The sequence below is a fragment of the Dermacentor silvarum genome, chromosome 5 (genome assembly GCF_013339745.2).
Source record: "Dermacentor silvarum isolate Dsil-2018 chromosome 5, BIME_Dsil_1.4, whole genome shotgun sequence".
NCBI lineage: Eukaryota > Metazoa > Arthropoda > Arachnida > Ixodida > Ixodidae > Dermacentor > Dermacentor silvarum.
In genome coordinates, this window is record NC_051158.1 from 133431194 (window position 1) to 133575372 (window position 144179).

Below are 144179 nucleotides of genomic sequence, written 5' to 3' on the forward strand. Positions count from 1 at the left end.
CACGCCGGGGAAACTAACGGCGGCGACCTCTGGGGGTATGGTTGCGGGCCAACAAGACGATGAAAAACCCCCAATAATCCCGCCGCAGGACGCCATGAAGCCGACAAACTCTAACACCGACGAAATTGTGAGCGCCGATATTATTGTTTCAGTTGACGGACTGCAAGTGACAGCGCTAGTCGACACTGGTGCTGATTATTGGATAATGAGTCAAGCTCTTGCCGTTCGCCTTAAGAAAGTAAAAACTCCCTGGACCGGACCTCATATAAGGACTGCGGGCGGCCAACTGCTCACGCCTGCTGGTAGCTGTACGGCGAGAGTCACCATAAGAGGTTCGTCCTTCGTGGCAACTTTCGTCGTTCTTGCACCATGCTGTAAAGATTTAATCATAGGCATGGATTTTCTACGGGAATACGACGCCATAATCAACATCCCGGACCGCTTGGTTACGTTTCATAGGACACCGGATTTAATTCCCTGCTTATCGCCGAAACGCAACGCCTGTCGTCTAATCGAAAACGACGTGATCGTCCCACCTCGGTCATGTATCCTTGTTTCGGTCGCATGTGACGTACCGTTTGATTGTGAAGGAGTTGCAGACCAAGTAACCCCCTTGTTATTTACTCACGGTATCGCCGTTGCACGAGGCATCGTAAATGTCACCGATGGGCGCACGAACCTGTTGTTGACCAATTTTAGCACAGAGCGACGGCACCTACCAAAGGGCACGGCTGTCGCCTATTTTGACGATGTCGCTGATGTTCGTGGGTGCTTTTCAGTACTAGAAGAAGCGCATGCGCAAGACCCAGCACCTGTGCTTGACGTTAACACTACTTTACCGCAACGTGAGCGAGAACGACTTCTTGCGCTACTGGCCGAGTTCCACGACTGCTTTGCGACGACGTCAAGAGTCGGTCGAACGCCCCTAACCAAGCACCGCATCATCACAGAGGACGAAGCGAGACCGATTCACCAAAACCCTTATCGTGTGGCCCCAAAAGAACGTGAAGCGATACAACAGCAGGTAAACCAAATGATTGAAGACGATGTGATTCAGCCTTCCAAGAGCCCCTGGGCGTCACCTGTAGTTTTGGTAAAGAAGAAGGACGGCAGCCTACGTTTTTGTGTGGATTATCGAAAGCTAAATCAGGTGACAAAAAAAGACGTGTATCCGCTTCCCCGCATAGACGATTCACTTGATAGGCTTCGAAACGCTCGTTATTTCTCTTCCATGGACTTAAAAAGCGGTATTGGCAAATTGAAGTAGACCCGAGAGACCGTGAGAAAACCGCTTTTGTCACGCCAGATGGACTATACGAATTTAAGGTCTTGCCTTTCGGCTTGTGCTCTGCACCTGCTACTTTTCAACGGCTTATGGATACCGTGCTTTCGGGGATGAAGTGGAAAACCTGCTGAGTCTATCTTGACGACGTCATAGTGTTTTCCGCAACGTTTAAAGAGCACCTTGAACGGCTCGAAGCCGTTCTGCAGTCTATACGGTCCGCCGGCCTCACCCTAAAGCCTGAAAAATGCCACTTTTGCTTTGAGGAGCTAGAGTTCCTTGGCCATGTCGTCAGCCACGCGGGAGTCCGCCCGAATCCTAAAAAAATTGCCGCTGTCGCACAGTTCCGTGTTCCTTCAGATAAAAAGGCTGTCAGGCGCTTTCTCGGCCTCTGCGCATATTATCGGCGGTTTATTGCAGACTTTGCTCACATTGCGTCGCCGTTAACTCGCCTCACGAGAGATGACGTTGCGTTTGTATGGGGTGACGAACAGCAAGCTGCATTTCATGATTTGCGGAACCGGTTACAAACGCCCCCTGTGCTTGCCCACTTTGACGAGGCAGCTCCGACAATGCTTCACACTGATGCCAGCAATGTTGGTCTCGGAGCTGTGCTTGTGCAGTGCCAGGAGGACACAGAAAGAGTGATCGCTTATGCAAGCAGAACGCTGTCACGCGCAGAAGTAAATTACTCTACAACTGAGAAAGAGTGCCTCGCCGTGGTATGGGCGGTTACAAAATTTCGCCCTTATTTGTACGGTCGCCACTTCGACGTTATCAGCGACCATCATTCGCTTTGCTGGCTCACAAATCTGAAAGATCCTTCCGGGCGATTAGCACGTTGGAGCCTGAGACTGCAAGAGTTTGATATGACGGTCCTGCACAAGTCAGGGAAACGGCATACCGACGCTGACTGCCTGTCTCGGTCACCCATTGAGTCAGCTCCTTCGACCGATGAAGAGGAAACAGCATTCCTTGGTCTTCTCGACACGTCTACCATCGCACAACAACAACGTGACGACCCTGAGTTGCTTGACCTGATTAATTTCTTGGACGGACGAACTAGGACAGCACCTAAAGCTTTCGCAAGAGGATTGTCATCGTTTTGCTTAAGGAACAAAGTCCTATACAAAATGAACTTCTCATCAAGCGGATCAAGCTATTTGCTCGTCGTTCCTACTGCTCTTCGTAGTGAAGTACTGAAAGCATGTCACAACGAGGTCACTTCTGGGCATCTAGGATATACGCGGACACTGAACAGAGTGCGACAAAGATATTATTGGCCAGGACTTCCCGTTGCCGTGAAACATCACGTTCGGACCTGCCTAGAGTGCCAGCGGCGCAAGTCACCTCCAACGAAACCAGCCGGTTTGCTACAACCCGTTCAGGTACCGCAAACACCATTTGACCAGATCGGAATGGACCTCTTGGGTCCGCTTCCTACCTCTACTAGTGGTAACCGCTGGGTTATTGTAGCAACTGACTATCTTACTCGCTACGCCGAAACAAAAGCTATCCAGAGAGGCACAGCAGCAGAGGTGGCCCGATTTTTCATAGAGAATGTTGTACTGAGACATGGCGCGCCAACCATCGTCATAACAGACCGAGGCACCGCATTCACAGCCGCGCTTTTAGATAACGCCCTGATGCTCAGTGGCACAAGTCACCGAAAGACAACAGCCTACCATCCACAAACAAACGGACTAACAGAGCGCCTGAACAAAACACTCGAAGACATGCTTTCCATGTACGTGAATATAGAGCACAACGATTGGGACGAGATTCTGCCTTATATCACGTTTGCTTATAACACGGCGAAACAAGAAACTACACGGATGACTCCATTCAGCCTTGTACACGGACGTGAAGTAAGGACGATGCTCGACGCCATGCTACCACACGAACCTGACGACACTGACACGGATGCCGATGCGTTTACGCAACGTGCAGAAGAAGCCAGGCAGCTCGCACGCGTGCGAATACACTAGCAGCATGCATACGATGCAGGTCGCTATAATGCCCATCATAGGCCTGTAACTTAAGAAACCGATGAAAGAGTATGGGTCTGGACGCCTATACGAAAACGGGGACTATCCGAGAAGCTTCTGAGGCGATATTTCGGACCCTATAAAGTGCTGCGTCGGCTAAGTGACGTCACATACGAGGTCGTTCCAGATAGCCCTCACTGCACAAGGCGCCGCCAACACCGTTCTGAACTTGTGCACGTAGTGCGCATGAAGCCCTACGTCAGCGAGTGACTGTACGAGCGACTTTCATTTTCACCAAGCGAACTTTATTGTCTAGCATCGAGGCGATGCTCTTTTGGAGAGAGAGCAAATGACGCGTACTCTATCTATAGACGTTTAAACGACGATGACAGTATGTGCATTAACTGACTCTGAGTAGTAGGACAGGGTATTCGAAGACGAAGAAGATGTCTTTGTGCTGGTGATTCTGAAGCTGCTCCGCCGTCTTGTTCAACGTGTGGTCTCTTGTTCGCGTTGACCCGTGACAATATATTGTAATGATGAGCACCTAATAATGACAGTTCTGAAAGAATTCAATTATTGCTAGTACAGCAAGATGCACCTTCTTAAACAGGAGGCCCGTGTTGGATGCCACACAACATACCTATTGTCATATGGGGATCAAGCCCATAAGCGCGAAAGCAATGACCTTCAAATGTTAAATATTCACGCAACATAATATTCTTTGAGGTATATTTCATAATAATCTAAATGAAAACTGACCTTCAGATGTGGCAGCCTTGGCCTGCTGTTTGGGCAGTTTTTAGCCAGAGTGGCGCAGCCACACCTTCCTTACATTATCCACGTCACTTCTTTTTGATGTAACACAGTTTTGCATTACACGTCGTGAAAGATGCGTTGGAGGTTACTTATGCAACATTTTGTTTATGCAAGCTCAAAGCCACGCAGTAAAACAGGATATCCAGAAACATATTTGATGAAGATACTTTTATGGTATACAAAACAGGAAGTTACACATTAGCTAATTTAACTTGCTCAGGTACAATATTTGGCTCAGCTGATTTAATATTCCTCAGCTTGACAAAACCTTGCGGCCCTTTATACGCAATGCCTCACGAATTCAAGTGTACCAGAGAGCTGGAATAACGCCAACATTACACTAATCCATATGAAGGGAGACCTTAAAGATTTGGTGAATTATAGACCCAGTAGCTTGCTTTCAGTATTGTATAAAATATTCACCAAGATAATTTTCAATATAATCAGGGCAACACTTGACTTCAGTCAACCAAGAGAACAGGCTGGCTTCAGGAAGGGATATTCTACGATGGATCTCATCATCAATAATCAATCTGCTAATCGAGAAATCTACGGAGTACAATCAAGTCCGTGCGCCAGCCCGTCACTTGGCAGCAAAAGTTGCGACAGCGAGCAAGCAACTAATTGCGTCCCGATACATCGTACAGGTTGCAATTCACGCCTGCAGTTATGGACGGCCTGTTAAGGCTCCACTATTTTTCAAAAGTAGTGACGACTACACGGGCGCCCTCTCGAGGGGTTCGGGGAGCAGCGCTAGCAGACGATGCGCCGCTCGCGTCCACGAGCGGCGCACGCCTGATTGCGCACTCAGTGCGCGCTTGAAGTGGTGAATTATTAACATTTGTGGCCTAATCTGCTCAGGAAACTTCAAACGACAGGGTCAATAACTTCAATGAGCCCGGAGCACGTTAAATGTTGAAATAAAACGCGTGCGTTTCCGAAGTAGCTCATTCTTCTGAACAGCTTTCCACAGCGGCGGTCATACAGGATATTTTGACTTTATTCGTCGTTTGCAGGTTTTGAAATACAGCGTAACTTGAAGTAGAGATTATATTTGGGTCAGCTGACAGTCCTTGCTTCCTAGTTCGTGAAAAGAGGCAGGTTATCAGCTTACTTCAACTTTCAGAAATGTCATTCGCACCGAGTGCTTTAGTAGTGCGCAGTGCATATTATGCGCTATTATTAGTTTTATTGCGTTTTTCAGTGCTCTGCAGTATTCCCACGGTTACAGAGTCTTTTTAACCTAAGGTTGTTTTGCTTATAAAATACTCTTATAGCTTTACTTAGGATAAAGTTGCACTGCAATAGTGGATTATCAGCAACCTGAGTTAATTCCACGAACTAGGAAATATAGCAGGCCTACTAGCGTCTATGAGGCGCCGATATTAATTTCTGTGTGTTTTTAAAGAAATGCATTTCCAAGCCTCTTCCATTTCACTACCGCGACCACCTCCATACCCATGTACCTTTGCAAGCCCCCGTAGAAATAAACGTATGTTTGCAACGTTAGCCAATGCACTTCCAAATAAGTTTGGGGTATTTCCACACCTATAGGCTCTAAAACCAGACTATAGCCAGAAAAGCTGAGTTAGGTAGTTTTTGTAGAGATGCAGGAGAATGAAGGAGCACATATTCAAAATTGCCTTTTATTGCGCGAATGCAGAACAAACTTTTTCTTTGAAAGGCAAGCACTGATATGAAGCATGTCCTTTGGTAGGATACAATTAAAGAACAGCAGTTGACATATACCACCATTGTCCACAGCGTCCTGTAGCACTCCACTGACCAACACAAGAATAAAAGCAGCTCGTTGATGTTAGACTATATCAAAGAAGCAGCCCAAGGCACAAAAATTCTTAAGCTTATAATTTCTTATGGCCGCTGGAGCAGTGAAGCATGGCATGGAACCTTAGTGCACGCAAGATTAAAAACCATAGAAAATTGCTTCTTACATCTGCTGATATTGTTGTTACCGCGACAAATGGAAAAGAACTTTCTTCCGTCCTGCGCGCGGTTGCGGCTGCCGAAGGCAAAGCAGCCCGGCAAACTAGCATGTCACGCTCTAAACGTTGATTTCAAAGACATAAGTCTTGCGTCCGCTCAAGCATCAGATAAATAGGCACTTCTAGTTTACTACAACAATGCAACAGGGGCGCGTGAAGTGCTGAACCGACCGATCGCAGGGCACGGCGGTTGGATCAAAACCTTTTGCCACCTTTGAAAAATAGAGGAGCCTTACGGTCTGGTGCGTTCTAGCGGCATTACTGGAGTGACGTCATCTGCCGGTTCACGTCACAACTCACGTCCGCTGTTATGTACATTCTCGTGAAGTCAAGCGACATCTACCGGAGTGACCCTATCTACCGGATCGCGTATTTCCATTTCAGCCCCCGTACAGCGCTCGACCGCTGGCGCCGCGCTGCGCCGCTCGCGCGTACCATGTTTCTAGCCGCCGCCGTTGGAACGGAGGAGGCGTTGACGGAGAACACGCTGGGTTGGGGGTGACTAGCCTGCTGTTAGGGGATCGGTGGTATTCATAAACGCATCACTGTTTTGATGATCCAAATATAATCTCACTATCAGGAAGGGAGCAGTCTACCTGACTGGAGCAGTATTTTTTTATTTGGGGTGTTGCTACGCTGCGCTCCGCAACACCCCAACGACCGCCGCTTCGCGTCGGCGCCCGGCACCACGGCTTCCGCCGTGGCGCCGGGGTTCAAACTACCGCGCTGGCAAACGGACAGGAAAACAAAAGGAAAAAAAGCGTTATATGAAAAAAAATCTAACCAGGGCGGGATTCGAACTCGCGTACGTATAATCCCGAAGCGAGCGCCGTAACCACTCAGCCACACGGGCGTACTTGCTGGGCTTGCAAGCATGCGAACCATATGATTGCGTTCGAGCGCCCTCGGCGAAAGCAACCACCTAGAAACATGCTACGCGCGAGCGGCGCAGCGTGGCGCCAGCGGTCGAGCGCTGTACGGGGGCGCAGATAGAAATACGCTACCGGATCGCCTACAACAGGGGGTGTCTGTGCGCCAGCTCGTCACTTGGCAGCAAGGGTTGCGGCAGCGAGCACGGAACTAACTCCGTCCTGATATTTCGTACAGGTTTGTCTCCTATAAACTTGTGCATTTCCTAATTCATCTTTGCCACTGCCTTGTTGCCACAAGCGTTTGTTGTGTTTGTTTGAAGATGCTGTAGTGTGCTGAGCTAGCGAAAGAAATACCAACACTACGTGCCGAAATGAAATCATTGCAGGAAAGTCTTGGCTTGTTTAATGGACTATATGAATCCGTGAAAGTACAGAACGAGACCATTTTGAAGGAAAATATGTTGTTGAAGGATGAAAACGCGAAGCTGTCTAAACGTCTCATATCTCTAGAGCAGTATTTTCGCCTGAACAATGTTGAAGTAAAAGGCATTCCCGTCACGGAAGGTGAAAACTGCCTGGCTGTAATAAAAACCATTGGTGAAAAGATTGGCTTTCCTTCGTCCCCTCCGACAGTGACATTGCTCTACGTGTCCCGGCAAAAAAATACACGAACATTATCGCGCGATTCTGTTCAAGATCGAAGCGAGCTGAATTCATTAGTAAAGCTAAAGAGGCTAAGGTCACCATATCAGCCATTGGAATTTCGCGAAACAGTGATTCCGCGTTTTTCGTGAATGATCACCTCATGCCAGAGAACAAGCGACTTTTCGCGCATGCTCTCGAATTCAAAAAGACTAAAGCATGACGATTCCTCTGGACTGAAAATTGCGCTATCAAAGCCAGAAAGACTGCCGCGTTTATCGTATTTCCGTCGTAAGCCATCTAGCTATCTTTACATAATCAGTGCGCCTGCACTCCCGTTTCTCCTAGGTAAATCCTCGCCATGAATAACGGCATGTTTTCTTGTGATAAGACGGAAACGTTGCTTTATGACAAATCATCCAAATTTTCATTCATTTACTGCAATATTCGAAGTCAGCGGAACATCTTGATGACCCTTTGAACTTTCGTTCTTTATTTACCAGTGAATTTTTTTTATTATGCCTGGCTGAAACATGGTTAAGACCAGTGGATGGCAATCTATTTACTCTGCCAGGATATATCAGTGAATATAGTTACCGTGGGATCTGCCATTTTTGTGAATTCGTCGATTGCGTACACTCGTCGCCATGATATTTCCTTCCTCAATGTGTATGTGTGCGAGTCTTTCTGGTTGGAGTTCGGCCAGAATGTCCTGTTAATCAACAATCGGAATACGATCCTGGCATCCGTTTATCGTTCCCCATCATAGTCGTATTCGGACTTTTGTTCACAGCTAGAAGAAATACTCAGTGTCTTCACGAATGAAAACAAGAACATCATAATTTGTGGTGACATTAACATAAATATATTTATTCCCCACTGCCATTCATGCACTGATTACACCAACTGCTTATTTAGCTACGGTTTCTCTTCCTTGATCGATGTTCCAACCAGGTGCGACACTTCTGGCTCTTAAACATTGATAGATCATATATTTTTCTCGTCATCTTCTGATTATACCGCTGGAGTAACAGATTATTCCATTACTGACCACTATCCTCTGTTCTTCTTTCCGGCTGTCGCAAAACGTACGCAGTGTCACCAATATTCCAAAACTTCTTTCAATTAAACTTTATTGGCACTTGCTGGAACAGCGTTTTTCAAGAAAACTGTCCTGAGAGGGCATATTCGATTTATTTATCAACAGTAGCAAATTACGTTAATGAGTGCACAACTCATGTGTCCTTTAAGCATAGATTCGCGTCTCCCAGAAATCCATAGACTACAAATGCGTTGCTGCGCTCTATAATAAAATAATAATCGTCACAAAAAGGTGAAATTGCGGCCTTTCAACACAGCTTTGCGAACTAAATTTAAGAATTATAGCAATATCCTTTCTGGTACCCATAAACGCGCGAAACGGGACTGTTATGACAGGCGGATAATTCAGAACGGAACGAATACCAGGCGTAATTGGGAGCTTATTAAAGAGTTTCTTAATATTGTCGCGATGCACAAAGCTCAGGAGCTTTATTATAGAAGCACCACGGCTACCGGTTAATTGCCATCTTCATGCCCGCTTAAGCAAACAGCAACCGCTTGGTGGCCCTCTGCAGTAACATGGGTTGAAAAAGCCGAGTCCGGCGGAATTTCCTTCCACCGTAAATTAAGGAGCCGCCGTCACGGCTCAATTCCACGAAACACACTTTCCATGCGTGCTTTGTCATTTCTTTGCCCACTGGCTCAGTGGACGCTGTCACGGCTTTCAACGTAATTTCCATGACAGCCCCCGTGTGCATTCCTGATGATGCTCGGCTGCACTGAAGCGGCGTCCAGTACGGAGATAACCAAGGAAAGCATGGCGAACCGCAACCACCAAATCTATACACTCTAAAACTGACTCCTGACCAAGACAGCTAAGAAAAGCATAGCGAACCGTAGCTAACGACCCAACCTGTACGTTCTCGCTGACTCCTCCTCCCTCAAGAATGTCACTGGACACTTGCTGTCCACGTGACATGACAAAAAAAAACGCGTTCTTTCAACAGTACAAAGTAAAAAAAAATTACATACACTCAAGAAAAAAACACAATAGAACACAAAGAATGACCTTCTCAATGTCCACGCTCATTCGTTCAAGAGTGTTTCTGGCGATGTCCGGGAGCGCGACGCACACACACATAATTAAAAACAAAAAACAAAAAACACTGCACTTAAACCTGTTCAAACATCACCAAGCAACTGTTTCAGCATGCGAGATACATTTCCTGCTCTATCTGGTTCTTCAAGCACTCTCAATGGGAGCAAGTGGCACATGGTGGCTCGAAGGCCCTAATCTGCGCGGTTTCGATTATCAAGAGCCCGTAACTAACACTTTCTATCAGCGTACTGTAATGTCGAACACTTACTGCTAAAATACCGTACCTATATGAACATACTACAAAATACCATTTCTGCTCAGACGTCGAAACATGCCGCGAACTTATCATAGTCAGCTCAATTATAATAACGTACACATCAAAAGGGAAAAGAGAAAGTCTAACATAAAAATACAAGAGTCCTCGGCGAAATCAAAACAAACAACACACAAGAACAATTGCCTTGATGTAACCACATGTCTAAGAATATGAGGTAGAAATCATGGACAAAAAAATAGGATAAAACCCATTACTTGATAACAGTGATAAACATATGCTCATGCTTTACATTTCAGAACAACAAAATATCGCACACACACTGTTCAGGAGAAGTCCTCCTTCTATATTTCCTGACTGAGGCGCGAAAGGGCATCTGCAGCCTTATTGAGCGCCCCCTTTATGTGTACGATTTCCAGATCATACTTCTGGAGCGCCAATGCCCAACGTGTGAGTCTTGCACGGGAGGAAGCCGAGCGGGCTAAGAAAGTCAGCGGACCGTGGTCAGTCCTAATTCTGACCTTTGAGCCGAAAAGCCACGTGTCTAGGCTCTCTAATGCCCATACAATCGCGAACGCCTCCCGTTCGATAGTAGACCATTTCTGCTGCGCAGGAGTTAACTTTTTACTGAGGAACGCTACAGGGCGCTCATCTCCATCGGCCTCCTGAGAAAGACAAGCGCCAACCGCTTTCTCTGAGGCGTCTGTGGCCAAGTAGAATTCCTTACCCGGGAGTAGTGCTGTTAAGCCAGGAACGGATGCGAGGGCCTTCTTTACAATATCGAACGCATGTTGCGCCTCTGCGGTCCATGGCAACGTGTTCGGGACTCTTTTGTTCGTTAGCCCTGTCAATGGCAGGACTAGCCTTGAGTAATCTGGGACGTAGTCTCGATAATAATTGAGAAGTCCCAAAACACTCCTCAGTTCTTTCTTTGTTTTTGGTGGTCTGAGCTGCTTGATAGCGCGAACCCTATCTGAATCTGGAGCATGAATGCCAGAACCCACCTCATGCCCCAAATACTTTACCCGCGGCTGCGCAAAGTTACATTTTGCCGGGTTTACAGTTAATCCCGCTGCCTGTATTGCTTGCAGAACAGTGCGCAGGTGACGAATATGATCCTGCCAGGTCTCCGAGAATACCGCCACATCGTCAATGTATGCGCACGCGTACTGGCGGTGATTCGCAAGTAATTGATTGACTACCCCCTGAAATGTCGCGGCAGAGTTACGTAGTCCATAAGGCATGACCTTCCACGCATATAAGCCACTAGGTGTTACAAAGGCAGTAAGTTTTTGCGACTCTCTATCAAGCGGTATTTGCCAGTACCTACGGGTCATGTCCAAAACAGATATGTATTTTGCTTTGGCTATCGTGTATAACAATTCAGTCGCATTACCCATTGGAAATCTGTCTGGCTCCGTTATGACGTTAAGACTCCGGTAATCCACGCACACTCTGATTGAGCCATCCTTTTTGGGGGCACACACTATCGGATGGGCGAAGGAGCTCTGCACTGGATAGATAAAGTCCCATTCTACCAGCTCGCTCATTTGCCTCTCCACTTCCGCTCTGAGAGCCATCGGTACCTTGTATATGTGCACTCGCGATTGCGTAGCCCCCGGAACCAGTGTGATTTTGTGCTCTCCCAGCTCGCATCGACCTGGTCTGCTCGACATCACCTCTTGAAAATGAGCCAGAACTCTACCTAGCTCCTCCTTCTGGGGATCGCTCAGATTACTGGCCTTCGTGGCCACCGGACATTGTTCGCGAGGTTCAACGGCATTTGTTGCGGTTTCTAGACTGCCAAATTCATAGTCAGCCTCAAACACCACGCTTACATTAGTGGTTCTGGCGTAGTAAGGCCTCAATTTATTCGCATGCACAAATTTCTCAGTGCCCGCAAAATCCACTATCAAGTAGCTGTCAGCACGCCTTCTTTCCTTCACAACTTGAGGACCAAGCCATTTTGGTTGCATCTTGCTTCCGGCTGCATTTTGCATTATAAGGACTTGATCGCCTATGTTAAACTCTTTCTGCCTAGCCCGCAAGTTGTATTTTTGAGCGTAGCTCCTTTGCACCTGACTACACCGTTCATCGACAGCTCTCGCGGCTGCATTCATCATTTCGCGAAGTTCCTTCAGGTACGCCGCGGCTGGTTTATTCAACCCTGCGGGAGGTGCCCATTCGCCTGTCCATGATTTGCGCAGAATACTAAGGGGGCCATGAGGTGCTCGGCCATACATGAGTTCGAAGAGCGAAACGCCTGTTATATCGTGTTCGATTTCGCGTTAAGCCCACAGCAAACACGGCACATAGCGGTCCCAGTTTTTTTTCATGTTCATCCATGACATGACGTAACATGCCCTTAAATGTGCCATTCCACCGTTCAACAATGCCGTTACTCTGTGGGTGATCAGGAGTCGCAAACCTCACTGCCACTCCTAATCTCTCCATCAACTCGGCGGTCAGTTTAGCTGTAAAATTTGTTTCTTGGTCACTGCATATTACTTCTGGCGTCCCGTAACGCGCGAATACCTCTATAAGGGCCTGACACGTTGCTTTAGCCGTTATAGCCCGTAACGGGATGACCTCTGCCCACCTAGTACAAAGGTCTACTACGCTCAATGCGTACTTATGACCGCGTGACGAACCCGGCTCCAGCGGTCCAATGCAGTCAAGATACACGACCTCAAACGGCTTTTGCGGGCCGTTGAGGGGCGTTATGGGCACCCGGTCTGTCGTCAGTTTACGCGAATGCACCTGGCAACCATGGCATGTGCGACAATGGCGCTTTACGTCCGAAGCCAGCGACGGCCAATAGAACGCACTCTTGATGCGCTTTTTGGTCTTTTTCTCCGAAAAATGACCGCCGCACGGACTATCATGCGCTAATTCTAATACGTCCGTGCGGCGATGCTTTGGAACAACTAGTTGCAGGTGCTGTTTGCCGCTCAGTGACTCCCGATGATAAAGCATTTGGCCCTCAATAACCATGCCATGAGTCCTGTCCTTTGCCTGTTGCCATGCATCTGCCAGCGATACATCGTCCATTTGCTCTTTCGCAAAGGAGCTTTCAGTACACAGCCTAAGCCGTTCACTTTCATCTGTGCGACCCCCCTGCAACGGATCTCCGGCGGTGCCCACGTTAGCAACGCTGCCCTGCTCGCCTCGGTCCTGTAAAATCGGTTCGACCTCCTCTTGTTCGGTGATCTCATTGCTTCCATCCCCCTCTCTTTCATCTCCCAGCCCTACGTTGGCCTCGCAGCATGAGTCAACCTCAACACCTATGTTCGGCTCCTCATGGACAACATGGCGCGCTGTGTTATCGTAGCTGGTATGGGCTGCATAACCTACATTATATCTCCTCGCAACCGTGCCCTCTTGCTCCGGCGATTCCTACACAAAGGCACACTCACCACTCTCGAGGTCACGCCCCGACTCGTCCACGGCGAGACAAAGACTTTCATAGTCGTCTGGAGTCAATAGCACTTCAGTGCTCATAGCCAATGCCGGAGTTACCGCGCAGAGCAACGGTACGCGCTGAGTAGCATTGCCTAAAGGACATGGGAGGCCGAGGGGTACGTACATAATGTCTGCGGTCACAGCTTGACCAAATGCACCCGTGAGCTTCATGTGACCACTGCTCTGCTCTAAAATCTCACTTGGTACCTTGCTTGCCCTTATTACGGTGATGTCCGCACCAGAGTCAATGCGAGCTGTACAGAGACTTTCCCCAACGAAAATATGCACACGCGTGTTTTCCAACTGCATGCTACTACTTGGGAGCTTATCCGACTGCCTCACAGGAGACGTTCTCTCACGTGTGCCTTCATTTTTCGTGGCTATGCGAGAAACCTCTCTGTTTCTAGGATCAATGTCATGCAGCGACTTGCAATCCCTCTGAAAATGTCCCGGTTCTCCGCAAGCGAAACACAGCATACGGTCAGTGCGCAGGTTGCTCGCATAATGTTGTCTGCCCTGTTGGATATGCGGCAGCTCTTTTGCCATCATATTCTCGCGGTATCCTGTTCTCACTTTATGTGACATGCTTTCCTAAAAATTTGCAGCCAGCTCGGCTAAATCTTTTGCCTGAAGCCAGCCTTTCATTTCGCCTTGAGTAACGAACGACCTAACGTCGGGTGGCATAAGTTGCTTCAGTCTATCCGCGATAAGCAGGGCCTGCAACTGTTCAAACGACCCTACTTCTCTGCTCCGTAGATAATAGCAAAACATCGTTTCTAACCTCGCCGCTAGCTGACTCCATGACTCGCCCGTTTCCCTTTTTATGTCCAGGAATCGCCTGCGGTACTCTGTCGGAGTCATTTTGAGTTCCTTAAGTACCTTTTCTTTAAGCTCTACATAAGAAAGGGTACCGCTCAATGACTGACTAATCACGGAAGTCCTCACCGTATCGCTGAGGAAAGGCAATATCAGAGCGCCCTGCATTTCCTCGGGAATTTGGAGGGTCCTCAACAAGGAGTCGGCGTTCTTAAACCACCCTGGGATCGTGGTATCGTTCGTGGGCATGGGGGCGAGCACGGCTCTTAACTCTTTAGCGTACTTGCCTATCCCACTCGACTCACTCCGTGCTTGCGCTGCGTCTTGTAATACGCGCGAGGATTTCAACTTCTCTATCTCAAGCTGAATCCTAAGGGCTTCAATTTCTAGTTTCAACTCGTGGGCACGACCCGACTCATTGGAGTTGCCACTAGCCTCCGAGCTCCTATCTGTGTCGTCCATGTTACCAAGCTCCCAGAGAGTGCCGGAACGCAAATGCATTCACGTGAGAACCACAATAGAGCACGAAACGGATCTCACCATAGGAAGTGATGCTCTCGCCGCTTGATTCTCGCTGCTCCTCTCGCTGGTACGTGTCCTCGGGGGTCTCTCGGTGTCTAGAGTGTCCAGGCTCGCGATGGCGCCGAATCTGGATGTGGCGATGAAATGCAGGAACGTCTACCCGCACACACAACACTTTTGCAGCACCGCAGCTACCTTCCACCTATCCGCGGTGCTCTGATGTAATCAGCTCGTTCACTGCGCCAAGCCTTTCATCTGCTGCCGCTGTCGTTTTGATTAAGCTGTCGTCGCCGAAGTAATGATCAAGTGAAAACACACTTGCTGCTTGCAGACGCTCCTTTCTCATCCGCTCTCGCTCCGCTGTACGCCCGCCACTTTCGCCGTAGGCTTCTTCAGGCTGCCGGTCATTTTCGCGCCTCAACGGTGTTCCAACACCTTCCCAAGGTTCTTGGAAACTGCACCCTTTTCGCGCCTCTCTCGTGATTGCAGACCAACGCCTTAACAGATGACCTGGTCGTGACGATGACGAAACAGCTCACCCCCACCAAGGCTCCGGTGTCTCCCTCGCTGTGGGCTTTTGCGATCCGGTATTCGACTGCGCCAGTTAGGGATTGAAGTTCGTGGGTGGTGGTGGTCCGAGGTGGTGCCCCTCGATGGCCCGAGTGCACGGTGGCAACGCGAAGGAAGAACCAGCGTCTGGTGGAGGACAACGTTTATTCCGCAGCGAACTGTCCAGCAGGGCTGCGCCCAGACAACTCTCTCCTCTCATGCCGAGCGCCCGTTCTTAAAGGCTCGGTCGCGCTCGATCAAACAACCCAACAAAAACGCGTGCATTCTTTGACTGTCTTACTTTCACCCGCCCCTACGGGAGCAACACTCAGTTCGTCAAAACCCTCAAGCGTCTTCCAGTCACTCGCTACCGGTTAATTGCCATCTTCATGCCCGCTTAAGCAAACAGCAACCGGTTGGTGGCCCTCTGCAGTAACATGGGTTGAAAAAGCTGCGTCCGGCGGAATTTCCTTCCACCGTAAATTAAGGAGCCGCCGTCACGGCTCAATTCCACGAAACACACTTTCCATGCATGCTTTGTCATTTCTCTGCCCACTGGCTCAGGGGACGCTGTCACGGCTTTCAACGTAATTTCCATGACAGCCCCCGTGTGCATTCCTGATGATGCTCGGCTGCACTGAAGCGGCATCCAGTACGGAGATAGCCAAGGAAAGCATGGCGAACCGCAACCACCAAATCTATACACTCTAAAACTGACTCCTGACCAAGACAGCTAAGAAAAGCATAGCGAACCGTAGCTAACGACCCAACCTGTACGTTCTCGCTGACTGTAGCCGACAACAAGAATCTCTTCTTCTTCTCTAGATGCCTTCCGGAATCTCGAGCAGCCCGGTCGTCGCCTTTGTCGGCGCCAAGGCGCACTTGTGCACGAATACCCACGCGGCATTACCCTCCCTCCAGAGCGAGCATCGTCCCGATGCTGATCAGATCGTGGCCGAAAGACTCGTAGTTGATAGCTTGGCGGTGTCCACTTCACTCTGAATGATATGGCTTCATGCGCACTACGTGCACTAGCTCAGGCACCTGTTGACGGTGTTTAGAGCAGCATGAAACATCACCAACCACCTCGTAGGTCACGTCGCTAATACGGCATAGAACCTTGTATGGTCCGAAGTACCGGCGTAGAAGTTTCTCCGAGAGCCCTCGGTGTCGGACGGGAGACCAAAGCCACACTCTTTCTCCGGGCGTATAAGCAGCAAATTGGTGGCGGAGATTGTAGCGTCGTGCGTCGCGTTCTTGCTGACTACTTATCCTCACGCGGGCGAGCTGTCGTGTTTCCTCAGCGCGTTCAGTGAAATCTGCGGCATCAACATCTGAACTATGTCAGTCATGAGGCAGCATAGCGTCAAGCATTGTACTGACTTCTCGACCATGGACCAGAACGAACGGCGTCATTTTCGTTGGTTCTTGGCGTGCCGTATTGTATGCGAATGTGACGTATGGTAAGATTGTGTCACAGTTCTTGTGCTCCACATCGACATACATGCAAAGCATTCAAGTGTCTTGTTGAGGCGCTTGGTAAGCCCATTTGTTTGTGGATGATAGGCCGTCGTCTTCCTATGGGCTGTGCCACTCAGCGTGAGCACAATGCGCAGAAGCTCAGCTGTGAATGCGGCTCCTTTGTCGGTTATGATGATCGCTGGAACACCGTGTGTGAGGACAATGTTCTCGATAAAGAATCGTGCTGCTTCAGCTGCCGTGCCGCTCAGAATTGCCTTGGTTTACGCATATCGGGTTAGATAGTCCGTCGCGACTATGACCCATCTGTTGCCGCTGTCAGACAGTGGAAAGGGGCCCAGGAGGTCTATGCCACTTTGAGCAAACGGCGTTTCCGGTACTGGAACGGGGTGCAATAGCCAAGCGGGTTTAGTCGGTGGTGCTTTGCGTCGCTGACACTCAAGGCATGTCCTCACGTAGTGCTTCACCTCTTCTGCGAGCCTAGGCCAGTAGTAGCTTTGTTTGATTCGTGCTAGTGTTCGCGTGTAACCAAGGTGGCCCGATGTGGCTTCGTCGTGGCAGGTGCTGGTAGGCAGTAGATAAATCCAACACAGTGAAATATTTGCAACCGGCCATTTTTACAAATAGATCCTCCATCACGGGAAGGGGATAATGACCAGTTCTGAGGCATGGATTTAATGTCACCTCTAAATCCCCACACACCCTGACCTGGTTGTTTGGTTTAGGCACAACTACTAGTGGCGTCGCCCATTCACCCTGCTGAACTGGTACTAACACTCCTGTTTTCACGAGATTCTGCAGTTCCGAAGACACTGCTTCCTTAACCGAAAATGGTACCGACCGCGCTTTCTAAGCACTAATTTAGTGGCACTGTTCTTGATTAGGCCCAAGGTAGGCTCACAAATCTTAGCATCTTTTTCAAGCAACAACGCCACTTTGTCCAAGCAAACCCCGTGCATACTAGCCCAGTCTAACTTAAGTGCCGACAGCCGTCTCGTCCCAACAGCATAGTGTTGGTACCTTCGTTTGTTTTCACGACAACTAGCGGAACTTGCTTGTGCTGACCATTGTGCTCAACCGAAACGGTGAGCTTCCCAACTACCGTCAGCGGAGTGCCTCCGTAAGTTTTTAGCTTAAGACTGCATGGCTCTTTGGGTAGGCTGGGCCCGTACTTCCTGTACAGTGACTCTGGTACAATTGATACCGACGCCCCTGTGTCAATCTGCATACGGACACTGTTCTGTTCTAGCTTCAGACAAATTTCGTAAAGCCCGGTGCGCCCTTCACAGGAATATTGTGGAGCACAAGTTCACCCGCGTCACTGTATTCATCTATCGTGTTTGCAAAGTCTCTACTTCTGTCCTTGCACATCTTCGCTAAGTGCCCGACACGTTTACACAACCGACAACGATACTTTCAAAATTTGCAGATAGATGTTTCATGCGCTGAGCCTCATCGGACACAGGGCATCGATTCCGTCGCCCTTGTATCAGCCGGCATCGTCGAAGTTTCTTCTCTCCACCGCGGTGGGCGTTTTCCGCTATCTGGTTTGTGGTGAATAGCGCTAACGGTTCCTTGCGCTGCACCTGGCTGAATATCTCGACTTTCCTTGCGGGCCAACTCGATACACCTTGCGATATCGCAGGCATTTCTAAACGTAAACTTGCTGTTCTTTAGCAGCTCTACTTGCGTTTCTTTGTCGCAAAGTCCTGGCACAAATCTGTCACGAAGAGCCTCGTCCAAAAACGCCCCGAAGTCGCAGGACGTCGCCAACCGCTTCAGCTCTACCGCGAAAGCTGCCACTGTTTCGCCGTCTTGCTGAAAACGCCGATTAAATTTGAACCGCTCGGCAATTACAGAGGCTTTCGGCGCGTACTGCTTTTGCAGGGTCTGCACCAACTGTTCGTACGTCTTGTTTTCCGGCTTTTCTGGTTCCAGCAATGTTTTCAGGGTTTTGTAGGCTTTCTTCCCTATTACCGTTTTGAACACTGACACCTTAAGGTCGTCGCTCACCTGGGAAGCCTTCATGAAGTGGCCGAACCGCTCCACGTAGGACTGGAAATCTTCATCACCGTCCTCGATGAACTGATTGAACCTTCCCATCGTGGCCATCCTGCCAGGCTGCTCGCAGCACGCTCCGGGACCGTCGCTAATGGTGTCTTGCAGCCTAGTGGAATTCTTGTCCCATCTCGTCGCCAGTCTGTTTTTGCCGCGAGGGACGAGGCGGATTCTGAGTGGCCATGAGTGGCGAACAATATAAACGATTATTAGTGCGTGAGTGCTGAGCCAGAAGAACACGGAGCCCCCGGCTCACAGCGCTTACAAGGCGATGAGCACCGCGCTATCAGCGTGACGTCACACAGGCTTCGCATGACACCACATGCAGCACAGGTGAAATGCAAGAGAGGCGATTTTTCTGTTTTTCGCATTACGATTTTACCCCTGCGACACCCATACAAATTTTCAACTTTTCTATCGCCTGGTTTGTCGTGCATTGTTCAATAGGACTTAATTTGCATGACAAAGAAGTACATTTATGTACACGGGTTCATCCTCACTGAAATCAAGCTGCCTTGTACCTAACTTTGCTTTCTTTGCAGCTGACAAGAGCTTGTCTTGGGCAGTTCGCGTAAGAAGCTCCCCTACCACATTTGGTTTTCTCTTGTTCTTGCTTTTTGATGGTACTCGGTGTATGACATCAATATAATGAGTATTCACTTCAATGCCCAAGGAGTCAGCATTGACTGTTACTGTTCTCTTTAGGTCCTCATTTTGGGTTTGTGGAAGCACGTTTGTTTCAATGTTCATACCCCTGGAGTATGGTTTAAGCTCCACAATTTCTCTCTTATACGCTAAGTTCTATCCACATCTGTTCATTTTCCTTGTGATAGCGCTCATTCTCAGATTTCATGCCTCCCAGTTCCTGCCGGAACACCTCCACATCTTTCTGAAGGTTTCGAATCATCCGTTCATGAAAGTAATCGAATCTCGGATTCCTGCAAGTTCGGGGTATATTTCGGTTTCCGCAGTTCCAACATTTTTCCTTAAGGGGACGTGCTACTCGGAAAAGCTTTTTTCTTTAATGTTAGTGACAGCTCAATGAAACGTTCACCTTTTACATAGTGCTAGCTCCTCTTTGCGAATCTGCTTTAAGTTTTTGGTAGCTCATCTGGTTAAGTTTTTGCACGCCATGCATTTCTAAAAACAATTCATTTTGTGCAAGCTTAGACGAAAACAGTAAGCACAAAGAAAGCATTAAAAAGTAGCTCATATTTCTCCTGATGAATAGTAGAATTGAATAAAACAACAATATAATGTAACGTTTGTGTTTTACTCTGAAGGAAAATTCCAATTCTGAGTTCCAGTTTTACCATTCTCCACGAAGAAACTTTTGAAGGTATCTTACTGAATACATCTCTGGAATGTTCTCAAAGTTGTTTCTTTGAATTCAGGATATGTTAAAGCATAAGCATGAAAATTTAAATATTATCAGGCTAAATAAAGTTCACAAATTTTAGTGCACAAACTCTAAAAGTGTTACAAAAGAAAGAACTGAGAAAAACATGTTCGAAAGTTTAAAGTTAGAAATTGAAAGTCGCCATTCGATATGGAAATTGGAACGCGGCCAGCGCAAGCTTTCATTTTATTATATCTTGCGCCGCAACACCCCGGGCAACCATGGTTATTGGGAGAATGAGGCTTGGCCGAGCTTCTTATGCGATCCGCAATGGCGAGTGGTTGCGCGTTGTCGGCTGCGAGACACTAAAAGACGGCACACTTTCGGGCTTGTAATTACCACCTTGTGCTCTTTAAACTCAATTTTCACCCATTTTAAGTTGAGTGTCGTCTTTGACTAACAGTAAAGATTTTCTAACAGTAAAGACACTAAACTTATCAAAACAAGTGAAAAAAAAGAAATCGATAATTAAAAAAGAAACTGGCCTTCTTCGAGTAGCATCTACCCTAAGTCAATCAGGAATGTTCCGAGCCTCGCAGCCACTTCATTTAAAACTTTTACCACCTCTTTGATGCTGGTGGGCTGCTTTTCCGCATGGACCCTAGTGACACCGTCTAAGCTATCAGAGTTGATATCGTTCATTGCGTCAAACGAAACACAGCACTAGGGAAATGACTTGTGGGGTACAGTGTATACATGCACAAAGGTCAGCGGTACAGCGCTTAATTTGCAGTAAAGAAAACACTTTTGGCAGCGACAGCTTAAAAACTGATCATTATTATAGAAAAGAAGTTTTGAAACCAACCTGCAAAAATTGCACAATAGCTTATTAGTAGTCGTCCTTACGCCGTCACCGCCACTGCCAAAGTCAGATCTACAGCCGCTGCCGCATCAACACCCGCGCCACTGCCACATCGACAGCAAACATCCACTTGCACAAAAGCCTTTAATTTTGTCCAGGGCGTCGCGCACAACTGTGTTCTTACTTCCTACTGTATTTTACTAGAAAGCTATGCACATAGCCATGCCCTCTGTATGAAAGAGCGTGGCCAAACTTAGCATTCAAAATGTCAACTAAAAGTAATATGCACTTACTAGACAGTACATCCGCAGTGGGAAATGAAGCCCTGCTCAGTCCATACAATGCTTCTGTGAGCGCTCTACGACCTGCAAGCTACGGCAAGATAAGTAACAGCGGCGCAATCAATATGCTTAGTCTTACCTGATTGTGACAACTCATTTCTTGGCAGAGAGGCAGCAATAAGAGGCCAGCATGCATGGGTGCAGGTTCTATGGTGTCTGTTCAACCTTACTCGTAAAGACAAGTGTTGACACAACAAATGGAATAAATGGGCATGTCATGATACTAGAATATGATGCACTGAACCTACCTTAATTTCCCTGCTCTTGTGACTGGCTCCTACATTCGTAATGTCCTTTAAAAAACAGCACAGTTATAGTATGGGAGCCGATTTCTCCATCCATGCACACCATACCAGTGATTGGTGTCGTCGTTCGACTTACAGAAGGCCGAAAACCTGGCAAGTCGCTGTGAGCTTCGTCTGCAATGTCACCAAAATAGAAGAACAAAATGCACTTTTAAATACAATGTTCACATTGACAAAATGTGCGTGTTTCAGAAGTCTGGAAATTCAAATCTACCTCCACATTGTGCAGCGATGCAATTAAAGCTGCTGCTTTCTGCAATATAACATGAACTTAGCCTTGGAGTAATAATGGGCAATTTTGCAAACCTAAAATAAACAGCTCAGACAGCTGTGCTCAACTTTTTTTTAATTATGGGGTTTTACGTGCGAAAACCACGATCTCATGATGAGGCACGCCGTAGTGGGGGACTCCGGAAATTTCGACCACCTGGGATTCTTTAACGTGTATCTAAATTTAAGTACACGGGTGTTTTCGCATTTCGCCCCCATTGAAATGCGGTCGCCGCGGGCGGGATACCTATGCTCAACTGCTTGTAGCAAATAAAAGCTGCCATGAAATGTGAGAATATGCAGTGAGAGTATGTCGGTTGTATTTATTTACTCAAAATATGTGAACAGACACCGAGTGTGTCGAAATATGTGAACAGACACTGAGCATATGCACGGTAGCATAATTAGCAACCTTCAGATGACCCCTGGCATGCTGCCATCGTATTATTTTTTTGAGCAGCTGGCCCCTTGCGCATTGACTATTGTTGGGTTTGTGAGTAAACGAAAGTTCAGATGTCCAACAAACCATTAAAGATTTGCCTAGGTGGCTTCTGCATGACACATGATTCGTTTTACTTGGTGGGAATGTTTTTGTCAGTTAAATAAGCAACACAGAAAGCATTGGATGATGGACGAAGATTTAAAAATAATTATGCAAGAATATTGTGAGAGCACTGTGGACGCTTCCACAAGTGCAGCGCCTCTTTTTCAGACCGATTTTTGCCGTACCGTGCGTTCTTTCTGCACAAGAACATAAGGCATACCTTAAAAAGTATTCTGCTCAGTACCATCACAACAGCGGTACTTGTTAATAGCATAAAGACATTTTCTGAAACCAATGTGCTAGGGTCAGTAATTAGACCCTTTAGGTGGAAAGACAGCTACATAAACATTGCTTCCCTGCAGCCAGCGATGTTCAAATTCGCTAAATTCTGTCATACAAGCTCTCTGCGATGAAAGTTGTGAATGCAAACGTTAAACAAAAATGTCACAGTTTCGCCCTAAGGGCGAAGCAATGAATGCGATAGCAACACAGCAATGTCATACGAAGTAAGGTGAGCGGCTTTGGTAACAGTATGAATTGTAGTAAACATGAGCTGATTAAGTAAGCAGGTGTGCTGCGGCGTAAGTAGACCGACATGAAGAGAGACTCGATGACCACGAGAAGGCGCGTGTGAAACGATGGTGTTGATAAGAAGCGCTTCCCGTGGGCAGCGCGCGTGCGAAGGGACACACCTGTAGCGCTGCACTGCCGATCCGGGCAGCATTACATGTGTAGCGTGCGTTTGAAAATGTGACCCGACTATTACTAACTGAATGAACAAGCGTGGTGTGAGCGCGCACAAACAAACATGAAGAGATCACACTGAATGACTGCAGACAACGACTGTCAAAACACTGGCAGCAAGCATACGCCGCTGCGGGCGAAGGTACGTGCGGTCTATCGCTTCAACAGGAACTGAGCCGCGAATGCACGGCTCATAAAGGTCAGAGCCGTGTGGAGATAAGAGACGGTGCGGCGAGCGACGAGCGCGGTTGTTGGCAGAAGAAAATTGCGCCCCCCCCCCCCCCCCCGCTTCCTCCGGCGCTGGCTTCCCGCTTCCTTGCTTGCGCGCGGGAGAGATAAGAGACCGTGCGGCCGAGCGACGAGCGCGGTTGTTGGCACAGTAGAAGTGCCCCCCCCCCGCTCCCTCCGGCGCTGCCTTCCCGCTTCGTTGCTTGCGCGTGGGGGATTGAGTGCGTTCGCTCTCCGTGATAGCGTGCGTCCCAGCACGCTTGCGCTCGGGCATACGGCGCACGGTGAAGATTTTATCTATACGGAACCTCACGGCGACGGCGACGGCGACGGCGACGGCAGAAATCCGGTTGAAGTGTCCATATAATTGCTATCGCAACAATAAATAACAAATATGAACATGCAGGAAATGACATGCCACAATTCTTTCAGCCAACCAGTAAAACTGAAATGTCGTTCATTGGCCTTGCAGATATACATAATGCACCTACACAGCAAAATAACTGATTTAAAAATTACCAGATACAGTTTGCGGTAACCAAGCATTGTGGCAATGAAATAATCATATTGTTTTGAGTTGTACAACGAGATGTTTAAACGACATTATAAAATTGGCAGCTTCATTCATGCACCTTTATTGCATACAAGAAACCATACCATCATATGCTGAGTGCTGTGACCTATACAAAATACATGAAAGCTTCATCCTTGCAGATCTTTCAGTAACGCCATGTGTCACTCCTGCATGAGAACATGACAAAATTTCTTGAGCACTCTACATGTTACACTTGATCAGAGACGGGGAATGGGGAACGGGGCACGTGCCTGGTGTGCCAACCCCTGGCCATACAGAGCACCACTGATCACTCTCATGCATACCAGACTAGTGAATACATGGTTTTTCATAAATCTAGTGGCCCTCCAATATGATGGCCCTAACATCTTTAAAAATTCTTTAAAGATACCTGAAAAAGCATACTTTTCTGCATAGACTGTGGTGGCTGAGAAAGGGGCATCTCGTCTTCGTCACTGTAATGCCTTCTATTCTTTTTCCACGGCCATGGTCGCTTGCACTTGCAATGTTAGGGTTGTCTTCGGCTTTTCTCAGGTACCGTAGAGCATCATCGTAACTTCCTGAAATGAACTCACACTGACACAAGTATCTTGTACAGGCAATACTCTCCAGCACTGGCTTTGAAATGCAGGGCATCACTAGAACAACTTCTTATGTATTCAAACTTCACATGTATTCAAAAAGATTACCTGATGCAAGCGGTAGTTACCTTTTTCTTTGTTTTATGGTCTCTGTATTGTGTTCATTCTACACTTAAATGTAATTTCCCATACGCTCTTTCAGGCCTAATTCATTTTTCATACGAGTGAGAAAACAAGGCAAAAATGAAAGAAAAGTAACATAAGTATAACTAAATTATCAGTATTTATCTGTAAATTTCATTTGAATGCATGCAAAATTACAATACAAGCACGTTGAAAAAAAGATATGACTGCAGTTAAAGCCTCAACTAAGCAGTTTATTGGGGTCTTCTTACATTGTCAACAATCTGATTTGACCTATAAGAGCATTGTACGCCAACTTATACGCATTACTACTAGTAGGGTAAATGAGTTTTGATGACAGTGCTAGGGCTGGAAGCGACATTTTGTGGTGTTGTATTGAACTAGCATGCTGAACTAGTGTTGCAGTGATCAACTATGGTTCACTTAGCTGCTAGTGCCAAGACGCTGGAAGCAACATTGTCTATGTAAACAGATATTAGACGCTCCTTTTTCTTTAACAAGAACATTCAGGTACAGACACGTCTAGTTTGATATTGTTAAGTAGAGGTTGTGTTAAAGCTTTCTATTAAAACCTAAAAAGAACTATCGGAGCAAGCACGCATAAGAGGCTTAGAAACAGAATGTTCTCCCAGAAGACATAGTGGATGACATTTAATTTGTAAGCTCAACATTCTTCACCTTTGACTCGCTTGATCTGAAGGTTTGGAGTAACCTACAGGCTCTATCGCGTACAGGTGGGGCTTTAGTACAGAATGCAACATAGTCTGAGCTGCATGCAGGTGCATTTATTTTCAGATACGTGAAGTCCTAAATTAGGTAATTTGCTCTATATAATTATTAAACTGCAAAACAACGCAAATCCACATCTTTGAATAGTGCACAAAATTTTTTAAATAGCTGCCGCCTGCATATATGAAATAAATAGATAAAATAACAAATATTGCAAAATCCATCAACCACTTCAAAAGGCAGTCTCATCCACTCATTTCCAGGCATGGCCCCAGCTTTGAAAAAGCTTTTTATGTATTTTCTTTGTGGATTCCACATGCAGCTGTTGCCATCAATCCGCTTTTTGTATAATGGCAACAGCATCACCTTCTACAAATTTTACAACTACGTAGAGGCCACCTTGCACAAAAAAGTATACTTCCAAGAGCAGTTACGCTAATCATCAAAAATTAAATTGCAAGAACGGCACAGCAACATGACATAACTTGACAGATATCGCGAAACAGCATGCAAAAGTGTAAATATAATATTTTCTTTCATGAACAAAACTCAGACCTTCTTTATGTATGCTCTGAACAGGCCAGGACCAGAAGCCAGAAAGCTGAGAGACAGTTCCAATCCTAAGCATTCTTGATTGACAAAATCTCACGTACAAGTATCTCCTTTAGAGGAACTTCCTTCCTATTCTATAGGTAGTTCCTGACTTGACATGCACAAAGTTCTCAACAATAATAATTGATCCATCATATATTGTGCAGCAGCTGTTGTTCTTACCAGCTGTCAGTACAACATTACAAAGCAATGTGGCCTTTTTAAACTATGGGCCTTGAAACGGCAGAATCAAAGGAACACAGTAATGCTCTGCAGAAAATGCAGCTTCTGATGGTATCAACAAATTTTCTTTTCGAACAATTCTTTGCTCTGACAATGTCTTTCAGAGCTGCTCAAGGCGATGTTCAGGCTTTCGTTCAGGCTCTTGGTGGTTGCCATATATGTTTCTAATAGAAATGCAGTCCAGGCATTCAGGGGACCTAGGTTCGACACAGCACGTGCTATGTGGCCCTAATCCAGTCTTTGACAGTAAATCAGCCTTACCTTTTAAACGATGTTGGTGTACTTCATGTTATACACCCAAGTTATTCGTAGCACATTCTCTCACTGGAAGCTGCTGCTACGATAATACGCTTTGGTAGAGCACGTGCTTCTAGGCCTCAGCGGTCAATGCTCTTGCTGAAGCATAGGTGCTGCTGACACCCATATCTTTTGTATACCATCCCCTCAGTGCATATCTTTTATGACCACAGCAGGTCTCATACCTTACATGCCATTCTCATAGTTATGATATACATATATTTTACGCATTCTACATGTTTTAGGCCTCTACACAGCCGTGTCACATCTACCCTCGGAAATTAACAGTTAATACACCATTGCCTTGGCGCTAGTTGGCCACACCTGGCCCTTGCACTAATAACATCCAATAATCACCATTATAGACACGAACAACGCAATTCGTACATATTGTATATTTCATCACAGATTTCAAAGACGTTACGAATGAAGTGAAGCTTTCTCACTAACCTTGTCGAATAACAACCCATGATGGGTTTGCTTAAAACAACATTGAGGATTTAAACAAATTCTTCGCCACTTCCATCAGTGTAAAATGATGCAATGCGCGCGCTAATCTTTTTCGTCGTTTACGGCGTACATGTGTATTATGCACCCAATAAAGAACATTACTATTTCGCACAGCTGAACCATAAAATACAAACGGGACAGGTGGAGTCGTCCGCATTGATGTATGTATATATATATATATATATATATATACATACATATATATTTCTTTACTGCTCTGCTACGAAATATTTGAATGCCTGTGTGCTTTTTCAATTACCTGACCACCAAATTGGGTGTTTATTTTACACGTCTGGGGGGGGGGGGGGGCGTAATTTGTAGACGCAGAGCAGCATTTTTTGCATGCTGTGAGCTACGGAAGTAGTCAATTTTGTGGAGTTTCATATGCGGAAAATTTTGGGAGGCAATTCTGCGTGCCACGGGCCATAGATAATTGCGGTCGTTACCACATGAGATGAACGGTAAGACTGCGTACACAGCAGATACCACATAAGAGGTTTTGAAACTTACATTTTTGACGCTGTCATTCGCGTGCTTGCAGCGCGACAGGAAAAATGGAAATGGTCGGACTATCTTATAAAATGACAGCAACAAAGTCTATCTTTAGAGAACTCAACAAGGTAAGAAATGTTTCTTGTTCCTTAGTGCAATTAGGCAACGTAGGTAGTTATTTAGAGGCAGTAATTTTATGTATACATTATACGTAACTTTAAGAACTAAATTGCCGAGAGCATATGTTGCCCACACGATAACATTCGCCAAACTCGTGGAAGTCTAATGTATAGGCAGGTGATGGCCTATACCCCCCGTTCCTTACCAGCATTCCACTTGGGACGACCTTTAAATGAGAATCTTTTTCTTGTGCCTTACGCGGATTTCTGTTATTGAACTGACATCTACAAGCTCAGAGTTGTTCTTATATTGAGTAAGAACGCCCGAAATTAGAGCTGGTAGCATTCCACACTTGGCAGAAGACTGCGAAGCCGCCAACATCTTTCGTTCTTTCACAATCTCGCCAATCAAAGTCTCTGCTCTCACTGTACTCAACCAGCGCTGCCTCCCTTTCACGCGGACTGGTTTTACAAAAAGACAAAACGAAGCATTTTTTCCTTTATCCAACCGGACGTCTTCATATGAGCGAGAAAACCGTGCCTACTATTCTGGTTTCCGCACATTCACAGACTGTGCGAGGTACCTGCACGACGGCTGGACACACACGGCCTGTTAAGCAACCACATTCTCATGTACACCACCTATATGTGTTGCGAAATTTGCTGCATGAAAGCACCGTTTTATTCTCCGAGGGCTCTTTTACGCAATGTGTCGCTCGTTATCGGTTTTGCATGCTTTTCTGCCTGTGCTATTTTTTTTAACTTCTCTTTTCTTTTCGTTCTCGACACCTCATCTGCTTGCCGGCCGTTGGCGACGATGTCGTGGTGGCGCTATAGGCCGTCGCTGCAGTGCACGTAGATAAAACGGCCAAGGTTGTTTTAGGTATTATTTGGCTTCGGTTCTCAGTTTTGCAGCCACCTCCAAGATGAAGACATCAACTCTCTGCCTCCTGCTGGCTCTGGCGGTCACGGTGGTCTGCGCCGAACCAGTGAACCTAAACTGCTGTACGTCGGTTTTATGTCTCTCCTTTTTTTTTCTATCCTAAAGTTTCGTGCTCTATCGTTTCACAACCCATAAGTTAAATGATGGTCGTTGCAATCATTCGGAATACACCGTATAGATGCTGAATATAGTCGCCTGACGCAGGTGATCAGTCAAATAAAATCGATGCGAGAGAGTTTCGCCCAGCAGTGGACGTAAATAGGCTTATGACGATGAGCGAAAGAAGCGAGCGCAACGAAGGAAGGGTTGGGAAGTGTAACATTTCTTCACCAAATAGGAGCGTGAGGAAAACCTGCGCATATATTTCATCAATATTTATGGTCCGTCCTGAAGTGTTTAGGTACTGTACTGCCAGCTCTACGCCAGCGTTTCAGCTGTGCCTCGGCTTTTACTCACAACCATGGCTTCATAAAATGAAATAACGTAACATGTCTTCCCACATTGAGACAAATTGGATCATCGTAGCTAGCAATAGTTTCATAAATATGATAACTCCAAGTTAAAAAATAGATACAGCAATAAATTCATTCGTGTTCTTATTTAAGGCGAAGAATGGTTTCTTGATATAAAGCATCATCGTTACGTATACACGTTGCTAAACACAATTTATGAGACTACAGATAGCTAAAGACATAGCTGCGTCATCAAAATAGCCTCCTGGCTAGGCTCTTACATGATGTTCTCTTCTGTTTTGTGTAGTTTTTTTCTTTTCTGTCTTCTGCGGTGATGTAATGTTCGTATCAACAGCAATGAGCTTGGCATGTGGCGTAGTCTTCCTTGCTCACTCTGCGGCGTTCTCACCGCGTGAGGTTTTGTGTCGCCATCATTATAATTATTATGAAAAATTTGCTTTTGTATTTCTGCTTGTAATGATAATGACCATGGTCATAGTTGAGCTGCTATTGCATTGAAACAATGTTATCTTTTTCGGCCAGAAATGTACACCCCCCAGCGAGCTCTGAAATACGTGCTCAATACGTAGATTTAGTTGTGTACGTCAGTAAACGTCGGGAATTCAGCATTTCTCTATTTTGTACGCCTACGGCCGGCGTGATGTACCATCAGTTGTCTCAATAAATATATCTCGCCTGTAAAAGCGATTGTGTAACGTCATTCTATTCTCATGTGGTAATCAATACGCTAGACAAATGAAGTGCTGCGTTATTGTTCTTCCTGGAGAGCATGAACTATCTCTGAAATGGATTTCGGTATATTGTCTTGCAGTACATTGCAAATCATGTGACTACGTTCTTCTTTTAAAAGAAACAGGTGTAACGTACAGGCATGCAAATCAGTTTAGGATAGAAATAGCAGTGCACTACAGCATAATAATTTTTAATGGAACATGTAACAATAAACCGTCGGTGATTTTTCACAAGAAAAAGGTTAACTACGTCACAGTATTTGCATCAAGCATTTCCATCAGTCTTGGTAGTTTTCCCTTTTACTACAGCCTCACAGCTTGCTCTATGTTCTGCGCATGTCCGGCTTTTGCTGTTGGTTTTATTCTTGGGCATGTGATTGCTTCATATATGCCTGATGCTTTCTTAATGAAATAAGTTGAGAGCATAAAAAACAGTGCCATGTTATTTTTATCTACCATTTATATGGGTCACTTTCGGCTGCAATCAAAAAAAGAAATAATAATGAACAACTTGTTTATTTTCTTCTTCCACTGACAGTTATCGACGACACAAAGATCAGCAAGGTCGTAGACTGTGTCAAAGAGAAAGCCAGCGAAGAGGTTCGTTTCCTTTCATCATTAAGCGCGACAGAAAACTGTCACGGTTTCCAGAATTTTGAGTGCAAGCACCAGCACGAATTCTTCCCTGCCAAAAATGTGTGATCTTCGTACCGTTATGAATTTCTTTTTCGTTTCTCAGTTAGTTTCTTCACACCCATCGGTCGCCTGTTCCAGGTCGCGCCTGCTGCGCTCCGAAAGTAGCGATAGGCAAGAGCGCTCGCCTACCTAGCTTTCGGGGCATGATAACTAAACCTAGGTGGGCGTAATGGATTTGAAGTTCTTCAACACGGCGCATCTCGTGGTCCGTGAATAGGTTCTGGATGGTAAACCGAGAATTTAACTGTACCGATTGCTTCTACTGTCAGAGAAAAATAGTCGGTTCGCTTAGAAAGAACAAAGCCGTATTACTTGATTGATTGCACATTGGTGTTTCACTTATACAGTTTGTTCTTCGGGATTCTCGCTGGATGAGACTTGGGCCATCCGTGCCCCGGAGCCTTTCCTTTTTTTCTCCAGCTGAACCTTGCTTCACTGACCGTTTACGCCGCCAACCGAGCGCACGAGATCGGCGGGTCGTCTTTCGAGGATGTTTCTCGGGGGCACATGACATAAAGCGAATGCTGTTGTTGGAATGCATCCTCGTCCTAATTTATGCTGAGCACCTGTGGCCTACACTGACATTACGAAGACTTTAAGCAATGCTTACATATCCGTTTTGAAATAAAAGGAGGGTGATTCCACGAGAAATCAACACGGGTCCAAAAATTCATATTTTAGATTTCATTCAATATTTTATATTTTGTGGGCATATCACTCGGCAGTAGGAAAGTGAACTTGCATTCTTTGAGAAATAGATACTTTAGAAGAAAAAAAATATCAAAATTCTTCAAGTTGCACGCATCATTTACATGCACCGGGTATTCTCGCAAATTCACAACAATGTGAAATACAAAATATTACGGCTACAAAGAATGCATTTTCTTGTAGAATACGTATACGTAAAGAAGAGTCAGCAAGCGTTGTTTGAAGCTTCTGTGCAAAACGGAAGTGTTTTAGAAAAAAATTCTTAATTTGCTACACTTTTCGAAATTTGCTATATTTACGAATTTTTATCTACTAAACTAATGAATGTATCCTTTTGAAATTTTGTGGGCTATGAGACCTTAACCTGTTTAACTATTGTGCTGAATATTGTTGCTGTAGCACAAATTTCCATGTTTACAGTTTGCCTCAAATGTGAAGTTTTGACGAAATGAACACTATTTAAAAATCAAATAAAAAAACCATCGTTAATAATTCTCAAAATTTCGTAAACAGCTGTCCACAGACACTGGAAAAAGAACACTAAAAACATCTTGCATTATTTTGTTTTTAATGACAATATATGTGGTAGAAATGAGAGCTTCGCCGGGATGCAGCAAGGTGCTAAGAAATAGGGACATCGGGGTAAAAAGAACGTCCATTAGCCTCTGACTTGCCTAAACTTGGCCATGAGTTCGACACAAGGGTAATTTTACCCTTATGGTCAATACTTATGCATAAAATACCATTTAGTACAATACTCATTCTCTTGAATGTGAGTAAAGATACGTCAACAGAGCAACCTTTACATGGCTCGTTTTATTTAAGAAGTGTGCGTAGCTTGCAGCACAGATAATTGCAGATTTAACGATGAACTCCCTGTGCATGTACACAAGTAACAAATTTACGGCAGGTAAAATTCTCAAAAAATTTCGTACTCGCCATGGCTTCGTCCGTCGGACACGTCATTATACAGTATAACCTAAGATACGGTGATGGGGGGGGGGGGGGGGCGATGGTGTTGGTTAGGGCTTATTTAGCTGGCAGATAGTGCCAGCGGTTGCTCTCTTCTAGCGCCCCTTTCAAAAGGGGGTTGAACAGGTGGAAAGAGGCGCGACGCTTCCTCTCTCCGAAACTTATGTGTTTTGGGAAACATTACCTGTTCCGCACACTCTTACGGATATTGCTCTACTGTGCGAAGCCTCAAGCAGAGCGTTTCTGTTTTTATTGAAGTATTGGCAGGCACAGATGAACTGTTCCGCGTTAGCAGGGAGGGGGGGGGGGTGTTCGCGGAACTAGTTGTTACTCTATGAAACAGCGTATAGCTTCTGCGTGACGGATTCCTTAAACCACTCCTGGATGGTGAGGTGATATTCAAAGTGCTGAGAAGTCTTTATATAAGGGGTGATTCATTGGCACTCTTAATTTAATCTGCTGCATCATTGCCTGCAAGTCCAACATGTGGCGGTATCCACGGAAACTTGACAATGAAATGCCTATTGCTGAGCTCCTTAGCTAACATCAATGACTGTCGGCCGAACTTGCTCCCATACAATGCACGGTATAATTGTTGGAGCACCGCTGGCAAATCCGAAAGGATGATAGCGTGCTGAGAACGCGTCCTCAGTTAACGAAGCGTTGCAGTAATGGCGGCTCTCACACCAACTGATCCAGAGGGCCAGATCACGCAGATATAATGAAGCGAATCTAATAAAGCTTGCACTTAATAGCAAGCTATCGCTCGTGCCCAACTCCGATGCCGCCTATTGAAATACAGAAGCGATTTCCTGAGATAACCACTGGGCCGATTTTACTTAAGTTTGTTGCACATGAGAGAGAAAGGTAAATTCTAGTGACTGTCGGACGCGAAATGTCCATTTCTGGCCGGCATTACTTAACTGTAATTTTCAAGAATTGGTAAGTTTGAAAAAAATAGAAGCACGAAGTTTACAAATTCGTAGCTCTGCACCTACATAAAAGATATCGCAGACCTGTGAACGGCATCTATTAGAGCATTCAAAGCAGACAAATTTGATATGCCAGTTTATTTCTTACGTGAATTTGTTACATTGTTTACAAGAATTTTGCACAAGTTCTACACAGAAATAGTTGTCTATTTTAAAGCCATGTAGAATATAGCAACTTTGTACGCTTTAGATTTTCTATTCGGTGCAGTTTACAAGATTGTGATATCATGTTTCATTGCTGAGTTAGAGTTCTAAATTTGATAGTTTCGTTTTCTGAAGCTCTGCTATTTTGTCAATTTTAATAAACAGTTGACGACCTAAAAAAAATCGCAACCAACAGCCACTAGTTTCACTTTTCTTTTCACTGCAACAAACGTCATCAAATGGGGGCCAGTGGTTGCAGAGAAAAACGAATTCTCGTTTTACATGTATTTAGATAGGAGCAACCAAGCTAAAGCTTCCTCTTAAGGCGGCGGCCACACCGCAAGCAACTTTCAACGTATTTCGTTTTACCCCCTGTTTGCCACCGCCTCACACGGACCCACTCCCCATTCTACTACACACTACCAACTCGTTCAAAAGAGACGATTTTTAGAAGAGCATCATCTGAAAGCACTCACAAAATATGGGCGTGAATGATGGCCCAGTAGCACAATTTACGTCAGAAAGTTAGGCATTCGAGAACTGCGTGCTTGTTGCAATCATAATACTAGTTTATCAAAACTGCCCTTGTGTAGCAATCATGGCCAAGTTTAGGCAAGTCAGAGGCTAATGGACGTTATTTTGACCCCGATGTCCCTATTTCTTAGCACCTTGCTGCATCTCGGCGAAGCTCTCATTTCTACCACATATATTGTCATTGGAAACAAAATAATGCAAGATGTTTTTAATGTTATTTTTCTAGTGTCTGTGGACAGCTGTTTACGAAATTTTGAGAAAAATTAACGATGGGGTTTTTTATTTTGATTTTTAAATAGTGTTCATTTTCGTCAAAACTTCACATTTGAGGCAAACTGTAAAAATGGACATTTGTGCTACAGTAACAATATTCATCACAATCGTTAAACAGGTTAAGGTCTCATAGCCCACCAAATATCGAAAGGCTACATTCATTTGTTTAGTAGATAAAAATTCGTAAATATAGCAAATTTCGAAAAGTGTAGCAAATTAAGAATTTTTTCTAAAATACTTCCCTTTTGCACAGAAGCCTCCAACAACGCTTGCTGACTCTTCTTTACGTATACGTTTTAGACAAGAAAATGCATTCTTTGTAGCCGTAATATTTTGTATTTGACATTGTTGTCAATTTGCGAGAATGCCCGGTGCATGCAAATGGCGCCTGCAACTTGAAGAATTTCGATCCTTTTTTCTCCTAAAGTATCCATTTGTCAAATTCGTACTACCGAGCGATATGTGCAGAAAATATAAAATATTGAATGAAATCTAAAATATGAATTTTTGGACCCGCGTTGATCTCCCGTGGAATCACCCAGGACGTTTTCTTGGGAGACCTGAATTGAGCGGTAAAGACCATATGGTAATGTCCCATACGAGGTTTTTATTCGCTAGTCAAGAAAAATTCAATATTTCATTTTACACTTTAATTTTGCAGGGCTCATCGTAGTTGGGAAATTTAATGTTCTGCGTACAAGTCATGTCAACTTCGGGGCCTGGCAAAATGCGTTTATCCGCGGACCTGTGCCACAATTTTGGGTTATGGTATTGCGCGAAACCAAAACTGGGAGGCTCCAGTGCTTGCGTAGCCACGTCCCTCAAGACGACGTTTTGTTTCCGTCACCCAGAGGTGGGCAGACAGCGCGTTGGCACTCTTTCCTCCTTGCATTGACGCCGCAACGTTACTGCCCACAGCTGGGTGTTCATGTGTATTCCCGTATGCTTTCGTTGTTGTTATTGTCTGTTGGCTTTATGTGGTTGTGACTAACGAAAACCAGGCCTCTGAGTTCCCTTTCTTGTCGTCGATTAGATAGCGATGGACTCGTCCCCGGCAACTTGTATGCCTTCAAGTAGCTTACGAATATTTATTTGCCGGCTGTCGTTTCCCATTTTCACGTACGACGTGACGCCTTGCGGCAGAAAGAATGTTCTACGTCCTGTAACTAGGCCTTGAGTGGTGGCACTGGCTAACACTCCGGTTAACTCTAGCGCCCACACATAAAATACCCGAGGAAGTGGAAGGAAAGACGGCGCCGGGTACCTCAAATGGTGAGAGCATCGCACGCGCAATTCGAAGAAGTGGGTTCGTATCCAACCTGTGGCCATTTTTTTTCATCCACTTTCAGTTATTTGCAATTGCTAGATTTTGAATTCACGGGGAGCCTGTATCGATGCCCCACGTGAGCAAACAGGCACTAAAATTTCAATGGTACACGTTATCGGTAACTCCGGAATCCGTTACTTGATCTGACCGCACTGTCCAAATAAACAAAGATGGCTACGACCTCCATGTTCCCGGAGGCATGACGGCGGCTCTTTCGCTTAGTTCTGTGGTCACGTTTAACTTATGTGGCGCCGAATCGAGGTTTTTCGTGGAAGCCGAAAGGTCCCTTCCTCCCGATCACCTTATTTTGATTCGTTTCAATGATATTAGCGACGACCTCACGGAAGTAGTTGCGCTGTGCGTGCAAACATCCGGCCTGCCCAGCCAGCCACATCATATTTTTAGAGCGCAGCTTTCAGGCGCCCGCTTCTGCGGCGAGCGTCGGCGTAACCAAGCGAATGAGCGCAGCGAAAGATAAAAGCGAACGCGGAGTGCTATGGGTGATGAAAGACGCGAGGAGTAAAGCGGCGGAGGAGGGTGCAGCGGAACCATGAGGCGGAAATTGGACGAGGAGGGTACGGCGAAAGGGTGAGAAGAAAAGAGTAGTGCGGCGACGAAGGCTACCAGATGTCGCCCGAGTAGCACGCGTATTCTGGGAGGTCTGTCGGAGGCGGCTGCGGCTGCGAATCGCTCCCACGCATCACCCACGCGCTGGCTCTCATGATCTCTCCAGATAAGCGAGGCAGTCGCGCCACACTTCGCTGCTATTGCAACGTGCGGCACGAGACAGATTGTCCTGGCAAGCCAATATATCGAGAAATAAAAACACGTATAGAGCTGCGCTCAAAGTTTGCATTAGCGAGTATCGTAATCGTCAGTGAACATTTCAAGCGATCCGAAGATTAAAAAAGGAATGGTTTGTGCGTAGCGGGCTTCCGAAAGGTGCCAGTACTTGCTCTCGAAGATCCTCCACTGCTACAGGTGCGATACTTAACTGTTTTTCACCTTCATACGCAACTCCACACTGCGACTCGTGTTGCAGTATGTCACATCTAACATGTCACAATATATAGGCAGTAATGTCTATCATGCGTTCAGCAGCTATATACGGATATTCTGCACTGATAGAGCGAGGCTCAAAACTGTAAAGTTACCTGGTCACTGTGTCTTGGTATAAAAAAGAAATTAGAGTTCCTTTTGTGAGTCAGGGTGCATCTTCTAGTTACACACACACAGATATATATATAGCTGACTATGATAAAGTTGTCTGCGTCCGGTGACTGGCGCTTATTCGTGCTCGCAGTACGCAAGTGTTCGCGTTAGCGCCAGGGCTTCGGAACACAGCAGACACCGGCCGCCCGTAGAAATTATCCAACCCAGTGAAACGTGAAAAGTTAATAACAACCAATCGGACCAAATTGAGTTTCTTCCAACAGGCTTCCAAAATTTACCCAGTGTTTTGTTTTGGCAAACCCAGTTGTATTGTTCTAAATGCTTGACCAGTAATCGAATTGAACCAGTTGTAATGGAATTTGGCTGTGTGCACAGGAAAGCAAACAAGCGTCGCTGTGCGCAGGTCGAACGCTCTATGCCCTAACGAACGCAGTTTGCACTTGCTTGCGAGCAAATATAATGCCAGCTCACCGTGTTGAATGAGAAAACTGCGTCTTTTGCTTGTATCGCTGAACTAAAGCATACTGTGGAAACGATATGTAACTTCGCGGCATAACATGTGTCGTGATCAACTTCAGACCTTCCGAGGCGGTTATCGTTCCTGCTACCATGCCTGCGGACAAAAGTACACTTGCGAGAACACTTCTGGTGCATAAAACATAGTAACACTAATACTGGTGCAGAAAACCATAAATGAACAGAAACCAAATGAAGCTTAGGCGCACATAACTATTATTTGTGAAAGCGCGTGCCTGAAGAAAGTACACTCGGCGATTTGAAACGCCAGCAAGAGATTCAATAAAAACAAAAAGAACGCAATGCTCTACTCGCTGGGAATAAAGAAGCAGACCCAAGTGAAGTGTTTCCAACAAACTGCATGGTATAGTATCAGTCGGCGTTTCCCTATGCAGAAGTTTGTTATCCAAGTCGCTCTTCGATTCGCGTCGTGTGCTTCTTTCTAGAAACGATGAAGTCACAATTGCTTTCTTTCTGCCGCGATGACACGCATAACAGTACATACGAAAAGTCTTTCGAAGTCCGTCGTATTTTCATTTTCTGACTTGTGCTCGGCGGCGTGACATCGATTTGAGAAGTATGAGACATTCAGCGCATGCCGTGATAGGAGACCCTTTTTTGCTTCAAACCTGAGCGTGGATAGGCTGTCTGTCGGCGCGGCCGCTAGGCAGCGAGCATTTACTTGGAGTCGCGAATAGCGGCTCTAAGTGAAGTCCGAAAACAGTGTATTGCCTCCTCTCGACTAACTGCTCTCCATTACTCCGCTCGATTACCTGCACTCGTCACTTCACACTCCCTTAAGTATCCTTGCGCATCGGGGCAGTACCTATAATTTAATCGTCCTCGCTCAAATTGCGCCAATAAGTTCTTATACAAGACGCCTTTTCTAAGTGGGAACATAAACAATCCACTCAGTGACCGCCCCTTTGTCCACTCTGGTCCTTGCGATACGCAGCCCAGCACCTTAGGGACCGCCACATAGCTCTCTTGCTTGAAGTTCACACACCTCGCTGCAGCTGGCCTGGCGCAATGACATACTCTGCAATCAAACAAATCGCCCAGCGAGCCACTAACACCAGACATGCCGCAGACTTGCGCCCGAAGTTGCTGCCAGGCCCCCCGTTACATGCGTATTCTTGCTCGACGGCGTAAACTGTGTATGTCTCTCACACAACACATCGGGAAATGCCCCCACCCTCTGCAGTTACTGCGTTTGTGTTAGCCTACAAGAGCTTGCCTATGTGCCGCTAAGCGACAGCTACGCGGTCAAGCGGCTGCTTAGCCTTCCGTTACATACGCGTGTCCATAAATGTTCGATATATCTTGGGCAATTGCATTCTAACGGTGCTAACTTATATGGCAGAATCTTCCAGGTTAACAAAGAAGCTCGAAAACAAGTTAAGGACCACGCGAAGAGCAATGGAAAGAAATATGTTAGGCGTAACTTTAAGAGACAAGTAAGATAGTGGTGTGGATGAGAGAGCAAACTGGGATAGCCAATACTGTAGTTGACATTACCAGAACAAATGGAGCTTGGCTTAGAGCAGATAACCGGCGGACCATTAAAGATATGGAATAGGTAACAAGGGAAGGGAAGTGCAGGTGAGGACGGCAGGAAATTAGGTAGGTAAGGTTATCAAAATAGGAAATTTTGCAGGCACAACTTAGAACTCGCTAGCACAAACAGGGGTCATTGGAGATCGCAGGGAGAAGCCTTCGTGCTGCAGTGGACACAATAATATGCTGCTGCTGATGATGATTATGATGCCCTGATCACCACAGCGGACTTACGCCCTATCTCAAAGAGCAACACAGTTCTAAAAACACTACTGACGTGCCGTCGGTTGCGAAGCAGCAAACAACCTGCGCAAGTGTCATGCATGTCGCCCCTGGGCAGTTGCGCTAAGTGCATGCAAGGCTGATAATGTCAGTGAAATTAACTCTTTTGCTGAACTACACTACACTACAAAATATATGGTAAATGTACGCATCAGTGCGTAGGACACTGGAATAAAGTGTTCCTTACATTCAGTTCGTATATTTGCGAAGAAATTACGACGGATATTTTGCTTTTGATGTAATGGTTTATACACTATTGCAGATAACTGAAATAGATGGCAGCGTGGAACTATTTTCGGAACGGTACAGTCAAGGGCCGTTTATAGTCCGACGTAACGCGAGCGCGCGCGCACGCTACGTCACGTTGACGAAAAAGACCCCCTCTATAGACGAGAAAACGATCGCCAGAAGGCGCTCACGAGCCCCCTGACAGCGCCCCCAATATGGAAATGTCAAGCAGCGCGGTCGCGCCGTAGTGCAGTCTCCGCTTTGTTTACTTTGTTTCGCCCGCGCTTTCTTTCGCTGCTCGTGCTGACGGTGCTCCATTTTCGACGGCGGCAGATCGCGTGCTTGCTGAACAGCGAAGCAAAGACTGCAATGCGATTTCAAGAAAGTTGCCGACGTCTACAGCTTTTTTCGTGGCGGCAACCTCAAGAAAGGGGAGCGTCTGCTTCCACAAGTGTATGACGTTGAATAAATTGTGGACGGTGATGTGACAGTGAAAGCCAAGTGCGTGTCGGAGGTGTCCAACAAGATTGTATACGACATCGAGTTAGAGGTACACACCGAGTTCAGTAATTTAGTGACTTTTATTTCTCTATGGTGCAGTCACAAAGCGTTCATGCATGCTTGCAGAGATGTGCAGAGACGGTGATGATTGCGGTTGGTTTCGTTGGTCGCTGGGCGCACACACACGGCTGCTCTCATTTTGGCTCCGAGGGAGTGGCATCCGCAGTGTCAGCACAGAAAGAACACATGTATTAGGCACCAATAAGCGAATAAAATTAATTAACTATGTAAGTACGACTTATGCGCATAATGCCTTATATCATGCTGTATAAATATATAATCTATATTATGCCTTTTTCAATGCAGATGTTGGAGTCATGGCAACTAATTGCATTATTGCGCAAGGTATCTCTTCACTGCTCACGAGAAATCGCTCGTAAAAACTGCTCCGCGAAATGAACCCAGATCACAGTAACCGGCTATTACCTTCCGACCATAGCACGAGCGCAAGAATTAGCGGTACATGCCTCATCAAAGCAAATCTACTTTCTCGTCGGGCGAATGCCCCGCCGCAGCTAAAGTAAGCACACACCGACGGCCGGCTACTACACAAAACGAAGATGCTTTGCAGCAAGAGTGAAGCGGGAAGAATGTGCAAGCTGGCAATTACTTCAAAGCATGCTTGGATATTGTGAACCTAGAAAGCATGGCCAAGACACAAATATAATGCGCACGTCTCGAGTAGCTGCTTTTCGAACTGCCGCTTACCGATGCACGCGATGACCGCAGCTTGCATTAAATACGGATTGCCACCACATAAAAGGCAAGTAGTTCGTGGACCCTTTTATTGCCTGCACAACTAGCAATTTAAGTTGCAGCGTTTGGGAAAGGGATATAATTCTCATGAGCTCGTCCTTTCCGATCGCGAGTGAACGAACAGTACAATCAAATAAATTCGGGTTTTTTTTCACGTGCAAAAACTACGATATCATTATGAGGCACGCTGTAATGGAGGGTCTCACGAATAATTCTCACCATCGGCGCTTCTTTAACGTGCAAAAAATGAAACTACATGGTAACTAGTGTATTCTTGCATTTCGCACCCATTGAAATGCGGCCGGCGTGGCCGGGAATCGAGCTCGCGTCGTCGAGCTTAGTGGCGCAACACGTATGCATTTACCGCTAAGCTAATACGGTGGATGTCACTGTACAATTAAACTACGCGACACGTCTAAACAAACGGCCATGCGCTAAATACAGGCATATTACTATGGCGTTCTTACCGAGCGGCCGTGATATTACACGCGAATGCGAAAGTACGTGACTCACTTGACTCGGCGCACTGCATGTTATCCACGCGCGTTGTCTGTCCTTCTCGTACCAACTCACCGGAATTCTGTAGGACTTAACGGGCGACCTTTCGAGGCTTTTGAGACAATCAACAACACAGCAGTATTGCGTGCCACCTTTCCTCGTTGATGAGGTCGCGCTCGCCGTCGCGAAAATAACGCGCACGATCGCTCACGCCGAAGAGAACACGGGTGCGCGCTGGCCCAGCGACGACCTTCGACACTTCCATCTTTCCGCCAGGGGAGTATTCGGCGCCGGTGCCGCGCGAGCAAACTTTAGCCCCGAGAACGACCTACAGGGGCGCTGCGAGCACCGCTCTCGTGACGTCACGACACGGATTCGCGCCTGTCGTCCACTGCCGTTCGGGCGCTGTCCGGGCGCCTTCTGCAGTGTTTCCGTTTGTTCGCTGTCGTTTCCCGTGCTTGTATACTTAAGACGGTCATCTCAAATACATTTTACGACGTCTTTATTCACGCAAACGTATTCAAAGAGCTTATTTCCTAGACGACAATTTATTTCTCAAGGGTAACGCTGCAGTGCCAGCCGAAGGAGCTCAGACCAGCCCATGGCATGTTTTTCATGCGCGAATCTAGACTTTGCAGATTGAGGAACTAATAAAAAACCATAAATAGCACGTGACTAAAAAAAAGCATAAACACAGCACATAAGAAGCCAGTTAAGATACCATACCTGCAGTGGTGCAACGAGCATGTCACGGTCTGCTACATATGAGTGCTACATTTACCTTGATTTTAACCCATCAAAACGTGTTTGCTTATGGCGAGTAGCTCATGGTATAGTATCTAATTTTTCATTTCTTCGCAGAAACGCTCGGCCGCAACACGAGGACCGGACGCTCTGAGCAGTTTAGATTCAACCAGCACCACTTGTTTCTTTAACTGCTTCTCAAAATTAGGCCGTTCCTCACCAGTTAATTTCAAGTGGCGGTAATTTGAAGTAAAGCTGATTGAGGCTTACAGCTTGTTGCAGAATACGCAAAGGAATGTACCAATATTTACTCACTGTTCCGTGCTACACGTTGAACTCACTTGTGCAATTTACTGCTGCTTGTTTCTTGAGGAACAGACATCACAAATCCTTCCAAACAGCGAAGCACTGCTCTGTCTAATCTGGCCAAAAACAAATCACTTAGAGCCGGTGATTAGAGACGGCTTCAATTGCGCTCGTCTGTGTCTCATGTGCTCTTTTGTGGCAGGATTGAGAAATGGTGAGGCAGAAGGCGTTTGAATTTTTCTTTTCAGCGCAGTCTAAGCTGCGCTGTATAGCCTCGAGTATACCTTAGGCATTGCAAATGACGCTTAAAAAACTGCCTTGTGGTTTCAAATCGAAATTGTAGTGAACTGATGGATTTTGCAAATAACGCATGCCTCGCCATAACCACAGTCGGTAGATTTAGTTGCGTAAGGCCTGTGCCATGATGTCGATAAAGGCAACTGAGGGTCACTATAAAACATTTTCTCCCGTGCAATTGATAGGCTCTCGATCTTAACCACGAAACTGTTCTTTCAGGTGATTGCTGTTATGGTATTCGTGAAGTACATGCATACTACAAGGTAGATATACCTGGTAGCGAAGCTTCCATAGAAACCCATACGTTCAAAACATGGTTGCTTACCGGCGGTTCATGGGGCTTAGCGCCATCTGTGTGAGGAGGGAACACTTCCGGCGGAAGAAAAAATAATTTGACGTCATATCCGTCAAAAACTGCAGTAACGTCATTTTGTTGTCATAGGCGCGAAATTTGCTTTCGGAGGCCTGCCATTAGAGCTGTATGTTCAAATGCCCCGCCATTCGACTTCATGGGCGTTCCGAGTTTCCAGCGCGAAAAGCGATGCCGGAAAAGATCAGCCGTACGGGTGTCGAAATCGCATCGCTGCACAGAACATACTTTCTTAGGAGGCCGACGAACACTTTGGGCGTAGATTGCGTAGAGTGCTCGTCCTTTCGTCGGACGCCAAGCCCGTCGGCCAGCGCTGTTGCACGAAAACAACTAAAGTAAACAAGTATCTGACGGTCGCAACTCACTACTTTTGACTGCACAGGTTAAGAAACAATAAAACTACCCGCGTCACCTAATTCAGACAAACGTCGACATGCAACACATGTGAGGGGGCGTATTGTAACAGGTGAACTTTACGAGCGCGCCTTTCCACGCACCCCAACAGTTGCACAGCATTGCAAGTGATAGCGGCGTCAACGCCCGCCGCTATCGATGGGCGCTCTCACGGTGGGCCCTCAAAAAAGGTATTTATGGATAATGATCTAGTAAAATACAGTTGTATCTTTTCTCGCCATGCATATATAAAATGAATTAGGAATTTTATTTTCGTTGAATGAATCTAACTGCGTCTCGCTTTAATTTAAAAACGCTTTTTTCTTTCCCAGTGTTTATCCCCCCCCCCCCCCCCAAACATTGTGGTGCTTCAATCGCTGCTCCCATAACCACCCTTGCTGATGTCGGTGACAATGGGTTCTGAACCGCTTTTCGCCCGAAGCGTCGCGACCTATGTGGATCGACCTTGCATACTATACGTGACGCGCCTTCGTGTTAACAGCCATGAGCAATGCGCTTGCTGGGTGCCCATTGCGTGTTTCAAGAATGGCGAAAGAATTAGCAAACGTTTTCACGCAAAATGAGTGCCTAACTCTTCCTTTTACGCATTAATCAAGTAGCCATATTTGACTAGAACAACTCACCATAGTAATAAGAATCATCATAAAGGATGCGCTGTGCAGTTTCTTGCTAACACGCATTTATAATATTGACATAAAATACCAATACCAAGATTTGTCTTCCTTGTAAAATGCTATGTATCTCATAGCTAAGCAATAAGAGAATGTTAAGTGTTTTGCGGAGCATCATAGACAACTTCGTGTGTTTCTTTTTACGCAAAGTTTATGGACACACACTGCGCATATGCGCATTGCAAAACCAGTATAGACCCTTTCAATGCTACATAGCTTGCAATATCCACGCCTCAAATTTTCACAACTCGCGGTTTTGAAGAAGAAACTGTCGTTCAGGCATGACAGTAAAAAGAAGTTGGCATATCCTTCAATAAGTACGGCTCGAGCCACCAATACTCCAAGCATGCACGAAGGGAATGAGCGTGCGCAGCAGCCGAGCGAGCGCCGTCCTGGCCGTGACGTCACTCGTAGAGGGCGCCACTGCAACTTCTCGCCGCTAATAACCGGCACAGCCAACGTAACCAGCTGCTTCAGAGGCGCCCCGACGGGCCCGTTCACGCGTTGATCGCGCCGACTGGGCTGACCCACAATGCATTTCGCGCGAAGAAATAAAGGCGCCCACGCCGCTTGGACGACGGTCGCAGACAGCCGTTCAAAGCGGAGTACGCGCTTGGGATCATTCTCCGCAAGCTCCGAAGATAACAGCCGACGGCTCGCGCGTCGGAGTACGGACCCTCTTCGCGGAGCAGTTTATTTTATAGAAACGAGATGGCGCTCACGGCGGCGCGCCATTAAAGTCCCTATATAAGAAAAGTAGAGTTTACTAGACAATGGTCATATTCGAGTACACTCTAAAGAAAAGTACTGCCGTCTACTCTTTCCTCCGCCGCCTCCTCTCCTAAAGCGCTTGCTTTTTTCTTTACTTTTTGCTTGCGAAAGCCAAGTCGACGGTGGCGCACCTAGAAAGTCCACGTTGAAGCTTTCAGGCGGGGCGCCCGCCGCCGCCAGCGACTGCGGCTGCGCAGAGGACTTTCAACATGGCTCTGAGGCGGAAAAAAAGAAAATATAAAGTGAAAAGCGCGCGCTATCATCGTCCAATCGGAGATACAGGATAGAGTGAAGCGGCGTTTATCAAAGGATGGCGGTACTTTTCTTATATAGGGACTTTACGCGCCATACCTCTCCTCAGCGGCCGCGCACGAATACGAAACCATTACCGCTTCTACCTTGCTTCTGTGCGAGCAGCTGTCGGAAATGCAACTGAGTTTTCGCTAACACACTGTGCTCCAATCATGCTAGATTGAATCATGTCGATTGAAGACGTGTGCAGTAGTTGGCTGCAAAAATACTGATTGGCATGTTAAGGAATAGAATGAATCTGTGTGGCCAAGTTCGAAGACTGCTGCTGCAACTGTCCGAACGTGTTACCGGCCCTTCGTGATGTACGGCTTTCCACCAGCCTTGTATCGCTAACCTTCAAAGAAAGGGCTTCATCCCAGTAACGTCGGCAACAGTGAGTACCGCTCGTTAAACAATGACAAAGGGAGTAGCGCCGCTTCTTGTCATAGTACGTTTCGCGCACAGTTTCTGCACACATCTACCCCGACTGGCACGGAAACTTACGCCCACTCTTTCACCAACGTGTTAAGAATAAGTGAATGGATGCACAGTTGAATATATTCGCACTATATACGCACAACAAATGACGGACTACACCGATGGCGCACGAATGGTCGAAGCTGAATGTTTCATGACGGTCCAAAGAGTAAGCGAGTTACTAGCTGTTATATATATTTGGTACAAGGTATTACAGTGGTCAACAAGTCAACAGGTAAACTGATCAACAAGAAGAAAGTAAGGGATCTTCAAAATTATTCGAAAAATAATTGGATATTCGAAAAAAAAATTGAGGAAGCCGTAAAATATGGACGCAGCATGAAATCAGTAAGAAGAAAACTAGGCATAGCACAAGGCAAGATGTATGCACTGAAAGATAAGCATGGTAATATCATCAGCAATTTCGATGACATAGTAAAAGCAGCAGAAGAATTCTATACTGACCTGTACAGTAGCCAAAACAGCCAAGCTACTTTCATTCGAAATAGTGATGAACCGGATGCAGAACCTCCTTCTATAACTAGCGATTAAGTTACAAGGGCCTTGAAATACATGACCAGGGGAAAAGCGCCTGGAGAAGATGGAATAACAGTAGATTTAATCAAAGCTAGAGGAGATATCATGCTTGAAAAGCTTGCGGCCCTTTATACGCAATGCCTCACAACTTCAAGTGTACCAAAGAGCTGGAAGAACGCCAACATTATACTTATCCATAAGAAGGGAGACGTTCAAGAATTGAAGAATTACAGACCTATTAGCTTGCTTTCAGTATTGTATAAAATATTCACCAAGATAATTTCCAATAGAATCAGGACAACACTTGACTTCAGTCAACCAAGAGAACAGGCTGGTTTCAGGAAGGGATATTCTACGATGAACCCTATCCATGCCATCAATCACGTAATCGAGAAATCTGCGGAGTACAATCAACCTCTCTATATGGCTTTCATAGATTATGAAAAGGCATTCGATTCAGTAGAGATACCAGCAGTCATAGAGGCATTGCGTATTCAAGGAGTAGAGGAGGCATACGTGAATATCTTAGCAAATATCTACAAGGATTCCACAGCTACCTTGGTTCTCCACAAGAAAAGTAGAAAGATACCTCTCAAGAAAGGGGTCAGGCAAGGAGACACAATCTCTCCAATGCTATTCACTGCATGCTTAGAAGAAGTATTCAAGCTCTTAGACTGGGAAGGATTAGGAGTGAGGATCGACGGCGAATATCTCAGCAACCTTCGGTTTGCAGATGACATTGTCCTATTGAGCAACAATGGAGAGGAATTACAACAAATGATTGAGGACCTTCATCGAGAAAGTGCAAGAATTGGGTTGAAGATGAATATGCAGAAGACAAAGATAATGTTAAATAGCCTGGCAAGGGAACAAGAATTCAGGATCGCCAGTCAGCCTCTAGAGTCTGTAAAGGAATATGTTTATCTGGGTCAATTACTCACCGGGGACCCTGATCATGAGAAAGAAATTTACAGAAGAATAAAATTGGGTTGGAGTGCATACGACAGGCTTTGCCAAATCCTGACTGGGAGCTTACCACTGTCGTTGAAAAGAAAAGTGTACAATCATTGCATACTACCGGTGCTAACATATGGGGCAGAAACTTGGAGGTTAACAAAGAAGCTCGAGAACAAGTTAAGGACCGCACAAAGAGCGATGGAACGAAAAATCGTAGGAGTAACGTTAAGAGACAGGAAGAGAGCGGTGTGGATGAGAGAACAAACGGGGGTAGACGATATTCTAGTTGACATTAAGCGGAAGAAATGGAGCTGGGCAGGCCATGTAATGCGTAGGATGGATAACCGGTGGACCATTAGGGTTACAGAATGGATACTAAGAGAAGGGAAGCGCAGTCGAGGACGGCAGAAAGTCAGGTGGGATGATGAGGTTAGGAAATTCGCAGGCGCAAGTTGGAATACGCTAGCGCAAGACAGGGGTAATTGGAGATCGCAGGGAGAGGCCTTCGCCCTGCAGTGGACATAAATATAGGCTGATGATGATGATGATGATTACAGTGTACAAAACAGCTACGTTTCAAGCCTTGTGCGCAGCAAGAACATATCTATCGGAACTGAGCACACCCGCGAACGATTAGGCAGAAAATAATCAGATAGTGGCCGCACCAAGGAACTTCACTGAGTCTGAAACTAACAAGCCACTGCTTCTAAATATTTTCCGAATAAAAAACAAAGAGCAAAACAAACTAATACTGACTGAATTCATGAGCGGAATGTTTGGATAGCTTAGAATACATATTTAGCCCCGCCTTTAGAACAAGCACCCCCCGCAGGGGCGTCTGCCTAAGCAGGCGTTTGGTGTGTTGCGACACCACGTACCCGAGCACATGAGGGTTGGCCCCTCCCGCGTGTAGCCGTGCGCGGCTTAGCCGTGTCCGGGGAAAAGAGGATCCTGGAGGTTGAGCCGTAGCCGGGTGTTTGGACCTTTAAGGCCCCTCGGCGGAGGCAACACACCCCTTTGGCCTCTGCTTCACGTAGACGGCACCCCCGGACTGACCCGCCCGGGGGAAACCGGTAGTCGTCTTTTCCTATCTCTCTCTACCATCATCTTCGTCTTTCCCTTCCACTTTTAATCTGTCCTGTCCTCTCATCTTTTCCATTCACTTCGACTTTTCCTGGCGGCAAGGGTTAACCTGGTGTGGCTGTCCTACCTTGGGTATACCATATTGGGTTATAGCAACGGCATACTGCTGGCGATGTGCAGACTTGTCTCTATGTTCTACCACGTCCCCTTGTTGGGCTCCGCGGTGGGTGGCAGACGCTGTTGCCGAACAAGTAGTTTCTTTCCATGGGATCCCCGAACCCTTTCTCAACTGATCGTGCCTCGAAAAGGGTACGCACCGATGCAACATCACTATTCTTGCCCAAAAACAACGAACGTTTCCCGAAATTCCACGTCCTCCACTGCGAACAATCATCTACAAAAGCTAGAGCAATTTCCCCATTTCTTGTGGCCAAGTGCCTAAAAGAGACCATTGGAGCTGGGTATAAGGCAACAAAGATGGCAACCGGAGATTTGCTACTCGAACTAAAAGACAAGGAACAATACAACAAACTCGCACACCTCGTAGCCTTTGGTAACATCCCTGTTTCTGTAAGCGCACATCGAACAATGAACACAGTAAAAGGTGTAGTATCAGACGAAGACCTAATGACATTGAATGAAGAAGAACTCCTGGATGGATGGAAGGACCAAGGGGTAATCCATGTGCAGCGCATCAAAATCAGACGGAATGACAACGAAATCCCAACAAAGCATTTAATACTCACTTTCAGTTCAACTACTTTACCCGAGACTCTGGAAACCGGCTACGTAAAACTTCATGTTCGACCATACATTCCGAACCCGCGACGTTGCTTCAAATGTCAAAGATTTGGTCACGCATCCCAGAGCTGCCGAGGGCAGCTTATGTGCGCAAAGTGCGGCACAACTGGTCACTCTTCTGACGATTGCAATAATGACGAGGTACATTGTGCGAACTGCGACGGCAGTCACCCGGCATACTCCAGAGCTTGTCCAGCCTGGAAGAAAGAAAAAGAAATAATTACTGTAAAAGTGAAGTAGAATATCACATTTCGCGAAGCACGTCAACGTATCTCCTCGTTGTTCTTGCTTAAAACATCTTTCGCCGAAGTGGTGCAACGGGGGGCGGCACCACAACGGCCTCTGGCGGTAGCCCGGACCACGTCTAGCGTGCCGAGGCTAACGCCACCCGCCCCTAAGGTGGGAGCAGCCAACGCTGCCCTGCCATCTCTCACAGTGTCCACACCAGTGGCCTGTACAAGCTCCGGCAGCAGCCAGGGCACCGCAGAGGCCACAAGGGTCCTGTCGACCTCCGGCCCGGTGGGGGCAAAGGCTTCATCGCTCGAGATGAAGTCTACGCGACGCACACATCGCTCTCTGGAGCGGGTGTCCAGTGCCTCGCAAGAGGCTATGGACACTAGTCCAAGCCAAACGGCGCTAGTAGCGTCGAAGGAGCGGCGAGGTTCTCTTGACCGCTCCAAAAAAGACAAAACACCAATTACAGGGCCTAGCAAAGGCTCTGTAAAGTAAGTCACCCTTCTCCCTTTTGAGACACAGCACCTTTTATTTTCCTCCAACATGAACACAAAATGCAGTGGAATGTTAGGGGACTAATCCACAACCTCGACGACATCCAAGAACTTATCAATAAATTTAATCCAAAGGTGCTGTGTGTTCAAGAAACACACCTAAACACCAGAAACACCAACTTCCTACGTCAGAATATTATTTTCCGAAGAGATCGCGAGGACTCGGCCGCATCTTCTGGTGGTGTGGCCATCATACTCGACAGAAGTGTAGCCTGTCAGCAACTTCCACTCAATACGGCACTTGAGGCGGTAGCCGTTCGTGCTGTACTTCTGGGTAAGCTCATAACCGTTTGCTCGCTCTACATACCCCCACATTATCCTTTACACAAGCATGAATTTCAGTCATTTATAGATGAATTACCAGAACCTTACCTCGTTCTTGGCGATTTCAATGCACACAGCAGCTTGTGGGGCGACACGCGTATCGATGCGCGAGGACGCCTAATCGAACAATTTCTTTTCTCCTCTGGTGCGTGTCTCCTGAATAAGAAGGAACCCACCTACTACAATCTCGCAAACAAAACGTTTTCTTCCATTGATCTCAGTGTAGCTTCCCCGTCTATATTTGCTGAGCTTAAATGGGAAGTTATAAAAAATCCTTACGGGATTGACCACTTCCCGATACTGCTGAGATCACCACTACAAAACGAACCACCACAGGCACCTCGCTGGAAGTTGGATACAGCAGATTGGGAGAAATTCCAAAGTCTGACAAGTAGTATCTCGTGGTCTGACATATCTTCGCTGGGAATTGATGCTGCTGTCGAGTATCTTACATCTCTTATAATTGATGCCGCCTCTGAATGTATACCTAAAATAAGTGGTGCGACCTGCAAACGCCGTGTCCCATGGTGGAACGACGAATGTCGGAACGCACGTAGGAAACAGAACAAAGCGTGGGGCTTGCTACGGGACTCCCCAACTGCGGAGAATCTTGTCAATTTTAAGAAGATAAAATCGCAGGGCAGAAGAACGCGTCGACAGGCCAGGAGAGAGAGTTGGGAGAAGTTTTTATCAGGCATCAACTCGTATACAGATGAGGGCAGAGTCTGGAAGAAAGTTAATAAGATAAAAGGGCTACAAACTTATTCACTCCCGTTGGTAAACACACAAGGCGACAGTCTGGAAGAACAAGCTAACTGCCTGGGAGCACATTTTGAACATGTGTCCAGCTCATCCCATTATTCGCCAACATTTAAAAGACACAAGGCTACCATAGAAAAACAGAAAATAGAAAGAAAATGCACCGGAGACGAGGCATACAACCGGCCATTTTGCATCGCTGAGCTCTATGCGTCCCTTAGTTGTTGCAACAAGTCTGCCCCAGGCTCTGACCGCATAGTTTATCAAATGCTAAAACACCTTCCCCAAGAAACAAAGAAAACTCTCCTCTGGCTTTACAAGGCTATATGGTCCTCCGGCAAGATCCCCTCTGCCTGGAAAGAGGCCATTGTCATTCCTATACTGAAGCAGGGCAAGGACCCTTCGTCTGCTTCAAGTTACCGGCCTATAGCACTAACAAGCTGTCTCTGCAAACTGTTCGAAAAAATGATAAACCGCAGACTAATACACTTCCTCGAATCAAACAAATTGCTTGACCCGTACCAATGCGGGTTTCGAGAGGGTCGATCCACCGCCGACCATCTAATACGTATTGAGACGCAAATTCGTGAAGCTTTTGTCCATAAACAGTTCTTTCTGTCTGTATTCCTTGATATGGAAAAAGCCTACGATACCACGTGGCGGTTTGGAATACTTAGAGACCTCTCACACGTTGGTATACGTGGTAACATGTTAAATGTCATAGAAAGTTATTTATCTAATCGCACATTCCGTGTTCGTGTGGGAAATGCTGTATCAAGACCATTTGTGCAGGGAACTGGAATGCCACAGGGCGGGGTGCTGAGTTGCACTCTCTTCATCGTAAAAATGAGTTCTTTGCGTCTGTACATCCCAAGAAACATGTTTTACTCTGCATACGTCGATGATGTACAGATAGGTTTCGCCTCGTGCAATCTTGCAGTCTGTGAGCGGCAGATTCAGCTTGGTCTGAACAAGGTGTCTAAGTGGGCAGACGAGAATGGATTTAGCCTTAACCCACAAAAAACCACCTGCGTCCTGTTCTCCAGGAAGAGGGGTCTGCACCCCGATCCTGACATTGAGTTGCAGGGACAACTTGTGGCCGTAAAAACAGAACATAAATTTTTAGGTGTGATTCTAGATACGAAACTTACATTTGTGGCACACATACAGTATATAAGAAACAAGTGCATGAAAACAATGAATATTCTAAAAGTGTTGTCACGCACCGTTTGGGGTAGTGACACAAAGTGTCTTTTAAATCTGTATAAGAGCCTCATACGCACACGACTAGATTACGGCGCCATAGTGTACCATTCCGCTACGCCAAGCGCCCTAAGGATGCTGGATCCTGTACACCATCTCGGCATCCGCCTAGCCACTGGTGCCTTCAGGACAAGTCCTGTGTCAAGCTTGTACGTAGAAGCGGACGTGTGGTCGCTTGACATGCAACGTTCATACTTAAGCCTTGCCTATTTCCTGAAAGTAAATTCGAACTCGGAACATCCGTCCTTCTCAATCATAAATGATATGACCAGTGCCACACTGTTTAATAACCGGCCGACAGTAAGAGAACCCTTTTCACTACGTATAAGAAAAATTAGTGCAGAAATGGATATCCCACTACTTGAAAATAATTTGATGGCCCCAGCAAATCCAGTGCCACCGTGGCAGTTACAACTCATAGAGTGTGATACTTCGTTTGTAGAGGTCACAAAAGACGCTCCAGAGGCACATATCCAGATGCATTTTCTAGAAATCCAGTCCAAGTACTCGTCCTGCACTCAGTTTTACACTGACGCTTCCAAGTCACATGCAGGGGTTTCTTATGCAGTAGTCGGCCCATCGTTCTCCGAGTCCGATGTACTGCACCCGGAAACAAGCATTTTTACGGCTGAAGCCTATGCACTTTTATCAGCCGTGAAGAATATAGGCAAGTCAAAACTCAAACGATCAATAATATTTACAGACTCCCTAAGCGTTGTAAAAGCTATCATGACTCTACACAGACACAAAAACCCCGTACTCATTGAACTGTATTCTGCTCTGTGCAAAGCATATATGGCTAACCAGCATATTATTTTGTGCTGGGTGCCTGGCCATAGAGGCATCGAGGGCAATGTTCTGGCTGATCAAATGGCCTCATCAACTACATCGCGAGCCGTTAACCCTACAGCTTCTATCCCTGCCGCAGACCTCAAGCCCTACTTAAGAAATAACCTTCGAAGCCACTGGCAGCGCTTGTGGGATGCCGAAACGAACAATAAGCTCCATTTAGTTAAGCCACAGATAGGTCCCTGGCATCCCGTAACGAAAATACGAAGAACTAATGTCCTATTCTCTCGTTTGAGAATAGGACATACATACGGCACCCACAATTTTCTTTTAACTGGAAATGACCCACCAACCTATGGTAGATGTGGAGAGAGGCTTACCGTGCTCCACGCCCTCGTGGAGTGCAGGGAAGCCGAAATAGAGAGAAAAAGGCACTTTCCTCTAGCGTACCGGTACTGTCTCCCTCTCCATCCCGCTATGTTTCTGGGTGACAAACCCCTCTTTAACACCAAAGCTGCCCTGGGTTTTCTTAGCGATGTTACATTGCATGTTATTTGCCCAATAGTTTCATAGCGCATCCTCTCTCCAGAGGATGCCGCTGCGATAGTAGTTTTGTATAGCACGCGTCTCCAGGCCCTTGCATTTCAAAGGGCCTGTCAAGGCAGTAGTGCTTTTTGAAAGACTTATCAGTGATAAATTCTCATTTATCATCATTATCTTGCAATTTGTTCTTTCGTTTCATAGTGCACCTCATTAGCCATTGCCATAATTTTATTACATATATATTTTACGCATTTTACAGCGATTGTTTTTAGGCCCTTTTACAGCCACGACACATCTACCTTTCGCAATTCATTGCTCCATTGTGAACTTATTAACACAGGCCTGGCGCTCTTTGGCTATACCTGGCCCTTGCGCCATTAAACAACATACATCATCATTAGAACAAGCACCATATACGCTGCTTGCACCGTTTGGATATAGCTAAATCAGCTGTGATCAAAGCTTCGTGTCGTCCACCTAGTCACCGTCTACGATATTTCCGAAAACAGAGGTTTTCTAAGCCGCGCCGGCGTCATACACTTCCATTGTAAACAAGGAGGCAACGGAGGCAGTTGAGGCAAGCAATGAACGCGTCACCACGTGATCAAACATGGCAGCGCACACGGTATCGCCGCGAAAAGGGTCAATAAAGAAGATGCGTTTCGGCTGGCGCAGAGCAACTGGCGAAGCTTGACTGGCCGCAAACGACGCTGGCCCGCGCGCCGATAACGTCGGACTATAAACGGGCCTTCACAGTTTCGGACAGTTTGTTGAGAGTTGCCTCTTGTGTGCGGCGCTCCCTTGCCAGCCTTTATCTGTCGCTAGCACTTGAAGCATGTGCGCGCTCCACAATCACGCGCTTTTGTAGCGTTAGCTACACTGGCCTAGCCAAGCCCGTTTCGCGCGGCACATCAAGAGCCGCGTTGCGCATGCGCAAAAATCAGTGATGTCACACGGCTTGCGCACCGGAGCCACCGGAGCCGGCACCTCTCGCGCACTCCGCCGCCGCCGGTCTGCGCATTCCAGAGGAGTGACGTCGTAGCCGTGGTAGACGCACTGGCGCCGGCGTGCGCTCGCTGTGCAGTCGCCGTCTGACACTGCGCTGGAGCCGCTGCGCTTCTGACTGGCGTTTGCCAGTGTGGTATAGCCATGGAGTAGGAGAGCGCAAATGCTGCTCAACAGCGCAGAAGAACGGAGAAGCTTGACTCATCGGATCCCGAAGTAGTTGCCTGGCAATTAGCGGTTGAGCGTAGGAGACAACCAGGAAAGCTAAGAATAATCAGCTGAACCTTTGCTAACGCTACGTATATCCTGGCATAGCCGAGCTAAGCCACTGCAACTTATTTTAATCCACCCGTGAGCCGTATAAACTTACAAAAGACGAAGAATTTCTTCTTTTTCAAATGCGAACCTTGCTTTCTGGGGAACACTTTAGTTGTTCGTTGTAGCGTCGTTCTATTTTGCGGTGTCAATGAATGGTGTGCGTTCCATGAAACTTTTTTCATGTCTTAAACATTTCAGCTTCTTTTGTTTATTTACTTAGTTGAGTCGTGACACATTTAGGTCGTCCTCAGTGTCCTTGTACTGATACATGAATATTTCAATGACGTTACATTGTAAAGAGCTCTGGTTTCACAAATGGATTCAACAAAATTTCTCCCTGCAGATCGCCAAGAAAATTGACGCAGCACGTGTGGGCCTTCAGTGCCCAGACATCCCGTGTACTCTGCGAAAACTCTGCAATAAACACCACGGAAGGATCGTAAGTTACGTGTTCATTGTGCAACCTGGATTTCTTTTTTTCTCATGGAGGGTAAAAATTCGACTGAGCATGATAATGGTAGTGGTAATCATGGCCCAAATTCACAAAAAAAAAACTCCCACGCTAGCGTTTTTCATAAGAACGAATTTTAGCCAATCCGGATGCCAGACATGTCATTAGCGAAGGTTAGCCAGCCAATCGCAAAGCGAACTTACGAAAGAAAAGCTTTGTGAATCTGGCCCCGCAATACCAATAACGGAACTGGACAACTTCAGAGGCCGCATTTATAAGGTGTATTTTTCTTCGATTCCATTCAATTCATGTCAGCTATCGCAGCGAGTGAAAACACTTAGATAACGAAGCTTTCACGTCATGCTAGCCAGAAGGGTGTCCAATTTAACCTAAAGCCGGAGCTGAACTGTTGTTTTTCAGCTGAACCGTAACAAACGATGGATTGATAGATGGGTGTTTTGAGCGTCTTCCTTAAAGTGGGGCTGTGGGTTGCGCTACAAAGCTCTTTTTCTTATTTGCCGAATATTCGTCTTACCTGTCTCATTTTCTTACAGCCAAAATTTGCCAAGATCAAACATTCTAAACTGACACTGCAACTACAGTACCTATCCAGCATTGCTCAAATGAGCAATGTAAAGATTTGTGTTCGTACGCCTGCGTTCTGTGGTGACCCGACTATTGTATCGCCAAACCTCCAAGGGCATTTTACGAATTTCTGTTGCGGTCATGTATAGTTTCCTCCTGTTATCCCCGAACCCATATTTTTTACGCCATCTAGGAACCTAACCCGAACCAAAACTTGGTTTAGAGGAACCGTTCCTAACCGGTTCAAACAAAGGTACAGCCCACGGTAGTTGCCGCTGAAATTCTACCAGAGCACACGATGTGTGTTGCATCAATTCGTCACTGCGCGTGATGTGTTGCCTCGGGAAAAGTCATGTACAGTCGAGTGTAAAATATTAGTGACCACGGGAGGGGCGACTAAAGTCCCTATATAAGAAAAGTACGGCCATCCTTCGATCAACGCCGCTTCTGTCTCTCCTGTATCTCCGATTGGACGACGATAGCCCGCGCGCTTTCACTTCTATATATATATTTTTTTTTCCGCCTCAGAGCCATGTTGAAAGTCCTCTGCGCAGCCGCTGTCTCCGGCTGCGGCGGCGGCGCGCGCCCGGCTTGAAAGCTTCAACGTGGACTTTCTAGGTGCGCCACCGTCGACTTGCTTTCGCAAGCAAAAAGTAAAGAAAAAACAAGTGCTTTAGGAGAAGAGACGGCGGAGGAACGAGTAGATTCCAGTACTTTTCTTATATAGGGACTTTAGACCAAACTGCATGGCTGCGCCTTCTGACGGCTGCGCGCCAAAGTTCGAGAGCGCCTACTGCACACGCGCGTTCTTTCTTACCTACCAGTCTGCTCGTTCACTCTCTTCAACCGCGCGCGCACCGGAACGCTTGAGAGAGCCAAGGGGTCACTTATGCAGTCGCCGTCGAATCACCCGAGTGATGATATCGTCATATCGTGACGAAAACACTGCATTTACGCTGGCAGCGCTCGGAGAGCGCCACTCTCTGCGCCTTGCTTCTTGACGCTCCGCGGCGTGAAAAACATGCTTTGCGTCACTTTTTATGAAATCGAGTTTTGTGATAAGGTCAGAAAGCAGCGATGTCTTTAGCGCTCCACTTCCAGAAACTTAAGCATGATGCCATTATTTGTGGTACTCAGTCCAAATATCATGTGCCCAGACACATGCGTGAAACTACCGAATGTCGAGCAGTTGGAGAGAAGAACCAGGGAAGAGAACAGGGAATATTCGCAGGTGTTATTTAATTATTACTTACATATACCTGCGTCATCTTGAAGGCATTATCGAAAGGGGGGGGGGTGCAGTTAGATAAAGATATGGTAAATCATTCACAGAAATAAACAATAAATACACAATGCGAAGCAACATCAATGTGGAACATACGAGTTAACATTTTCAAGCGTAATAGAAAATTTAAACAAAGTTAATACAGTAATGCATTGTCACAAACACAGGCGCGAAAAAAATCGTGATTATCAGACACTGAACCACATTCTGCGGGCAACAAATTCTAGTCTTTCACCGTATGTGGAAAAAATGATTCAGCAAAACGGTTCGTATTCCAGCTGTATTCACGCACCTTCTTTACGTGGTGCGTGAATTTTCTGTTTCGGAGTAAAAAAAGCCATGACGGATATGCAAGGTGGTGGACAGCCAGGGGCGTAGCCGGGGGGGGGGGGGGGGGGGCGTTGCGGGGGCTTCAACCCCTCCCTTAATTTTTTGCGCAACCCCCTCCCCCCACTCGCCCAACCTTTTTTCTCGTCACTCCACGCTGACGTGATTCAAGAAACCGGTGCTACTATCACAATTTCATGCATGGGCGCTTCCGTTTGGGTTGGTACTTTATAGTGAATCATGTCTGCATACTGAAAAACGTGTCTTGGTGTTTGTCAAGGCTTTGGCACTCTGTGAGGTTTTTAGCGAGAATGCGGTGGCCGCATTATGAAGCAACAAATGCGCAAGAAATGAATCAACAAATTCGCGGCCGTATTTTAAATGGGGGCGAAAATGCTCGAGGCCCCTTTACTTAGATTTAGGTGCACGTTAAAGACCCATGTGGTGTTGCGTCTCGAATCGGCAGGGCGCATTCTTTCGTTGTTTCCATCGAGGCAGCCCCCCTTCATTAGCGTGGCCCAGATGGCGACACTGCCCGACACCGACGGTGACGGGCAAATAAAAGCCCCAAATCGGCAGTGCGCATCCTTTGGGTGCTTCCCCAATGCCACCCCCTTCATCAGCGGCCGCCCACCTGGCGACCTGGCCCGAGACCGGCTGTAACGCGATGACAAAGACGCTCACTTAAAGGCAACCACAACCGCCACCCTTCGCGGAAGCGGGCACGAACACGAAGGTCACTTTCCCGACCCTGGCAAGATGACCGTCACGGAGAGCAAGAAACCAAGTCGACTAATTTCCTGGAAGGAGTGTGAACTCCCTGTTCTAGATGGCCTCGTCCTTGCTTCGGAGGTTGGACATCAGAGGCGAGTTCTGTGAACAATACGACTCCTCTCAGTGGCCGCACCAATGTCATCAGACTCCCTAGTCGGGTCACCTAGGGAAGCCGACTGCTTTATAAGCAGACACCTTGGGTGCAGTGGTGTGTCCTGACATGTTCTTATGTGTGCTCAGACATGTAGTGAACAGAGACTTTCAAAGTGCTCAGCCACGGAGTGGGCTTCCATATTTGGAGCCACTGTAAATATGTAGAATAAACCCTTTTTTTTTCTCTCGCTCTTACTCCCCAACTTACTCATCCCTTTGGCTGAACGATCACCGGCCCAAACGCTAGCCCGAGTCCCAACAGTCGTCTAAAAACTACGGCGTCTCTCATAATCATATCGTGGTTTTTGGACGTTAAACCCCAACAATAAACAATTAAGAACTGTGTTTTTACGACTGTTCAAAAAATCGCAATCACGGAACAATTTCACTTAAATTTCTTGCTTGATTTTCAGCAGGTGCCTGTGGTTCATGCTACACATTCAGCTGAAGCCGTCTAAGTTGCCGGTAGATAACTTCAATTTCACGGTGGATGTTTATAAAGGCGATGGCAACCACTCGTTGATTTGTTGTTGAAGCTCTCACGTACGTCTTTAGGTGTCTCAGCGATGAAAAAGAGCGGTCCGCTTCAGCTGTGCTCACAAGCAGAGTTGCCAGAATCTTTAAAAGACGGTGCACGTTTGGAAAGAACACCTCTGGGCAATTGGCAACCGCTTGCATTGCAGACATATTGGGCGTTTCTCGCTTCTCGCTCTTCCATTTCGCAGCCCATACTTCCAACTCTCCTTGCGGTTCCGAAGCTGAGATTACGTTTGAGTGCAAAGCTGCAAACTCCTCGGCAATGGGAAGAGTGGTAGCTTGGGTTATATTCTATGGCAGAAGGGAAGAAAGCATCTTCAATGTGTTCCGATGCCTTCTCAACCGCTCATTCAACTGGCTTATTAGGTAGTCCAGAAAAAACAGAAACACCGAAAGCCTAAAGTGCTCATCAACGCTAGCCACTGTTAAAACGATCGAGACCGGTGACTGCTTTGAACATGAACGGTTTATTGAAGAAGTGAATTAGTGCTCGCTCAAGCCACGGAGCCGTTCTCTTGCTCTTCGTCTACGAGTATCTTGATGATGATATTTTACAAGATCTCGTCCGCCCAACATGCATCAAGATAGTCTTTGGCGGGCTATTTGAATCACTCTTCAAGAGGGTAGATGTTGTTCATAGAACTTCTGAGAAACCCTTTGTTGCCTGTCCGAAGTAGGCAAACTCTTGTTACTCCGTCGCGTCCAGGGTAACTTTTTTTCAATTCGGCCCATTTTCCAAAAAGTTATTGGACCCCGGTCTTCTATTAAAACCACATCCCCTAGTGACAATGGTTTCGCTTGTCGTGCCTTGGCTTGACAGTAGCTCCTATTTCTTTGAGATATTCGTGGTGCCATCTTTTCCACCAACCTTTCACTAGTTTCCATCTACTTCGCCATGCTTCTTCAACGTCTCCGTTGTATGGACTTGTTTGTCCGGCTTGAAACTGGTGGCGACCGCCTATGATGTCTACAGGTGTCAGTGGCATAGGCTCATTAGGTTCACCATACACGTAAGTTAACGGTCGATTGTTGAGCGCTCCTTCAACTTTTGCAACAATTGTGCGTAGCTCCTCCACTGAAGTTGTTTTTCCTGAGATTATTTTTCGCATCGATGTCTTCAGGCTATGTATGAGGCGTTCGTAGAATCCTCCCCACCATGGGGCACACTCGGCTATTGTTTTTCATTGTATTTGGCGTATACTGCAGTAATCCTTCATCCGTTCGTGCCCAACAGCGTAAAGCATTCCGTTGATTTCCTTCTCAGCATTTGTAAAGGTTCTGGCGTTGTCCGAGTAGCTTATAACAGGTATACCACGTCGTGCGGTGAATCGCCGGAAAGCTTGTAAAAAACCGCAATGTTCGATTCCTGGTCACGGCAACATTGTTAAAACAATCGATACCGGTGACGGCTTCGAACATGAACGGTTTATTGAAGAAGTGAAGTAGCGCGCGCTCGAGCCAAGGAGCCGTTCTCTTGCTCTTCGTCTTCGAGTATCTTGATGATATTTTACTGCCACTGGCACGTTATGGCGATAAAGCTGCCTACCTGTGACCCGCGGTATTCTCATTTCAACATACAGAGACGTCGAATATATCATTAAAGCCAGACTCCCCCATCTGGAGCAACGCAGGCTCAACGTTGTGGACATACATCAAGGCGGCGGCCAGGTCCAGTGAGCTAGACTGAATCAATCTCGAAAGCTGAATCGTTAACGAGAGTACGTTGGCGGCGCTGTGTACACTGACAATGAAAGAGGAAGTCAAAACACAAGTGAGCAATTGGTGTGCTTTTGCGCATGCGTCACCGGGAGCTCCATCCTGAAGAGTTTCAAGGGCTGAAACAATTGGATTTAAAAGCTCCATGAACGCTTGCACAGCCTTGTGACGCTCTGCCCAACGTGTTTCGCATACCGAATGAAGCCGTTGCTTATGTATTCCTGAGTATACTTTTTGAAAGGGGGATTTATTGAAGCTCGTCCCGGGGATCGCAAGTGGATTTTTATGCACAGTCCTAGCTTTTGGCATCAGCAGCTCGAGCTCGGGTCTCGCGCCGAAGCGATGGCAGTGCCCACGGCGTCTACATGCATATTCCCCACTACAATTGCCCCCGCTGCAAAGGTGAGCCACCTTGGTGACCTAAGGTGATGACACGACAAGGGGTCGTGGCACGGCTTCAGGCGAATGATGTGAACCGTCTCGCGGCCACGGCAGCGCTTGTCCGAAGATGTTCTCACCGGTTCGACCACATAGTTCACAGGCGAGGTACATTCGACGATTCGGTACGGACCCTGATATTTTGGAGCAAGCTTTGGGCTAAGGCCTGGAGATTGGAACGACAGCCGAAGCCAGACGTGAGAATCCACGGCGAAGGAATGTGTTCGCTGATCGTGGTCGCGGTGATCTTTTTGGATGCCTAGGGTGTATCCGATGTGAATGAGTGAGCCAGTTGACGGCACGCTTCCGCATGTCGAGCAACTTCTGAAAGCGGGGTGAATTCAGAGGCGTCCGGGTGATACGGAAGTACGGTGTCAAGGGTGGATGATGGTTCACGTTCATAAAGAAGAAAAAATGCTGAGAAACCTGTGGTAGCCTGAGTGGCAGTATTGTACGCGTAAGTCACAAAGAGAGGACGTCGTCCCAATTGGAATGATCCTACGCAACGTACATTGTGAGCATGTCACCAAAAGTGCGGTTGAACTGGTCCCTTAGACCGCTAGTCTGTGGGTGATGCGCCGTAGTGGTGCGGTGAATAGTGCGGCACGCTGCCAGTAGCTCATTAATAACGTCCGACAGCAGCCGAAGCAAGTGCGGCAGTTTCGGCGTATCTCGTTAGATGGTCTACTGCAACAATTATCCAATGATTTCCGTTAGCAGTGCATGGAAGGGGCCCATAAAGGTCGATCCCGACTCGGTCAAAAGGACGTGCAGGACACGGTAAAGGTTGCAGTGGGCCTGTCGTATGAGAAGTTGTCTTGCATCGCTGACAGGCTGCACATGACCGAATGTATTTGCGCACATAAGAATACATGCCTCGCCAGTAGTACCGCTGGCGGAGCCGCTCGTACGTTTTCAGGACGCCAGCATGCGCTTGTTGTGGGTCGGCGTGGAAATACGTGCATATGTCGGAACGCAAATGGCGAGGGATGACGAGCAGCCATTTGCGACCGTCTGGCTGATAGTTTCGGCGGAACAAGGTGGCGTTCCGCAGCACAAAATGGGTAGCTTGGCGACTAAGGTCTCGAGGGCATGTAGCCGTTGAAGAAGTAGTCAGAATGCCAATGAGAGACGCAATCCACGGATCCTTTCTCTGTTCAGAAGGCATCTCAGAAACAGTAAGCGCAGCAACTGGGCACTCCCTGGAAGCGGGTGGCGTGTCGTCGGATCGCATGGGTGACCGGGAGAGGGCATCCGCGTCAGAATGTTGACGCCCCGAGCGATAGATGACACGAATGTCAAATTCCTGGAGTTGAAGAGCCCAACGTCCAAGCCGCCCCGACGGGTCTATCAGTGACGCAAGCCAGCACAGTGCGTGGTGGTCTGTCACAACGGCGAAGAGATGGCCATAGAAGTAAGGGCGAAATTTGCTTAAAGCCCAAACTATAGCCAAGCACTCTTTTTTTGTAAAAGAATAATTGGTTTCTGCCTTTGTGAGGGCACGACTCGCCGTAGGCAACCACATATTCCGGGAAGCCAGGCTTGCATTGTGCAAGGACGGCTCCAAGACCAACGCTGCTGGCATCCGTGTGAACTTCGGTCGGAGCACTCGGGTCTTAGTGACGGGGAATGGGCGGTGAGGTAAGTAGACGACGCAGAGTGATGAAGGCTTGTTCACATGCCGGAGTCCAATCATGAAGGTCACCAGGTCGAGCCAAGAGCTTCGCCAGGGGTGCGACGATGGAGGCAAAATTGCGCACAAAGCGACGAAAATAAGAGCAGAGACGGACAAAACTTCGGAGCTCTTTCACTGTAGTCGGCCGCGGAAATTCTGCGACAGCAAGAAGCTTGTCAGGATCGGGACGAACGCCGTCTTTGGAAACGACGTGACCAAGTATGGTCAGCTGGCGGGCTGCGAAGCGGCACCTTTGCAAGTTAAGTTGAAGGCCATCGGTAGCAAGGCAAGAACTTCGCATAGACTAGTGAAGTGAGTGGTGAAATCAGGGGAGAAAACTACCACGTCGTCTAAGTAGCGCAAACACGTCTTCCATTTGAGGTCTGGAAAAAGATTGTCCATCATTCTTTCGAATGTCGCGGGCGCATTGCAGAGGCCGAATGGCATCACCGTAAATTCATACGGGCCGTCAGGCGTAATGACAGCTATCTTCGAGCGGTCGGACTCATCCATCAGTACTTGCCAATAGCCCGATCGCAAGTCCAAAGAAGACAAAAAAATTCACCCCGCAGGGGCGTCTGCGCAAGCAGGCGTTTGGTGAGTTGCGCCACCACGTACCCGAGCACACGAGGGTTGGACCCTCCCGCGTCTAACGTGCGCGGCGTCGCCGTGTCCGGGGAAAAGAAGATCCTGGGGGTTGAGCCGAAGCCGGGTGTATGGACCTTCATGGCCCCTCGGCGGAGGCAACACACCTCTTTGGCCTCCGCTTCACGTAGACGGCACCCTCGGACTGACCCACCCGGGAGAAATCTATAGTTGCCTTTTCCTGTCCTTCTCTTCGATCTTCGTCTTTCCCTCTCACTATCTCCCTTTCCTGTCCTCTACTTATTTCTGTATCACTTCCGATTTTCCAGGCAGCTAGGGTTAACCTTGTGTGACATAACCTAGGTTATTCATATTGGGTTATAGTGGGCATGTACCGCTGGCGTGATCAGAACTGAATATTTCATGTCCTCTCGCGTCCCCTAGTTGGGCTCCGTGGTGGGTGGCTGGCATGCCTGCCGAATACTGTGGCATCAATATGGCTAGCAATTTTCCTGCACTCCCTGATCGCTCCCTTAAGAGGGGGCGCACCGATGAAACTTTCAAGTTCTTTTTACAACAGAAAGAAACATTTCCCAGGTATCACGTCATACATAGTGAGCATGTAACAAAGACTGTCCGAATGATATCCCCTTTCATTGTATCAAAATGCTTGACAGACACCATCCCGCAGGGGCGTCTGCGTCAGCAGGCGTTTAGTGTGTTGCGACACCTCGGACCCGAGCACACGAGGGTCGGACCCTCCCGCGTCTCACCGTGCGCGGCTTAGCCGTGTCCGGGGAAAAGGCGACCCTGGAGGTTGAGCCGAAGCCGGGTGTTTGGACCTTTATGGCCCCCTGGCGGAGGCAACAACCTCTTTGGCCTCGGCTTCACGTAGACGGCACCCCCGGACTGACCCACCCGGGGGAAATCGGTACTTGCCTTTTCCTGTCTCTCCCCCTCCAACCTTCCTCTTTTCTCTCTCACTTTCCATCTCTCCTGTCTTCTCATCACTTCGTTTTACTTCCAATTTTCCAGGCAGCAAGGGTTAACCTGATGTAGTTTATCCATCCTTGGGTCTATTATATTAGGTTATAGTGGCTATGTACAGCTGGCGTCTGCATCTCCTTCAGGTCTTGTAGCGTCCCCTTGCTGGGCTCGGTGGTGGGTGGCTGGCATAGCTACCGAAATCATTGTTACCTTATGGCTTTATCGTCATTCCCCCGACTCCCTGATCGCTCTCACAAACGAGGGCGCACCGAAGATATTTTTCAATTCAATGGCAGCAAATTGCAAAACTTCCCAAGATTTCATGTTATACATTCCGATAAACCTGAAAAGACGGTGAGAATGATCTCACCCTTTCTCGTTTCGAAAAGTCTGACCGAAGCTCTTGGAGCAGGCTACAAAGCGTCGAAATTGGCTAGCGGGGACCTCCTTTTGGAACTCCGCGATGTGAAACAGCACGAAAAGCTTCCTAATCTAGTGTCATTTGGGGAGATCGCAGTGACAATATCCCCACACCAAACTATGAACACCAGCCGTGGTGTTGTCTCCGACGATGACCTCATGGAACTGACAGAAGCTGAACTGTTGGAAGGATGGAGCGAGCAAAACGTGATCACTGTTAAACGAATCATGCTAAGACGGGACGGCAAAGAGATCAAAACCAAGCATATAGTACTTACTTTTGACTCAAGCATCCTGCCCGAGACAATCGAGGCAGGCTATGTAAAGCTACGGGTTAGACCCTATGTACCAAACCCTCTTCGTTGTTTCAAGTGCCAGCGTTTCGGCCACAGTTCCCAGAACTGCCGAGGCCGACAGACATGTGCTAAATGTAGTTCCGGTGACCATGCCTCTGAAACATGTGAAAACACTCTACACTGTGTCAATTGTGATGGCGAGCATGCCGCATACTCGCGGTCATGCCCGTCTTGGAAGAAAGAAAAAGAAATAGTCACCATCAAAGTAAAGGAAAACATAACTTTCAAAGAGGCTCGCAGGCGGGTGTCATACCTGCCTAAAGTCAGTTTTGCCGAGGTGGCGCGTCAGGGGCAGCGCCACAGCGGCACCCGGCGGCTGTCCGGTCCACACAGAGTGAGCCGGCGGTGACGCCAACCGCCCCGTCGGCGGCTGCGGCTAGCGCTGCGCCGCCACCTCAGAACAAGGGACCATCAACCTCCGGGCTGGTGGCCTCCAGGGCCTCGTCCCTCGAGACGAGGCTTTCACGTCAAACGAACCGCTCGCAAGAGCGCGTGTCTAGCGCCCCGCAAGAGGCAATGGACACAACCGGCCACACGGCGCCACCAGCGCCTAAGGAGCGGCGAGATTCTCTCGACCGCTCCAGAAAAGAAAGATCTCGTGTCACGGCGCCTGCAAAGGGCCCCGCGAGCTAATCTTCATCTCTTAAACACACAGCACAAACACACTTGTCAATATGGAGACACAAATACTACAGTGGAATGTCAGAGGACTTCTTCACAACCTGGACGATATTACAGAACTCCTACACAAACACAATCCAAAGTTGCTGTGTGTTCAAGAGACGCATCTGAAGCCCACAAATACAAACTTTCTTCGTCAATACACCATCTACCGCAAAGACCGTGACGTGGCGAACGCCTCGTCTGGCGGTGTAGCAATAGTTGCCGACAAGTCTGTAGCTTGTCAATATGTCGCCCTTCAGACGCCCCTAGAGGCAGTGTCAGTTCGGGCAATTCTTTTCAGTAAGTTGGTAACCGTATGCACCATCTATATACCCCCGAATCATTATCTCGAGAAAACAGATTTTCATAACCTCATTGATCAGCTTCCCGAACCCTACATACTCGTGGGAGATTTTAACGCTCATAACACGATGTGGGGAGACTCACGATGCGATACGAGAGGTAGATTCATAGAAAACTTCCTCGTGAACTCCGGTGAATGCCTCTTCAATAAAAAGGAGCCAACCTATTATAACCTTCATCACAATTCATACTCATCAATAGACTTGGCGATTCGTTCTGCTTCCATTTTTCCCGGCTTGGAATGGAGTGTAATCAAAAACCCATTCGGAAGTGACCACTTTCCAGTCACACTAAACTTAGTAGGCCAAAATAACTCCCTTCCGCATGTCCCTAGGTGGAAACTAGCCTCCGCCGATTGGAAACTTTTTAAAGAATCGACATTTATATCACGAGATTTTATCAGCGAATTTAGCATAGACGACGCAGTGGCATATTTTACCGCTTTTATCATCGACGCAGCAAACAAGTTCATTCCACAATCAAGCGGTAGCTCATCCAAAAGACGAGTGCCGTGGTGGAATGATGAGTGCAAGGAGGCGCGGAAAAAACAAAATAAAGCGTGGGGCATACTACGTCGATCCCCAACTGAAGAAAATTTGATAATATTTAAACACACTAAATCACAAGGAAGGCGAACGCGACGACAAGCTAAGAGGGCAAGCTGGGAGAGGTTCCTATCCGGTATTAATTCATTCACACAGGAGGCAAAAGTATGGAATGGGCTCAGGAGGCTTAAGGGACCACAAATTAATCCATTGCTCCTGGTGGATAAGGAAGGAAATAAGTTGGAAGACCAGGCTGACGCTCTTGGTGAACACTTCGAACGCGTGTCTAGTTCCACCCACTATTTGGAGAGCTTCTTGAAATATAAAGCAATAGAAGAACGTAAGCCTCTGAACCGGAAATGTAGCCCAAATGAACCTTATAACCGTCATTTTGGTATTGCCGAACTTAAAGCCGCCTTGTCAGCTTGTCAGAGCTCTGCACCGGGTCCGGATAGAATCATGTACGATATGATCAAGCACTTGCACTGCGACACGCAAATCACACTACTCGCACTTTTCAATACCATCTGGGTGCTGGGTATCGTCCATCTAAATGGAAAGAAGCTATTGTCATCCCAGTTTTGAAGCACGGTAATGATACTTCATTGCTGACCAGCTACCGGCCTATAGCGCTTACGAGCTGCCTTTGCAAACTTTTCGAGAAAATGATCAATCGCCGTCTTGTACATTTCTTAGAGTCGAACAAAATTCTTGACCCATTTCAATGTGGCTTTAGGGAAGGCCGATCTACAACCGATCACCTCGTGCGCATCGAAGCAAACATCCGTGATGCATTTGTACACAAGCAGTATTTCTTGTCTTTATTTCTTGATATGGCAAAGGCGTACGATACGACATGGCGGTACGGTATCTTACGTGACCTTTCGCACATGGGCATTCGAGGGAATATGCTTAGCACTATAGCTAACCTGTCTAACCGTACTTTTCGAGTCAGAGTTGGTAACGTATTGTCGCGCCCATTTATTCAAGAAACTGGTGTGCCACAAGGGGGCGTGCTTAGTTGCACCCTCTTCATTGTGAAAATTAATTCCCTTCACAAAGTCATTCCATCATCTATGTTTTATTCAATATATGTCGATGATGTGCAGATTGGATTTCAATCTTGTAACCTTGAAATATGCGAGCGTCAGGTTCAGCTCGGACTGAACAAAGTGTCAAAATGGGCAAATGAAAATGGTTTTAGGCTAAACCCTCTCAAAATCTCCTGTATACTTCTCTCTGGAAACAGAAGCCTAATACAAGATCCAGATATTATGCTGCATGGACAACACATACCAATCAACACTGAACACAAATTTTTGGGCATTATACTCGACAGAAAACTAACATTCATTCCTCATATCAAGTATCTCAAAGCTAAGTGCCTGAAAACAATGAACATACCGAAAATACGGTCACACACAACATGGGGTAGCGACAGAAAATGCCTCATGAACATCCACAGGAGCCTTGTACGATCGCGGTTAGACTACAGCGCAGTAGTGTATAACTCTGCTACCCCCAGTGCTCTGAGGATGCTGGACCCTGTGCATCATCTTGGTATCCGCCTCGCCACCAGTGCCTTCAGGACAAGCCCTATTCAAAGCCTCTATGTTGAATCGAACGAATGGTCCCTTGATCTACAACGATCATATTCTACTTTTAATTACTTTCTGAAAGTACACACTCATAAAGACCATCCTTGTTATCCTACCATCAACGATATGACCTCTGCAACACTTTTCCATAACAAGCCTGCAGCAAGAGAGCCACTCTCATTCCGTGTGATGAGGATGAGCGAAGATATGGACGTTCCGTTTCTTGAAAATCGCCTAATGGCTCCTGCTAAGCCGTTACCTCCGTGGTTGTGGCAGATCATTGACTGTGACACGTCATTTCTTCAGGTAACAAAACACGCTCCAGAGGCCCACATTCGTATGTATTTTCGAGAGTTACAATTTAAGTACTGGTGCCCAGAATATTACACAGATGCGTCTAAATCGCATGCCGGCGTGTCTTATGCAGCCGTCGGCCCATCATATTCGGAGTCAGATGTTCTTCACCATCATACAAGCATCTTTACAGCAGAGGCATATGCACTATGGTGCGCTGCGAAACACATCAAGCAGTTAAAACTACATAAGGCAGTCATATATAAAGACTCGTTAAGCGTCGTTAAAACATTGATGTCATGCTGCAAACACAAAAATCCAGTAATTGCAGAACTTTTCTCACTCCTATGTACTACTTATGCCTCTGGCCAACATGTAACGGTATGCTGGGTGCCCGGACACAGAGGTATTGAAGGTAACGTGCTAGCAGACCGAATGGCAACTTCCTTAGATACAAAATCTTGCAACCGGACCATAGCTGTTCCAGTTATAGACCTAAAGCCATATTTGCGGAAAAAACTGAGAACGTACTGGCAACATAAGTGGGACGCTGAAATCCTTAATGAGCTCCACGTGATTAAGCCACATTTAGGGTACTGGCCAACACTGACCAACTCGAGACGAAGTGATGTCCTATTCTGTCGTCTCAGAATAGGGCACACTTATGGTACACATAGTTTTTTGTTGACTGGCGGTGAACCTCCAATGTGTAGTAGATGTAGGAACACCCTCAGTGTTCAGCATGTCTTCCTGGAATGTCGCGAAGCACAAGCCGAGAGAGAAAAACACTTCCCTTTAGCATATAGACAGTGTATACCACTGCACCTGACACTGTTTCTAGGCAGAGAACCGCTTTTCGACATGAAATCTGTTTTTGCATTCTTTAGTGACGTCCATACGCTCAACGTATTCTGCCCAAGAAATTCGTAGCAAGGCCTCCTGCGAGAGGCCGCTGTTGCGATGTCAACCCTTGTTTATAGCACATGCCTCCAGTCCTTTGTATTCAAGGTACCTGGTGAGGCTGTTGTGCTACTCGTTGTCAAGCATCACCTTTTTCATTTTTAAATACATGTTATCGCAACCTTGTTGCACATTTCATACTCATAGCATACGCCACTTCAGTCACTATCATTATTTTACTACCTATATGTTTTACGCCATTTACAGCGACAGTTTTTAGGCCCCTTTACAGCCATGTCACATCTACCATTAGAAACTCATTGCGTGCGTCATAGCAGCTCATCGATTACATTACCACTTGTCATGGCGCTATTTGGCCATACCTGGCCCTTGCGCCATAAAACACCACACATCATCATCACCGACACCATAGGCCCTGGCTATAAAATAACAAATATGGCAAGCGGCGACCTCCTGCTGGAGGTGCGTGACAAGCTGCAACACACCAAATTGACAAACCTTGCTGCATTCGGGGACATTCCCATTTCTGTGAGTCCACATAGGTCCATGAATACTGTCCGTGGTGTCGTTTCGGAAATCGACCTGCTTGAACTAACTGAAACTGAACTGCTTGAGAAGTGGAAATATGAAAACGTAGTAAATGTACAAAGGATCAAACTAAGACGTGACGACAAGGAAATCCCAACTAATCACTTGATTATCACTTTTGGAACCAGCAACCAGCCTGAATACATCGAAACTGGATACTGTAAAGTTCGCGTACGACCGTACATTCCAAATCCGCGCCGATGCTTCAAGTGTCAGCGGTTTGGGCATGGATCTCAAAGCTGCCGTGGGGGCTCCACCTGTGCAAAATGTGCCTCAAATGACCACACCTCTGACGTCTGCACTTCTGGTACACACTGTGTTAACTGTGATGGAGACCACCCGGCTTATTCGCGATCTTGTCCATCATGGAAAAAAGAAAAGGAAGTAATCGAACTCAAGGTCAAATTGAATATCTCTTTCCAAGAAGCACGAAGACGTTTTTTCACGACTCACAACCCATCGAAACCATCCTACGTTGATGTGACGCGGCGGGGGGCAGCGTCACTTTCTTCGGCGGCCGCCCGAGTCGCACCTAGTGTGCCGGCATTCAAGCCGTCAGCCCCCTCGGCGGTATCAGCCAACACTGTTCCGCTACCCAGCAAAATGAGCCAGCAGTCCTCCGTGCCTGCGGGCTCTACGACACCTAGGGCCTCTGCTCGGTCAGAGAAGCCCGAAACACCCGCGAGCGTACGCCAAGAGCGGGCATCCAGCACCTCGGCGGAGGTGATGGATACATCAAGTTCACCGGCGTCCCACATGCCGAAGGATCGGCGCAGCTCTCAAGAGCGCGCCAAGAAAGACAAAACCTGCATTACGGGCCCGGAAAGGGCCTTGTGGGCTAACACAGATGTCCCCTCTTAAACACACAGCACAAAACACTTTCACTATGGATACACAAATACTATATTGGAATGTCAGGGCTCTTCTCCACAACCTCGATGACGTTAAAGAACTCCTACATACACATAATCCAAAATTGCTGTGTGTTAAAGAGACACACCTGAAACACACACAAACACACTTTCTTCGTCAGTACGCCATCTTTCGAAAAGACCGTGACGAAGCTGACAGCTCATGCGGCGGTGTAGCAATCGTTGCAGATAAGTCTGTAGCTTGTCATCACGTAGCCTTACAAACACCCCTTGAGGCAGTGTCAGTTAGGGCAGTTCTCTTCAATAAGTTCGTAACTGTTTGCTCCATATATATTCCCCCAAACTATCACCTCATAAAAACAGATTTCTATAACCTCATTGATCAACTTCCGGAACCCTATCTACTTGTGGGTGATTTTAATGCCCACAACACGTTGTGGGGAGACTCGCGATGTGATGCGAGAGGTCTGCTCATCGAAAATTTCCTTCTGACCTCTGGTGCCTGCCTTTTTAATAAGAAGGAGCCGACATATTACAACGCCCAACATGATTCGTATTCATCGATAGATCTTGCAGTTGGATCAGCTTCTCTTCTGCCTGTCCTTGAATGTAAAGTACTTAACAATCCTTTTGGAAGTGACCACTTCCCTGTAACTCTAAGCTTAATAATGCAGCATGATAACCCTCCCAACATTCCTCGATGGAAATTAGCGTCGGCTGATTAGGAGCATTTTAAAAAATGAACTTATTTACCACGAGATTTTATAAACAATTTTAGTATCGATGATGCTGTCGCATAGTTTACCGCTTTTATTATTGATTCTGCTGAAAAGTGTATCCCACAAACGAATGGTGGTTCACGTAAAAGACGTGTTCCCTGGTGGAACGAAGACTGTAGACAGGCGCGAAAAAAAATGTCACAGTTTCGCCCTAAGGGCGAAGCAATGAATGCGATAGCAACACAGCAATGTCATACGAAGTAATGTGAGCGGCTTTGGTAGCAACAACACGCAGAACTGTTGTCGACGCCATCGGCGTTTTGCCCGCGTTAGCTCAAAATGCGTGCGGCGTTGGTGACTGTTGCTGGAGCCTCTCATATAAAAATGTCATACGAAGTAATGTGAGCGGCTTTGGTAGCAACAACACGCAGAACTGTTGTCGACGCCATCGGCGTTTTGCCCGCGTTAGCTCAAAATGCGTGCGGCGTTGGTGACTGTTGCTGGAGCCTCTCATATAAATAGGCACTTGGTGCCGCAGCTAAACGTCGCGTCCCTTCCTTCCCCCTCCCCCACGGCCTCTCGCGCGTCTGAAGAAGGCGCGTTTGCTCTACATATATGGTGATTGTAAAGGAGAAACGAGACGCCTAATTCTGCAGCCCTTAAGCGAGCAAGGCGCAGAACGCGCGTTTGTTCTCCGCCATGCGTTCACTCCCCGTGAAAGACGCGCCCCTCGCGCCCTTTCACTCGCACATACAGCGTTCGGCGCGCGGCGACGATTTCATCTCCAAATGACGTCATACGGAACCTCACGGCGACGGCGACGGCGACGGCGACGGCGACGGCGACGCCGACGGCAGAAATCTGCTTTTGAGTGTCCATATAATTGCTATCGCAATAAAAGGCAAAATAAGGCATGGGGCATATTGCGTAGATCTCCAAATGCTGAAATTCTCATTCAATTTAAACAGATTAAATCGCAGGGAAGGCGGATACGACGTCAGGCAAAGAGAGAAAGCTGGGTGAGGTTTCTCTCGGGTATAAATTCCTACACACAGGAGGCAAAAGTGTGGAATGGCTTAAGAAAGCTAAAGGGGCAACAAATTCATCCGTTGCCTCTGGTTAATGACCAGAGGAATACCTTGCAGGACCAGGCAGACTGTCTTGGGGAGCACTTTGAGCATGTGTCAAGCTCAATCCATTATTCGGAATCCTTCCTTAAATACAAACAGATAGAAGAATGTAAGCCATTTGTACGCAAATGCCGACAGAACGAACCGTATAACCGTCCTTTCAGTATTACCGAGTTGAGAGCTGCCTTGATCGCATGTAAGAGTTCTGCACGGGGACCTGACATAGTCGTGTATGACATGATTAAGAACATGCACACTGATACACAACTAACACTACTGGCACTTCTCAACACTATTTGGGCTGCCGGATATCTTCCATCCTCATGGAAAGAAGCGATTGTGGTCCCTGTATTGAAGCAGGGTAAAGATCCTTCCTTGGCGGCAAGTTACCGTCCCATAGCTCTCACAAGTTGCCTGTGGAAGCTATTTAAAAAAATGGTTAATCGACGCCTCATACATTTCCTTGAACTGAACAAAATGCTTGATACCTATCAGTGTGGCTTTAGAGAAGGGCGATCCACAACTGATCATCTTGTGCGCATTGAAGGAAATATTCGGGACGCATTTGTACATAAACAGTTTTTCCTATCGATATTCCTCGATATGGAGAAGGCGTACGACACAACGTGGCGTTACGGAATCTTGAGAGACTTGTCGCGAATGGGCATCCATGGCAATATGCTAAGCCTAATAGAAAGCTATTTGTCTAATCGTACCTTCCGCGTCAAAATCGCCAATGTATTGTCACGTCCATTTATACAGGAAAATGGTGTACCCCAGGGAGGCGTGCTCAGCTGCACACTCTTTGTCGTTAAGATGAACACACTCCGCCCTTCATTTCCACCAGCAATTTTTATTCCGTCTACGTGGACGACATACAAATAGGCTTCAAGTGTTGTAACCTCGCAGTGTGCGAGAGACAGGTACAGCAGGGCTTGAACAAGATATCCAAGTTGGCAGATGAAAACGGGTTTAAAGTTAACCCCCACAAAAGTTGTGTTCTTTTCACGAGAAACAGAGGCCTGATAACAGATCCATGTGTAGAACTGTATGGACAGCAAATACCTGTGAACAAAGAACACAAGTTTTTAGGCATAATACTTGACTCTAAGCTTACCTTCATTCCCCAGATAAAGTATCTCAAGGCAAAATGCCTAAAAACCATGAACCTAATGAAGATTATATCTCACACAACATGGGGCAGCGACGGGAAGTGTCTACTGAACCTTTATAAGAGTCTGATTCGTTCGCGACTAGATTATGGGGCTGTAGTGTATCACTCTGCCGCCCCAAGCGCACTAAAGATGCTAGATCCCGTTCACCATCTAGGTATCCGCCTGGCCACCGGCGCTTTCAGAACAACCCCTATTGAAAGCTTATACGTAGAATCGAATGAATGGTCACTCCATCTGCAGAGATCATACATCAGCTTCACGTATTTCCTCAAAGTCCACTCTAATCATGAACATCCGTGTTATAAAACTGTTAACGATTTGTTATGTACTACACTTTTTCATAACCGACCCTCTATGAGACGTCCTTTCTCACTGCGTGTGAGAGAACTTAGCGAAGAAATGGATGTCCCACTTCTCGAACACTGTCTAATGCCTCCAGGTAAGCTGTTACCGCCCTGGGAGTGGCAGGTGATAGAATGTGATATATCCTTTGTAGAGGTCACAAAGCACGCTCCTGAACTCGAAATCGCAATGCATTTCCGTGAACTCCAATCAAAATACTCTTGCTCTGAATTCTACACCGACGCGTCAAAGTCACATGCTGGCGTATCTTACGCGGCTGTCAGTCCATCTTTCTCTGAATCAGATGTATTGAACCCATATACAAGTATCTTCTCTGCAGAAGCCTATGCAGTACTGTGTGTGGTTAAACACATTAAGAAATTAAAACTACAGAAGGCAATAATATTCACGGACTCCTTAAGTGTCGTAAAGGCACTAATGTCTTTAAGGAAACACAAAAATCCTGTTTTTATTGAACTTTACTCATATTTGTGCAATGTCTACTCATCTGGTAGACATGTGACAATATGCTGGGTTCCTGGTCATAGATCCATCGAGGGTAATGTGCTAGCAGACCAAATGGCCACATCAATTACATCTCAAGCCACCAATCTTAGCAGTACTATTGCCGCCACAGATCTCAAGCCTTTTTTTGCGAACGAGACTGCGAAGCCACTTTCAACGCATGTGGGACAGTGAAACAAATAATAAGCTCCACTTGATTAAGCCACAGTTAGATTTCTGGCCCTGTACAACTAAAACACTACGAACTGATATCCTATTCTGCCGTCCCAGAATAGGACACACATATGGAACTCACAATTTTCTGTTGACTGGTAACGAGCCTCCAACCTCTGGTCGATGTGGTGAGAGGCTGACCGTCCTCCATGTCCTCCTGGAGTGCCGGGAAGCCGAAACAGAGAGAAGGAAACATTTTCCTCTTGCATACCGCTACCATATCCCTCTCCATCACAGTATGTTTCTTGGCAAAGAACCGCTTTTTAATACCAAAGCAGTCTTAGGTTTCTTGAATGACGTGGTACTACATGTAATTAGCCCTAGATATTCGTAGCACATCCTCCCGCCAGAGGATGCTGTTGCGATAGTGTTTAGTATAGCACATGCCTCCAGGCCTTTATGTTGAAGGGCTCTGTTGATGAAATAATGCTTCATGCCAATTTTCGCATCGGGCATATTTTGCAAATAGTAACATTTATGTGCAATGAATATTTAATTCTCATAGCACACGCCATTAATTATTCCCATAATCTTATTACCTGTAGATATTATGCACTTTACAGCGACTATTTTAGGCCCCTTTACAGCCACGTCATTACCACCACCCGTAATCGATCGCTTCAATTTAAACTCATCAACACTGGCCTGGCGCTGTTTGACCATTATTGGCCCTTGCGCCATTACACCCCATATATCATCATTATCATCAAAAAAATTCAGCACCATATAGACAATCCAGGGCGTCCTCTATACGCGGTAGAGGGTAGACATCTTTTCGTGTAATCTTGTTAAGGCGATAATAGTCCACACAGAAACGAATCGAGCCATCTTTTTTCTTAACTAGTACCACGGGAGACGACCAAGGACTACAGGAAGGTCTGATAACACCACGTTTAAGCATGTCCGCAACTTGCTCAGTAATGACACGACGCTCGGTGGGTGACACGCGGTACGGTGGCTGGCGTAATGGTGCGTGTCGTCCCGTATCAATGTGGTGAGAAACGGTACTTGTGCGGCCTAATGACACTTGGTTCAACTCAAAAGAGGCACGAAAGTCAGTTAAAAGGGTAAGTTGGCACTCACGTTGTGTCGGGTCGAGGTCATCGGCAATAGAGCGACAAAAAAAAACATCCGGTCGGATCCGGTCAGATGGCACATGGGGCGTCAGTGCTGTTATGTTAGTTGTAGCCTGGTCGCCGGCAGCGGGGAAAGACACAATAATGTCCGCGTCCACAGTCTGGATGGTGCCAATAGTCTCGCCGCAGCGCAAAGCCAAAGTGTGTGAATTTGGGTTAGAAACCAGTATTTCTGCAGCACCATCGTGAACCGTGAGGAGGGCGAAAGGCAACGGTATGGGGTGGTGGCGACTGACATTCTGCCAACATCGGGAACTTGCAAGTCGTGAGATGGCAAATCGCACAGAACGGAGAACTGAACCTCAGCACGTGCACAGTCAATGAGGGAATGATGGCGCGACAGAAAATCGCAGCCGAGAATCACATCGTGGGAGCACAGGTTAGCACAAAGAATTCAATAGAGTACAAAATGTCTCGAATCAGCACCCTGGCAGTGCACATAGCGACTGGCTGAACTTGTTGAGCAGTGACTGTTCTAAGCGATAGTACCGAAGGCGTCATGGTTACTTTCCGTAATAAACGGCAAAACTTTTCACTAATCACGGATAAAGCAGCACCTGTATCGATGAGCGCAAAAGATTTGATGCCATTCACTGACACTTCAATAACATTAGCGGGGGAGAAACGAAGATCTCGATGTTCCGACGACGACGCAGTTCGTGCCTCAGGAACTGCGGAAATCATTTTTCCGTCTCAGTAGTACGGGCACTGGGCCGACGACGCATAGGTGAAAGGGAGCGGCGGCGAGGGGAAGGCGAGCGACGAGTACCATAGGGCTGGTACTCCGGAGCTGGTACGTCATCAGCAAGGTAGACTTCGGTGGCGGCTGTTATGGTATATGACATGGTCGGAATCCGTAGCTGGGGGCTCGCGCGGTGACCATGAAGGCCGGGAAACGCCGGCGGCAGAAGCGCGCTACAAGTCCCGGAGTGCCGCAGGCGTAGCATATGGGGCGGTCATCAGCAGTGTGCCAAGGATTTGTATCCTGCTGTTCTGCACCGAAGAAGTGAGCCGCCGGCTGCCGAGGCAAAAGCGGAGGAGAGAACAGCGGCGGGCGAGGCGCTGAAGGCGGAGGAAAGAACAGGCGAGGAACCCGCGCAGCCGCCTCAGCATCAATGCGATTTTTGAGGGCCGTTTTACATGGTGCGATTTCAACAATGCGACTGATGCGATGCCCAGAGTTGCTTTTTGCTAGATTTTGTCGTGCACGCCGCATAAATTCTTTTAATGTATTGAAAAAGACATGCACGTTATAACATAGTTGACCTCTCTTTATTAGGACCAAGTAGTACGTGGGTTTTGTAATTTAAAAACGCTTCAAAGTTTAATTTGTTTTGGAGTGCGCAACAGCGGTTTATGAAGTTCAATACTAGGTGAAAATGGCGGACGTAAACAGCTGTTCGCAGGTGGTCATTCAGCTGTGTAGCGCTGTGTGCTGTCGCGTGCCTGTTTTATACCCGTGTCGTTCTTCCTGCGGTACAATAAATTACAAGAGGACCTATCAACAAGCCCCTATAGTCGTTGTCATCGCATATGCAGTATTCGGAATTCGGCTGCAGCGAAGTCGTCATGTCAACGCAGAGACCCTCGCGCTACCCGTGCTTCACGTCAGCTTCTGAAAAAAAGATGTGTGTGTATTGCTCGTGATTGCGCATAAGCGCTTCCTGCTCCTAGTAATATTCTTGCACCAAACTTAGCAGGAAGCACCAACCCAAAAGCTCACGTCTGCCCCTGAAGGAAGCCGCAAATGATCTGTCTGTAATTACTGAACGTGCAGTGGAATTTGTGTTGTGAACGTTAATCTTAGCGCCAGCCTGATGCGTCCGTCTCGGCGCGTGTGCTGTAGTTATTCGTACAAGTGCTCTCTGAATATTTCGAAAGGCGTAAAAGCCAACACCACATTTTTTTAGGAGCTGCAGTCACTTGTGTACGTACTATCATATCATTCTGACAGACATGGGCGTCGTCTGCTTTCTCGTCCTGTTTCTCGCGCTTAGTGTGCTGTGAATCTGAATCAAGAAACTTAAGTCAATATGCTGCAGTACGTAGCGCCGCCGCGTAGCCCAACGGCTAACATTAAAATGCCTTGTTAGGAGTACGTTTGTTTGTTTAATAACAAAATCGAACGCTAAAATTTTGTATTCATGGTGGCAAGTGTAAGGTAAGAAGCTATCGAAACTATCCGCTACTAGCATACGTGTGCTTCTACCTGCTTCAGCACATCTTAAAAGTGAGGCTGAAAACCCCAGATAACCACAAACATATGCAACTGGAGCACCTTCTATGGTTCCTTTCCTGGAAATGAAAGCCAGCATCTCAGTCTGTTAAGCTAGTCATGTACATACCCTATATTAGACCAATGTTAAAGAATGCTAATTGGAGCCATTTCAAACTAGATATGACGAAAATAAGAAAGTGCAAGGAAAGCGTCAAGGTACAGTCTAGTCTGGTATTCCCAAAGCGATTGTATTAGCAAAACTTTATGCCTCGCTGAATTGCCTGCGTTAACCCAATGCTGAACACAGGGGAAGCTGACTCCCTTTCTTGCTGTTTAAAAGCTGCTCGAATGTCAATAATAGACTAATATGTGTTCTGAGGGAATGTGAGGGGCACTGACAATATCTCTAAGCTTTTGTATGAGCTTTGACCTTGAACGAGCGTGGAATAAAAATATTTACCTTTGCAAGCCTCAGAATCCAAACATTCTCAAAATTTTGAGGAGCCACAATAAATTTTTGAGATATCGACAGTAAACAGTGTGCTGAAGTACAAGTACCCACTGAACACACTTGGTTGGCATGGTTGCGTGGCTAGCTGCGAATGCAAAAGCGTCCATAGCTGCTACCTCGAGGTAACTGCTAGGTTGCACTTGTGTTTCTCCTATAGCCCATGTACCTGCCAAGGGGAATGGTTATACGTAGTCCTATTGCAGCATTGGCCTGTGCTTTTTCTTTTTTTTTCAGTACGTGGTGGCTAGCTGATTCCGTCTGTTTATGTATTTATCATTTGTGTGCATCTTATGTGCATGTGTTTATATCATGTCCTGATTTGTTATACGTGCCGTGATGCAAGCATCTTTTTTAATATATTGTACCACAGTGATTTATTCACCTTTGTGTTGAAATGTACAAAATGTGGCCACCCAGTAATGGCCAGGACAGCCAGCAGGATTGGCAAAAAATGTGATGCAGTTCCAATGCACTTGCTTGAATCGACATGAGGCGAAGCTTTCACGCAATGGTCAGTTAAACTCTAGAAAACTAACTGCAGTGTGTACAGTTGTCCTTATTTCACCCGATGCAACACGTACTCATATGCAATGTTTGCTATTCACTGCACAGGTCACATAATGTAATGTATACATAGCACGGTGAACTCACTCAAACGTCGGCTCACTAAGACTTCGAACTAACCATAAGTGTGAGTTTGTGTGAGCCTGACTGAGTAGAATTTTGGTGAATAAGAGTAAGAGCAAGCTCGGTTGAGTAAACTTTTAGTGAATATTGTCATGCGGTAGTCAGGACAAGCTCATCTGAGTATAATTTTAGTGAATATGAGTCAAAGCAACCTCGGCAAGTAGATTTCTGGTGAATATGACTCAGTGCAAGCTCGCCTGAGTAGCATTTTGATGAATATAAGTTAGAGCAAGCTCAGTTGAGTAGAATTTTGGTGAATATGAGTCAGAGCAAGCTCGGCTAAGTAGATTTTTGGTGAATATGACTCGGTGCAAGCTTACCTCAGTAGAATATTTGTGAATATTAGTTAGATCAATCTCAGTCGAGTATTATTTTGGTGCATATGAGTTGGAGCAAGCTCAAATAAGTGCAATTTTGGTGAATATGACTCTGAGAAAGCTCGACTCAGTAATGATGGGATGTGGTTATACGAGTTTATGCAGTAATACATGTAAGTGCAGACTCATTAGCAACATTGCCTCCATCTTGATGGGCAATATCTATGTCTCGTGATGAGTCTGCACACTTTATGAGCTGTGGACATGCAAGACCCACCCACACTTGAAAAGATGCTATCATTCACACGAAGGAATGCAACCGGCTGACTTCACTCACAATTTTGATCTGCTTTTGTTTAATGAGTTGTCTACTGCTTATAAAAACAAGGTGTTTGCCTGCTTTTCGCATTATTGCATCTGTTTTACAGGAAGTAAAGACACAGAAGCAAGAAAAGGCAAGGATGTTTATGGCGAAGTAGATTCTTAGAGTACTGCGATATGTTACAACCAGCATAAACAAAAGTAATTCGATGCACTGAAGTAAGCGAAATATGCAATTACCTTTTAATCTGAGGTTTAATACAGATGCAGTAACGATACAAAGTCTGCAACACACTGAAGGTTTATTGGTTTTTGTGCAGGAGAAAAATGATACATCAGACAAATGAGAAAAAAAAGCTCTTTAAATATTGCTTCGAAAACAAATTGACAATACTGTTTATTCCAAATCAAAGCGTTAAATATGCTATTCTAGACCATTCATCACGATATATACTTTGCACGGTCGCTTTGCGAGCTTGATAAGCAGTCGCGTCTCGCAGCGGAAGTAACAGAACCTTGAAATGAGATAATTCATTGGGCAAAATGCGCATGAAAGCCCAATCCAACCGACTGCAACTAAATGGTCGAGCGTATAGCGTGACCTATTGACCGTAGCATTTGCCCGTAGTTGCATATTCCTTAAATCGTTCCGTCCGTAAAAGCATATCGCGTTAAAACTGTGGCGTTTTGGTATATCGCGAGTTGTCTCTACAACCAGATAATTAGGACGACATCCGAAGGCCATGCCTTCCCGTGAGGGACACCTCGTAGTATTTACCAACTCGCAGCGCCTGTGAGTAACGGTAAATCACGCAAAAGTACGTACTATCAGCACGCGAAGCCAACCTAAAAACGGCGTCGCGTTATTAGCAACGTAGCCTGTCAACAAACGCATAGAAATCACAGAACCGAATCCGGCCTACGAGTTTTTATCTGCACTGTTCGCGTGGCGGTGCTGATGGTACGTAGCGATTGCGCCATCCACGGCTCCACTCAATTATTTCCACTGTTCGAGGCTTGTTGAGCCAACATTTATAGACAAAAAAGTATCTATAAACGCTGTGTTGAGCAACCGACGCCATTTTCCAAGACAGACAGCGAAATAGCTCTCGGCGCAATTTCGACGGAAAATCACAGCGATCGCTGCGACGTTGCGACACTGCGATCAACCAGTTGGTCGCAGCCGAAAATCGCAGAATCGGCCCTGCGACTGCGATTTTCGTCGCATGCGACGGAAATCGCACTTTCGCTGCCACGAGAATCGCACCATGTGACACGGACTTGAGACAGAGATGGAACAGCTTCGGTCACTTGCTCTTGAATCATCCATCAGATAGCTGGAGCCAAAGAGTGAGAAGGCTTCGCCGTGGTCGGCAAAATGGAGACCTGTCGCGCAACCTCATCCCGCACAAATTACTTTATCTGCGTCAGCAAAGTTGTCTGGTTGTCGCCAATAACCAATGCTGCTAGCGAATCTTCCGTGGGTGGTGGGCGTCGACCTAATATGCGTTGTTTCCGTAGCTGGTCAAACTAAAGTATTATTGCGCAACAAAAAGACATGGACGAGATTAGCAACTTGCCCGGAATGCTGCTCTCATTAAGCTCGTCAAAACTGCGGCACAAATTGATAACGTCGGCTATGGTACGCGGATCCTTCGCTAACAACATTTGAAAGGCGTCCTCATCAATGCTTTTCATAGTGTGTTTTATCTTGTCCTGTTCTGTCATTGACGAATTCATCCGCCTACACAGGTCAATGACATCTTGGATGTAGCTGGTGAACGTTTCACCGTAATGTTGTGCGTGCCCACGTAGGCGTTGTTCAGCGCGAAGCTTGCGCCCAGCGGGGCGCCCGAACACTTCTGCAAAACTGCTCTTGAATGCAGTCCATGTGGTGAAATCGTGTTCGTGGTTTCGGAACCAGAGGTTCGCGACGCCGGTTAAGTAAAACAACACGTTGTGCAACTTGGTGGCGTCGTCTTGCTTATTGTGCCGGCTTACCAGCTCGTACGATGACAACCAATCCTCCTCGCCATGATCGTCGGTGCTGCTAAAGATGGCAGGATCACGCTGGCGCAACACACCAGAAACGAAGACCGCTGGAGGCTGAGGTGCATCTTCCTGGGTGGTGTCGTCAGGCATGGTCACAGCAGTGGGTAGCGTCCGGCTTCGGAGTTCCAGTTTTCGAGGTTACGCGGCACTTCCACCAAATGAAAGGGGGATTTATTGAAGCTCGTCCGACGGATCGCAAGTGGCTTTTTATGCACAGTCGTAGCTCTTGGCATCAGCAGCTAGAGCTCGGGTCTCGTGACGACGCGATGGCAGTGCCCACGGCGCCTACATGCATATTCCCCACTACATATAACTTAATTTCTTCACAAGCACACGTGCACAGAGGGGGGGGGGGGGGGGGGGGGGCTCATATGTCTGTGATATGCATGTATAGAGTCTGCTCACACTACTGATATTTTTTATCGAACACGTCACGTAGAGGAAATGTGACGCTTGCCCCTCCCCCCCTCCCCCCCTCCCCAGTCGGATTGGTGAACCCCGCCCGAAAAAAAGTTCCGGCTATGCCCCTGGTGACCGCTTTCAATACTTGATCAGATTCCCATCAGCGGCAATCACTTGCGCCACACGGAGTGGCATCGATTCGCATAGTGCGGCCGCGATCTCTGTGCGTGCACGAAGCACATCCCACTCCTCACACACTGCAGTCCACAGGGTGTCTTTTGTCACACTTCCTAGGTTCCACGACGCAAGTCGGCGTTGGACGAGACCCCAGATATTGTAGCGTTAGCTACACTGGCCTAGCCAAGCCTGTTTCGCGCGGCACATCAAGAGCCGTGCTGCGCATGCGCAAGGATCAGTGATGTCACGCGGCTTGCGCACCGGAGCCACCGGAGCCGGCACCTCTCGCGCACTCCGCCGCCGCCGCGCGCGACTCACCGCCGCCGGTCTGCGCATTCCAGAGGAGTGACGTCGTAGCCGTGGTAGACGCACTGGCGCCGGCGCGCGCTCGCTGTGCAGTTGCCGTCTGACACTGCGCTGGAGCCGCTGCGCTTCTAACTGGCGTTTGCCAGTGTGGTATAGCCATGGAGAAGGAGAGCGCAAATGCTGCTCAACAGCACAGAAGAACGGAGAAGCTTGACTCATCGGATCCCGAAGTAGTTGCCTGGCAATTAGTGATTGAGCGTAGGAGACAACCAGGAAAGCTAAGAATAATCAGATGAACTTTTGCTAACGCTACGTATATCCTGGCATAGCCGAGCTAAGCCACTGCAACTTTTTTTTCGATGGGATTAAGGTCCGCTCCGACAGGTGGCCACTCCAGCGTGCGAACTCCATGGTCATCAAGCAAGGATTTCACATTGCGAGCAGTATGAATAGGGCTCCTGTCATGTTGAAGCAGGTAGAATCCATCCTTGAACGGGCCATCCAGAAGATATGGAAACAATTCCCGCTCAATAATTGAACAGTATGCCGAAGCCGTGAACTTGCCGTCGATGAGGATCAGTGGACCGAGTCCTCTGCTCATGGCGGCCCACTCACTCACGGCGCATCGTCCGCTGGCAAAAATCCTCTGCGTGAATAACGCTGAAAACCTGATGAGGGAAGAAAATGACAAAAAGAACAAAGACATCTTTTTTTACAGGAACAATGGCATGGTGGTCAATGTTTTCCTAGGCGATGCTGTTTACCTTGCAGCTATAACAATGTTGGAGTGAGGCGAGGTCACCACGAACGGCGTGAAAAGTTCAAAATCTAGGTAACGTGCCTTCGATTCATTCCATAAGAAACCTCTCGAAAACAACTGCAATTCCTCTAGAATACTGGGGGACCATATACGAAAATAAAATGCACACGGAGGCTTCGGTGCTGAAGTTTTGACGAGAGGCGCTCACGAAGAAACGTTGACTAAAAGCAAAGGAGGTGCAGGTAATCTTCATTCTATAACTATTTAAAATAATTACATTCCGGGGTTTCATGTACTAAAACGACAATGCTATTATCAGTCGCGCGGTAGTGGGCGACTCAGGATAAAGTTTGACCGCCTAGAGTTCTTCAACGTGCAAGTAAATCTAAGTACGAGTTCTATAGCAATAATTGCAATAGTAATAGCACTCTATAAAATGGAAACAAACTGCAAATTTTCTTACCTACAGATCATTGGGCGCCAAAGTCGCCGTTTTTGTCCCAGCGGCTCGTGAATGTATATTCATCGCTGAACACGACTTCTTCCCATTCAGCTGACGTCCATGTTTGCACAGCCCGCGCAAACTGTAGTCGCAGGGTCCTCTGCCTATCCGTGAGGTGGGGCTTCTGCGCCGCGACGCAGTTCATAAGCCCTGCTTCAACCAATCTTCTGCGGATTGTCCAAACGGAGGTGTTCAGTTGCAGGGAGTCTCTTATGCCTTTTGCTGTTATACATGGATCAGCAACTACAGTGGCAATAATTAGTCTGTCGACCTCATCTTCCGTACACCTAGGCCTTCCGCTACGCTCTATATCTGTGATTCGCCTGTCTTTGCGATATGCTTGGATGACACGGCTCACCACATTTCTTGACCTTTCAAGGAGCCGGCAGATGACCCGTTGCGAAAAGCCTTGGATGCTTAAATCAACTATGCGCCTTCTCTCATCGAGTGGAATCCGTGGCGACATTCTTGAAGAAGACAAAACGGCGTCTTGAAGCGCTCATTCTCTTTCTACAAACGAGATTGTCCAATAGCTATAGGTAGCCTATGCAGGTGATAAGCTCTGCCATAATCACATCTGTTCCCAGCTATCGCTTTTCATTACTGCACACAAAAGACTACGAAGCCAAACATAAAATTACAAATCGAACACTACTGCGGCTGCGTCGAAGGCACACGGGCAAGTAGCGAGTGTCCAATCTGCCGGGTTGACCAATGCAATGCATAGTTTATTGGGAAGAATAAAGAGTCACCGGGACTCAGCTGCGGGGCTGTGAAACTCCAGACACGCTTTGTGCCGCAACACAGAATGTCGGAATGTATTCAGTCCAACTAAGGAGTTTTTACAATTTGTTTTGTTTTTAGTTTTTACATGGGACTTAATTTAATCGAGCACTTCGAATTGAATTGTGTTTACATGGAATTTGGTACGCTATGTGACAGAACAAGGCAAGCGAAAACACAATGATGCTTGTAAACCTCTCTGAATGGTTCAATAGGAGAGGTCTCAACGATTCAATGCGGTAAATAAAGCCACTCCGTGTGAAACACGTGAATGCCGCTGACGGACATCTGACCATTTATTGAAAGCGCTAAACCGCCTAGCATCTCCATCATCCACTTTTTTCAGAGCACATCTCTTAATTAGGCGCCCGTTCCTGCGGCCAGCGTCGGCGTTTTCCGGCGTCGTAACCGAACGAACGAGCGAAGTATAAAAGAGCGAACGCGGCTCCGCAGCGCGGTAATGAAAGACGCGAGGAGGAAAGCGCGGGAGGCTACGGTGATAAAGTTATGGGCAGAGTAGCGCGCGTCGTCTGGGAGGTTACTCGGCGACAGGAGGTCTGAATCGAATCCACACGTCACCCACGCGTCACCCACGCGCTGGCTCTCGCGATCTCCAAATTATGTGAGGCAGTCGCGCCACACTTCGATCGTTTGAAACGTGCCGTATGAGGCAGATTGTCCCCGCTATCCGATATATCGCGAAATGAGAACACGTATAGAGGTGCGGTCAAAATTTGCATTAAGGATTATCGTAAGCGTCGGTGATTTTTTTTTTTTCATTTACTGTTTCTGAGAACAAATCTGCGATGATTCCCCGTTCTCTTCCCTGGCTCTTCTGTATAGCTGCTCGATATTTCGTGGTTTCACGCATGTGTCTGGGCACATGATATTTGGACTAAGTACCACAAATAATTGCATCATTCTTAAGTTTCCGGAAGTGGAGCGCAAGAAGACATAGCTGCTTTCTGACCTTATCACAAAACTCGATTCAGATAAAGTGACTCAAAGCATGTTTTTCGCGCCGCGGAGCGTCAAGAAGCAAGGCGCACAGAGTGGCGCGCTCCGAGCGCTGCCACTGCAATTGAAGTGTTTTCGTCACGCTATGACGACATCAGCACTCGGGCGATTCGACGGCGACCAAGGTCGACGGCCACCTTGTGCTCTCTCACGCGGTCCGGTGTGCGCGCGGTTGAAGCGAGCGAACGAGCAGGCGAGCAGGTAAGAAAGGACGCGCGTGCGCAGTACTTTCTCTCGAACTTCGGCGCGCAGCCATCAGAAGGCGCAGTCATGCAGTTTAGTCGCCGCTCCCGTGGTCTCTAATATTTTGCACTCGACTGTACCTTGCCTAGTGATCTCATTAGCTCACGCAAATGTACGCATGATCGGCTCAGTTGCACCCTGTGCGCAGGTTCACTGCGTGCTGTCTCTACAGAACAGCGTTGATGCTGTGTGGTTGTAGACGATACTGCTATCATTCAGGGCACGCGGTGTGTTCAGGAGGAGTAGCGCACTGGTTCCGCTGCCCGATAAAAGCACTGCAGTTTTTACCGCACCTTCAATGACTGCTGTTGCTTCTGCAGCCTGATTGCTTTCAGGGACATTTTGCAAGGCAGAAGTACCCACCGGGGTTGCTCAGTGGCTATGGTGTTGGGCTGCTGAGCATAGGGTCGCGGGATCGAATCCTGGCCACGGCGGCCGCATTTCGATGGGGCGAAATGCGAAAACACCCGTGTACTTAGATTTAGGTGCACGTTAAACAACCCCAGGTGGTCTAAATTTCCGGAGCCCCCCACTACGGCGTGCCTCATAATCAGATCGTGGTTTTGGCACGTAACACCCCATAATTTAATTTCTTAAAGGCAAAAGTGCTGGCACCCTATAGCGTAAAACATATCCAATCTGTTTTTATTCTGATCTCCTCACGTCAAATTTACGTAACCGCCAGCGCAGGTATCGGGCGGCTACCAGCTGCGTCGTTTGAACAGCCCAATCAAACGTTTTCCTCATTTAGAGGAGCCCACTTTTCTTCGCTTTCAAAGAAAATAGCATAGCATATTTTTACAGGTATTTCTTATTGGCTGACAAGAGGTCAGGAGTGCACGGATGTGAACATGGCTTCGATGCTTTCGAGCTAGGGCCCTGAAAGTAGGGCAATACCTGGTGAGGAGGGTGATGCCGGCGTCTAGGATTAGCCAGCTTCCCCTTGCTTAGCTTAAGTAACTGCTCGAAAATTGAGGCGACGTGCAACGGAAGGCTCAAAATGCCGCTGAAACGGATCCTCAGCGAAGAAGAGTTGGCAGAGCGGTGTCTTAAACGGGCCGAAAGGGTTCAACAACGTTTTACTACCACGCAAAAAGACTTTTTATATGCGAATTCATTTTCCCCAGCATGTCCGAGTAGGCAGTGCGAGAGCAACCGGTGGGCGGACATCTTCGATTCCTTTCGCTACGTGGGTCTCCAGCTATTCCCACAAAATTAGTTTTCTTCGGCAAGTGAATGCATCTTTATAGCATGTAGGTCACTTTGACGTGGTGAGCTTTCGCGGTTTTGTGACGTCGCGTAATAGACAGCCGAAGTGGGCGCTGTCCGAAAGCTTTTGACCAATCATGGAGCGCAGATTGCAGAAACGGAATAGAAAAGTTTGCAATAGCTTTACGTTATAGCGTCTCTGATGGCAACAAATCAATGAAATAAGAAGGACAGCCGACGTTTTTTTCGTGGTGCTTGGCTAATGATAAGTGGCATCGCGAACTTGTGTAGTTGTAGGCTCCCTCGAAAGTGTTTAGACGGCATTACATCTGTATAAAAGTAATAGTTCAGCGGGAACCCGCTAGGTGGAGAGAAGTAATTAATTATATTTAATTACATTTGTATTGTGACGGATTTCGTGCGAAAGCGCACGAATACGAAACCATTACAACTTCTGTCCTACATCGTGCGATGAGCTGTCGGGAATACAACTGGGTGGTCCCTTACGCACTGCGCTCTTTTCATGCTGAAAAGTGTAGAGTGGTAGAGGAAGAACCCGTGCTGTAGTTGGCTGCAAAATAGTGACTGGTATACAAACAAACTGAATACATCTATGTAACCAAGTTCACGGACCCATGCTGCAAAAGGAGTGCGTGTGTTGCCGGCCCTTCGCGATGCATGGCGTTGTATCGCTAAGCTCCAAAGAAATGACTTCACCCCGCAACTTCAGAAAGAGTTAGTACCGTCGTTACACACTAGCAATGCAAGTATAGCCACTTGCTAGGAAAGTAGGTTTCTCGCATGTTATCCACACACATCAACCCAAACTCACACGGAAGCTTACGCGAACTCTATTGCCAAGGTATGATGAATAAGCCAATGGGCGCACACTTGAATCAATGCGCCGAAGCATGAGCGACTGCGACTACACGGACGGCACACTTATGTTCGAAGCTGAGTTTTCAGAGAGAAAGCAAGTGGATAATTATAATACATATTTCCTTCAAGCTATTACAAAGTACAGATCATCTACGTTCCAAGCCATGTGCGCAGCAAGAACAAGTCTCTCGTAACTGAGGACACCCGCTAGCGATTAGACAAGAAAATAACGATCAGATATTGATCACACTCAGGACTTCTTTAGAGTGATGACGGGGGGCTGCTTCATGACGGGGGGCTGCTTCAAAGTGATTGCCAAATAAAGAAAGAACAGAAGAACACCAAGCGGAAAACTTGTACAGCTTGGGGATACGTTTCTAGCCCCGGTTCTAGTACAAGCACCGTATACGCTACTCGCGCCGTTTGGACAAGGCGTAATGACCTCAAAAAACTTTTGCATGGCTTCTGAAGCAGTGGTCAAAGCTTGGTGTCGTTCGGCCAGTCACCGTCTTCAATATCCGCCGAAACCGAGGTTTGGTGAGCCGCACCGGGCGTCATGCACACCTATTATAAACGCAGAGACAACGGAGGCAGCTGAGGCAAGCAATGGACGCTTCACCAAGAGATCAAACATGGCGACGCCCACGAGATCGCCTCGAAAAGGGTCTATAGCTTGCATCCGGATGTTACTGCGCACGACATACGTCTGGCATATACAATACTTCGCAAAATGTTTCGCATGTTCTCTGGTACTATCTGCTCGATTGGGCAACCACTTGCTTTCAGAGCAGAACATTCAAGAAGCCTGTGGGGAGAAAGGGTGTCAGCGGGCGCATTGCCATTATTGTTTGGGAGGGCTGGAAAGATAATGAACAATTGGCATGCCTTATCTATGAGACGTTCTTGTTGGAGGAAGACCTTTGCAGCAGGGCACAGTAACGGTTACGAGCCTCCCATCGACAATGCCTGACATGAGCTCGTGTACGCTGCCTCTGCAGTTGTCATTAACTCTGTCTCTCCTGCTTTCCTTCTATTGTCTTACCTGTTGTACTGCCTTGTACGAGGAGTGACCAACCAAAGCTTTCCAGAACGACCTCTCTGCCCTTCTTTAATTACAGACCTTTTAAACTAACTATAGCTGCATTATTTTGTTCTCATCATCTTCATTGTCCTTGTCCTGAAACACATGTAATGAGCAGCTGCTATACGTTTCACGCAGCACATGGCTTAATATGGCTTTTCTTCATTTTGTAGCCGGCCCACTCTACCAAAGCATTTTACTCGGTAAGCTCCATTTCTCTATGTCAAGTCTTGCCATGAAACATAATCTCCAACAAGCACTGGTTTATCTTCATTTTACTGGTTATTTATCATTTGAAATACATTAAACCTTTTTCTTGACTCACGAGAACAGAAATAGTATAACTAAAGCTCTCACAGTTTTCTCTCAAATGACCTATGAATGCTTCCGCAATGAAATTAAAGGTTTTCCAATGCTTCACGCCTTTTTTATCGAGGGGAGGGTGTAGGGGCGAAAATGACTTGAGCACGCAAGAAATCAGGTCTTTAGATCAGTATTTTTATCATTTCACCGCAGGAGAACTTCAGTGGCACATTTTGTCCGCTCTATTCAGCATGAGTAACCCAGACTGCCCAATTTCAAAATGCACTTCAAGAAAATGTGTTCTTATATATGTTTACGTCTTCCTACCCACATTTAGAGCTTCACGTGAATCTGTCTTGTACAGTGATTGCAAGGCATATGTGTTGTATGATTGTTATATGATTTTGTGGATGTTCCCCCACTCTCTTCTGATAAGCCCAATGGACCTTCAAGATATTGCTTCAAATAATTTATTCCCATTTCCCCCGTGCAGTGTGGCAACTCTGACTTTCTTTTGGGTAAACAGCCTCCTTTTTTTCTGGCTTTGAACAATACGCACACACTTCGGAATATGGAGCAATTTCGGGATTATGTTGTACGTATAACGGCGTAGAGTCAGCAATAAAAGTTTATTAACCACCACTGTCTTGCACAAAGTGTAATTTCTTGTCGTATAATCAACGGGTCTAGTTGTGCACATTGATATAGCGCCGTGTTCGAGCCGCGTTCCTGAACTTTGCGATTTGTACGTGCAGCTGAGAAAAACGCACTTCATTCCGTACCCAGTCTTTTAATATTGGCCATCACTTTTACTGATGTGCTTCTAAAATGATTAATTACTCAAAGACGAAAGCAAGAAAATAGAGAACTCAGTGATTCATGCGTACTTCACAACCGCGGAAGCAGGAAAGCTAGCCGTGTTCCGCAACGTGTGAGACTTTTTTACTGAAGGTAACGAAGAGTTGTAAAGAATTTTCGCCCTTACCACGGCGTGGTGCGTCAAGCACTTCTATACCAGCAACCAGGTTGAAAACGTTACGCGCTATTGTCAACGATGTCTAGCTGCTGAAACCTGCGCAGATCTCCTGTCTGCTACATCTATCACAAAAAAAAAAAACAGTCGCCATGATTTCCACGCGAAATTAGATAGTGGTTCTAGTTTTTTTTTGTTCTTTTTTTACGCAGCTAACTATGAAACTCTTCGGTTGAGGAAATGCTATGAAAGTGCTTTCAAAGAGTAACATACCATTCCAGAGTGATTCAGTGGTTGTGTCTGTACCCAGTTGCCTCCTAATAAAGAGAGTTCGTTAGCATTGTTTGAATTCTATTTTTTAGAACGAGGACAAGGCAATCATCCGTGGACTTTTTGACACCTGCCGCCAACTGTCCTGAAGCATTGATACCAGCTCAACGTTCCGTCGTGCCATGAACTAGCGCAATAAATTGTGGTCATATTCAAATCTATGTGTCTTGTCTTTGTGTACATGCAACGGGACTGATACATAGGCAGAACACAATTTATTTGCGCTTAGTCCACCTGGCTTGACTTCTTCTTGTCTGTGCCTGCGTATGTGTGTTCGCGCATGTGTGCATATTTTTGTGCGCGTGGATGTATTTCCGAGTGATCTCTTGAATCGAAGTTCATTAACCGTAAATATCCACCCTGTAACGTGATCTGTGCAGTGTTTGTAACATCAATGTCATTTGCCTCAAAATAGGCCCTCACAGCAAATACAGTCAAATCCGGATATATAGAATCTCAACAGGGTAACAAAAAGATTCGATATATAGGTAATTCGATAAGTAAAATAATAGGCCCTGAGTCAAACGGCGGCTTGCCAACCGGTGCCTCCGAGGGCTCCTAAGTTACTGCACACAACTAGGAAAAAAGCAAGCGCACTTTATTTACCTGCGAACGAATTGCTGGATCAGTTGTATTTCAATGTAAAGTCTAAGTTGATTATCTTCTTTACACTTGCACCGGCCATCGCTTGCGGAAAATCAACTCATGAATAGGCAGTAAGCCCACACGACGACGCCACGAAAATCGGAAAGAAGGAATGTTGACGCTCGAGGTAGCAGGCGGGTTAGCCGAACAGTTCGACGGATCTCAACTGACTGCACGCACGACCCACCTGGCTCGACTGACTGCAGATTCTCTTCTCCACCTCCAAGTGCCAGAAGACCTCAAAGTGCACACACAAGTGCACTTTGAGGTCTTCGGCGTGGTGCCACGTTCGATATATCTAATGTGCGGGTGAATAGGCGTTATACGTGCACCTGCTCTATACATTTGCATGACATTTTCAAGGGGATTTTACAGCTGTTTGATATAGACAATAATTCGTATAAGTGGGTTACATATATCCGGGTTCCACTGTAATCTACAATAGGTTTGTCTCGAAAACGTCTGTAGTATAGCAGTTATACAGTGCTCCAGTACATTTTATTGACTGTCGAAGGTTCAAGTTCTTGTTTCTTTTTCTTTTTTATCATATGGTGTTCAGTAACCGTGCGGGCATTTTCTCCAAGTCCGCTAGGTTTATCTTGAGCACGATACCGATACGGCTGGCAGCTCTCATTTGAGCTGCCCATAAACGGGCGTCCAGGTAAACCTCATCTGGTCCTAGTGAAAAGAACTCTTTTTGGCAACACAAGTCCATGCGATATCACAGTAACACCTGCAGAAGGCAGAATATGAAATATGTAGGCGATGTTGAAGAATCACTGACAAAGACGGGGGAAGCCGATATGATTATCAGCAAATAACGATCATACCACAGTGACACATCGCATTCATGAGCCGCCATTTTATTCCTGTCACGCGAGGTTCTCACTTGATTCTTCCTCCAATGTCACCGCCACCAATTAGCGCAGCCTGCTCAGACTACTTTGCATAATCGGTCCCTCAGCAGGTTCGGCTATTGCAAACAGGCAAGCGTGGTCCGTATAATTTACAACGAGAATATTGTCTCGAAATGAGAGTTGTGTGCAACGACGGCCCATCTGGAAGCGTAGCCCAACTCTGGAAACTTAGTTCGGAGCAATTAGGAGGTTGACAAATGCACACCCGAACCCTTCTTTTAACAAAATCTGACGCAGAGCTTTTCGTGCATTATCCAGTTAGAGCAAATATATTGACCTGTCGGAAATTGACCACATAATCGCAGCTCTGGTCAGTTAGGTGTCTTAAAGCACTCTACGAAACCCTGGTAGGTAGTGGGTTCGAACTGTCATAAGAGTTATCGGCATCGACAGGGCACGCACCGAGAGCATACCTTGAGATGCTCACGGGTGTACGAATGCGCTTGGCGGTGGGATGCCGGCGCAGTGCCTTGGCCAACTTGGTGGCCGTGTTGGTGGCTGGGTTGCTGTCTCAAGTCAGTGCAGTGTCTCAAATGAGAAGTACGGGATGCTTGGAGCCCAGCCCAGCTGAACGACGATAACTTAGGTGTCCACGACAAAAAAAAAAGAAAAAAAGAGAAAAAAACTCACGGGCATGACTTACATCCCGATGTCTACATATTTTTCATTAAAAAAGATACAGAAATGATTAGTAACTTCGCCGACGTGCCACAAGACGCCTAAACAGGTTTTTGCATATTGCACTCTATATTCATCGTACATTCGATGCCAAGGCCTGCAGCTATTGCCTGGTGTTTCTTTTGTTCTATTGAGAGATTACCCAAGTGAACTAATCCGAATGCAAATAATTTTGGGCACTATGTCTTACGTCTTTAAAAAATTCAGAGCCCTTCCGCTACTCTGAAGATGGAAGTCAGCGAAGCTGCGACCATGGTGGCTCTGCTGTAGTCAATATTGTCCACACAATGAGAATGGGCCTATCGTCGCTGGGCATCACCCAACGAGAAATGTCTATCATGAACGTTTCGATCTCTTTCGTAGGCGTTGCAGGGGGACGTACACAGTCGTGATCACCTTACCGTCAAAGCGTTTTATTAAAGACGGCTACTCCAATCGCGGCGCACGGTCGCCAGCGTGACCTACGTAACGTAATGAAGAAGGAACCGTAAGATCCGGTGACAACTGCGGTATAATGCACCCTTTTTTTACAATCCTATGTTTGAAAACGCCGCCAACTCGGCGTTTTCATATGACTCCATGAGGTGGCGCCGAGGCGGAGGGATGCTTGGTGGCGCAATCCACCACCCCGTTTCAGAGGGGACGCTCACAGCATCCATCCATCCATCAAGCAAAGAAGGAGCACCACCGTCCTAGCATTGCTAGCCTCCCAACAAAGCTCAACCCTAGTCGGGCGCAGCTTCCAGGAGGCTTGCCACGCTATCCTCGCAGCCGGGCCCAACTCTACTCCGGTGGGAACGCGGCAGAAAATTCGACTGGAGCAGGAGAAGAGAGATAGCGGGGGCTCAGCCGGCCGGGAGTGAGGTGGGGAATGCGCTAAGACGACGACGCTCGAGCCATTGATGATGATGATAGTTCTTTTTCTACATATATCCCGGGGCAACTAGTCCTTAACAGCTTCGCTGTAGAAAACGTGCACTTGAATCTACAATGCCCGTTTCTGTTCTCGTTTCAACAAGTATGACAGAGGTTGTGCAGTTCCCAAGCCCACTGTGGCTTCACAAAGAGGAATATGCAGAGTTGAAGAAGTCTGAACTCTTAGCTTTAGAGTTCTCGCAGTCTCGAAGCTCCGGCTGTAATACACTCGGCACCGTGAAGGTTGCTGTACATGGCATCGCATTGACGTAGCCATCGGCTAGGGCACCGCCGAAGAAGAAGGCTGTCCCATTAGGATTTCCGCGAGATATAACTGTTTTCAGTCGCTATTTTTATTTTTCTACAAATTTTATTTTCTCGAGACATCTTTCTTCCCGAATAATTGCCAATTTTCTAGAATGGGTTACGCCATTCCTCTCAGGAAGAACCTAACAACGAATTCTTAACGTCCTTGGCCTCCATGAACTCATGAACCTTCGCTCCTACTGCCACCGTCATCATGGTCTGGTTGGTTCCAATAAAGCCTGACTACAGAGGCTCCATCTTCGGCCCACTTTTACAGTATGGTGACTGCAGATGACCGAGCCAGTCAAGCAATCTTCAGCACAACGACTCTACCACAGTGATCATGACGGATGACTACCTGTGCCAGCAGACAGCCCTCGAGTCTATGGTCTGTAGTAGTTCTATAAGTTACAGGAGACACTCGGGACATTATTGCATTAATTTCAGCGGAATATATCCCAAGATGTCAACCTACATAGGAGAACACAGCTTTAGGTATTATAATAAATTATTACGGCGCTTTGAGCATTTCACAGTTTTTTTTTCTAGAGTTTAGAGCTCTTGGGACTTTCATATGTAAGGCAAGAAAATGAATATTGTAATAATAAAAGCACGCAAAGACGAGAAGCCCTAGAGCAAAGGACCAGGAAGCAGAAGTCAGAAGCAGCTCAAAGGGCCGGACGCTCTGCCTGCCTTGCCACTTCCTCACAACTGCGCAGTTTGGCATTACCGAGATTTCAAATGACCTGTTCACAACCACCTGGATCTTCCGAAGTGGTCATGTGGTTTTCGATTCGCAGCCGCCGCCGTAACTACCTGCCTCACCGTCGGGGTTGGTGCCCATGCCTCCTGGGCTGCTTCTGGGCAAGGCAATCGCACCGGCATGACTCAGGCCTTTTCCACGCTGTCACAGCCACTGTAATACCGGTGCCACACGGGCAAAGTAAAGTGCACTTTGAGCGAGTGCACTTCCCAGCTAGTGTCATTCGCAGGCTGACACACGGGAACGCTTAGTGACACTCACTGCAGAGCGCACTCGCCGGCGAGTGTGTTCCGCGAACTCACTTCGCGGCGGCGAAGTGAGGCGTTAGCAATGCTTAGAAGATACATAAAGTGATATTGAAAGAAGAGTCAGGAGTAATATTTAATAACGTTGTTTTAAATTGCTAACGTTACAAAATAATAAAATGCACCACACCGCAAAAAAAAAAAAACAACACGAACAGCAAAAAACTACTCTCGCTCTCGGGCTGAGCGGCTATTCTGGGGTGCAACTGTTTTCACAGCAAATTCGTGCAGGGGCGGGGCCTCGCCTCGATGACGTGGCCTCGCCTCTGATGACATATCACCATTTTCTTTTTTTTTTCCTCTTGTTTGGCGGCGCGGTCGGTGTACGGCGCCTTAATTCGGATCATCTCAGTCCACGTGAGTGAGAAGTAGGCGCCCGTATCATATTCGCGGCGTGCGTTGTTTTGTTTCGCGTGTGAAAGCGCGGAATGCAACGATGAGCGAGCCTCCTGACCGACAGAAGGTGATCGAAAAGTACCTCCAAAGGTTACATCATCATGAAGACGGCTACTCCCATGGCTAGCTGAAGTCAGACGATGAGTTTAAGCTTTTTGGGACGTCCTTGGCTGCCGTCAACGAGAGGTATGCTGTACGGACATCAAGGGACCTCAACAAGCCGTCTAAATGTAAGGATGTATCGACTGCTTCTTAATGTTTCGCTCTGCGCGTAGACTTATCATTGAAAAACACAGTGGAATTTTAACCAGGGACTCAACCCGGCAGAACGACTTGTTTTCAGAGGCGGTTAGTGCGCAACACTAGACAATTGCTTTATCTTGAGTCGAAATTTTTAAGATCGGGTTATCATTGTTGTGGTTAGCGGTTGAGAGTTGCCCTGGCACCGATTTATTTCGGTTTGAGTGGAGTATTGTTCTGGTTACCGCAACATGACCAAATCCTCAAAAATTTTGATAAACGTAAAAATAACTGAACCGTTATTTTTCAGTTTCAGTCATGATTAGAACCGCGCATACAAGCTAATTTTGACTTAAAAAATGAGAGTCTGCCCAACAGTTTTTCAGTATGCCTGAACTGCGCGCGGCACTGATCTCCTGTAATCAGTCTGCGCCAGGACCTGATCGCATCTCATATGAAATGATCAAACACGTACATCCTGAAACTCTAATCACGCTCCTCCCACTGTTTAATGCAATATGGGAAGCAGGGTACGTTCCGTCTTCTTGGAGGGAAGCCATTTTAATTCCCATCCTCAAGGAGGGAAAAGAACCATCCTTGGGCAGTAGCTACAGACCAATAGCACTAACTAGTTGTCTGTGCAAGCTCCTTGAAAAGATGATAAACCGGCGCCTAATTCACTATTTAGAAACCAACAAATTACTAGATCCGTATCAGTGCGGTTTCAGGGAAGATAGGTCAACGACAGATCACCTTGTTCGCATAGAGTCAAGTATAAGAGATGCATTTATAGACAAACAATTCCTCTTGTCAGTATTTTCAGACTTGGAAAATGCCTACGACACTACCTGGCGATATGGAATCTTACAGGATCTTTCTTCGATGGGTATCCGCGGAAACATGCTAAACATAATCGAGGGCTACCTGTCTAAACGCACATTCCGTGTGAGAGTTGGCCCTGCTCTGTCTAGGCCATTCATCCAGGAGACCGGCGTTCCTCAAGGTGGGGTGCTTAGCTGCTTGCTGTTCATTGTGAAAATGAATTCTTTGCGCTCAGCAATACCGCATACAATGTTTTACTCAGTTTACGTAGACGACATCCCGATAGGTTTTAAGTCTTGTAACCTTGCAATTTGCGAACGGCAAGTGCAGATCGGTTTAAACAAGATTTCTAAATGGGCGGACGAAAATGGGTTTAGAATAAATCCTACAAAGAGTACATGAGTTCTTTTCTCGAAGAGAGGCTTGGTTCCACAACCAAGCATAAAACTTAATAGGGAACGTCTACAGGTGAAGAGCGAGCACAAATTCTTGGGCGTACTACTAGACTCCAGGCTAACGTTCATTGCCCACATAAAATACATCAAAAGAAAATGACTAAAAACAATGAACCTACTAAAAGTTCTGTCACACACAAGCTGGGGCAGTGACAAGAAGTGCCTTATGACCTTGCACAAGAGCCTCGTATGTACACACTTAGAATACGGCTCCATAGTTTATCAGTCGGCTACACCAAGTGCCTTGAAAATGCTGGACCCAGTTCATCATTTACGAATTCGCCTCGCGACCGGTGCCTTTAGGCAAAGTCCGATACGAAGCCTCTAGGTCGAGTCTGATCAGTGGTCTCTGCATCTGCAGAGATCCTACTGCAGTTTTACATATTTTCTAAAAGTGCATTCAAACTGTGCACATCCTTCACATTCGACCATAAACGATACATCATGTGCAGTACTTTTCCAGAACCGACCTGCCGCGAGACGACCCTTTTCGTTGCGTGTAAGGGAGCTCAGCAAAGAAATGGGCATCCCACTCCTCGATCATCATTTAATTCTTCCAGCGAAACTCTTGCCTCCGTGGCACTGGCAGGACATAGAATGTGACACATCGTTTGTAGATGTTACAAAACACGCTCCAGAAGCTTTGTTTTCTTAATATGCTGTACAGCATATTAAGAAAACAAAGCTACCAAAAGCGGTTATATTTACGGACTCTTTAAGCATTGTAACATCTCTAATGGCATTCTATAAACGCAAGAATCCTATACTCGATTATCTTTATTCGATCTTGTGCACAACATATATGTTTAACCAGCATGTCATCATATGCTGGGTTCCTGGACACAGAAACATCGAGGGTAATACGCTTGCCGACTATGTTGCTACATCCACTAAAAATCGGAGAAATTCTGCCGTAGCAGTCCCTGCCACAGACTTGAAACCTTTCTTACGGAAGAAATTAGGAGCTACTGGCAACACACATGGGACGCTGAAACTCATAATAAATTACATGTTATTAAGCCAAACTTAGGAAATTGGCCACCTGTAACGAAAGTACGACATACCGAGGTTATTTTCTGTCGTCTTAGGATAGGGCACACATATGGCGCTCATTCCTACTTGCTGACCAATGATGCACCTCCTGTCTGTTATAGATGTGGCGAGGCGCTGACGGTCCTTCACATCTTGTTAGAGTGTCGGGAATTAGAAGATCAGAGGAAAAAGTATTTTGCCCCGGTATACAAACGACACATTCGTCTTCACCCTGCAATGTTTCTCTGAATAGAGCCGATGTTTCACAGTAAAGTAGTTTTGAGATTTTTACATGATGTTGGTAAATTGCCAGTTATCAGACCAAGGTATTCGTAGCATGCCCTCTTACTAGAGGCTACTGCTGCGACATCACTTTTGTAGAGCACATGCCTCCCAGCCCTTAGTTCAAGGGCTTTGTTGAGGCACTTGTGCTAGTGCCATCAACGTGTTTCATACCATTCCTTCATTACAAAACATTGGTCATAGCACAAACCTGCACTCGTTGCCATTATTTTAATACCCATATATTTTATGAAAGTTGCAGCCACTGATTTTAGGCCCTTTACAGCCACGCTACATCCGCCGTTCACAGCTAATTTTTGCATCGCATAAATGTCTAATCGAAAACTCATAACCACGTGCCTGGCGCTCTTTAGCCATATCTGGCCCTTGCGCCATTAAATCCCATACATCATCATCATCATCAGCTGTTCCTGCAACAGATTTGAAACCTTTCTTGCGAAAGAAACTGCGAAGCCACTGGCAACGCTTGTGGGACGCAGAAACAAGTAATAAGCTTCATTTGATTAAGCCACAGTTAGGTTACTGGCCTTCTGTAACGAAAACCCGGCGAACTGATATCCTATTCTGTCGTGTCAGAATAGGACACACGTACGGCACCCACAATTTTCGATTGAATGGTAATGATCCTCCAACCTGTGGTAGATGTGGCGAGAGGCTCACCCTCCTCCACGTCCTCCTGGAGTGTCGGGAAGCCGAAAGAGAAAGAAAGAAACGTTTTCCTCTAGCATATCGCTATTGTATCCCTCTACATCCCGCTATGTTTCTTGGTAAATAACCGCTTTTTAACACCAAAGCAATACTCGCTTTCTTGAATGATGTGGTGCTACATGTTCGTAGCGCATCCTCTCTCCAGAGGATGTTGATGTGATAGTTTTTTATAGCACATGCCTCCAGGCCATTGTGTCTCAAGGGCTTTGTTTAGGCACTTGTGCTTCTGGCCAATTATCTCATCTTTAATATATTGCAAGTCGTATCATTCCTTCGCAATGCATTGTTCATGCCCATAGTACACATAATTAGTCATTGCCATAATCTTATTACGTATAGATTTTACGCACTTTACAGCGACTGTTTTTAGGCCCCTTTACAGCCATGCCACATCTAATGTTCATGTAATTCACTATTCATGTACCACTAACAAGTCATTACCATCATGTTGGCGCTCTTTGGCCACATCTGGCCCTTGCGCCAATAAACCACAATAATCAATCAATCCTGTTCTTTGCCACTTCACTAAAGATGCAAACCAGGTTGGTGTCGGTGCAGTTTTAATTGAGCGCGTCCCAAATGGAGGTGAGCATGTCGCCGCATACGCCAGCCGCAAAGGCTCGGACGCGGAGCGCAGACCCTTCCAACGAACTGGAGTGTTTAGCTGATGCATGGAGCGTCTAGTAGTTGCGGCACAGCTTGTTTGGACGCAATTTCACGATTGTGCCACATAATGCCACTACTGCATGGACATTTACAAAGCGGCAACTTGAGCACAAGCAGCATCTGCCTTCTTTAACCCTTATACTGGCAAGATAACAAAGACTTGACCTAGAATGGTTTTAATGCTTTATTTCTTTACTTTTCTCAAATACATACTTATCGCAATATTAAACGGTTTCTCTAAAAAACTAAGCGAGACACAGCAGGTCAAACTTATTGTTGACCAGCTGGTAGACAGGTAAATGAATGGCCCAAAACTGGTCTCTGGCACTTGCTTTGGCAAGGTTATTGTGTGTTCTTGAGATGTACCCTTATGGAGTTAAGAAATATGAACTTGCTTTAAAAAAGGGGAAAAATCGCATTGACGAGGATATGAACCCCACGTGCGCTAAGACGACAAAAACATCACAATTGGCTAGCATGAAGACGAAGCCTTCAGGTTTTGTGATCAATACATCTGCTGCTGCTCACGCTCGACATTTTATTTAATACCAATGTTGAGCAGGTACATAAATAAAGGTAATTTAAAGGCACAGACAAAAACTAGACATTTGGATATGTCTAGGTTTTGCAGATACTTTTGTCAGGTCAACAGTATTCTTCTTTCTGCGGTTTTACCCCTGCAGGCGTAAGCAGGCGTTTGGTGTGTTGCGACACCACGTACCCGAGCACATGAGGATTGGACCCTCCCGCGTGTAGCTTGCGCGGCTTAGCCGTGTCCGGGGATAAGGGGATCCTGGGGGTTGAGACAATGCTGAGTGCTTGGACCTTTATGGCCCCTCAGCGGAGGCAACGCACCTTTTTGGCCTCTGCTTCACATAGGCGGCACCCCTGGGCTGACCCACCCGGGGGAAATCGGCCGGTCGCCTTTTCCTATCCCCCTCTCCGATCGTTTTCTTCTATATTTTTCTGTCGTCACTGTCCTGTCTCTTCAGTTACTTTCTCACTTTTCATAGGCGGCTTCGGTTAACCTTGTGTAGGTGCCCTCGCTTGGGTTTATATATATAAGGTTATAGCGGCATTGTACGGCTGGCGCCTGCAGCCTTACACGTTAAGTGCTGCAGCGTCCCCTTGTTGGACTCCGTGGTGAGTGGCTGCCATTACCGCCGAACTACTTCAAATTGTTATGGGAACACCCGCTTTTCCTCGACTTCTTGATCGTCTCCCTCAGAAGAGGGGACGCATTGATGAGATTATAAACTTGTTCACCCGACCTAAAGGCATTTTCCCACGATTTCAAGTAGTCCACAGTGAAAGAACCGAAAAACTAGCAAGCACAATATCACCATTTGTAGTTGCCGCAGGAGCAGCTTGAGTCATCAAGGTGTTGGTGTGTGGCGTCACCACGGACCCCGAGCCCCCATACCAACGCTGTTATCCGTATCGTGGCTATATGTTGTAAGGTGAAGGGTCAAGCCCCGGCGGTGGGCTCTTGCCTGGCTATCAGGCTGGAAGCTCCGGGACCCTGTTGAAAGTATGAGGGTGAACCTCAGTCGACATATCGGTAACCCTCAGTCTATACATGACGTATGGCATTTTCAAACCAAAAAAAAATGATCGGTCTCTGAAAAGAGGCCGCACCGAAGTCCTAAGCAAAGAAGTTTTCGAAACTTTTCCAAAGTTCCTAGTTATTCACTCAGATAATGGCAAAGAACCCATTACATCGAAATCGGTATTTAAGATCGCGAAGTCCCTAGAAAGATCAATTGGCAAGGAGTACCACGCGAAAAATCTCGCGTCTGGTGACCTATTGATCGAAGTCCAAACAAAAGCGCAAAGCGAAGAACTTCAGAAACAAAAAGAAATTGCCGAGCAGAGCGTGACAATCACACCACACCATACTCTTAATTGCGTACAAGGGGTGATCTCCGAAAAGCAATTGACGAACGAAACAGACGCAGACATCCTAGAAAATCTCGGAAGCCAAGGTGTCAGCGCTGTTCGAAGAATCGCCATCCGAAGAGCAAAAGAAGAGATCAAAACTAAGCACATGGTGATCACGTTCAACCGCAGCAGTCTACCCAAAAGAGTAAATGTGACATACATCAGTTGTCCCGTGCGAGCATATGTCCCGAATCCGAGATGTTTCAAATGTCAGCGGTACGGGCATGGCTCACAGTCCTGCCGAGGAAAAGTTACGTGTACAAAATGCGCAGAACATGATCATCCATCTGAGAACTGCGACAAAACAGTCATGAAATGTCCCAACTGTAGCGGTACCCACGCGGCGTACTCGCGATCCTGCGAAACTTTCAAAAAAAAGAAGGAAATCATTCAGGTTAAAGTAAAAGAAAATCTAACTTTTCCGGAAGCGCGCCGGAAACATGCACTGCTTTCAGGAGCACGCTATGCGGACGCAGCTCGTCGGGGGGCGGAGCGGCGTCTAGTGTCTACAGGCTGTCAGTACAGCTTCGCTGATCTGGCCTTGCCTCTCGCCCCCCGCGAGGAGCCAGCGGCCGCTCAAAAGGCCCCTGCTGTCGAAGCGAGGGCCCCAAAGGCGACCAAGGTGCCCCAAGTGGGTTCTATTGTAGAGTCCAGTGCGGCACCTGCTGTCCCTGCGGTACGTGCCCCTACAGACAGTGTACCGCCAAAGAGCGCGGCACCTCCAGGCACCCAGCTTGAACGAGTGCCTTCTGTGTCCAGGCTTTCTGAGGAAGCAATGGACACAACACCCAGTACATCGGGGACGCCTACCCCGAAATACCCTCCTTTGCCCACTGGCAGAGGGAAGGCAGGTCGCCAGCCAGTCGCTGCCCCTGGGAAAGGCACGTGACTAAATATTTCCTAAAGATTTTCTGTCACCTATCCCACGTTTCTAACATATCAGGAAGTATTAGGATACTAACAGCTACTCGATAAAATGGCCTTTATTGTTTACTGGAACTGTCGTGGACTAATACGTAACTTAGGTGAAGTAAAAGATATTTTAAATCGGTTCTGTCCCCTAGCCGTGCGCGTTCAGGAGACAAATTTAGGCCCGAAAAACAATAAAAAGTGGTCCCCCGAGACCGTAGCACCACTGGTCGCGTTCCAGGTGGCGTGGCCATTATTATGCAGTGTAGCACTACTGTGCAAGAAATCCGGTTAAATACATGCCTTGAAGCAGTAGCCGTTAGTGTAGTATCATTTAAAACATTAACTATCTGCTCCATATACATCCCTCCTCATACGCAGGTATCAGACTTGGAGGAACTCGTTGAACAACTTCCAGAACCTTTTATATTGGTGGGCGATTTTAATGCGCACAGTCCTTTTGGGGAAGTCCGACAACAGACGGTAGATGACAAACTATAGAAGATTTTATTCTAACAAATAACATCTGCATTCTTAACACAAATAACCCAACGTACTGCATACCAAGCACAGGAAGAATGAGTTGGCTTGATTTAGCTCAGTGTTCTCCTGATCTGTACATCCACCTAAATTGGGAAGTACATGACAATCCATATGGAAGTGATCATCTCCCATGCCTTATACATCTCACACAACCAACTCCAACACCTACTAAAACACGGCGGTGGAAACTACACCTAGCAAACTGGACACTCTACACGACCCATGCCGCATTAGAAAAAGAATACGACGAAAGCTTTAGCGTGGAGGAAATAAGTGAAAGATTTACTGTCTGCCTTCTTCAAGCGGCATCTGTGTCAATACCCCAAACATCAGGTTTGGCACGAGAAAACCGAAAACCGTGGTGGACAGAACAGTGTCGTACTGCAAAAAAGAACCAAAATAAGGCTTGGGGCACCTTCAAGAGGTACCCAACATATACCAACCTAATAAACTTCAAACAAGCCTGAGCTCAAGCACGTTACATCCGTAGAAAGGCAGAAAAAACTCATGGCAAAACTTTGTATCCTCTATCAATAGCTCTACACCAACCAAAAAAGTCTGGGAGGGTGTACGGACACCCGCAGGGGCGTCTGCGAAAGCAGGCGTTTCGTGTGTTCCGACACCACGGACCCGAGCACATGGGGGTTGGACCCTCCCACGTTTAACCTTGCGTGGCTTAGCCCTGTCCGGGGAAAAGTGGATCCTGGGGGTTGAGCCGAAGCCGGGTGTTTGGACCTTTAAGGCCCCTCGACGGAGGCAACACACCCCTTTGGCCTCTGCTTCACGTAGACGACACCCCCGGACTGACCCGCCCGGGGAAACCGGTAGTCGTCTTTTCCTATCTCTCTCTACCATCATCTTCGTCTTTCCCTTCCACTTTTAATCTGTCCTGTCATCTCATCTTTTCCATTCACTTCGACTTTTCCTGGCGGCAAGGGTTAACCTGGTGTGGCTGTCCTACCTTGGGTATACCATATTGGGTTATAGCAACGGCATACTGCTGGTGCTGTGCAGACTTGTCTCTATGTTCTGCCACGTCCCCTTGTTGGGCTCCGCGGTGGGTGGCAGACGCCGTTGCCGAACAAGTAGTTTCTTTCCATGGGATCCCCGAACCCTTTCTCAACCGATCGTGCCTCGGAAAGGGTACGCACCGATGCAACATCACTATTCTTTCCCAAAAACAACGAACGTTTCCCGAAATTCCACGTCCTCCACTGCGAACAATCATCTACAAAAGCTAGAACAATTTCACCATTTCTTGTGGCCAAGTGCCTAAGAGAGACCATTGGAACTGGTTATAAGGTAACAAAGATGGCAAGTGGAGATTTGCTTCTGGAACTAAAAAACAAGGAACAATACAACAGACTAGCACACCTCGTAGCCTTTGGTAATATCCCTGTTTCTGTGAGCGCGCATCGAACTATGAACACAGTCAAAGGCGTAGTATCAGATGAAGACTTAATGACATTGAATGAAGAAGAACTCCTGGATGGATGGAAGGACCAAGGTGTAATCCATGTGCAGCGCATCACAATCAGAAGGAATGACAACGAAATCCCAACAAAGCATTTAATACTCACTTTCAGTTCAACCACATTACCCGTGACTCTTGAAACTGGCTATGTAAAAGTTCATGTTCGACCTTATATTCCGAACCCGCGACGTTGCTTCAAATGCCAAAGATTTGGTCACGCATCCCAAAGCTGCCGAGGGCAGCTTATGTGTGCAAAGTGCGGCACAACTGGTCACTCTTCTGACGATTCCTATAATGACGAGGTACATTGTGCGAACTGCGACGGCAGTCACCCGGCATACTCCAGAGCTTGTCCAGCCTGGAAGAAAGAAAAAGAAATAATTACTGTAAAAGTGAAGGAGAATATCACATTCCGCGAAGCACGTCAACGTATCTCCTCGTTGTTCTTGCTTAAAACATCTTTCGCCGAAGTGGTGCAACGGGGGGCGGCACCACAATGGCCTCTGGCGGTAGCCCGGCCCACGCCTAGCGTGCCGAGGCTGACGCCACCCGCCCCTAAGGTGGGAGCAGCCAACGCTGCCCTGCCATCTCTCAAAGTGTCCACACCAGTGGCCTCTACAAGCTCCGGCAGCAGCCAGGCCACCGCAGAGGCCACAGGGGTCCTGTCGACCTCCGTAACGGTGGGGACCAAGACTTCGTCGCTTGAGACGAAGTCTACGCGACGCACACATCGCTCTCTGGAGCGAGTGTCCAGTGCCTCGCAAGAGGCTATGGGCGCCAGTCCAAGCCAAACGGCGCAGGTAGCGTTGAAGAAGCGGCGAGGTTCTCTCGACCGCTCCAAAAAAGAAAAAAAAATTACAGGGCCTGACAAAGGCGTTGTAAAATAAAGTGACTCTCCTCCCTTTTGAGACACACAGCGCCTTTTATTTTCCTCCAACATGAACACAATAATGCAGTGGAATGTTAGAGGACTAATCCACAACCTAGACGACATCCTAGAACTTATCAATAAATTTAATCCAAAGGTGCTGTGCGTTCAAGAAACACACCTAAACTCCAGAAACACCAACTTCCTACGTCAGAATATTGTTTTCCGAAGAGACCGCGAGGATTCTGCCGCATCATCTGGTGGTGTGGCCATCATACTCGACAGAAGTGTAGCCTGTCAGCAACTTCCACTCAATACGGCACTTGAGGCGGTAGCCGTTCGTGCAGTACTTCTGGGTAAGCTGATAACCATTTGCTCGCTCTACATACCCCCACATTACCCTTTAGACAAGCATGAATTTCAGTCATTTATAGATGAATTACCAGAACCTTACTTCGTTCTTGGCGATTTCAATGCACACTTGTGGGGCGACACGCGTATCGATGCGCGAGGACGCCTTATCGAACAATTTCTTTTCTCTTCTGGTGCGTGTCTCCTGAATAAGAAGGAACCTACCTACTACAATCTCGCAAACAAAACGTTTTCTTCCATTGATCTCAGTGTAGCCTCCCCGTCTATATTTGCTGAACTTAAATGGGAGGTTATAAAAAATCCTTACGGGAGTGACCACTTCCCGATACTGATGAGATCGCCACTACAAAACGAACCTCCACCACAGGCACCTCGCTGGAAGCTGGATATGGCAGATTGGGAGAAATTCCAAAGGCTTACAAGTAGTATCTCGTGGTCTGACATATCTTCGCTGGGAATTGATGCTGCCGTCGAGTATCTTACATCTTTTATAATTGATGCCGCTTCTGAATGTATACCTGAAATAGGTGGTGCGACTTGCAAACGCCGTGTCCCATGGTGGAACGACGAATGTCGGAACGCTCGTAGGAAGCAGAACAAGGCGTGGGGGTTGCTACGCGACTCCCCAACTGCGGAGAATCTTGTCAATTTTAAGAAAATTAAATCGGAGGGCCGAAGAACGCGCCGACAGGCCAGGAGAGAGAGGTAGGAGAAGTTTTTATCAGGCATCAACTCATATACAGACGAGGGCAGAGTCTGGAAGAAAGTTAATAAGATAAACGGGCTACAAACTTATTCACTCCCGTTGGTAAACTCACAAGGCGACCGTCTGGATGACCAAGCTAACTGCCTGGGAGCACATTTTGAACATGTGGCAAGCTCATCCCATTATTCGCCAACATTTAAAAAACACAAGGCTACAATAGAAAAACAGAAAATAGAAAGAAAATGCACCGGAGACGAGGCATACAACCAGCCATTTTGCATCGCTGAGCTATATGCATCGCTTAGTTGTTGCAACAAGTCTGCCCCAGGCTCTGACCGCATTGTTTATCAAATGCTAAAACACCTTCCCCATGAAACAAAGCAAACTCTCCTCTGCCTTTACAATGCTATATGGTCCTCCGGCAAGATCCCCGCCGCCTGGAAAGAGGCCATTGTCGTCCCTATACTGAAGCAGGGCAAGGACCCATCGTCTGTTTCGAGTTACCGGCCTATAGCACTAACAAGCTGTCTTTGCAAACTGTTCGAAAAATTGAAAAACCGCCGACTAATCCATTTCCTCGAATCAAACAAACTCCTTGACCCGTACCAATGCGGGTTTCGAGAGGGTTGATCCACCGCCGACCATTTGATACGTATTGAAACGCAAATTCGTGAAGCTTTTGTCCATAAGCTGTTCTTTCTGTCTGTATTCCTTGATATGGGAAAAGCCTACGATACCACGTGAATGAATGAATGTGTGTGGTTTAGTGGCGCAAGGGCCAGTTATGGCCAAAGAGCGCCATGCCAGTGTTTGTTAGTTCGCAGGGAAGTGATGAATTCTGAGAAATAGATGTGACAGGGCTGTAAAGGGGCCTAAAAATAATCGCTGTAAAGTGCGTAAAATATACATGTACTAAAATCATGGCAATGACTAATGAGGTGTACTATGCAATGAAGAATGCATTGAGAAAGAATGACACGATATTTAAAATATTTAAAATGCAGTAATTGGCAAGAAGCACTACTGCCTAGACAGAGCTCTTGAACCACAAGGGCCTGGAGGCATGTGCTATAAAAAACTATCACAGCGGCATCCTCTGGAGAGAGGATGCGCTACGAACTAGTTGGGCTAATAACATGCAGGACCAGATCGTTCAAAAAATCGACGACTGCTTTGGCATTAAAAATCGGTTCTTCGCCAAGAAACATAATGGGGTGAAGCGGGACATGATATCGGTACGCTCGTGAAAAATATTTCCTTCTTTCTGTTTCGGCTTCCCGGCACTCCACGAGGACATGGAGGACAGTCAGCCTCTCACCACATCTACCACAGGTTGGTGGTTCACTACCAGTAAGCAAAAAATTGTGGGTCCCATATGTATGTCCTATTCTGAGACGACAGAATAGGACATAAGTTCGTCGTGTTTTCGTTACGGGAGGCCAGAAACCTAACTGTGGTTTAATGAAGTGAAGCTTATTATTTATTTCAGCGTCCCACAAGCGTTGCCAGTGGCTTCGCAGTTTCTTTCGCAGGAAAGGCTTCAAATCTGTTGCAGGAACAGCAGTTGTAGGGTTAATAGCCTGAGATGTAACAGATGTGGCCATTTGATCTGCTCGAACATTACCCTCAATGCCTCTATGACCCGGCACCCAGCATATAATCACATGCTGGTTAGATATGTACGCTTTACACAGACTGGAATAGAGCTCATTGAGTACAGGGTTTTTGTGTTTACAGAGTGATTGCAATGCTTTCACAACACTTTGCGAGTCTGTAAATATGATAGTCTCTTTAAGTTTTAATTTCATTATATACTTTACAGCCGATAATATTGCATGGGCCTCAGCCGTGAAGATACTTATGTCCGGGTGCAGTACACCGGATTCCGAAAACGATGGTCCGATGGCTGCATAAGATACCCCGGCATGTGACTTGGAAACGTCTGTGTAAAACTCTGTACACGAGTATTTGGATTGGAGTTTTAAGAAATGCATTCTAATATGTGCCTCTGGCGCGTGTTTAGTGACCTCTACGAACGATGTGTCACACTCTATGAGCTGCCACTGCCACGGTGGCAACAGTTTCGCTGGAGCCATAGGACATTGTTCAAGAAGCGGAACACCCATTTCCTCACTGAGGTTCCTCACACGCAAAGAGAATGGCTTTCTCGCGGGAGGTCGATTATGGAAGAGTGTGGCAGCGGTAACGTCATTTATAGTTGAATAAGAAGGATGTTCAATGTTTGCTTGTACTTTCAGGAAATATGTAAAACTGCTGTATGACCGCTGCAGATGAAGTGACCACTGATTCAACTCTACGTAGAGGCTCTGGATTGGACTTGTCCTGAAAGCACCAGTCGCGAGACGGATGCCCAAGTGGTGAACGGGGTCTAGGATTTTTAATGCACTTGGCGTTGCTGAATTATAAATTATAGACCCGTAATCAAGGCGTGAGAGGACAAGACTGTTACAGAGGTTTAAGAGACACTTTCGATCACTGCCCCATGTTGTGCGCGATAGAAGCTTTAGGAGGTTCATTGTCTTCAGGCACTTTGCCCTCAGACGCTTAATATGAGGAATAAACGTGAGTTTTGAATCTAAGGTTACTCCAAGAAACTTGTGCTCGCTGCTTACAGAGAGCGCATCTCCTTTGATTTCAATAGTTGGGACTGGCGTGACGCCTCTCTTGTTTGTGAAAAGTACGCAAGTGCTCTTCTGGGCATTTACTTTAAAACCATTTTCATCTGCCCATTTGGACAATTTGTTTATTGCAAGCTGCAGTTGCCGTTCGCAGATGGCAATATTGCATGATTTGAAGGCTATTTGCACATCTTCGACATAAATGGAATAAAACATTGTGCGGGGAATGACTGTGTGAAGGGAATTCATTTTTACAATAAATAGTGTGCAACTAAGCACGCCTCCCTGTGGCACACCGGTCTCTTGGGTGAATTACTTAGACAAAGCGTTGCCCACTCTTACGCGGAATGTGCGGTTAGACAGGTAACTTTCGATTGTGTTTAGCATGTTGCCACGGACACCCATCGCAGAGAGATCTCGGAGAATGCCGTAGCGCCATGTCGTGTCGTAAGCTTTTTCTAGGTCGAGGAACACTGAAAGACAGAACTGCTTATGTATAAAAGCGTCTCTAATATAAGACTCAATGCGAACAAGGTGGTCTGTTGTGGACATACCTTCCATGAAACCACATTGGAAGGGGTCTAGTAATTTGTTATTTTCAAGGAAACAGATTAAGCGCCTGTTGATCATTTTTTCAAATAGTTTGCACAGACAGCTTGTTAGCGCTATTGGCCTGTAGCTGCTGGCTAGGGACGGGTCTTTGCTTGTTTAAGCACGGGAATGACTATAGCTTCCTTCCACGAGGACGGGATGTATCCATGCGCCCACATGACATTGAAAAGATACAGGAGGGTTTTCAGCGCTTGAGGATTCAGGTGCTTAATCATTTCATATATGGCACGATCACCGCCTGGCGCAGAGTTATTGCAGCAAGCGAGGGATGCTTTCAGTTCAGTTAAAGTAAATGGATAGTTGTAGACCTCACTCGATGAACCTTTACGTTTTAGGGGCTGTCGCTCTTCGCGTTCTTTGACTCTCAAAAATGCTTGTGTGTAGTGGGACGCACTGGAGATATATTCAAAGTGTTCGCCCAGACAACCAGCCTGATCTTCCAGGCTCTCTCCTTGAGTACTTACTAAGGGGAGTGGGTGTACCTCCCGGCCTTTTAATTTATTTACTGGATTCCACACTTTCGTCTCATCCGTGTAAGAATTTATACTGGAGATGTACTTCTCCCAACTCTTCCTTTTAGCACGTCGACGTGTTCTTCTAGCCTGGGACTTTATTTGTTTGAAATTAATCAAGTTTTCGGCGGTTGGAGAGTCGCGAAGTAGTCCCCAAGCTTTGTTTTGATTTTTCCGTGCTTCCGTGCATTCTTCGTTCCACCACGGGATACGACGTTTATTAGCCAGTCCGTCAGTTTGACGGATGCATGTTGTGGCAGTCTCAATTATAAAGCCCGTTATATATGCTACAGCATCGTCTATATTTAAAGAGGCAATATCATCCCTGCTTAAATAAGTTTGTTCGTGGAAACGTTCCCAGTTAGCCGAGTCAACCTTCCATCGGGGAATGTGTGGGGAACATAGATCTTGTTTTGTCAGTTTTAACATGATTGGGAAGTGGTCGCTCCCAAAAGGGTTCTTCAGAACGGACCACTCCAGGTACGGAATCAGTGTACTCGACACGATACTTAAATCTATGGAGGAGTATGTGTTGTGCGCCATGCTGTAGTAAGTTGGCTCTTTCTTATTAAGTAAACATGCTCCTGAAGAAAAGAGGAAGTTTTCAATTAGGCGTCCTCTCGCATCGCAACGAGAGTCTCCCCACAATGTGTTATGTGCATTTAAATCTCCGACAACTATGTATGGTGCCGGTAGTTCATCTATGTAGTTCTGAAATTCAGTTTTATTAAGATGATAATTAGGAGGGATGTATATAGAGCTAACAGTGACTAGCCTGTCAAACAATACCCCTCGGACAGCAACTGCCTCTAGGGGCGTACGAAGTTTCAGTTCTCGACAGGCAACACCTCTGTCAACTACGATAGCAACACCGCCGGATGACACGGAGGTGTCATCGCGGTCTTTGCGAAAGATGGCGTATTGCCGGAGAAAGTTGCATTGTGTAGATTTAAGGTGTGTCTCCTGAACACACAGCACCTTCGGATTAAACTTGTGTAGGATTTCTTTGACGTCATCGAGATTGTGTAGGAGTCCTCTGACGTTGCACTGTATAATTTGTGTATTCATGTTGAAAGTGTTTTTTGTGCTGTGTGTAAAGGAGACTAACTTAAGCTACAGAGCCCTTGTCGGGCCCTGTGATGCGGGCTTTTTCTTTTTTGGAGCGATCGCGAGATTCTCCCGGCTCCTTAGGCGCTGACGGCGCCGTCTGGCCAGTTGTTGTGTCCACCGCCTCTTGCGAGGCGCTGGACACGCGCTCTTGCGAGCGGTTGGTTTGACGGGAAGGCCTCGCCTCGAGGGACGAGGCCCTGGAGGCCACCAGCCCAGAGGTCGATGGCCCCTTCTTGTGAGTTGGCGGAGCAGCGCTCTGCAGCCGCCGAGGGGGCGGATGGCGTCACTGCGGGCTCGCTGCTTGCGGGCCGGGCAGGCGCCGGAAGCCGTTGTGTCGCAGCCCCCTGACACGCCACATCGGCAAAGGTGTTCTTGGGCAGGTATGATACCCGCCTACGTGCCTCCTTGAATGTGATATTTTCTTTGACTTTAATAGTCACAATTTCTTTCTCTTTCTTCCATGACGGGCACGACCGTGAGTATGCGGCGTGCCCCCCATCACAGTTGACACAATGTGAAATGTTATTGCAAGTTTCGGAGGAATGTTCATTGGCACTGCACTTAGCACAAGTTTGCCGGCCTCGGCAGTTCTGTGAACTGTGCCCGAATCGCTGGCACTTGAAGCACCTAAGAGGATTTGGCACGTATGGCCTAACACGTAGTCTGAGGTACCCGGCCTCGATGGACTCGGGCAGGACACTTGAACCAAAAGTAAGTACTAGGTGCTTGCTCTTGATTTCTTTGCCGTCGCGCCTCATCTTAATTCTTTTAACGTTTATCACATCTTGCTCACTGAAGCCCTCCAAGAGTTCAGCCTCGGTTAGCTCCATTAAATCATCATCTGAGATAACGCCACGGGTGATGTTCATAGTACGATGTGGGGTTACTGTCACTTGGCTGTCCCCAAATGATACAAGATTGGGCAGTTTCTCATATTGTTTCACATCACGGAGCTCCAAGAGGAGATCCCCGCTTGCCATCCTGGATGCTTTAAAGCCTGGTCCAAAAATATTAGTCAAAGACTTTGAGACAAGGAATGGTGACATTGTTCGTACCGATTTGTTTGAGATTTCAGAGTGAATGACATGAAATCTGGGGAAATTCTGTGTTTGGCGTCCAAAAAACTGGAACACATCTTCGGTGCGCCCTCTTTTCAGACGGCGATCAGGGAGTGGTGGAAGAGGACTAGCCATAAGAATATCTGGGTTTTCGGCAGCAACGCCAGCCACCCACCATGGAGCCCAACAAGGGGACGCTGCAGGGCCTGTAAACACAAGGCCTGCAGACGCCAGCTGTACGTCACCACTATACCCAAATATGGAATATCCAAGGTTGGCTACCCACACAAGGTTAACCCTTGCCGCCCAGAAGATCAGAAGTAAAAGGAAGTGAGTAGGAGACAGGAAAGATTGAAAGTCAGAGAGAAAGACGAAGATTGAGGAGGAGGACAGGAAAGGGCGACTGCCGATTTCCCCCGGGTGGGTTAGTCCGGGGGTGCCGTCTATGTGAAGCAGAGGCCGCAGAGGTGTGTTGCCTCCGCCGGGGGGCCTTAAAGGTCCGAACACCCAGCATCGGCTCAATCCCCAGGATCCCCCTTTCCCCAGACACGGCTAAGCCGCGCACATCTATACGCGGGAGGGTCCAACCCTCGTGTGCTCGGGTATGTGGTGGCGCAACTCACCAAACGCCTGCTGACGCAGACGCCCCTGCGGGGTACGATACCACGTGGCGGTTTGGAATACTTAGAGACGTCTCACACGTTGGTATACGAGGTAACATGTTAAATGTCATAGAAAGTTATTTATCTAATCGCACATTCCGTGTTCGTGTGGGAAATGCTGTGTCAAGACCATTTGTGCAGGAAACTGGAGTGTCACAGGGCGGGGTGCTCAGTTGCATTCTCTTTATCGTAAAAATGAGTTCTTTGCGTCTGTATATCCCAAGAAACATGTTTTATTCTGCATACGTCGATGATGTACAGATAGGGTTCGCCTCATGCAATCTCGCAATCTGTGAGCGGCAGATTCAGCTTGGTCTGAACAAGGTGTCTAAGTGGGCAGACGAGAATGGATTTAGCCTTAACCCACAAAAGACCACCTGCGTCCTGTTCTCCAGAAAGAGGGGTCTGCACCCCGATCCTGACATTGAGTTGCAGGGAGAATGTGTGGCCGTAAAAACCGAACATAATTTTTTAGGTGTGATTCTAGATACGAAGCTTACGTTTGTGGCACACATACGGTATCCAAGAAACAAGTGCATGAAAACAATAAATATTCTAAAAGTGTTGTCACCCACCGCTTGGGGTAGTGACACACATTGTCTTTTGAATTTGTACAAGAGCCTCATACTCACAAGATTAGATTACGGCGCCATAGTGTACCATTCCGCTACGCCAAGCACCCTAAGGATGCTGGATCCTGTACACCATCTAGGCATCCGCCTAGCCACTGGTGCCTTCAGGACAAGTCCTGTGGCAAGCCTGTAAGCAGAGGCGGACATGTGGTCGCTTGATATGCAACGTTTATCCTTAAGCCTCACCTATTTCCTGAAAGTAAATTCGAACCCGGAACATCCGTCCTTCTCAACCGTAAATGATATGACCAGTACCACACTCTTCAATAACCGGCCGACAGCAAGAGAACCCTTTTCACTACGTGTAAGAAAAATTAGTGAGGAAATGGACATCCCACTACTTGAAAATACCCTGATGGCCCCAGAAAAGCCAGTGCCACCGTGGCAGTGGCAACTCATAGAGTGTGATACTTCGTTTGTAGAGGTCACAAAAGATGCTCCAGAAGCACATATCTGGATGCATTTTCTAGAAATCCAGTTTAAGTACTCGTCCTACACTCAGTTTTACACTGACGCTTCCAAGTCACATACAGGGGTATGTTATTCAGTAGTCGGCCCATCGTTCTCCGAGTCCGATGTACTGCACCCGGAAACAAGCATTTTTACGGCTGAGGCCTATGCACTTCTATCGGCTGTGAAGAGTATAGGCAAATCCAAACTCAAAAGATCAACAATATTTACAGAGTGCCTAAGCGTCGTAAAAGCCGTCATGACTCTACATAGACACAAAAACCCTGTACTTATTGAACTGTATTCTGCTCTGTGCAAGGCATACCTGTCTAACCAGCATATTATTTTGTGCTGGGTGCCTGGCCATCGAGGCATCGAGGGCAATGTTCTGGCTGATAAAATGGCCACATCAACTACATCGCGAGCCCTTAACCCTACCGCTTCTATCCCTGCCACAGATCTCAAGTCCTACTTGAGAAAGAAAATTCGAAGCCACTGGCAGCGCTTGTGGGATGCCGAAACGAACAACAAGCTCCACTTAGTTAAGCCACAGATAGGTCCCTGGCGTCCCGTTATACCCGCCGTGGTTGCTCAGTGGCTATGGTGTTGGGCTGCTGAGCACGAGGTCGCGGGATCGAATCCCGGCCACGTGGCCGCATTTCGATGTGGGCGAAATGCGAAAACACCCGTGTACTTAGATTTAGGTGCACGTTAAAGAACCCCAGGTGGTCCAAATTTCCGGAGTCCCCCACTACGGCGTGCCTCATAATCAGAACTGGTTTTGGCACGTAAAACCCCATAATGTAATGGCGTCCCGTTACGAAAATTCGAAGAACTAATGTCCTATTCTCTCGTCTGAGAATAGGACATACATTCGGCACCCACAATTTTCTCTTGACTGGAAATGACCCGCCAGCCTGTGGTAGATGTGGAGAGAGGCTTACCGTTCTCCACGTGCTCGTGGAGTGCAGGGAAGCCGAAAGAGAGAGAAAAAGACACTTTCCTATAGCGTACCAGTACCGTCTTCCTCTCCACCCCGCTATGTTTCTTGGTGACGAACCTCTCTTTAACACCAAAGCTGTTTTGGATTTTCTGAGCGATGTTGTAATGCATGTTATTTGCCCAATAGTCTCGTAGCGCATCCTCTCCTCAGAGGATGTCGCCGCGATAGTAGTTTTGCATAGCACGCGCCTCCAGGCCCTCACGTGTTCAAAGGGTCTGTCAAGGCAGTACTGCTTTTCAAAAAAAAAAAAAAACTGTGATATATTTTCGTTTATCGTCATTACCTTGCAATTTGTTCTTTCTTGATCATAGTGCACCTCATTAGCCATTGCCATAATTTTATTACATATATTTTTACGCATTTTACAGCGATTTGTTTTTAGGCCCTTTTACAGCCACGACACACCTTTCGCAATTCATTGGTGAAGTGAAGTGAAGTGAAGTTTATTTCCCTTTTATACAAAGGAGGGAGCCGTGGCTAAAGGCTGGAGTGCCTGACGGAGGCGTCGGCTCCCCTGTACAGTCTGACATCAGAATACACAAACACATAGCTGAAAAATGTAACAATATAAATGCAAATCACCTGCTCTTGCAAGTGTCACATGATGCAGTTATTTGAACATACAGCAGTAAAAATGGTGCTATACAAAACAGAGACCAGAATCGGTAAGATATTTCTTTGTTTCCTTTTTAAACACTTTGAATGAAACATCAAAATCAACATTTGTCGACATTTTATTAATAGCCGCAGTTACTTGATAATTTAATTTTTTTTGCCATAGTTAGTACGCGTCTTGGGGACCCGGTGAGTTTGTTTTCGAAAATAGTATACTTCATTAGACAAAGTATTGTTTTGAGTGTGTAATTTGTTGGATTTAATATGCTGCAGCAAACGAAAAAGGTAGAGTTGGTTCGCTTTAAGTAAATCGTAACTGCGAAACAGCAGAGACACGGAAAAATCTTTTGGTCTGCCATAACAACCATGAATGCACCGCAAAGCTCTCTTTTGAAGTACTAGTAATTTCTAATAGTTAGTGGTCGTAGTTGTTCCCCATACTAGAATACAATAGGTTAACTTAGAATATACAAGCGCATAATACATTTGCAGTCTCAACCACACGGGTACCAGATTAGCTACTTTGTAAAGACAGCCAACACTTTTACTTACTTCAGATGCTAATTTTGATACGTGTGTGTTCCAGGAAAGGTTCTGGTGGAACCAGACACCGAGAAATTTAATACAATCAACCTCCTGTATTATTACAGGTCCAAATTTAATGTTGGCCTTATAGAAATTATCAGTATTAATTGGCCTAAAAATAATATAGCTGGTTTTGGATAAATTTAAGGAAAACATGTTACATTGTAGCCAGGATTGTAAGTCACCTAAATACCTGTTTACCATAGCCTCAGCTTGGACAAGAGATTTGGCTGTAAAGAATATGTTCGTGTCGTCAGCATACATAATCATGTCATGAGAACCTGGTAGTTTGGTAATGTCATTGATATATATTAAAAACAATAGTGGTCCCAATATAGAGCCCTGAGGGACTTCGCAAGTGACAGTTAGTCGGTTAGATGAAACGTCATTCACCTGTACGTATTGTATCCTATGACGTAAATAATTCTGCACTAAGGTAAGTGTAATACCACGTACACCATAGTAATTTAACTTATGTAAGAGAATACCGTGCTGTACGCAGTCGAACGCCTTTCGAAAATCCAAGAATAGACCAAGTGTGTAGTGCTTGTGCTCTATATTTTCAAGTATTTTATCCTTAATAACGAGTAGGGCTTGTTCTGTGGATTTTTTCTTCAAAAAACCGTACTGGGAAACGGATATCAGGTTGTGTCTAGTAAAAAAACATTCAAGCCTGCAGTTGATGACTCCTTCAAATACTTTAGAAAACACTGGTAACACAGAGATTGGTCGGTAATTTGACATTTCCATTCGATTACCACCTTTGTATATTGGACAAACCTTGGCTATTTTTAGGTCATCGGGAAATACGCCAGTAGTAAACATTAGATTAGCAATATGAGACAACACGCCAGATATTAGAGGCGCTACGTGCTTGATGGGAACCGACCTTATATCATCATGACCTGCAGATACATTATTTTTTAACTTGTTGATTAAAGTCACTATTTCCTGAGAGGAAGTGGGTGAAAAAAACACAGACTTTGATAAAGAATCAATAGTGTTAATAAATACATTGTTAGGTTCAAGTGCATCATCGAGTGGTTTACCAACATTGACAAAGTACTTATTAAAAGCACAGGCTAAATCAAAACCCGATAACTTTCCATCCGGCGTACTGATCTCGTGCAGCACATTATAATTATCTTTTCCTTTTGTTAGATTAGTTACTTCTCTCCATACTTTACCACTGTCATTTTGAATTCTTATGAAACGCTCAATAAAATAATTTGTTTTTGCGGTCTTTAATTCCTTATTCAGTTGATTTCTATACTGTTTATACTCCTTTAGAAGGTTGGGATCCCTACTCTGAATAAAAAGGTGGTACATCTTGTTCTTTGTGCGAATTTTTGCGTGCAAATCTTTGTTTATCCACGGCTTCCTGAACTTCTTCCTGTTTAATCTTCTTCTGGTTAGTGGGAAAGCATTATTATAGGCGTCTAAAAACTTTCTAATAAATTCTGAGTACGTCTTATTTACGTCACCAATATCGTATATGTTATCCCAATTTATATTCCGAACTAGGTATTGAAATTTGTTCAGATTTTTATCATTTATCTCCCGTCAGTTCATAACCACTGCCCTGGCGCTCTTTGGCCATACCTGGCCCTTGCGCCATTAAACACCATTCATCATCATCAGGCTGTACGGAAAATGAACGGCGATTACACAGCCTACACAATCTCTCTGTTAACTCCTCCAGGTATTAAAACAACACTCCAAGAGCAGGCGGACATTTTAGGGGAACATTTTTCCCAAGTGTCAAGCTCATCAAACTACAATAGTACTTTCCTTTCTTACAAAAACACAACAGAAAAACAGAAGCTACCTACCAGAGGTGGTACGAAGGAAGAGTATAATAGTCTATTTAGTACAGACGAACTACCTAACGCACTTGGTACACGGCAGCAAAGAGCACCAGGCCAAGATAACATTCATTACGCAATGCTTCAACACTTATCTGAAGACGCAACAACTGCTTTACTCAAGTTCTTTAACAAAGTGTGGGTTACGGGCACAATACCGCAAGCATGGAAGAAGGCTGTAATCATCCCTTTCTTGAAAACAGGAAAACTCCATACTCTACCTAATAGCTACCGTCCAATAGCCCTGACAAGCTGTCTGGCCAAGTCATTTGAAAGTATAGTAAATGTCAGACTTATGTTCACCCTAGAGCACCGTAACCTACTAGATATTAACCAGTGTGGCTTTCGAAAGAAACGATCAACATTAGACCATTTAGTCCGGCTAGAAAACACAATACGAGAAGCATTTATACATAAACAACAGTGTCTAGCAGTCTTCTTCGATCTAGAAAAGGCCTACGACACTACCTGGAAGTTCGAAATTCTACGCGACTTGGCGGATATGGGAATAAAAGGTAGAATGTTGAACAGCTTAGGTGACTTTCTCTCAAACCGCACCTTTCAGGTACGCATTGGCACAACCCTCTCGCGCATTTTTATACAAGAAAATGGTGTACCACAGGGTTGCATCCTAAGTACAACCCTCTTTATAGTTAAAATGAATTCAATCGCAAAGAAAATACCCAGTTCCGTCGAGCATTCTATATACGTGGATGACCTAGAAATAGCTTGCCGCTCTTCCAACATTAACACCTGCGAACGGCAGATACAGCTAACTATAAACAGACTGTGTGAATGGGCAGACAAAAATGGGTTCCGATTTTCAAACGAGAAAACGTTGGCTGTGTTGTTCTCACGCAAATGAAGACTCCAGCCAGACCCCAATCTACACCTCAATAAACATGTACTGCCCGTGAAAAAGGAACACAAATTCCTAGGTTTGATGTTTGATAAATCACTAAGTTTCATCCCCCATATAAACACATTAAAAACAAAAGCAAACAAGGCACTTAACATACTAAAGATTTTATCTCGAAAACGCTGGGGCTCGGACAGAACGTGCATCCTACCCCTATACCGATCGTTAGTGCGTAGCATTCTTGACTATGGCTCAGTCGTGCACGAATCAGCAAGGCCGTCATATCTTAGAAAACTAGATCCCGTGCATAACCTTGCCATCCGACTTGCCACAGGTGCGTAGAGAACATCTCCAGTTGCTAGCCTATATGTAGAAGCTAATGAACCATCTCTAGATGACAGACGTTCTTTGCTTTTGGTTGCATATTCACTACAAATCCGCACATTACCTTCACACCCGTGTTTTAACATTATTACGCAGTGCCAAACAAGAACCCTTTATACCAACAGACCCTATGCTATAAGGCCGCTTTGCCTTAGATTTGTAGAAATATGCAGAAAATTAAATATCCCACAGGAATATTTGCACGTTTTAAAAAGACCCCAAGCACTGCCTCCATGGAATAACCTGCGTACCACCTGCGATTTTTCGTTAACAAGCTTCAAGAAGAGCGAAGTACCACGGGAGCACCTGATCCAAGAGTTCTACGCCATCCAAGAAAAATACCGGGACTTCAAAGAGTTTTACAAGGATGGATCCAAAACACACGAACACGTTGGCTGCGGAGTTATTGGAATAGGGTGGGAAAAAAGTGTACGTGTACCAAGTCATGCCTCAATCTTCACTGCCGAACTTTTCGCACTCTACCTAGCGGTAACCAAAACAATAGAAGACAACAACCATAACACAGTTATTTACAGCGATTCTCTGAGCGCACTTCAATCTTTAGCATCCAAAAAACACAGTTTACCAATTATAGGAGACATACTAAAAGCTATAGTAGAAGGAACCAATCATGGGAGACATGTTATTCTGCTAGGTACCAAGCCATGTCGGGATAAGCGGAAATGAAAAGGCAGATAAGTGTGCAGCTATAGCAAAACATAATCCCATCGGACACTTAGAAATACCGTCAACCGACTGGATAGCAGAATTTCTGCGAGCACTGAATCGAAAATGGCAATTAAGTTGGGACGAAAGCATAAATAACAAACTCCATGTCATCAAACCAACACTTGGTGAATGGCAATCTTGTAGACACCAAGAAAGCTTCATGGAAGTAGTTTTATGCCGACTTCGGATCGGACATACACACCTGACCTTCTACATAAACAACAGCAACAACCAACTTGTGAGAACTGTGGAGAATATTCATCCGTAAATCATTTTCTCATCTGTTGTCCGAAACTAGAACGAGAACGGAAGCAGATCTTTCATCACATATGTGAAAAAACATACCTTTTTACCCTGCACTATAAATTGGGGACGAACCTGAAGTAGAACTAAAACATGTCATCACATTTCTAAAAGCTGCACAAATACTACAGAAACTTTAAGACACGTATGCTTTAATACCCCACGTAAATAACATAAACATACTTAATAACATCCCAAGTTTGCGCTAACCGGAACCTTGTGTTTGGCGCAAGATAGCCACAGTTGCTTGTGTGCCAAAAAACCCGACACACACACACACACACACCATTTGTAGTTGCAAAAAGCTTGACCAACACGCTAGGCCCTGGCTACAAGGTCACCAAAATGCCAAGCGGGGTCCTTCTCCTTGAACTACGTGATAAAGAACAATTCAATAGACTCGGAAAACTTGTTACTTTTGGTGATGTCCCAGTTACCGTTATCGGTCCATGAACACAGTACGGGGGGTACTATCAGAAGCAGACCTCATCGACCTATCTGAAACCGAACTGTTGGAAGCATGGCAGGAGCAAAAAGTCACGAATGTGCAGCGCATTGTTATGAGACGGGACAACAAAGAAATCCCCACGAAACATCTGATACTTACCTTTGAAATAAGCGTATTGCCACAAACCATTGAAACAGGCTACACAAAGATAGCCATAAGACCATACATCCCTAATCCTAGGCGATGCTACCAATGCCAAATATTCGGCCATGGCTCGCAGAGCTGCCGTGGTCGTCTCACCTGTGCTAAGTGTGGATTACAAGGTCATGCCTCAGACAACTGCGAGGCCACACCTCACTGCATTAATTGCAATGGGGACCATCCAGCGTACTCCCGATCTTGTCCAAGCTGGAAAAAAGAAATAATAACACTGAAAGTCCGTGAAAACATATCGTTCAGGGCAGCACGCAAAAGGTTCTCACCATTCCACACGACTACTTACGCTGATGCGGCGCTTCAAGGGGCAGCGTCGCAGCGGCTACTGCCACCTGCACAGCCCGCGCGCAGCGAGCTGTCGCTTGTGGCTCCTGCCCCCAGGGTGGAAGGAGCTAAGCCTACTCCACCCGACCAGCAAACAGGCCCGGTTACCCTAGGGTTGCCGGCACCACAACAGTCCTCGGTGGCAGCCTGCGTTACGCGTAGCGAACCCGCAGGCCCGCCAGCAGCTCCCACGGTGGGTGCAGTCAAGGCTGCCTCACCACAGAACACCCATACAAACTTAGAGAAGGGAAACTGTACCTTCCACAGTGCAACGGAAATAAGCGTAGCGGTGGCGTTGTGAACTAAAGTATGCGACCGAGAGATGGCGGTGGCAGAATCGAAACTAACATCATCATCATTACGTAGTGAGCAATATGGCCGCTACGGTAGCGGTTCGTAGGGCTGGTCGCGCTGCTCGCTCGCTGGTTTTGGACGTTTTGTTACCGCTTTCGGGGCGGTATTCGTGTGTACTGTACTATAGCATGACTACAGATATCTGTATATGTCGCCAGGTGACCGAGAGGCCTCAACTGGCAATAAAACACTTCAAACAAGTAAGCTTACATTGTTTATTGTCAATGGTGAATGAGGCAGTACATGCTCACAATTTTCGTACAGCTCAGGTGGACTTAATGTTGTCCGTCACCGAGTTTACAACATACAGAAACACAAATAACCATCTATTTAATGGAACGCAAAGCTGAAATCGAGCGAAGTTTTCTCATCGTGTTCGGCGTGCCGTAAAGAAGGGCGAACGAAGGTTCAGACAGTGATATGTATGCTGAGCTGCCCTCGTACTTGTATTGCGTACAGTGCTGCTTGACGATTTACATTCTCTGCGTTCGACGATTTCAGCTAGAGTAAAGAAAGGAACATAAAAAAATGCTCGGCAAAAATGTACTCTCAGCAAGATGAGCTCGAGCTGCAATGTCCCATTGCTCTCGTAGCACGAAGTGGGGGAGGGGGGGGGGGCGTTATGCTAAATTTTACACCACATATTTTGTGCTCTGGATATTCTTCTGCTGCACATTTAATGCTCAGGTGAGGTTTCCCGTGCTCGTCCACTGTTGATTAGCTGAATGTTAAGCTGAACTTATTCTGCGAGTACATTTCAAAATCTTTTTGGGAGCACACGGCGCTCAGGTTTGTCATCTGCTGTTTGAAGAGAAACAATATTTGTTTTTAGTGATTTCTCAAGTTTGTGAAGTGTGAAATAGGCTGGCCGGTTGTGTGAGCTTGCCTTTTCTAGCTATCTCTTATGGTGCAGTACTAGCCTAGTTATTAATTTCATGCAAACTGTATATGAGCCTTTTGTAGTAAACAAATGTAAAATAATGCGTATTTCCAGATCTAATTCTAATCCTAGCACTTGCCATGTTAACGTTCCCTTAGATTTTGTCATGCCATATAAATATATCGGTGTAAACATTACAAATAACTTAAATTGGACCATTAATATAGAGTGAATCATTAGCAATGCTAATAACATGCTCGGGTACTTATGGCGCAACTTTTCCAAAGCACTGTCTACTTTAGAACTACAGCTTTAGAAGACTAATTCGCTCGAAACTTGAATATGCATCTGCAATACGGGATGCCAGTCGCGTTAATCTTATTACTTCACTTGAACTAGTACACAGTAACTCTACTCGTTTCATTATTTCTAATTATAACCGTACCGCAAGTATAACTTCAATGCAAACTAGTCTAGCACTCATTCCACTAGCTAATCGCCGCAGAGTCGGCCATCTTTTGCTATTTCATAAATTTTTTTATCGCACCACACTTCATACTGCGGCCTCAGTGCATTTCAAATTGCGTCGATCATCGCAGTAAGGTAGGGATTGATTCATGTAACACGAAGTCTTTCTTTCATGCCCCGTACATCTCAGAAATGTAACCACCAAGTATCGTAGCCATCACAGATAACAAACTTTTTGCAAAACATTAGCTAACATTGTATAATCAGGAGAATCATGTTACAAGAACTCACTGCACTTGTTTGTTTTACTCTACTACTTTGTAACCACTCCCCTCTTTAATGCCAGGTGGCCCTGAGGGTACTTTAAACAAAAAATAAAATGAAGAGTGACTGCCAGAGTTTCAGTCAACATGAAGTGTCATTTCCTTAAAATTGCATTAGGCGCTTTTGATCATTTTAAAATTCTTTGCATTTTCATGTAACAAAGTATCGTTGTGAGGGAGCATGTGATACTTCATGGTACTAATGCCCGTCAAATTGATTTGCACAGAGCAGATGACAGAGTTTGTGCATTAGCAAGTAGGAGCTTGCTACATTGTTTCTGTTCTGGTCGTCACGGCTATAATGACTGGAAAAGAAACAAGTTGGGACTCAACATGTTACTTCCCCGATTGTCATAAAACGCCCTTAAAAGCAACTAAGCTTGTATGCCAAATTTCTCATTCCCGCTCGGTACGATACAGAACTGTAGACTGCTGCTTTCCTAACAGGGCTCACACCTCTCTATCTGGTAAACTTCCAAACATTTCATAGTGAGGCACGTAGTTCAAGAGGACCTGTTGTCATTATGGTGACAGTTGAGCATCTTGTGGCTTAGCGTGGGCAGCTTGCAGACCAATAATCTCTCTTTTGTCCGTCTTCCTGAAAAGAGAAATGACAAAGCCATGACACACATGCAAGCAAAAAATGGTGAAACAAAAGTTTGTCCCATAATGAATAAATAACGGTTCTAGTTGAAGTGTTCAAATACATACCCTGTGATGATGCTGGCCCTTGATGTTACTTCCAGTGGTGACACATTCACGGTTGACTTGTACGTTCAGAGACAATAGAGTCCAAAGCGATGAGTCCAAATATGAGCAGCGTCTTGGAGGCTGGAATCGAAAGAAAAAAGAGCCTCAATTACTATGGTGGAAGTGTGCCTGAGTTTGTGATTCATGTATGACAGAGAACAATGCACGAAACGCTCCATGACAGAAAAAAACACACACACACACCAACACTGTTTTGAGTGTGCATTTCTTTCAGTGGTGTCCTTGTGTGGGCTGTGCTTAGTCAAGCCTCGATTAGATTACAATTGTTTCTGTCAGATACTAGTAATAAACACAGTCATTTTATTATGTCTCAAATGCAGTTAATCGAACTGTATCACCGGAAGTACACTTGTCACTAATGTGCAGTGAACTTATCGCGGTGCATCATTTATGCAGAAACAGCCAAAACTTTATTATCTATGCCGTACTCATGTTAGCAATTTTAGCAACTTGGCAAAATAGCAAGAGCCTCGTTTGAATTGCTTTGGAAGGGCAATAACTTTATAATTATTATTATTTTCTACTTTTAAGAAATGACGACAGGAATCTGCTTTATCCGCCTCGCACGCAAAGAAATTCAAAGTTGAAAATGCGAAGCACTGCTTTTTTACTCACCGGCGCACAAGCCCAGGGGCTACAAGGTTAATCTGCTTTCGTGGGTAGTCTTCAAGCAGACTGTTCTCGGTTCCAGCGATGAATTTTCGTGCTGGCCAGCACTTTCTTTTTCGAGCAACACGTCATTACGCGGCCAGACGCGGCAGATCACTAACGGCGGAAGCCGTGCATGCAGCCGTTATGCTAGTGAAACGCCGCCAGCTGATAAAGTTTACCGTCTTTAAACAACTTCGCTTGGTGGCAGCTATCGAATTTTATACGCATAAACTGGCTGAGATATTACTGATAACTAATTAAAACGAACCTGCGTGATGCTGCTCAACATAAACGACCACCCCGCTCGCAAATACTACCGCCGTACAATTTGAATCGATAAACGGCACGGACTGCAATCGATACCAGTGGGCTGCTGCTGATCACACGTGAGTGAGGCCTCAAAACCTTTATTCAAGTAACAAAGCAAGGAATTTAATAACAGAAGTCAAATAAAAACAACACAATACTTATTTTGTAAACAAATGACACCATAACTGTGTTTGTCGGTTATTATATGTACATTAATAGATGAAATACTGAGCCCCGTTGAGCGCCCCTAGCAGAAAAAACACAAACTAAAGTATGCGACCAAATTACAGTAGCTCCACTTGCGCGCTTATGCTGGAACGCGCCGCGGTTGATTTTTCGCCCTCTGTGGCCATTTGGTGAACTCGAGAGTTTCCGGGGCCTGGCCTCACCCTCACCGGCCCCTGCTGGCGCTAGCAACAGCCGGCGCAGCTCAGGCCCAAAGGCAGCCCCATCGACCTCAGGGCTGGTGTGCGCGAATGCCTCGTCCTTCGCGGGGAGACTTTGCCGTGAAACTTCTCACTCGCAAGAGCGCGTGTCCGGCGCCTCACAAGACTCAATGGACACCACACCCATCCTGACGGCGCACCAAGCGCCGTCAGGATGGGTGTCAGAAAGGACAAATCCCGCGTTACAGGGCCTGGAAAGGGCTCTGTAATCTAAGGCAACACTTCCTTTTTTTAGTACACACAGCACCTATTTAATTTCAGTATGGATACACAAATCATACAATGTAACATCAGAGGCCTTTTAGGAACCTCGATGATGTGCGAGAACTGCTCCACCAACACAATCCAAAAGTGCTGTGTGTACAGGAAACTCATTTAAAATCGACACATACAAATTTTCTCCGACAGTATGTTACGTTTCGTAAAGATCGTGATGATGCGAGAGCGGTGTTGCCATTGTAATACACAAAAGCATAGCATATCAACGTTTGCAGCTACAAAATCCTCTCAAAACAATGGAAGTTTGACTTGTTCTCCTAAACAGACTAATCACCATTTCCTCGCTTTACATATCTCCACATTACCAATTACAGAAACATTAATTTCAGTCATTTATGGACGAACTGCCAGAACCTTATCTTCTTCTTGGCGATTTCAATGCGCACAGCAGTCTGTGGGGCGACTCTCGCATCGATGCACGAGGCCGCCTAATTGAGGACTTTCTTTACTCATCCGGCGCGTGTCTGCTAAACAAGAAAGAAGCTACATATTATTGTCTCGCAAACAAAACTTTTTCCTCCATCAATCTCAGCATAGCTTCTCCATCCATACTACCTGACCTTGAATGGGAAGTTATAAAAAAACCCTTGTAGGAGCGACCATTTCCTGATACTGCTGAGAGCACAAAGACAATACGTATCTCCATCACATGCCCCCCGGTGGAAGGTCGATGCAGCGAACTGGGAGAAATTCCAAACACTTACCAGTACGATCTCGTGGGCTGACATGTCTTTGCTCGGAGTTGACGGTGCCGTCGAGTATTTTACTAAGTTCCTAATTGATGCAGCATCTAAGTGCATTCCCCAAACAAGTGGACTTCCTAGCAAACACCGTGTTCCGTGGTGGAATGAACAATGTCGGAACGCACGTAGGCAGCAGAACAAAGCATGGAGGCAGGTTCGTGATTCTCCTATTGCTGAAAACCTTGTCAATTTCAAGAAAATTATGTCCCAATGTAGGAGAACCCGCAGACAAGCCAGGAGAGACAGCTGGCAAAGATTCTTATCAAGTATCAATTCATACACGGATGAGGCCACGGTTTGGAACAGGGTCAATAGAGTAAGAGGATGACAAACACATCCACCTCCCCTGGTACACACGCAGCGAGACAACCTGACCAAGCGAACCATCTGGGTGTACATTTTGAACATGTTTCCAGTTCGTCCCACTATTCTTCAGCGTTTCAAAGATACAAATCAGCAATAGAAAAACAAAAACTAGACCGAAAGAGCACCGGGAACGAGCCATACAACTTGCCTTTCTCTCTAGCAGAACTGCATGCATCACTCGCCTGCTGCAACCAATCTGCCCCAGGCTCTGACCACATACTATATGAAATGTTGAAGAACCTGCCCTCTGAAACGAAGGAAACCCTTCTCTGTCTGTATAACTCTATATCGACCTCCAGCGAGATCCCCTCTGCCTGGAAAGAGGCCGTAGTGATCCCTATCCTGAATCAAGGCAAGGATCCATCGTCTGTATCGAGTTATCGGCCCATAGCTCTAACAAGCTGCATCTGCAAAGTCTTCGAGAAGATGATAAACCGCCGTCTGATACATTTCCTAGAATCAAATCAGCTGCGTGACCCATACCAATGTGGGTTTCGCGATGGCCGATCCACCACTGACCATCCACAGGCTTTTGTCCACAAGCAATTCTTGCTTTCTGTTTTCCTCCATAGGGAAAAACATACGACACCACATGGCGTTTTGGAATACTGAGAGACCTCTCCCACTTTGGTGTACGTGGTAATAATATGCTAAATGTCATTGAAAGTTATCTGGTGAATCGCACATTCCGTGTTCTAGTTGGAAATTCTCTATCACGACCTTTGTGCAGGAAACCGGAGTGCCACAGGGTGGGGTGCTCAGTTGCACTCTCTTCATTATAAAAATGAATTCATTGCGTCTATGCATCGCATGCAACATGTTTTATTCAACGTACGTCAATGATGTACAGATTGGATTTAAATCGTGCAATCTTGCAATCTGTGAGCGGCAGGTTCAACTAGGTCTCCCACTTTTCGTTCTTTCCTGTCTTCTAGTCACTTCTTCTCACTTCCGAATTTCTGGGCGGCAAGGGTTAACCTTGTGTATTATATCCAACCTTGGATATATATATTAGGTTATAGTGGCGGTTTATAGCTGGCGTGTGCAGGTAATCCTCAAACCTTGTACCGTCCCCTTGTTGGGCTCCATGGTGGGCGGCTACCATCGCTGCCGAAATCAATAAACCTGTATGGCATTAGCATCATTCCCTAAACTACCTGATCATCCTCTCTCAAAAAGAGGGCGCACCGAAGAAACAGCTCAATTCTTCTTTCAACGCAAAGAAACCTTCCCACGATTCCATGTCATTCATAGTGAAAACCCTGGAAAGACCGTAAGAATTATTTCACCTTTCACTGTTGCGAAAAATCTCACCGAAACAATTGGTCCCGGCTACAAAGTTACAAAGATGGCGAGCGGTGACCTCCTTCTTGAGGTCCGCGACAAACAACAGTATGACAAACTCCCAAATCTGGTCTCACTTGGTGGTGTGAACCTCACAGTGACTCCACATCGATCCATGAACACAAGCAGAGGAGTGATTTCCGACGATGATCTGCTGTACCTGACCGAGGAAGAGCTCCTAGAGGGCTGGAAGGAGCAGAATGTCACCATAGTTAAGAGAATAATAATCAAACGGGAAAACAAAGAAATTCCAACTAAACATCTGATCGTCACCTTTGCGTCCAGTGTGCTGCCAGAAACGTTAGAAACAGGATACACGAAAGTCCGTGTCCGACCATACATACCGAATCCTCGAAGGTGTTTCAAGTGTCAGAGGTATGGCCACGGTTCACAAAGTTGCCGAGGCCGACAAACCTGTGCCAAGTGCGGTGACCACGATCACCCCTCAGATGACTGTTCGAACTGTAACGGTGGACATGCAGCTTACTCTAGAGCGTGCCCAACGTGGCAAAAAGAAAAAGATATAATCACCCTCAAAGTAAAGGAAAACATCTCATTCCAGGAAGCGCGAAAGCGTGTATCATTTCTTCATTCCACAAAGTATGCTGATACGGTGCGCAAGGGGGCAGCGCCGCAGCAGACTCCGGCAGCTGCCCGGTCCACAAAGAGTGTGGCCGCGGAAGTGCCACCAGCCCCCCTGGTGAAAGCAGCCAGCACTGCTTCGCCGTCCCTAATGCAAGGCCCATCGACCTCCGGGTTGATAGGCTCTAAGGCTTCGTCTCTTGAGGCGAGGTCTTCACGACGACCACACCGCTCACAAGAGCGGATGTCCAGCACCTCTCAAGAGGCAATGGACACTAATCCTAGCCAGACGGCGCAGCTAGCGCCGAAGGACCGCCGCGAGTCTCAGGACCGCGGCAAGAAAGACAAACCCCGCATTACGGCGCCCGGGAAGGGCTCTGTAAGCTAAGTAATCTTCTTAGACACACAGCACAAACCTCTTTTTATTTAGACATGAATACTGAAATATTACAATGGAATATCAGATGTCTTCTGCGGAACCTTGATGACATTAAAGAACTACTACATAAGTTTAACCCAAAGGTGCTGTGTGTCCAAGAGACACACTTTAATTCTAGACATACCGATTTTCTCCGGAAATATGCCATTTACCGCAAAGACCGCGACGATGCTGCCGCATCGTCCGGCGGTGTAGCAGTTATAGTCGACAAGGGAGTTGCTGCTCAGCAATTACAGCTGCAAACGCCTCTTGAGGCAGTCGCAGTTAGAGCTGTGATATTTAACAAATTAGTTACAATTAGTTCCTTATATATTCCTCCTGGTTCTCAACTATTGAAAACAGACCTCCAGAACTTTATCGATGAACTTCCTGAGCCCTATATAGTTGCAGGAGATTACAATGCGCATAGTACCCTTTGGAGAGATTGTCGTTGTGATGCGAGAGGGCGCCTAATAGAAAATTTCCTGTTTTCCTCGGGTGCCTGCTTACTTAACAAGAAGGAACCTACATTCTACAGTCTTGCACACAAAACATTTTTCTCGATAGATCTTACCATAGTGTCAAGTACTCTTGTTCCCTATCTGGAGTGGAGTGTTATTAGGAACCCATATGGGAGCGACCACTTTCCAATTGTTTTAAACTGTGCAAAACAAGATGAAAACACTCCACATGCTCCCAGGTGGAAGGTAGACTCAGCCGACTGGAAGCGATACAGAGAGCTCACGTACTTGACCTGGGATGATATTTGTACACTCCATATTGATGACGCAGTGGCATACGTAACAGCATTTCTAGTCAATGCAGCGTCAATATGTATTCCGGAAACTAATGGGACGCCTTCAAAACGTCGTGTTCCCTGGTGGAATGACGAATGTAGGGAAGCACGCAGGAAGCAAAATAAGGCTTGGAGTCGTCTTCGCGACTCACCAACAATAGAAAACCTCATCATCTTCAAGGAAATAAAGGCTCAGGGTAGACGAACACGCCGCCGTGCCAAAAGGGACAGCTGGCAAAAATACATTTCAAGTATAAATTCTTACAAAGACGAGAGGAAAGCTTGGAACAGAGTCAAAAAATTAAAAGGCCGGCAATCTCAGCCCCTGCCTTTAGTCAATACCGAGAGAGACACGCTTAAAGAACAAGCTGATACTTTAGGAGCACACTTTGAATACATTTCCAGTTCCTCCCACTACTCTGACACATTCTTGAGCTATCAGCGACAAGCAGAACGAGTTCCTCTGTTTCAAAAAAGCAGACAGACTGAACCATACAATCATCCATTCAACATGGCGGAATTTCAAGCTTCACTGAACTGCTGCAATAATTCGGCTCCAGGAACCGACCGAATAATTTATGACATCATAAAACACTTAAGCTCTGAAACCCAGAAAACACTATTATCACTTTTTAACGCAATGTGGTCTGCAGGGTACATTCCTTCCTCTTGGAAAGAAGCAATTATAAACCCAATTCTCAAAGAGGGCAAGGACCCATCCCTGGCCAGCAGTTACAGGCCTATTGCTCTGACAAGTTGCCTATGCAAACTGTTCGAGAAAATGATTAACCGACGCCTGCTTCACTATCTCGAAGTTAATAAAATACTAGACCCCTTACAATGTGGGTTCCGGGAACGTAGATCTTCAACAGATCACCTGGTTCGCATTGAGGCTAACATCCGTGATGCCTTTGTACACAAGCAGTTCTTCCTGTCGGTATTTCTTGACATGGAGAAAGCATACGCTACCACATGGCGCTTCGGAATTCTCCGTGATCTGTTTGGTATGGGAGTCCGAGGCAATATGCTGAACGTTATTCGAAGTTATCTTTCCAATCGCACGTTCCGCGTTAGAGTCGGTAACGCCCTGTCCCGTCCATTTATGCAGGAGACTGGTGTACCACAAGGCGGTGTGCTAAGCTGTACCCTCTTTGTCGTAAAAATGAACTCGCCGCATACCATCATTCCACGTACATTGTTTACTCTGTATATGTGGATGATGTACAAATCGGTTGCAAATCATGTAATCTGGCTATCTGCGAGCGACAAGTACAACTTGGTTTAAATAAGCTGTCTAAGTAGGCGGACGAGAATGGATTTAAACTAAACCCTCAGAAAAGTACGGCCGTTCTCTTCTCTAATAAGAAAGGTATATTACCAGACCCCGTTATTCATCTAAATGGAGAACGCCTATCTGTGAGTCGCGAACATAAATTTTTAGGTGTCATTCTAGACTCTAAACTAACATTCATATCCATTTTGAAATATTTGAAAGCGAAGTGCCTGAAGACGATGAATCTGCTGAAGCTTCTGTCACACACAAGCTGGGGTTCTGACAGAAGATGTCTCCTTAGCTTGTATAGGAGTCTCATACGTTCGCGCCTTGACTATGGTGCCGTGGTGTACCATTCTGCAACACGCAGTGCCCTAAGAATCCTAGACCCAGTCCACCACCTTGGTATTCGTCTGGCAACAGGTGCCTTTAGGAGAAGCCCCGTTCAAAGCCTCTATGTTGAGTCCAATGAATGGTCTCTGCATCTTCAAAGAACATATCTCAGTTTCTCCTACTACATGAAGGTAAAATCAGATACTGAGCATCCATGCTATATAACTATCCAGGACCTCTCCACTACCACACTTCATCGTAACCGCCCAGCTATTAGAACACATTTGTCTCTACGCTTGCAGGCATTGGCAGAAGAAATAGGTATTCCACTAGCAGAAAATACCCTTATGGCTCCCACTCGCCTGCCACCGCCGTGGGAATGGCAGACCATAGAGTGCGATATCTCTTTTGTCGAAATAACAAAACGTGCGCCTGAGGCACACATACGCTCGCACTTCCTTGAACTTCAGGCGAAGTATTCCCGCTCAGAATTTTATACAGATGCCTCGAAGTCATCTTCTGGTGTCGCATATGCAGCCCTCGGGACGTCGTTTTCGACGTCCGGTGCTCTAAATCCAAACACAAGTATTTTCACAGCTGAAGCTTACGCAATACTTTCAGCGGTAAAGCATATCAAGCAGACTAATCTCAATACGGCTATCATATTCACAGACTCATTATGTGTTGTAAAAGCCCTAATGAGCTTCCGAAGACACACAAACTCTGTATTTAATGAGCTATACACCTCACTATGCTCAGCATATGTGCAAAACCAAAGCATTGTCTTATGTTGGATACCTGGCCACAGAGGAATAAATGGCAATGTAGCTGCTGATGAAAACGCTTCGTTAGTTACTTTTAGTGAGACAGACGTAAATAAACCCATACCAGCTACAGACCTCAAGCCCTTCTTACGCCATAAGTTGAGGAAGTATTGGCAAAGCCAGTGGGATGACGAAGTATTAAATAAACGGCACACCATAAAACCAAAATTAGGAAACTGGATATCTGAGAGAACAGCAAGACACAACGAAGTGCTCCTCTGTAGATTAAGAATAGGGCATACTTACGTCACTCACTCTTTCCTACTGAATGGAAGTGATCCTCCGTCATGTACAAAGTGTGGCGATAGTCTTACAGTCCTCCATGTTCTTCTTGAGTGCCCTGAAGTAGAAGCAGAGAGGAAAAAGTACTTCCGTTTCGCATATCGTCACCACTTACCTTTACACCCTGCATTTTTTCTTAGCAATGAACCGCTTTTTGAATTTCAAACAGTACTGAAATTTTTAGCTGAAACCAACATCTTAAAAGTCATTTGGCCCGGATACTTGTAGCACGACCTCCTCTTGGAGGTTGCAGCTGCAATACAAGCACAATTGTAAGCACGTGCCTACCAGTCCTTGCCCCCAAGGGCTCTGTGAGGTACTAGTGCTGCTGTCACCTCCAGGTCCTGCTAACTATTCTTCATCGCAAATATTTTATGATCATAGCGCACATCACAAATCATTGCGATAATTTTAGTATATTTATATTCTAAACATGTTAGTGATTGATTTTAGGCCCCTTTACAGCCACATTTATCCACCATTCTTAACTAATTTCTTAATCTATTAACAAACCATTCGTTGATTACTCATCACTACGTACATGGCGCTCTTTATCCATATCTGGCCCTTGCGCCAATAAAAACTACACATCAATCAAATCATTAAATTTCTATAAAAGCCTCATACGAACACGCCTAGACTACGGGGCCATACCCCCGCAGGGGCGTCTGCGCAAGCAGGCGTTTGGTGAGTTGCGACACCACGTACCCGAGCACAAGAGGGTTGGACCCTCGCGCTTAACCGTGCGTGGCTTAGCCGTGCCCGGGGAAAAGGGGGTCCTGGAGGTTGAGCCGAAGCCGGGTGTTTGGTCCTTTATGGCCCCCCGGCGGAGGCAACACACCTCTTTGGCCTCGGCTTCACGTAGACGGCACCCCCGGACTGACCCACCCGGGGGAAATCGGTAGTTGCCTTTTCCTGTCTCTCTCTCCAATCTTCGTCTTTCTCTCTCGCCTTTTCACCTTTCCGGTCTTCTGCTCTCTTCTATATTACTTCCGATCTTCTTGGCAGCGAGGGTTAACCCTGTGTAAGAAGCCGACCTAGGTTATTTCGTATTCGGTTATAGTGGTGACGTACGGCTGGCGTGCGCAGGACCTATTTTTATAAGACCTGTGGCGTCCCCTTGTTGGGCTCCACGGTGGGTGGCTGGCGTTACTGCCGAAGACTGCAAGTTTTCTATGGATAGCTCCTTTCCTAAACTCTCTGATCGCCCTCAGAAACGAGGGCGCACCGAAGAAGTATTTAAATTTTTTGGCCGTAACACTGAGAATTTTCCCCGATATCAAGTAATACACTGTAAGAAACCAGGAAAGACAACGAGAATGATCTCGCCTTTCCTCGTTTCCAAAAGTCTAACTCAGACAATTGGCCCAGGCTATAAGGCAACCACACTAGAAAGTGGCGACCTTCTTTTGGAACTTCACTACAAAAAGCAACATGGAAAACTATGTAACCTAGTGTCTCTCGGGGACATACCCATTTCAGTTACCCCACACCGCACCATGAACACCATCCGCGGTGTGATTTCCGATGATGATCTCATGGAGCTGACCGAAGCTGGACTTCTGGAAGAATGGAAAGAACAAAACGTAATCAATGTAAAACGAATCAGAATGAGGCGTGATGGTAAAGAAATTGACACAAAGCATCTAATACTCACATTCGGTTCCAGTGTGCTGCCAGAAACCATCGAGGCAGGTTACATTAAACTCCGAGTAAGGCCGTTCAAATGCCAAAGATTTGGCCACAGTTCAAAGAACTGCCGAGGCCGTCAGACTTGTGCAAAATGCAGTGTGAACGAACATCTCTCTGAATCATGTGAAAACTCTCTCCACTGTGTGAAATGTGATGGGGAGCACGCCACATACTCGCGGTCGTGCCCTACCTGGAAAAGAGAAAAAGAAATAGTATCAATCAAAGTAAAGGAGAACATATCATTCAAGGAGGCACGTAGGCGGGTATCATACCTGCCCAAGAACACCTTTTCGGATGTGGCGCGTCAGGGGGCAGCGACACAACGGTTTCCGGCGGCTGTCCGGCTCACACGCGGTGAGCTGCCAGTGACGCCATCCGCCCCCTCGGCGGCTGCAGCTAACACTGCTCCGCGATCCCAGAACACGGGGCCATCGACCTCCGGGCTGGTGGCCTCCAGGGCCTCGTCCCTCGAGGCGAGGCCTTCTCTTCAAACCAACCGCTCGCAAGAGCGCGTGTCCAACGCCTCGCAAGAGGCTATGGACACAACAACCAGCCAGACGGCGCCACTAGCGCCTAAGGAGCCGCGAGAGTCTCGCGATCGCTCCAAACAAGAAAAACACCGCATCACGGCACCCGGAAAGGGCTCTGTGAAGTAACTCCTCTTTCTTAACACAAAGCACAGAAACCACATTCAACATGGATACACAAATATTACAGTGGAATGTCCGAGGACTCCTCCACAATCTCGATGACATCAAAGAACTCCTACATAAAGATAATCCAAAGGTGCTGTGTGTCCAAGAAACACACCTCAAACACACGCAAACAAATTTTCTCCGACAATACGCCATTTTTCGTAAAGACCGCGATGACACAGTCGTGTCTTCCGGTGGTGTGGCTATTGTAGTCGACAGAGGTATTGCTTGCCGGGAACTAAAACTTCGCACGCCCCTAGAGGCAGTTGCTGTCCGAGGGGTGTTGTTTGACAAGCTCGTCACTGTCAGCTCTATATACATCCCTCCCAATTATCAACTAAATAAAACCGAATTCCAAAACTACATAAATGAACTTCTGGAGCCATACATAATTGCCGGAGATTTCAATGCACATAACACTTTGTGGGGAGACTCACGTTGCGATGCGAGAGGTCGCCTAATTGAAAATTTTCTGTTTTCTACAGGCGCATCAATACTTAACAAGAAAGAGCCTACGTATTACACCGTTACACATAACACATATTCATCCATTGACCTAAGTATAGCATCGAGTACACTTATGTCCTACCTGGAGTTGTCCGTTCTCAAGAACCCCTTTGGGAGCGACCACTTCCCCATTATGCTAGGCTTTACAGAACTAGATGCTCGCCACACGTTCCCCGTTGGAAGGTTGACTCGGTTAACTGGGAACTTTTCCGACAAATAACATATTTAGGCCGGGATGACATTGCCTCTTTAACATAGACGATGCTGTGGCGTATATAACAGGTTTTATCATTGACGCTGCTGAAAGGTGCATACAACAAACTAATGGACTGGATAATAAACGTCGCCTGCCTTGATGGAATGATGAAGGCCAAAAAGCACGTAAGAGAGAGAGAAAGCGAAGAGAGGAAAGGCAGGGAGGTCAACCAGACGAACGTCCGGTTTGCTACCCTACACCGGGGGTAAGGGAAAGGGGGAATAAAAAGAGGAAAAGAGGAAGAGAGTGAGCATTGTGTGTGAGCACCATGACACCAAAGTCAAGTCCCATAGCTGGTGATGTGCGTTGAAGACATCTGACATGAACCAAGGGCCAGTGGTCGTTGCGTGAATAGGAGGCGGTGGGTGAGCCCACCGACTCCTATTCACTTACTCGAGACTTACTCGAGACTTGCAAGCACTGGATTAAGAGTATCCAGTACTTGCACTGCATTTCGTGCTGACGGAGTATGCAGCTTGCTTAACAGTATACGAAGGGTATTTACAAGGGACCGAAGCATCACAACCACTTGCCGGTCTACTTCGGGCAATTTATCGGAAGTCGGCATTCTCGACTCTACCGCGATGCACTGTACACTTTGATCTGACTGTGGTGCCGGCTGTGGCATCGGTTGTGGCTCCGCCTGTGCCCTAGGCTGTGGCGTCGGATGTGGCTCCAACTGTGGTGTTGGCTGTGGCGTCGGCTGTGGCATCGGCTGTGGCATCGGCTGTGGCGGCGGCTGTGGCCATGACTGTGGCTTCGACTGTGGCTTCAGCTGGGGTATTCGCTGTGGTTTCGGTTGTGGCTTCTGCTGTGGTGGCGGCTGTAGCTTTGGTAGCGCGGGCCAGGCTTCAGTATTGTTCACCGGCACGACCTTGTCAGTATTAGATTCGACTCCGCCAGGCCTAGGGGGCAGAGGAGGAGGAGTTGTCGGATGTGCCGCGCTCTTCATAGAGGAACCTTCGTTCTTTGAAGTCCGACGGCGTCGACGGCGTCGGGAGCGTCGCTTTCCAATGGCCGCAACAGCTTCCCGACGAGAAGAATGGTCTCTTGCCATCTGCTTCAAGACCACCCTTTCTTTCCTCATTTTAGGGCAGTCCTTTGAGGTAGCATCATGGGACCCAATGCAATTTGGGCATTTGAGCACCGTGGCTACACAGGAGTCTGCAGCGTGGGGTTGTGCGCAGCGCGAGCAAACTCTCGTATTCTCGCACACAGCGCTCACGTGACCCAGCCTCAGGCAGTTGCGGCATTGGAGTGGTCTTTGGATAAATGGACGCACGGGGTGTCTAATGTGGCCCACCTTGACGTGTGAGGGAAGAGATTCGCCCTTGAAAACCACCTTCACACAGCGGGATGTGCCGAGTCGAGACACGTGAGTGATAGCGCAGCCATCAACGGCTGGCTTAATTAAAACCGGCAAGTCGGCGCTGGAGATGGAGACGTCCACGTCGCTGATGACACCAGTAGTGGTATCACTGTCCAGAGAAATGCACGACCGGACCTTCATGCCGCCAAGTTCCGTAAGTTTGCTCAAAGTGATCCGTGCCGCCTCATGTATGACGTCAATAGCCAAGACATTTTTGCGTGCGTTGACTCTGACATCCGTGACTTGATTTGGCGCCACCGCTTCGAGAAACACCGAGACAGACTGTCGCTTGAGTCGCCTCAGGTTGTCGGTAGCGAGTTCTGGTATAAATAAAATTGTACTGACTGCGCTATTCCGAGTTGGTCCTGCAGTCGACGTGCTTGAAGACAAATAAGCCCTGGTGTTTCTTCGTTTCGCCTTGCGGCTCCTCACAAGCTGAAAGTCGTCATCGGAGAAGTCCGCACTGCTGAGCGAGTAGACACTGGTATCGTCGCTGTCGTTGTCGCTCTGGAGGCCGGTCCGCTTCCTAGACGCAGCCACCGCTGAAGTCGCCATCCCCAGCAGAGGCGCGGGGACGTCAACTTGCATCCGTGCAACAATCTATGACGGCTACCCGGAGATTTACCGAGAAATCAGGCGAAAACAGCAGAGCTACAGAAGTAGCGTTCTGGCTCGCCAAAAACACGTAAAAACACGTAAAAAACACGTAAAAAATAAAAGTAAAATAAAAAATAAAAATAAATAAACGCGTAAAAATAAACGCACGTAAAAAACAAAACAAAGCCTGGGGATTGTAAAAACGTAAAAAACACGTAAAAAATAAAAAAACGTAAAACACGCAAAAACACGTAAAAATAAAATTAAATAAAAAATAAAAATAAATAAACACGTAAAAATAAAAGGACGTAAAAAACAAATCAAAGCCTGGGGATTGTTTCGCAACTCCCCAACAGCTGAAAACCAGATAAATTTTAAACAAGCAAAGTCACAGGGCAGAAGAACGCGTCGACGTGCAAAGAGAGAGAGTTGGGAAAGGTACGTTTCCAGTATAAATTCATACACCAACGAAACATAACTCTTAAATAGGGTAAATAAACTAATACGCCGGGAGTCACATCCTCTACCCTTAGTAAGTAGTCAAGGTGATAGCCTGGAAGACCAGGCGGATTGTCTAGGTGAACACTTTGAATATGTATCAAGTGAATTGAATTACACAGAAACTTTCCTGAAGTTCAAAGAACGCGAAGAGCGGCAGCCCCTTAACCGTAAAGGTTCTTCGAGCGAGGCTTACAATCGACCATTTAGCTTAGCCGAACTTAAAGCATCTCTCACTTGTTGCAACAATTCGGCACCAGGTGGCGATCGCATTATGTATGAAATGGTTAGATACCTCCACCCTGAAACACTGAAAACATTCCTATCTCTTTTTAATGCCATGTGGGCGGCTGGGTGTATCCCGTCCTCATGGAAAGAAGCCATAGTCATCCCTATACTTAAACAAGACAAAGACCCGTCCTTAGCCAGCAGCTACAGGCCAATAGCTCTAACGAGCTGCCTGTGCAAGCTGTATGAAAAAAATGATAAACCGGCGTTTAATCAGTTTCCTAGAAAATAACAAAATACTAGACCCCTTCCAGTGTGGCTTCCGAGAAGGTAGGTCGACAATAGACCACCTTGTTCGCATCGAGGCAAACATCAGAGATGCATTTATTCATAAACAGTTTTTACTTTCTGTATTTATAGATTTAGAGAAAGCGTACGACACGACATGGCGCTTCGGAATTCTGCGAGATCTTTCTGCGATGGGGGTCCGCGGAAATATGTTAAACACAGTCGAAAGCTACCTGTCTAACCGCACGTTTCGCTTAAGAGTGGGCAATGTTTTATCTAGAACATTCACCCAGGAGGCTCGCGTGCCGCAAGGGGGTGTACTTAGTTGCACACTCTTCATTGTAAAAATGAACTCCCTGCGTACAGTGATTCCACGCAGCATGTTTTATTCTGTGTACGTCGATGATGTACAGATAGGTTTCAAATCATGTAACATCGCTATCTGTGAACGACAGGTGCAGCTTGGATTAAACAAATTGTCTAAATGGGCGGATGTAAATGGGTTCAAAATAAACGCACAGAAAAGTGCATGCATACTCTTCTCAAGCAAAAGAGGCGTGACACCGGTACCAAATCTCACGATTAATCGAAAGGAACTATCCATGAGCAGTGAACACAAATTCCTGGGCATAATTCTGGACTCTAAGCTTACCTTCATCCCCCATCTTAAATATCTTAAGACAAAATGTCTGAAGTCTATGAACCTTTTAAAAATTCTCTCGCGCACAACATGGGGTAGTGATCGAAAATGCCTCCTAAACTTGTTCAACAGTCTTGTCCGCTCGCGCCTTGATTACGGAGCTATAGTTTATAACTACGCAACGCCAAGTGCATTAAAAATACTAGACCCTATTCACCATTTGGGTATCCGCCTCGCGACCGGTGCTTTCAGAAACAAGCCCGATCCAGAGTCTCTATGTAGAGTCGAACCAGTGGTCACTCCGTCTGCAGCGTTCATATAGCAGTTTTGTATATTTTCTGACAGTACAAGCAAACAACGAACATCCTTCTTATTCCACCATAAACTATATGACCGCTGCTGCACTCTTCCATAACCGATTTGCAGCGAGGAAACCGTTCTCTTTACGTGTAAGGAATCTTAGTGAGCAAATGGGTGTTCCAGTGCTTGAACATCGTCCTATGGCTCCTGCTAAATTGTTACCGCCGTGGCAGTGGCAGATCATAGAGTGCGACACATCGTTCGTAGAGGTCACGAAAGAAGCTCCAGAGGCACGCATTAAAATGCATTTCCTAGAGCTTCAATCCAAGTACTCGTGTACAGAGTTTTTCAAAGACGCTTCTAGGTCACATGCCGGGGTTTATTATGCAGCCGTCGGCCCATCTTTCTCGGAATCCGGTGTACTCAACCCGGAAACAAGTATATTTACGGCTGAGGCCTATGCACTATTGTCAATTGTGAAGCATATAACGAAAACAACACTTAAAAACAGTTATATTTACAGACTCTCTAAGCGTTGTGAAAGCCCTGATGTCACTCTGCAAACACAAAAATCCTGTACTCATTGAGCTCCATTCCACTCTATGCAGAGCGTATATATCCTACCAGCATGTTATTATATGCTGGGTGCCGGGCCATGGAGGCATTGAGGGTAATGTGCGAGCCGACCAAATGGCCACATCAGCTGCATTGCACACTAGTAATCATACAGTAGCTGTTCCTGCAACAGACTTGAAGCCTTTCTTGCGAAAGAAGCTACGAAGCCACTGGCAACACTTGTGGGACGCTGAAACAAATAATAAACTTCACATGATTAAACCACAGTTAGGTTTGTGGCCCTCAGCTACGAAAACACGACGAATTGATGTCCTATTCTGTCGTCTCAGAATAGGACACACGTACGGCACCCACAATTTTTTGCTCACTGGTGATGAACCACCAACCTGTGGTAGATGTGGTGAGAGGCTGACCGTCCTTCACGTCCTGCTGGAGTGTCGGAAAGCCGAAACGGAGAGAAGAAAATATTTTCCTGTAGCATACAGCTATCATATCCCTCTTCATCCAATGATGTTTATTGGTGAAGAACCACTTTTTAACGCCAAAGCAATCCTCCGTTTTTTGAACGAGGTTGTGCTCCATGTTATTAGCCCAATCAGTTTGTAGCGCATCCTCTCTCTAGAGAATGCCGCTGTGATAGTTTTTTATAGCACATGCCTCCAGGCCCTTGTGGTTCAAGGGCTCTGTTTAGGCAGTAGTGCTTCCTGCCAATTACTGCATCTTAAATATTTTAAATATTGTATTGTTCTTTCTCAGTGCATCCTTCATTTCATAGTACACCTCATTAGTCATTGCCATGATCTTAGTACATTTATATTTTACGCACTTTACAGCGATAATTTTTAGGCCCCTTTACAGCCACGTTTCATCTACTTCTCGGAATTCACCGCTCCACTGCACACTCACAAACACTGGCATGGCGCTCTTTGGCCATAACTGGCCCTTGCGCCATAAAACACCACACATCATCATCACGGGGCCATAATTTATCAGTCAGCCACCCCAACCGCGTTGAAGATGCTGGACCCGGTCCACCATCTAGGTATTCGCTTGTCTACAGGTGCCTTTAGGAGAAGCCCTATAGAAAGCCTTTACGTCGAATCCAATGAGTGGTCCCTCCACTTGCAGAGGACCTACACAGCTTTCATGTATTTCCTTAGAGCGAACCCAAACAGTGAACATCCCTCATATTCCACCGTAAATGATTTGTCCAGCTCCCACCTCTTTTATAACCGCCCTGCAGTAAGAGAGCCCTTCTCGTTGCGTGTGCGAAGTCTGGCTGAGGAAACAGATGTCCCGCTCTTTGAACATCGTCTAATGATACCCACTATACAGGTCGCACGGTGACAGTGGCAGATTGTTGACTGTGACTTGTCTTTTTTACATGTTACGAAGCACGCCCCGGTTGCGCACATTCGAATGCATTTCCTCGAACTGCAGCATAAATACTCCTGTGCGGAATTTTACACCGATGCATCATAGTCTCATGCTGGCGTCTCTTATGCAGCGGTTGGCCCATCATTTTCAGATGCCGACGCCCTGCACCCCCAAACGAGCATTTTCAGAGCAGAGGCTTATGCAATACTGTCGGCTCTTAAACATATCAAAGAATCGAAAATACCAAAAGCAATCATCTACACAGACTCGCTGAGCGTAGTAAAAGCTTTAAAATCTCTGAAAAGGCACAAAAATCCTGTAATAGTATCGCTTTATTCATTACTATGTAATATTTATGCGTCTGGGCAGCACGTTGTGGTGTGCTGGGTGCCAGGACACCGAGACATCGAGGGAAATGTACTGGCAGACCAGCTTGCCACATCCATCGAGGCAAAAGCTGGCAACACATCCATGCCCGTCCCTGTTCCCGATATGAAGCCATATCTACGCAAGAGACTTCGAGTCCACTGGCAACGTTTGTGGGACGGCCAGACTCATAACAAGCTCCATTTAATTAAGCCCCATTTAGGAAACTGGCCATCGACCACGAAATCTAGAAGAAATGATGTCCTATTCTGTAGGCTCAGAATAGGACACACTTACGGCATGCACAATTACCTGTTGTCTGGAGGCGAACGCCCGACCTGTACAAGATGTGGGAAGGCACTTACTGTACTTCACATCCTAGTACAGTGCCCACTAATAGAACCTGAAAGAAAGAAACACTTTGTTCGAGCCTATAGAGAGAACACACCCTTTCACCCAGCGATGTTTTTACATAGTGACCCGGTATTTCAGCACGACTCACTTTTAGCCTTTTTAAATGACATCGACATTTTTCAAGTTCTTCGCCCGAGAGATTCGAAGCGGCATCCTCTTCCAGAGGACGCTGCTGCGGCAGCATATTTGGAATGCACTCTCCTTCAGGCCCTTGCTTCTAAGGGTCTGTGTGAGGCAGTAGTGCCTTGTATGACTTAACTATTTATATTATGTTACATAATTATATTCATTGCGCCCCTATCACGTCATTGTCATGATCTTATGAATTTTTTCTCTTACGTACCTTTAGTTCGCAGGATTTTAGGCCCCTTTACAGCCACCCTACACCTACCCACTATCATTCACACCATTGCTCACTCAGTACACCACGCCTTGGTGCTCTTTGGCCATAGCTGGCCCTTGCGCCATAAAACAATATATATCATCATCATTCTGCGGTTTTACGTGCCAAAACCAGTTCTGATTATGAGGCGCGCCGTAGTGGAGGGATCCGGAATAATTTTGACCACCTGGGGTTCTTTAACGTTCACTACAGCGCAAGCACACGGGCGTTTTTGCATTTCGCTTCCATCGAAATGCGGCCGTCGCGGCCGGGATTCGATCCCGCGATCTAGTGCTCAGCAGCACAACGCCTTAGCTGACTGAGTCACCCCGGCGGGTCACAATGTTGTTGAGCTGCCAGTTAAAGGGTTAAAATGGCGTTGCATTCATCATTTAGTGATCATCGGTGACTTTAATGCTATTATCAATCGATCTTAAGTTTAGTAAT

At 46.5% G+C, this 144179-nt stretch overlaps 2 protein-coding genes across 2 annotated transcripts; one reads left to right on the forward strand and one right to left on the reverse strand.

Moving 5' to 3' along the window:
• Positions 1-18300: 18300 nt before the first annotated feature.
• LOC119454435 (uncharacterized) lies at positions 18301-18960 on the reverse strand. The gene has a single exon (XM_037716370.1). The coding sequence runs from the start codon at positions 18958-18960 to the stop codon at positions 18301-18303; it is 660 nt and encodes a 219-aa protein (XP_037572298.1).
• Positions 18961-28689: 9729 nt separating this feature from the next.
• LOC125946016 (uncharacterized) lies at positions 28690-91286 on the forward strand. The gene is made up of 5 exons (XM_049668493.1): positions 28690-28824; positions 30505-30566; positions 55035-55130; positions 89703-89732; positions 91168-91286. The coding sequence occupies exons 1-5, from the start codon at positions 28746-28748 to the stop codon at positions 91222-91224; spliced, it is 324 nt and encodes a 107-aa protein (XP_049524450.1). The 5' UTR covers positions 28690-28745; the 3' UTR covers positions 91225-91286.
• Positions 91287-144179: the final 52893 nt, after the last annotated feature.

Coding starts and splice junctions, on each gene's coding strand:
- LOC125946016 (XM_049668493.1), top strand. CDS start 28,746: ATGAAGACATCAACTCTCTGCCTCCTGCTGGCTCTGGCGGTCACGGTG. Junction 28,825..30,504: donor ACCAGTGAACCTAAACTGCT/GTACGTCGGTTT, acceptor TTCCACTGACAG/TTATCGACGACACAAAGATC. Junction 55,131..89,702: donor ATAAACACCACGGAAGGATC/GTAAGTTACGTG, acceptor TTCATTTTGTAG/CCGGCCCACTCTACCAAAGC.
- LOC119454435 (XM_037716370.1), bottom strand. CDS start 18,960: ATGGCCACGATGGGAAGGTTCAATCAGTTCATCGAGGACGGTGATGAA.